The 144,179-nt window shown below is 45.7% G+C and overlaps 1 protein-coding gene and 1 pseudogene across 3 annotated transcripts; both read right to left on the bottom strand.

Annotated features, from left to right (window-relative positions):
* Nucleotides 1–23,241: 23,241 nt before the first annotated feature.
* LOC133759174 (cell division cycle protein 16 homolog) lies at nt 23,242–26,713 on the bottom strand (annotated as a pseudogene).
* Nucleotides 26,714–60,679: 33,966 nt separating this feature from the next.
* CTTNBP2NL (CTTNBP2 N-terminal like) lies at nt 60,680–124,958 on the bottom strand. 3 transcript variants are annotated; one of them, XM_062191968.1, is made up of 6 exons: nt 124,884–124,958; nt 111,023–111,148; nt 106,646–106,753; nt 70,693–70,923; nt 66,090–66,197; nt 60,681–65,033 (listed from the first exon to the last, which is right to left on the bottom strand). In XM_062191968.1, exons 3-6 carry the CDS (start codon nt 106,742–106,744, stop codon nt 63,552–63,554), a joined length of 1,920 nt encoding a protein of 639 aa, XP_062047952.1. In that variant the 5' UTR covers nt 106,745–106,753; nt 111,023–111,148; nt 124,884–124,958; the 3' UTR covers nt 60,681–63,551. The 3 variants fall into 3 exon arrangements, with proteins under 3 accessions (XP_062047953.1, XP_062047952.1, XP_062047951.1); XM_062191967.1 differs by lacking the exon at nt 124,884–124,958 and adding an exon at nt 124,137–124,240; XM_062191969.1 differs by lacking the exon at nt 111,023–111,148 and having other exon boundaries at nt 60,680–65,033; nt 124,884–124,941.
* Between the last annotated feature and the right edge of the window lie 19,221 nt (nt 124,959–144,179).

Below are 144,179 nucleotides of genomic sequence, written 5' to 3'. Positions count from 1 at the left end.
AAATAAATAAAATATTTTAAAAAATCGGAAAAAGAGTGGAAGACAAAAATAGGAACAGAAAACAAGAGCAACAATAGAAAATAATGACAAATAGGGTAGCTATTAATCCAGCCATATCAGTAATCACTTTAAACATCAATGATATGAATATACCAATTAAAGACAGAGGTTTTCAGAGTGAATAAAAGATTTGGGGGTTGACACTGTGGCGTAGCCAGTTAAGCTACCACCTATAGCACTGATGTCAGATTTCTGATCCAGCTCCCTGCTAATGTACCTGGGAAAACAGTGGAGAATGGAGGGTTCTTCAAAAACTGCATGGATCTCAACATTTTTTTTTGCACCCAATTCCCTGCATTCTATTTTCATGAACTTTTGGAATTGCCCTTGTGTTGATCAAAGTAGTTTTAAATTCCTGGTGTGAAAATTCCAACATCGCTGTGATATCTAAGTCTAGTCTGGTGCTTGCTTTCATAGGGATTACTCTATAGACCTACGATTAAGTCCCAGGCTTTTAGTAGCCTGTGTCTCTGAACTGTGAACCTCGTAAGTGCTCTCAGTACTCCCACCCAGCGGTAGGGCAGGGTGATCAGAAGGGGCTGGAGTTGAGTATTTCCTTCTCCAGTGTGGAAGGCTAGCAGAGGCTGCAGCTGGATGTATTCATTCCCCCAGTTTGGTTAGTGTCAAGAGAGGGAGAGGGGAAGGGGGAGGAGGAGGGGGAGGGGGAGGGATCAACATTCGGGTACAACAGGGTAAGCCAGTGCTGGCTTCCCTTATGGGAATTTCAGTTTGAGTCCCGGCTGCTCCATTTCCAATCTAGCTCCCTGCTAATGCACCTGGGAAAGCAGCAGAAGATGGCCCAAGTCCTTGGGCCCTTGCCTCCCATGTGGGAGACTTGTTTGGAGCTCCAGGTTCCTATCTTTGGTCTTGTAAAGCCCTAGCCATAGTGGCCATTTGGGGAGTGAACCAGAGGATTTAAGATCTTTCTGTCTCTCCCTCTCTCTCTATCACTCTGCCTTTCAAATAAATGAATAAATTTAATTTTTTAATTATAAGAAGGAAAGAAAAGCAACTCAGTAGTTTAGGTTCTGATAAATATTTTCTCTTGAAGGCAATTGTTGTTGGGAATAACAGAATGCTGGGGCTGGTGCTGAGGTGCCGTAGGCTAAGTTTTCCCCCACCTACATGATTATGAAACTAATCTCCTAAATTTTTACCATTTTATGCTGTTTTGGTTAAATCTTTAATAATCTTGAATTTATCATTTTATGCTGTTTTGATTAAATCTTTATTTTTTTTTAATCCAGAAAGCTTTTATTTATGGTATACAAATTTCATGCATTTCATATATACAAATTTACGAACATAATGATTCTTCGGACCCTACCCACCCTCCCACCTGCACTCTCACCCTTCTTGCTCCTCCCTGTCCTATTCCCTTTCTTATTTTTACTAAGATCTATTTTCAATTAACTTTATACACAAAAGATCAACCTCATATTAAGTAAAGAGTTCAACAAATAGTATGGAAAAAAAAATGTTCCTCAACAGTCGAGACAAGAGTTGTTCAAAGTCATCGCATCTCAAAGTGTCAATTTCACTGCTATAGATTACTCTTTAGGTGCTCTATTAGTAGTCACAGATCAGGGAGAACGTAAGGTATTTGTCCTACTTGGACTGGCTTATTTCACTAAGTATAATGTTCTCCAGTTGCATCCATTTCATTGCAAAATGACAGGATTTCATTTTTTTGACCGCTGTGTAGTATTCCATGCTGTACATATCCCATAATTTCTTCATATAGTCTTCAGTTGATAGGCATTTGTGTTGATTCCATCTCTTAGCTATTGTGAATTGAGCTGCAATAAACATGGGGGTACAGGTGACTCTTTCATATGCTGATTTCATTTACTTTGCGTAAATTCCCAGGAGTGAGATGGCTGGGTCATATGGTAGGTCTATATTCAGATTTCTGAAGTATCTCCATACTGTCTTCCACAGTGGCTGTACCATTTTACATTCCCACTAACAGTGGATTAGGTTACCTTTTTCCTCCCATGCTCACCAGCATTTGTTGTTTGTTGATTTCTGTATGAAAGCCATTCTAACTGGGGTGAGATGAGAACCTCATTGTGGTTTTGATTTGCATTTCCCTGATGGCTAGTGATTCAGAGCATTTTTTTCATGTGTATGTTGGCCATTTGGATTTCCTCTTTTGAAAAATGACTGTTTAAGTCCTTCGCCCATCTTTTAACTGAGTTTTTTGTTTGTTGTTGTTGAGTCTCTTGTGCTCTTTATATGTTCTGGATCACTTTTAAGTTGCATGTTTGCAAATAATTTCTTCCATTCTCACTTTGCTGAGTGTTTCTTTTGCAGTGCAGAAGCTTCTCAATTTGATGTAATCCCATTTATCAATTTTGGCTATGATTGCCTTTGCCTCTGTGGTCTTTTCCAAGAACACTTTGCCCATGCCAATGTCTTGCAGGATTTCCTCAGTGTTCTCTAATAATTTGATGGTATCAGTCACAGATTTAGGTCTTTGATCCATGTTGATTGGATTTTTGTATAAGGTGAAAGGTAGGCATCTTGCTTCATACTTCTGCATGTGGGAATCCAGTTTTCCCAGCACCATTTGTTGAAGAGACTGTCCTTGCTCCAGGGCTTGATTTTAGCTCCTATGTCAAAGATAAGTTGGTTGTAGATGCATGGGTTGATTTCTGGCATTTCTATTCTGTTCCATTGGTCTATCCATCTGTTTTTGTGCCAGTACCAGGCTGTTTTGATTATAACTTCCCTGTAGTATGTCTTGAAATCTGGTATTGTGATGCTTCCAGCTTTGTTTTTGTTGTATAATATTTCTTTAGCTATTTGGGATCTCTTGTGCTTCCATATGGATTTCAGCATCATTTTTTCTATATCTGAGAAGAATGTCCTTGGGATTTTTATTGGTATCACATTGAATCTATAAATTGCTTTTGGTAGTAGGAATAGTTTGATGATACTGATTCTTCCAATCCATGAATATGGAAAATTTTTCCATTTTTTTGTGTCTTCTTCTATTTCTTTCTTTAATGTTTTCTAATTCTCATTGTAGAGATCTTTGATGTTCTTGGTTAAACTTATCCGAAGGCACTTGATTATTTTTTTGAGCTATTGTGAATGGTACTGATCTTAAAAGTTCTTTCTCAGCCATGGCATTGTCTGTGTGTATGAAGGCTATTGATTTTTTGTGTTGATTTTATACCCTGCCACTTTACTCTTTCATGAGTTCCAATAGGCTCTTAGTGGAGTGCTTTGGATCCCCTATATATAGAATCATATCATCTGCAAATAGGGGTAGTTTGACTTCCTCCTTCCCAATTGTATCCCTTTGATTTCTTTTTCTTGCCCAATAACTCTGGCTAAAACTTCCAGAACTATATTGAATATCAATGGTGAGAGTGGACATCCTTGTCTGGTTCCAGATTTTAGTGGAAATGCTTCCAACTTTTCCTCATTCAGTAGGATGATGGCTGTGAGTTTGTTATAAATTGCCTTGATTGTGTTGAAGAATGTTCTTTCTATAGCCAATTTTCTTAGAGTTTTCATCCTGAAAGGGTGTTGTATTTTATCAAATGCTTTCTCTGCATCTATTGAGATAATCATATTGTTTTTGTTCTTCAATTTGTTAATGTGATGTATCACATTGACTGATTTGTGAACGTTGAACCATCCCTGCATACCAGAATAAATCCCACTTGGTCCGGGTGAAATGTCTTTCTGATGTGTTGTTGCATTTTATTGGCTGGTATTTTGTTGAGGATTTTCAAGTCTATGTTCATCAGGGAAATTGGTCTGTAGTTCTCTTACTCTATTGTATCTTTTTCAGGCTTAGGAATTAAGGTGATGCTGGCCTCATACACGGAGTTTGGAAGGATTCCCTCCCTTTTCATTGTTTTGAATAGTTTAAGAAGAATCTTTAATAATCTTGAGTTTATTTGGGGGATATTGTGTAAAGTAGGGATCTAATGTAATTCCCTTCCTCCAGAGAATCTTCCCTGCTGTTCACTTTGAACTCAGTTTTTCTTAGCCTGAGCTTCTCATCTTGTCTGTCGTTAGCCACGTGCTACACATCTTTCAGGGTTCTGCTTCACCTCATCTTTCCTAACACAAAATGTTTGTGGCCTCTTCTGAAATTCCATCTGGTTTATTATTTGACTGACTAAATTATTCCTTTTAGTTTGTTGTTGTCTGACATTTTCACTATCACACATCTACATTACAAACATTTATCCAATGCCTACTATATGTGAAACACTCTGTCTGCTAGGTACTTTTGTCCTCCACGATCCCTTGGTCTGTTGGAAGGAAGAAACACATGCATGATTTAATACACATAATTAATTCTATGAATATTCAGCAGAAAGAGTAATCATTTCTAGGCATATTTAGAGGAAGGGTGTTTGGGGTCAGGGGAGGTCTCTCTGGAAGAAGCAAGTTTTGACCTTGACCTTGAGAGATAGGTAAGACCTGAAATACAAAGATGGGAGAATGGGCATATGGAATATCAATATTCTTTTCAATAAGAATATATGTTGTTTGAGAAAGAAGGAATTTGTAATTTTTTTACCTCTCTTTTTTAATCCCCTTCCTCACTTGGCAGAACACCTTTGCTACATGTTATGTTGAACATGGAATCTATTAGAAGCCCTTCTCTTTCAGACAAAGGAGTTGATCCCAAGGCTGATCTTCTCTACTGAAATCATGGATTCCCTCTTCTCACAAGTCTTCCAGGACTTCGATCCAACAGTTACCCCTCACTTCAGGGGTTTTCTTTGTCTTTTGAGCTGCGTATGTACAGTGGAGTCAACACCTCTCCCCAGTTCTTACCACATCATTGTCATCAGCCTGTGCCTGTGGCCTCCACTGTTGTTTCATTTCCTTTATTGCATTCCCTACTATTCCTTTCCTCACTCAGTAGCCATTTACTCTAATGTAATGGAGACATACCCTTGGATAGGTATGAATCCTTAGGTGTTGTTTGTATGTGTGTTTCTTATAAATTTTTGAAAAAGTTATTTTGAAACAGAGAGAGAGAGGGAGAGACAGAGAGAGAAATCTTCCATCCACTTGTTCACTCCCCAGATGGCTGCAACAGCCAGAACTGGGCCAGGCTGAAAGCCAAGATCCAGGAGCTTCATCTGGGTCTCCTACATGGGTAGCAGAGGCCCAAGGGCTTGGGCCATCTTCTGCTGCTTTTCCCAGGTCATTAGTAGGGAGCTGGATCAGAAGTTGAGCAGCCAGGACACAAACTGGAGCCCATATTTGGGGAATGAACCTGTAGATGGAAGACCTTTCTGTTGCTCCCTCTCTCTCTCTGTAACTCTAACTCTCAAATAAATAAATAATCTTTTTAAAAAGTTATATATAGATAGGGAGACACACACACACATATACACACACATCTTCTATCTTCTGGTTAACTCTCCAAGTGGCTACAACCACTTCCCAGGCTGCAACGTGGCCAGGAGCCAGTTCTCTCACATGGGAGCCAGGAGCCCAAGCACTCGGACCACCTTCTGCTGCCTTCCCAGGCAAATACAGATGGGACTCAAACCAGCAGTCATATGGGATACTAGTGTCAAGGGTAGGGGTCCAAGCTGCTGCACCACAACACTGGTCCCCTCTTGTTAATTTTTATAAATGGTATCTTCATTTAGACTTTGTGTTAGGCATGTATGTAGCTATAACAAACAGACCTAACATCTCCGTGGCTTATGACAATATTTATTTTTTGCCTGTGTTACATGTTAGTGCTGTGGTTGAAAGCTGAAGTTCTCTTCATTTATCTTCTGATTTAGGGTCTTGGCTGAAAGGTCAGACTTTTGAGGCACATGCTATTCTCTTACAAAAGGAAGCAGCATGAGAGTTGGACAATTTGGGATGTTTCTTCAATCTTGCCATGTGTAACCTTGGCAGTTCTCATAAGTGCTATCTAAGCCTCATGAGTCATTCACTCCTCAGCATCCACAGGGGATTGGTTCCCCCTTGGGTCCCCAAATCCACACATGCTCAAGTCCCTTAGATTAAATGGCACAGAATCCGCATGTAACCTATCACACCTCTGATGTGCTTTAAATTTTCTCTAGATTACTTAAAATACATAATATAGTGTAAATACTACATAAATAATTGTTATTCTGTATTGTTTAGGGGATAATGACAAGAAAAAAGCCTGTAATTGTTCAGTACAGATGCAATTTTTTTCCTGATTATTTTCAAACACAATTGATTGAATATGGACACAGAACCTGTGGGTGTAGGGGGACCAATTATCTTATAGGGAATACTAGTATTGCAAGTTTCGTGGCAGCAAGTGGAGACATATAATTGCACTGCAGGGAAGAGAATGGGTTGCTGAGAACAAGACTACCATGGATCTTTGCCCTCGTGATGTTTTGTTTGTATCCACACCATCATGTTTAAAAAATACCTGTCCTTGTTACTATATAGACATATGTAGTTCATTGCTTCCAAGTGTTGCCTTGTGTTCCCCAGTGGCTATCTACCACATGTTACTTATCTATTCTCATACTGATGAACATCTAGGTATCTTGAACCCAGGCTGTCACAAAGAATGGCTCCCATGACCTTTAGATGTGCAGGTATCTAGGATTGTAGAGTTTTAGAATGCACAGATGCGAAATTTTCATTACAACTTTCATACCCCTGGCAGTGAATGAGATTTCCCTTTTCCCTTTTTTTCAATCAAAACCTGGTTTTATATATTTTGGGTTTTTTCTCTTAATCGGAGCAATTTTTTCTAAAAAGACTTATTTATTTTATTTGAAAGTCAGAGTTACACAGAGAGATGGAGATCTTGCACCTGCTGGTTCACTTCCCAGGTGGCTGCAATGGCCAAGAGCCAGGAATTCCACCCAGTCTCTCGAGAGGCAGGGGTCCAAGTACAGGACCAGGAGCCAGGAGTTTAATCTGGGTCTCCCACGTGGGTGGCAGGATCCCAAACACGTCTTCTGCTGCTTTTCCCAGGCTATTGTCAGGGAGCTGAATTCAAAGTGGAGCAGTCGGGACTCAAACTGGTGCCCATATGGGATGCCAGCACTGAAGGTGGTGCGTTAACCTGCTAAGCCACAGCGCTGGCCCTTTCAGTTTCTTTAATCATTGTTTTGTAATTTTCATTGTAGAGATCATTCAAGATCATTCTTGGTTGAATTTATTCCTAGATATTAATTTGGTAGCTTTTGTGGGTGGGATTTCTTTCTTAATATCTTTCTCACTAAGTTTGTTTTGAGGGTATAAAAATGCTACTGATTTGGGGCTGCACTGTGGCACAGCAAGTTAAGCTGCTGCTTGCAATGTCAACATCTCAAATCTGAGTGGCAATTTGAGTCCTGGCTGCTCTGCTTCTGATCAGCTTCCTGCTAATGTGCCTGAGAAGGCAGCAGAGGATGGCCCAAGTACTTGGACCCCTGCCTCTCGAGAGACTGGATGGAATTCCTGGCTCTTGGCTTCAGCCTGGCCCAAACCTGGCTGGACAGATGGACGACATCTCTCTCTCTGTCACTATGTCTTTCACATAAGTAAATAAATCTAAAAAATAAATTAAAATACTGCTAACTTTTGTTTGTTGATTGTGTATTGAAGAATTTATCAGTTCTAACAGTTTTTTGGTGGAATATTTAGGTTTTTCTACATATACAATCATGTCTTTTTTAATTTGAAAGAGAGAGAGAAAGAGAGAGAGAAAAAAGAAGGGAGGAAGGAAGGAAGGAAAGAAGAAAGGAAGCAAGCAAGGAAGGAAGAAATAGACAGAGAGAAACAGAATTTTCCACCTTCTAGTTCACTTCCCAAATGGCCAGGGTTGGGCTAGGCCAAAGCCAGGGGCCTGGAACTACATCAAGTCTCACACATGGGTGACAAGTGCAAAGCCCTTGAGCCATCATCCTCTTCCTCCCTGGATGCATTAACAGGAAGCTGAATCAGAAGCAGAGGTGCCAGGGCTTGAACCAACACTCTGATTGGGAGGTGGGCATGCCAAGCAGTGGTTTAACCCACCTTGCCACAACACCCACCCCCAAAAGGGGTGCAGTGGGTTAAACCAACATCTACAACACTGGCATCTCTTATGGGGGCCAGTTCAAGTCCTGGTTGGTCCACTTCAGATCCAGCCTCCTGCTAATGTACCTGGGAAAACAGCAGAAGATGGCCTAAATACTTGGGCCTCTGCTATCCACATGGGAGACCTGGATGAAGCTCCTGGCCCAGCCCTCACCATTGCAACTATGTGGGGATTGAACCAGTGAATGGAAGATCTCTCTCTTTCTGTCTCTCCCTTTCTTTCTCTGTAATGCTGACTTTCAAATAGACAAATAAATCTTTAAAAATTTTTGATAATTGTTTTGTGGCCTAACATATATGGTCTATCCTGGAGAATGTTCCATGTGCTGGTGAGAACAATTGTATTCTGCAGCTGTATGTTGAAGTATTTTGTAAACATCTGTGAGGTCTATTTGGTCTATAGGATAGTTTCACTCACGTTTTTTGGTTGATTGTGTGTGTGTGTGTGTGTCTAGAAGATCTGTTATTAATGAAAGGGGGATATTCTGGCGCCGTGGCTTAACAGGCTAATCCTCCGCCTTGCGGCGCCGGCACACCGGGTTCTAGTCCCGGTCAGGGCGCCAGATTCTATCCCGGTTGCCCCTCTTCCAGGCCAGCTCTCTGCTGTGGCCCGGGAGTGCAGTGGAGGATGGCCCAAGTGCTTGGGCCCTGCACCCGCATGGGAGACCAGGAGAAGCACCTGGCTCCTGGCTTCGGATTGGCGTGGTGCGCCGGCCGCAGCAGTCATTGGAGGGTGAACCAACGGCAAAAAGGAAGACCTTTCTCTCTGTCTCTCTCTCTCACTATCCACTCTGCCTGTCAAAAAAAAAAAAAAGGGATATTGAAGTCCTCAACTATTTTGTATTAGAGCCTATCTCTCCATTTAGATCCAAAAATGTCTGCTTTATATAGTTGGGTACTACAGCATTGGATACTGAATATTTACAAGTTATTTCCTCTTGTGGAATTGAACTCTTTATCATTATTCTCTCTCTCTCTCTCTCTCTCTCTCTCTTTCTCTCTCTCTCTCTGATTTATTTATTTGAAAGACAGAATGAGAGAGAGAGAGAGAGAGAAAAGGAGAGACATCCTACATGTGCCAGCATTCTGTCAGGAGCCAGCAGACTCTTCTGGGTCTCCCACAGGGATGGCAGAGGTCCAAGCACGTGGGCCATCCTCTGCTTCTCTCCCAGGTCATCAGCAGGGAGTTGGACTGAAAGTGGAACAGCCAAGACTCAAACTAGTGCCCATATGGGATACCAGTATCGCAGGTGGCAGCTTAACCTGCTATGCCACAATGCCAGCCCTTGTTGTCTCGTCTTAAAATTTTTTAAAAAGATTTATTTATTTATTTGAAAGTCAGAGTTACAGAGAAGGAGAAGGAGAGAGAGAGAGAGAGAGAGAGAGAGAGAGAGATGTCTTCCATCTGCTAGTTCACTCCCAAATGGCTACAACAGCCAGAGCTGGGCCGATCTGAAGCCAGGAGCCAGGAACTTCTTCCAGGTCTCCCACGGAGGTTCAGGGGCCCAAGCACTTGGGTCATCTTCCACTGCTTTCCCAGGAGCAGCAGCATGGAGCTGGATCAGAAGTGGAGCTGCCGGGACTTGAAGTGAGATGCCAGCATCGCAGGTGGCGGCTTTACCCACCACGCCACAGCACCGGCCCCTCTTAAAGTTTTTTACTTAAAGTATATTTTACCTGCTGTAAGTATAGCTGTTCCTGGTCACTTTCGGTTTCTGTTTACATGCTCTTTGAGTCTATGTGTGTCTTTACTGGTGAAGTGTGTTTCTTGTAGGCAGAATATTGTTGGGTCTTTTTTTTTTTAATCCAATAAGCCAGTCTCAATCCTTTAAGTAAGAGTTTAATCTGCTTATGTTCAAGGTTATTATTGATAGGTAAAGACTTACTCTTGCCATTTTGTTAAATTTTTTCTGTCTGTTTTGTATATCCTTTGCTTTTCTTCCTCTTCAGTTCATCTTTGTGGTTTGAAATTTTGTTTTGTTTTTAGTATTGATAAGTTTTAATTATTTTCCCTTTATCTTTTGTGTATCCGCTCTATTAGTGAGTTTTATTCTTTCACATTTTAAAAAAATTTTACTTGAAAGAGTACAGAAAGAGGTAGAGAGAGAGAGAGAGAGAGAGGTCTTATATCTGCTGGTTCACTCTCCAGTTGACCACAATGGCTGGAGGTGATCTGATCTGATCTGGAGCCAGGAACCAGGAGCTTCTTCCAGCTCTCCCCCATAGGTGCAGAAGCCTAATGACTTGGGCCATCCTCCACTGCTTTCCCAGGTGCATTAGCAGGGAGCGGTAATACATCTGGATCAGAAATGGAGTGACTGGAACTCGAACTGGTGCCCATATAGGATGCTGGTGCTGCAGGCTGGGGCTTTAACCTATTGCGCCACAGTGCTGGTCCCTCTTTCACATGTTTTTATGATGGTATTTAGGAATTCAGAATTTCTGTTTCATTTATGAAGAATAGCTCTTTTGGGTATAGTATTCATGGTTGGCAGCCTTTTTCTTTCAGGACTTTTAATGTATCATCACTTTCTCTCCTGATCTAAAAGGTTTCTGCTGAAAAATTTGCTCTTCATCTAATGGAGATTCCTTTCTATGTGGCTTGATTTTATTTTCTCTTGCTGTTTTTTTTATTCTTTTTTTGGTGAGTTGACTATATTATGCCTCCGAGATTCTTGTTGTACCCAATTGGGATTCTTTGAGCTTTCCAGACCTTGATGTCTGCATCTTTCCCCAAATTCGCAGCATTTTTGTTTTATTTCATTAAATAGGGTTTCTCAGCCCCTTGCCTTTGTTTATCTATGTAGAACAATCATAATTCAAATATTTGCTTAATGGTGTGTGGTAGGTTTTCCAGGCTTTCTTCATTCTTTATTCTTTTCTTATTTTTGGTCCTGAATAGGTTATTTCAAAAGACCTAACTTCAAGCTCAGATTCTTTGTGATGATTGATCCAATCTATAATTGAGACTCTCAACTATGTCATTTCCTTTATTGGGTTCTTCAGGTCTAAGATTGCTGTTTGATTCGTCTTTATGATCTCTATCTCTTTGCAAAATTGCTCATTTTGATCATGAATGGTTTTCCTGATTTTCATTGAATTATCTGTTGGTATTCTCTAGTGTCCTGTTGAATTTTTAAAATATTCTTTTGAGAGTAAATATTTAGCCTAGCTGTTAAGATGCTGGCTAGTGCTCCGCGTCAGAGTGCTGGCTTTGGCTCCTGATTCCGTCTTCCTGCTAATTCAGAACTTGGAGGCAGCAGTAATGACTCAAGCAGTTATATTTCTTGTCTTTTTTTTTTTTTTTTTTTTGGACAGGCAGAGTTAGACAGTGAGAGAGAGAGAGACAGAGAGAAAGGTCTTCCTTCCGTTGGTTCACCCCTCAAATGGCCGCTATGGTTGGCACACTGTGCCGATCCGAAGCCAGGAGCCAGGTGCTTCCTCGTGGTCTCCCATGCGGGTGCAGGGCCCAAGCACTTGGGCCATCCTCCACTGCACTCCCGGGCCACAGCAGAGAGCTGGCCTGGAAGAGGGGCAACTGGGACAGAATCCAGCGCCCCGACTGGGACTAGAACCTGGGGTGCCGGTGCCGCAGGCAGAGGATTAGCCTAGTGAGCCACAGCACAGGCTCAACTAGTTATATTTCTGCCACCCATGTTGGCGACCTGCAGGGCTCTGGCCCTCTAGCCATCGTGGCCATTTGGAGAGTGAACCAGTAGATGGGAGTGCTCGCTTGTGTGTGTGCAAACACTCTCTTTCTCCTTTCACTGCCTCTCAGATACATATTTTTAAAAATAAGTATTTTGAATTATTTTCATCTGTTTTCTTTTATTTGATGTCTGCTGTTGTATTCCTTTGGGGGTATCTATACACCTTGGTTTTTCATGCATCTTGTGTCTTTACGTTGATATTTGTGCTTCCGTGGAGTGGGTGGATGGGATACCCATTAACCTCCCACAGCTATAAGAAGGTAGATGGGGCCACCGAACTGCTTTGTGGGACTGTGAGATCTCAAGATGGCACTATGCAGCAGGAGCTTGGGTGCAGGAAGGCACAATATGGGCTGGGATTTTTTTTTGGGGCCAATGCAGTGGTGTGAGTTTCCCAGCAGCTCCAGAAACTAGGGATAGGGACCATGAGGTCTGCAGGCTTCTCCAGCAGCAAGTACTCCAGTTGTCCACAGAAGTAGCGAGGACTGCGGGGACTCCTGTTTACACGTTCCCCACCATGTGAAGCCCCTCTTGGTTCAGGGTTGCTCTCATCTGGGGGAACCAGATGGTAGATGCTGTGTGATTAGTTCTCTTCTTTATAAGGCCTTGCTAGGTGTCTGTGCTCCATGGTGTTTGTGTGCCGTTCCTTCTGCACTCTGGAATTCTCCTTCAAACACTGCAGTAGAGTAGCGATGATTTTTCCTCTGCTTTGATCCTTTTTGGTGGACGGGAGTGAACTGGTCACCTTTAGTCAGCTAATCTTGCTGACATCACTCTCCCATTTGCTCTTATTTTTTATAGCATTTGGTGGTTTTTTTTTTTTTAACTTTTTACTATTGGTTATTCCTTAAAGTTGTATTTCATTTTCATTTTTTTAGAGATAACTTTATTTTTAAATTATTTATTTATTTATTTGGAAAATAGAATGACAGAGAATGATATAGAGAGACCTTCCATCTACTGACTCACTCCCCAAATGCTGGCAACAGTCAGGGCTGGGCAAGCAAAGCCAGGAGCCTGGAACTCCATCCCGTCTTCCATGTGTGGGCAGAGACTGAAACACTCGAACTATCACTTGTTGCCTCCCAGGATGCAGGAAGCTGTATTAGAAGTCGAGGAGCCAGGACTCAAACTACACTCTGATATGGGGACATCCCAAGTGGCGGCTTAATCCACTGTGCCGCAGTGCCCACCATTTGTGGTTTTAATGTGCATTAGTCTGATTTTTTTTTTTTTTAAATTTTTGACAGACAGAGCGGACAGTAGAGGGAGACAGAGAGAAAGGTCTTCCTTTTTGCCGTTGGTTCACCCTCCAATGGCCGCCGCGGTAGGCGCGCTGCTGCCGGCGCACCGTGCTGATCCGATGGCAGGAGCCAGGTGCTTCTCCTGGTCTCCCATGGGGTGCAGGGCCCAAGCACTTGGGCCATCCTCCACTGCACTCCCTGGCCACAGCAGAGAGCTGGCCTGGAAGAGGGGCAACCAGGACAGGATCGGTGCCCCGACCGGGACTAGAACCCGGTGTGCCGGTGCCGCAAGGCGGAGGATTAGCCTAGTGAGCCACGGCGCCGGCCAGTCTGATTTTTTTGTGAGTTTGACTGTATCTATGTAGTTGAGGCTTCTTTTTTATGACTTGCCATTTGTTTATTTTTATATTAGGCTTCCGAGCTTTTGCTTATGGGTTTACAGAAGTTCCTTATATAGTTTAGGGCCTCCATGATAGTTTTAGATGTTCCATTTACCTTCTCTGAGTGTAAATGTTAATTTTATGTATTGTGTTCTTTATTGAATAAAAATTCTTAATGTTATGGTCATCAAGTCCATCAATGTTTACCTTATGGTTTATTCTTTTGGTGTTTTGACAACTCTATCTTTTTCCAAAGATACTCCCCTTGCCTTTCATCAGATGCCTTTATGGTTTTGCATTTTCTTAAAGATTTATTTTATTTATTTGAAAGACAGAGTTATAGAGAAAGATAGAGACAGAGAGAGAGAGAGAGAAAGAGAGAGGTCTTTCATCCGCTGGTTCACTCATCAAATGCCCACAATGGCCGGAGCTGAGCCAATACAAAGCCAGAAGCCAGGAGGTTCTTCTGGGTCTCCCACATGGGTGCAGGGGCCTAGGACCTGGGCCATCCTCTGCTACTTTCCCAGGAGCATTAGCAGGGGGCTGAATCAGAAGTGCAGCAGCCAGGACTTGAACTGGCGCCTATATGGGATGCCGGCACTGCAGGCCAGGGCTTTAACCCATTGTGCCACAGAGTCGGCCTCTAGTTTTACATTTTGCATATCAGTTTTTAAATCCTCGTGGATTGATTTTTGTATAGAGTTCAGGATATGACTTTATTTTTGTATATATAATAAGCCAACCTGTCTCTGAATTTTCAACATTTCTTTGTCCTTTAATCAAGTTTTCCTGGTCTATAAACAAAGTTTAACTTTTTCAAACTTTATCTTAAAGCTATCTTTTAAATCTAGTTGCTCTTGTCCTACTTTTTCTAAACTTCTTGAGAACATTGTTTATATTCTTCATGAAGGAGGACTTCAAATTTTTTATCTTAATTTTTTTTTGACAGGCAGAGTTAGACAGTGAGAGAGAGACAGAGAGAAAGGTCTTTTTTCCATTGGTTCACCCCCCAAATGGCCGCTACAGCCGGCGCGCTGAGCTGATCCGAAGCCAGGAGCCAAGTACTTCCTCCTGGTCTCCCATGAGGGTGCAGGGCCCAAGCACTTGGGCCATCCTCCACTGCCTTCCTGGGCCACAGCAGAGAGCTGGACTGGGAGAGGAGCAACTGGGACAGAAAGGGCGCCCCGACCGGGACTAGAACCCGGGGTGCTGGCACTGCAGGCTGAGGATTAGCTTAGTGAGCCGCAGTGCCGGCCTATCTTAATTTTCTTAACACCTACTTATTTCTTAGTCTGCTGTAGTCTGTTTCAAGTTCCTAAGTGTATATTTACTATTGTTCTCTGAATCATTACACAGTGATTCCTAATTTCCAGATTTTTATGCCTATTTCCTCTTACATACTCTTTGATTAACCTATCTGTAGTTTTAACACTGAGAAAGCTGAGTGCTTCAAAAACTCCTCTTTCTTTGACTCTTAACACTGTTTTCACCTAATTTTTCTTAGGTATTTTTGAGTCTCTCTTACCTGCTCTCCATGTTCCAACAGCTTCTAACTCTTCTTTACGTGTGTAGGTTCCCAAGCGTCCCTTCCTGGACCTGTCTCCTGCAGCACACTCATCCACAGGTGTGGCTTCCGTGACATCCTGGAGTCTAGTGACTTCTGAGGCCGGACATCTTCCTTTCTTTTTTTTTTTTAAAGATTTATTTGCTTATTTTAAAGGTATAATTACAGAGAGTGGGAGAGGCAGAGAGAGGAGGGGGTGTAATCTTCCATCCACTGGTTTACTTCCCAGATGGCCACAATGGCCAGGGTTGGGTCAGGCCAAAGCCAGCAGCCAAAAGCCAGGAGTTTCTTCCGGGTCTCCCACGTGGGTACAGGGGCCCAAGCACTTGGGCCATCTTCTGCCACTTTTCTAGGTGCAATAGCAGGGAGCTGGATTAGAAATAGAGTTAGAAATGTGCCAAGGGATTCCAGTATAATCGCATCAAGATTGATGTACCAATGCCATCTCACTAGTCCAAGTGATCAATTTCAATTCACAAAGAGTCAAAGGGATCACACAAACAAGACTAGTGTCTGTGAATTCTAACTGATAGAATAAAAAAGGGAGAGAACGATCCAACATGGGAAGTGGGATACACAGCAGACTCGTAGAATGGCAGATGTCCTAAACAGCACTCTGGCCTCAGAATCAGCCCTTAAGGCACTCGGATCTGGCTGAAGAGCCCATGAGAGTATTTTAGGCATGGAAAGCCAAGACACTGTGGCAAAAAAAAAAAAACAACAACAAAAAACACCACCTAAATGAAAGGTCTCTGTGAGTGAGATCCCAGTAGAAAGAACAGGCCATCAAAGAAGGAGGTACCTTTCTCTGAAGGGAGGAGAGAACTTCCACTTTGACTATGACCTTGTCTAAATAAGATCGAAGTCAGTGAACTCAAGAGGCTTCCATAGCCTTAGAAACTCATGACTAGAGCCTAGGGAGATTACTGACACCATAAACAAGAGTGTCAAATTGTTAAGTCAACAACAGGAGTCACTGTGTACTTACTCTTTATGTGGGATCTCTGTCCTTAATGTGTTATGCAATGTGAATTAATGCTATAACTAGTACTCAAACAGTATTTTACACTTTATGTTCTGTGTGGGTGCAAACTGATGAAATCTTTACTTAATATATACTAAACTGATCTTCTGTATATAAAGATAATTGAAAATAAATCTTGATGTGAATGGAATGGGAGAGGGAGCGGGAGATGGGAAGGGCGCGGGTGGGAGGGAAGTTATGGGCAGGGGGAAGCCATTGTAATCCATAAACTATACTTTGGAAAATTATATTTACTAAATAAAAGTTTTTTTAAAAAAAGAAATGGTGCATCTGGGGCTTGAACCAGTACCCATGTGGGATACTGGCGTTGTAGGCAGCAGCTTAGCCCACGCTGCCACAGTGCCAGCCCCTGACATCTTTCTAGGGTCCATGTCTGCGTGGTTTCAAGACCCTGTAATAGATTCCCATCTATGGAATTCCTCAAACATTTCAAACTTACCATCTTGAGCCATGTTGTCTCCTCTTCCTGATCTAAATAAATCTAATAATTTTACGAAAAGTGGGTATTTACTTAAGAAATTGTTAAAAAAGTAAATACCACAAGTGATATAAAGTTCATATAAACAATTTTAAAAATAATTAACAAATTGACTTTGGTACTTTAAGTCTGTTAATTAAATTAAAATCGATTTTAGTGCTTTAAAATAGATTTATTGAAGTATAGTTGATATGTGATAAACTGCACATATTTAAAATGTACAGCCTGACACATTTTGACATACACAATGCATCACAGTGATGGCAATAATGAACATGTTCTTTACTTCTCCAAATTTCTGCATATTTTTTAAAGATTTATTTTATCCATTTATTTGAAAGGCAGAGTTACAGAAAGGCAGAGGCAGAGAAAGAGAGAAGGGGGGGGGGTCTTGCATCCACTGATTCACTCTCCAATTGGCCACAACGGCCAGAGCTGCACCGATCTGAAGCCAGGAGCTTCCTCCGGGTCTCTCACGTGAGTGCAGGGACCCAAGGACTTGGGCCATCTTCTACTGCTTTCCCAGGTCATAGCAGAGAGCTGGATTGGAAGTGGAGCAGCTGAGACTCAAACTGGTGCCCATATGGGATGCCGGCACTGCAGGTCACCCGTGGCTTTACCCGCTACGCCACAGCGCCGGCCCATCCTCATAGCTTTTTTTGTTAAAAACATCACTTCTCTAAAGTCAACACTTCTGATTCCAAATTGTGGGCAGAAACTGGTTTTCCTTGTACTTTCACTCACAACACTGACTAGTTCACTTCTGACATCCAGTGTGTGGGTTTGTTTTTTCTAAACATCGGTTCTCTGGTGGACACCAATGGAGTGTCCTCTGGTTCAACTCTGACGCTGTCTACGGGGAGTCAGATTCCACAGGTTAAGAGCTCTGTCCCACAGACTGTCCCTTGCTTCAGATGCCATATCAAGTTCCAGCCTCTGGAAATTTTGACTGATGATAATTGTGAGTTTCTATGACCGATCCCCTCATTGAGTTTGATTTATTTGCTAGAGTAGCTCATAGAACACAGGAAAACAGCTTCTTATGTTTACAAGCTTCTTTTATTATTGGAGGATATGACACAGAATACAGACGAACAGCCAGAGGAAAAGAGGCACAGGGCAAAGGATGTGGGGAGGGCCGTGGAGCTTCCCCAGGTTACCTCCCTCCCTAGCAACCCCCATGTGTTCAGCAACCAGCAGCTCTCCAAACCCTGATGATCTGGGTTTTCATAGAGGCTTAGTAAGTACACATCACTGATTAAAGCATGGTTGTTACCCTTTTGGTGATCAATTCGACCTTCAGCCTCTCTTTTGGGGAGAATGAGGCAGCAAGGGGCCTGGAAGTTCCAACATTCTAATCCCTGGTTGGTTCCTCTGGCCACCAGTCTGTATCCTGAGAAATCCAGTTTCCACAGCTGCCAGTCATTCCATTAGTATAAAAAAGACACAGCTTTAGAGTTCCAGAGGCTTGGGAGCTGTGTGCCAGGAAACAGGGTGGGGATAGCGATGTATTGATATATTTCCTATTGCATCATGCCTTGGTAATTCTGTTTCCACTTTTGTTTACTGCCTATTCCTGGGAAACCACCAGACTGCTTTTGTTCACTGTATATTATCTTGCATTTATAGAATTTTAAGTAAATTGAATCGTGTAGTATGTATTTTTAATGTCTTTTACTAGCCAAATTACTTTGTGATTCATCTATGTTGTTGCGTGTATTGAGAGTTCATTTTCTTTTTAAAAATGTTTATTTGTTTATTTTTATTTGTTTGGAAGACAGAGTGACAGAGAAAGAGAGGAGGAGAGGGAGAAATTATTTTTATTGATGAATAGTGTTCAATTGTTTGGCTCTACCACACTTTATTTATCCATTTACTTTTTGAAAGATTTGGGTAATTTCCAGCTTGGGGTTATTGCACTGAAAACCATGATTAACATTATTCTATAAACTTTGTGCAGACACATACTTTCATTTCTCCTGGGTAAATATCTAGGACTGAGATGCTGAATTATATGGCAGGTATGTGCATGTTTAATTCTGGGAAAAAAAGCCACCAAATTATTTTCCAAAGTTGTGCAGTTTATATTTCCATGAGATGTTCCAATTCTACATCCTTATCAATACAGAATGGAGAGCCATTTTTATTTTAGGTGTTCTAATAGGTATGTAGTGCTATCTCACTGCACTTTTAATTTGCATTTCCCTGATGACTAATGAGCACCTTTTTATTTGCCTATTTGCCTCCTGTACATCTTCTTTTTTGAAGTGTATAGTAAAACATTTCCACATTTGTATTGTTTTTAACTGTAAAGGAATGTTTAAACATTTTTTAAAAATTTGTTATTTATTTTCATTTTATTTGAAAAGCAGAGAGATAGAGAAAGAGAGAGAGAGAGAGGTCTTCCATTCACTGGCTCACTCCCCAAGTGCCTGCAATAGTCAGGTCTGAGCTGGGACAAAGCCAGGTGCCCATGATGTAAGCATAAGCATATTAATTTTCACTCCAGATCTTTGTTTCACACAGAGATAAAGTTTTTAAGTGGAGACATAGAGGCATATGTGGGTAGAAATAGGCTTTATTTATGTGAGAGAGACAACATACATCCATGTGTATCTCTCATGGGTGGGCCAGATGACCACCCAAAGTTGGAGGGAGATAGAGAAGACCTGAGCAGCACCCCAACCCTGGTCCTGGGGGAAGAGGGAGCTCTCCCCCGTTTGCAGTCTCTTTTATGAAGTAGGGGGCGGTGCCTTTACATGTGTGAAGCCATCTGGGAAGTTCACAATACCTCCATATACTTCCTGTGGCACTTAGTTTCCACATATCCTCATGGCTTTTCCCCCTTCTTCGTCCTGGATGAGAAACAGGGGTGTCTTGGGAAGGTGGGTGTATTGATTGACAGGTAAAGAAATAATATCACCTTGTCGGACTTGCAAGGATTCCAACGTACTCGGACCCATCTAGCTGCCTGCCTGTCCACACCACATCTCCCGGACCTCAGTCTGAGTCTCCCACACAGATGGAAAGCACCCAAGTGCTTAAACCAGCAGCTTGGCTTTCAGAGTGCACATTACCAAGAAGCTTGAATTGGAAATAAAGCTAGCACCAGTATGAGATATGGGCATTCCAAGAAGTTTCCTTTTTTAAAAAAAAAAAAAGAAAAGAAAAGTTACTTATTTATTTGAAAGTCAGAGGTATAGAGCAAGAGGGAGACAGAGAAAGAGGTCTTCCATCCTCTGGTTTACTCCCCAGAAGGCAGCAAAGGCCAGGGCTGAGCCAGGCCAAAGCCAGGAGCAAGGACCTTCATCCTGGTCCCCTATGTGGGTGCAAGGGCCCATGAGCAGAGAGCTGGATTGGAAGTGAAGCAGCCAGGACATGAGCCTGTGCCCCTATGGGATGCTGGTGTTGCAGGCAGCAGCCCCACCTATTACACAATGCCTGTCTCTCCACTCCCGCCCCGCCTGCAAGAGGCATATCTTAACTGCTGAACCAAATGTTCACTCTGGTTGTTAATTTTTTTATTAGCTTTTGAAAGCTCTTTATGTATTTTCTGGATGTAAGTCAGTTTTGAAAAAACCGAGTATATGAGAACTGGGCCAAAGGCAGAAGGTATCATGAGATCAAAGACAGAGGGACAAATCCAGGATTCCAGAGTGCAGCTTTGAGAGACTTAAGGACAGAAGCATAATCTTGAGCAGCCACAAGATGACTGGATCCCCATGCTGTGAAGCAGGAGAAGGGTTTTATTTTGTTTTGTTTTATTATTTTTAAAATATTTATTTTATTTATTTGAAAGACAGAGTTACAGAGAGAGGTAGAGCCAGAGAGAGAGAAAGAGAGGTCTTCTACCCGGTGGTTCACTCCCCAAATGACCACAATGGCTGGAACTGCACTGATCTGAAGCCAGGAGCCAGGAGTTTCTTCTGGGTCTCCCACACAGGTGCAGGGGTCCAAGGACTTGGGCCATCTTGTACTGCTTCCCTAGGCTGTAGCAGAGAGCTAGACCAGAAGTAGACTTGAACCAGCACCCACATGGGATGCTGGCACTGCACCACAGCACCGGGCCAAGGAGAAGGGTTTTACAGATAAAGTGGCCTGTGTCTAACTGGTGTGTATCTGGACTTTCTCAAGATATATTATGATTCTAGGTATCAGATAAGTGACATTCCAAGCATCAGAGGCAGTTATCTTTTTTTTTTTTTTTAATTTTTCGAGAGGCAGAATGGATAGTGAGAGAGAGAGAGAGAGAGAGAGAGAGATAGAGACAGAGAGAAAGGTCTTCCTTTTTGCCATTGGTTCACCTTCCAATGGCCGCTGTGGCCGGCGCACCGCGCTGATCCAATGGCAGGAGCCAGGTGCTTCTCCTGGTCTCTCATGCGGGTGCAGGGCCCAAGCACTTGGGCCATCCTCCACTGCCTTCCCGGGCCATAGCAGAGAGCTGGCCTGGAAGAGGGGCCACCAGGACAGAATCTGGCGCCCCAACCGGGACTAGAACCCCGGTGTGCTGGCGCCGCAAGGTGGAGGATTAGCCTGTTAAGCCACAGCGCCGGCTCAGAGGCAGTTATCTTAATGACTTTGTTTCTGGCATAGGATTTGGAATGATTGTCTGGGTCGTCTAAACGACCCAAATATGGTGGATATGACCAAGATGGAAATTGTCATGTCAACCTGGATCCCGATAAGCCCTTCATTAGATACCCGATTTGAAAAAAATTTTCGGCCGGCGCCGTGGCTTAACAGGCTAATCCTCCACCTTGCGGCGCCGGCACACCGGGTTCTAGTCCCGGTTAGGGCACCGGATTCTATCCCGGTTGCCCCTCTTCCAGGCCAGCTCTCTGCTATGGCCCGGGAAGGCAGTGGAGGATGGCCCAAGTCCTTGGGCCCTGCACCTGCATGGGAGACCAGAAGAAGCACCTGGCTCCTGGCTTCAGATCAGCGAGATGTGCCGGCTGCGGCGGCCATTGGAGGGTGAACCAACGGCAAAAAGGAAGACCTTTCTCTCTGTCTCTCTCTCACTATCCACTCTGCCTGTCAAAAAAAAAAAAAAAAAGAAAAAAAAAGAAAAAAATTTTCCTTGTCAATGCCTTGTCTTTTCATATTTATTAGATAGTGTATTTTGAAGAGAAGGTTTGAATATTTTTTTAATATTTATTTATTTGTTTATTTGAAAGACAAAGTGACAGAGAGAGGAAGAGAGACGGAGAGAGAGAGCACACTTCTGTCTGCTGGTTCACTCCCCAAATGGCTGCAACAGCCTGGTCTGGGCCAGGCTGAATCCAGGAGCCGGGAATCCCATCCCCAGTCTCTCATGTGGTTCACAGGGGCCCAATACTTGGAGCATCTTCTGCTGCCTTCCCAGGTGCATTCACAGGAAGCTAGAAGGGAAGCAGGGAAGCCAGGACTCAAACCAGCACTCTGATATGAGACACTGGCATCACAAGCAGTGGCTTAACCACTCCACCACAGCACTGTTTTTAAGTTTTGATACAGACCAATTTATTGATTTGATCTTTATGGAAAGTATTTCTGGTGTCTTAGGCAGCTTTTGCCTAGCACAAAGGTTTTCTTGTGTTTTCTTCTAGAATTTTATTGTTTTAGGTTTTAAGTTTAGGTCTACAGTGGCTCTTCATTTAATTTTTGTAGACAGTGTGAGGTATAGATCAAAGTTTAGCTTTTGCATATGGATATCCAGTTGTTCCAGCACCATTTGTTGAAAAGGCTATGTTTTGCCATTGAATTTCTCTTATACCTTTGTCAAAAATAATCAAGGGACAGCATTGTGGTGCAGGAGGTTAAGCTGATGCTTGCCACGCTGGCATCCCACACTGGAGTGCCAATTTCACTCCTGAATGTTCTACTTCCAGTTTCCTGCTGATGCACCTGGGAAGGCAGCAGATGATGGCTGAAGTACCCGGCTCTTGTCACTCCTGTGGGAGACCCAAATGGTGTGCTGGCTCCTGGCTTCACCCTGGCTCAGTCCTGGCTGTTACAGCCACCTGAGGAGTTGAAACAGTGGATGGAAAAGTTCTGTCTGTCTCTGCCTCTTTGTTGCTCTGCCTGTCAAGTAAATAAATAAATAAATCTTTAAGTGAGAATCACCTATTTGTCAAAAATAAACTGATCAGATAGTTTTTGACTTTCTATTCTATTCCACTGAGCTACTGGTTTATTTTTATGCCAATATCACATAGTCTTGATTATTATAACTATATAAGAAATTTTAAAATCCAGTAACAATATCATTCAATTTTGCTTTTGATATTTAAAGTCATTTTGATTATACTGTGTCCTTTGTATTTCTGTAAGAATTTTAGAATTAGGTTGTAAAATTCTCCAAAACAAAACAAAAAAAAACCTGCTGGACTTTTCACTGGGATTACATTGCATCTATACATCAGTTTTGAGAGAACTGATACCTTTAGCAATAGTATCTTTTTTATTTATCTAGACTTTCTTCCATTTGTCTCAGCAATGTTTTGTAGTTTCAATGTACAAGTCTTACATATCTGTTGTCAGATATTCCTAAATTTCATATTTATGCTATTATAAATATTATTTATTAATTTCTACTTCTGCTAGTATAAGGAAATTAAGCTGACTTTTTGACTGTTTGCCCTCTTTATTCCACTATATATAACTATTTTATAGGCTTAGAGAATCAGAAAACACACATGGATGTGCTATCCAGGGCAAACAGGTTCAGGACTGCTGTCTGCAGTCATGTGCCGTGGTCTGCACAGATGTTGCTAACACCAGGTCACTTTCATTCATTTCTATTGCAAAAGTTTCTTCCAAGGAATGTATGGAATCTGGATTTCTCCTTGAATTTTCCACTTGTGCAAGCCCTGTTTTTTTTTTCTTCAATCTGTTTTTCAGATATCTTGAGCTCTCAGAGATAAAATGTTTTTTTACGTCTTTATTGTGTGTGTATCAAAGTCGTAACATTTTAAGTTGCCTTTAATGTCTACTCTAAACTTCAGAATCCCCAATTTACGTATTGATGCACTCACCAAGCATTGTAATAGAAAATGCACCTCACCTAAAACCAAGAGCCGTGGGGAAATCGTCCCCCGCGTTCAGAGTTTCCCATTGCACTGTGGACGTGTCCCATGGCAGAACAGGTGGATGCATTTTGAGGAATCAGCACGCTTCTGTTGGTGGTGATCTAGCGGCTCAGCATCCGTTTTGGGTTTTCTGCAGACATGCCCCAAGTTGTTGAACAGAAGTTCCCGCTTGCTAACTTACCACATTCCTAGTTGGTTTTACTTTTTTCTGAAGTTGAGAGAAACCATTTTTTTTTCAGCCATTTTCCATTCCCTATTCTGAAATGCAACCACCTCTACCACATGCATAACCCCCCTCAGAAAAAGTGTTCAGAGCTTGGGCAAAGCACTTCTTACTCATTTTTGAGTTATTGGCCAAAGCATATTCTAATCTGATATGACATTCTTTCATCAGCTGTGCTGCTGGGAGGTAAGCAGCCATCGCTTGGTCGTGCTCACTGTCAAGTGCAAGCAGATGTCTGTAAGGTGTCTGCTCAGGCCCTTAGGTCTCCTCAAGGGTCATCGCTTGGCTGAGGTATCTTCTGGCACATCATCTTTATGACCAGCCATGAGATAACATCCCACTGCAGACACAGGATTACTAGGATATAAATCCATCACCTTATGAGAAAGGCAGAAAAGTTAATTTGCTTTACACAGTTCCACCAGTGTCCCCGTGGATCTGCAGGTAAACAGTCCACATGGAAAGGATCTTTTCCTATTGCATGAGCTGTAAGCTTGTAGCACATTTTAAAAATCACGGTTATAATATGTCTCCCAGCTAAAGACACTGTCATATCCAGATTCTCTTGCAAGCCATGTTCAGACTCAAGGATGACAATTTTGCTAGGCTAATTATATATATATATATATATATTTTTTCTTTTGCACCAACACATTTGCATTTATTTTCTTTTTTTAAAGCAAATGACAAAAGACCCATTTACCAGCTTGACATTTTTTTAAAAGATTTATTTGTTTGAAAGGCAGAACTACAGAGACAGAGAGAGGAGAGAGAAATCTTCCATCTTCTGGTTCAATCCCCAATGACCACAGCAGCCAGGGATGGGCCAGGCTAAAGCCAGGAGCTAGGAGTGTCTTCTCAATCCCCCACACAGACGTGGGGGCCGAAGTACTTAGGCCATCTTTCACTGCCTTCCCAAGCATATCATCAGGGAGCTGGATCAGAATTGGAGCAGCCAGGACTTGAACCACAGAGGATGCTGGCGTCGCAGGCAGAGGTTTAACCCACTATCCCACAACATCCGCTCCCAGCTTTACTTTGTTTTTTGTTTGTTTGTTTGTTTTTAATATTTATTTATTTGAAAGGCAGAGTTACAGAGAGGCAGAGGCAGAGAGAGAGAGAGAAAGAGAGAGAGAAAGAGAGGGAGAGAGAAAGAGAGAGAGGAGAGAGGGAGAGAGAGAGAGGTCTTTCATCCACTGGGTCCCTCCCCAGATGGCCGCAATGGCCAGAGCTGCGCTAATCCGAAGCCAGGAGCCAGGAGCTTCTGCCAGGTCTCTCACACAGGTGCAGGGGCCCAAGCACTTGGGCCATCTTCTACTGCTTCCCCAGGCCATAGCAGGGAAAGATCAGAAGTGGAGCACCCGGGACTCGAACCTACGCCCACATGGGATGCCAGCACTGCAGGCGGCGGCTTTACCCGCTACACCACAGCGCCGCCCCCCAGCTTTACTTTTTTTTTTTTTTTTTTTTTTTTTATTTTTTGACAGGCAGAGTGGACAGTGAGAGAGAGACAGAGAGAAAGGTCTTCCTTTTGCCGTTGGTTCACCCTCCAATGGCCGCCGCGGTAGCGCGTTGCGGCCGGCGCACCGCGCTGTTCCGATGGCAGGAGCCAGGTGATTCTCCTGGTCTCCCATGGGGTGCAGGACCCAAGGACTTGGGCCATCCTCCACTGCACTCCCTGGCCACAGCAGAGAGCTGGCCTGGAAGAGGGGCAACCGGGACAGGATCGGTGCCCCAACCGGGACTAGAACCCGGTGTGCCGGCGCCGCAAGGCGGAGGATTAGCCTGTTGAGCCACGGCGCCGGCCCAGCTTTACTTTTTTAAACTTAACCTTAAGATTACATATTTAAACAATTGTCAAAATTTACAAAATCACTAACATTCGTGCACTACTAGAAAACATCTTTTATATTAAATGAGAAATGTATTTAAATGAAATGCGTTAATATCTTTCACTAGTAAATACAGAGAAAATTGCCATTCTTTCTCTGGACGATTCGTCCTGGCAACGTCAGCATCACAGCAGGTGGACACGACTTGACTCACATTTCAAACACTATGGAGAAGCAGATCCGTGTGGGTGTTAGTGTACAGTCTTGTCCTGCCACGGCTTAAGAGTCAGAGCTCACCTTGGTTTATGTTTCATAGAAAAGCAAAGTGCATATGGTGCTTCACAACAGTTTCAAAGACAAAATGTGATCTTATTATGCGGTTTCAAAAAATTCTACAGTCCATGACAAATAAGAGCTCCACTAAACTGTTCATAGATTAGGTACAATTGTACTAAAAGTCCAAGTTCGTTTGAAATCTTCATAAAATATTTCTGTTAATCCTCAAATGATACTTGTTAAAGTTTTTTTTTTTTTTTTTTTTTTTTTTTTTTTTTTTTTTTTTGACAGGCAGAGTGGACAGTGAGAGAGAGACAGAGAGAAAGGTCTTCCTTTTTGCCGTTGGTTCACCCTCCAATGGCTGCTGCGACCAGCGCACCGCGCTGATCCGATGGCAGGAGCCAGGTGCTTCTCCTGGTCTCCCATGCAGGTGCAGGGCCCAAGCACTTGGGCCATCCTCCACTGCCTTCCCGGGCCATAGCAGAGAGCTGGCCTGGAAGAGAGGCAACCGGGATAGAATCCGGTGCCCCAACCGGGACTAGAACCCGGTGTGCCGGCGCCGCAAGGTGGAGGATTAGCCTATTGAGCCGCGGCGCCGGGTGTTGCATTGTTATCCGAGCATAGCAACTCTTCTTACTGTTTGTCACTAAGGACGTCAGCTGGCTGGCTTCCTCAATGTCTACTCTCTCTTGAGTGTTCTCAACAGTTCTCTTTGTAGTGATTTTTCTGCCAATAGCCATTTTAGTAAAAGCTGATATAGATCTCACGTTGCCCATCCCACTACCACCACGTGATGTAGAAGAGAATGAGTAAGGCCTCAGCGATCCTGGGATCCAAATGGAGTAAATCCTGGGTCAAGAGAAGAAATTCACCTGCAGAAGATGGCAATCCTATGAAGACAGAGACAGGAGCCCTGGCTCTATTTGTCGTAGATGCCCCGTTTTGTGGCAGCTGACGACTCTCCGTGTGCCTCAGCTCCTGGTTTAAGTGTCTTTTTTGCTTCTTTCAATTCTCGGGATTTCATCTGGGTGCCTCTTCCGTGCCGGTTTTCCAAATGCCTTTTCAGCATCCTTGGCTGAGGCATGTCTCCACACGAATGAACTTCATGGTAGTCCACCATGTTTTCACAAGTTGTTGGAACAAGTCTGGGGACATGGACAGCCAGTGACAGGAGGGAGCGGGGCACAGGCCGGGGAGGGCTTTCCTTTCTCTTTCGCCAACAACCAATAGGAAGTCTGTCTACTTTTGAAATTTGGTCTCAAATAGAAAACAGCAATTCCTGTCCTTCAGAGGTAGTTTGAGAATTTTTCTTCTTGTGCTGTCAACATTTCTTGTGACTGTTTCATAGAAAATTTATTTGAGAGATAGAGTGTGACAGAGAGAGAGAGCGAGCGAGAGCAAGAGAGCGAGCGAGAGCTCTTATGATGCACTGTTTCCTCCCTAAATGTCTGCAGTGGCTGGGACTGGACAGGAGTGAAGCAAGGAGCTGGGAACTCAGTCTGGGCTCCCACACGAGTGGCATGACGTGAGCTGGGAGATAGCTAGCAAGGAGGAACGGAGGTTGCCAGCACCTCCCTGCAACCTCACCGGCACGGCAGCCCCACCTGCACCATCCAACCCCCACTCCCTTTTAATGCAGTGGAAAACCACAGCTTCCCTGGTTTTTCAGCTTAGAACCAGTGCAGCTAAAAATGTCCACCATGGCTGCTGGCTGCCTCCGTGCCAATACCTTTAGCTCATTTAATTAGCTCATTAATGTCATAGTGGAATTACCATAGCAGACACATCTTGTACCAGATGCCATGATATTTCCAAGATTTCTAGAAAAAGATCAAGAAAATTGTTGGTACTCAGACCCAAACCCCACTTCCTTTGTGTATCCAATTGAGCCCTGTCCCAGACACCAGCCTATGCCCGCAGATCACATAACGGGGTGATCTGGAAACTTGTTGAGTGCTGTCTTCAAAATGCCCACTCCTTCCTGTGCATTTTTATTTTTTATATTTTTAAAGATTTATTTATTTGAAAGGCAGAGTTACAGAGAGAGGAGGGTGGGTAGGGGAAGAGACAGAGAAATCTCCCATCTGCTGGTCCACTCCCCAAATGGCCACAATGGCCAGAGCTTTGCCAGTTTGAAGTTAGGAGCCAGGAGCTTCTTTCAGGTCTCCCACATGGGTGCAGGGGCCCAAGGACTTGAGCCATCTTCCGCTGTTTTCCCAGGCCATAGCAGAGCGCTGGTTGGGAAGTGGAGCAGCCGGGACTCATACTGGCGCCCATATGGGATACCGGCACTGCAGGTGGCGGCTTTACTGGCTATGCCACAGCGCCAGCCCCTAAATTCTTTTCTTGTGTTAGAGACCAGAACCTGAGCCCAGGAACCCAATTGCTTGGGCCATCACCACTGCCTTCCAGGGGCCGCCCTGGCAGGAAGCTGGAGCCTGCAGGCAGCTAAGGAGCCCTGATAGTCAGATGTGTACTCCGCTGATGTGGCTTTGAAAAATCAAATGCTTCAAAACAGTGTATGTCCAACTTTAAGTTTTATTTTTTTAACAGTTAGTAGCTAGGATTCAGCTGTCTAGAGTATCATAGGTTTTCTCTCCTAGAAGACAAATACAACTTTTGTGACATTTCACAGTTGCTGGAGGAATCTTTCAGGTATTTTTCAAATAATCTTTTGTTGATTGGCTCCTCCCCATCAAGAATGCCAGGGGCCTTTTGCAGCACGAGGGCATCTGGCTACAAGGTGAAGACATGCTTCCTACAAGTGGGCTGCTCTGTGACATTAAGCTGTCAGGCAAAGACAGTGAGCCAACCAGTACATGTCCTGAGAGAGGGAGGCCGCTAATCTGCCCTCATTAGAAGTCATTGCTAGTGGCCGGTGCCGCGGCTCAATAGGCTAATCCTCCGCCTGTGGCGCCGGCACACCAGGTTCTAGTCCCGGTCAGGGCGCCAGATTCTGTCCCGGTTGCTCCTCTTCCAGGCCAGCTGTGGCCCGGGAGTGCAATGGAGGATGGCCCAAGTCCTTGGGCCCTGCATCCGCATGGGAGACCAGGAGGAAGCACCTGGCTTCTGACTTTGGATCAGCGTGGTGCGCCGGCCAAAGTGGCCATTGTGGGAATGAACCAACGGTAAAGGAAGACCTTTCTCCCTGTCTCTCTCTCTCACTGTCCACTCTGCCTGTCAAAAATAAATAAATAAATAAAAATAAAGAAGTCAATTGCTACTGTTGCTGGTTGAGGTGCTGCCTGATGTGCTTCTGCCTATGCTCCAGACTCCTGGCCTCACTGCCCCCAGGGACCAGCCAAGGGCCCCACGAGGCTGCACTCAGCCATCGGGTGCACTGCAGGGCTGCCCAGCCTGGAATGCCGTGCTCTTTCTTGGACGTTGGGCACCACCTGGGCCTAAATTTGATTTTAATATATTGATAATGTGTGGTGCAACCTTGTTAAACTCACTTATATTTAGTAGATTTTTAAAAATAAAATCCATGAAAATTTCTACTTAGATAAATATGTTGTCTGCAAGTAAAGGATCTACCTTTGAATACAGATGCCTTTTTCTTTTCTCGAGTTACTGCACTGGCTACCTCCAATATCGTGTTTGAACAAAAGTTGTGTAAGTGGATATTCTCACTTTACTCTCTTTTTTTAAGATTTATTTTATTTTACTTGAAAGTCAGAGTTCCTCAGAGAAAGAAGGAAAGGCAGAGAGAGAGGTCCTCCATCTACTGGCTCACTCCCCAGTTGGCAGCCCGAGCTGCACCAATCTGAAGCCAGGAGCCAGGAGCTTCTTCTGGGTCTCCCATGTGGGTGCAGGGGCCCAATGGCTTGGGCCATCTTCCACTGCTTTCCCAGGCCACAGCAGAGAGTTGGATTGGAAGTGGAGCAGTCAGGACTCGAACCGGCGCCCATATGGGATGCCTGTACCACCGGCAGCAGCCTTACACGCTAAGCCACAGCACCGGTCCCCTCACCATACTCTGAATTATGGGAAAACATTTAGTCTTCATAATTGAATTTGATGTAAGCTGTAGATTTTTCCTTAATTTCCATAAGTTTTTCCATGATGTCCATGATCAGTTTGAGGATATTTCCTTCTATTCTTGGTTTACTGAACTTTTATCTGAAATGAATGTTGGATTTTGTCAAAGGTACTTTCTGAGCCTATTGATGTGATCATATTTGAATTGTTAATATATTGAAATACATTAATAGATTTTCAAATGTGAAAGCAATCACATATTCCTGACATAACCCAGTTGGTCATTTATGAATTAAGTTTTTATGTATCATTTGGTTTGATTTGATAAAATTTTCTTCAAATTTTTTGCATCTTTGTTCCTGAGGGATTTTAGTTTGTAGTTTTCTTGTATCATTGCTTGGCCTTATAGAATGAGTTTGGAAGTATTCCAGCCTCTTCACTGAAACCATCTGGGCTTGGAGTTTTCTTTGTGGGAAAGTTTTAAAGTAAGAACTCAATTTCTTTTATAGGTACAGGGGTACAGGGGTATTCCAATTGCCTATTTCTTTTTGGGTGAGCTTTGGTAGTTTGTATCTTTCAAGGAATTTTAACATGTCATAAAAGTTGTTGAATTTATTGGCACAAAGTTGTTCATAATATTTCCTGATTTTCCTTTTAATATCTGTACAATCTGTAGTGATAACACCTCTCCTTCCTAAAATTGACCATTTTCTCTTATTTCTAATCAGTCTGGGTAGAGGTTTACCAAAAACATATGCTTTTGATTTTATTGATTTTTTTTCTTCTTTTCTTTTTGTTTTCCATTTCATGGTTTTCTGCTCTGATCATCGCTACTTTTTTATTCTTCCTTCATGTTTGATTTCTCTTGTTTTTCTATTTTATACTCCCTTTGCAGCTTTATTGAGGCATATTTAAGGTATACAACTTGATCATACATTCACTGCAAATCAAGCTAACCTGTTTACAACATCTTTTTTCTTCCTTTGCGTGCATGTGGTGAGAGGTTTTAGGATTTTAGAAGAAGGAGAGGAGGCGGCCAGCTGTGAGTAGACAAGAGTATTTTAGGGGGGACTGCGTGAGGGGGTGGAGGTAAAGGGAGAGTGGGATTGGACAGAGAGAAAGGTCTTGGAGCCAGGCTGCATCCATTTGCACCGTCCCTTCTTCTCCCTGCTTGTTGGGGAGGTGCCGAGCGCCACGTGGCCCCGGTAAGGTGTGAGGAGGGTGAGCAGAAAGGCTGTTAGGCTGCACTGTCTTGGCAGTTTGGAAGGTCCCCGGGTGCACGGCTTTCCCGAGCAATAAGCTTTCTACTAGCCTGTCGTTATCTACCTGCGCCCAGTTTCTGCAGGCCTGGGGGTTCAGGCCCAGTGCTCTCACGGTAAGAACACTGAAGATGGCCCCTCCTAGCAACTCTCCAGTATACTGCATTATTAACTGTCGTCACGTTGTTGTACGTTACCTCTCCAGAACTTAGTCCTCTCGCAAAACTGAAACTTCTGCCCCTTGACTGGCATCTCCCCACTCCCCTCTTCTCCTCAGCTCCTGGGAACAGCCATTCCACTCTGTGTGAGTTTGAATATTTTAGATTCAGCAAAGCAGTGAAATCATGCAGTCATTGCCTTTCTGCACTTGCCTTGTTTCTCTTAGCATAACGTCCTCCAGGTTCATCCATGTTGTTGCAAGTGGTGTGATTTCTTCCTTTTCAAAGGGTAAAAAAGATTCTATTGTGTGTGCATATGTGTGTGTATCGTATTTTCTTTATCATTTATCCAATGATGGGTATTCATGTCGTTTCCATATCTTGGTTATTGTGAATGATACTGAAGTGAACATGGAAGAACAAGTATTTCTTCAAGATTTTGATTTTGGGGGGCAACGCTGTGGCATAGTAGGTTAAGTCTCTGTCAGTGGCTCCAGCATCCCATATGGGCACTGGTTCAAGTCCCAGCTACTCCACTTCCAATCCAGCATCCATGCCGATGGCCTGGAAAAGCAGAAGATGGCCCAATTGCTTGGGCCCCTGTACCTACATGGAAAGACCTGGAAGAGGCTCCTGGCTCCTGGCTTTGAATTGGCTCAGCTCCAGCCAATGTGTGGCCATTTTGGTAGTATAACAGCAGATGGGAGACCTCTCTCTCTGTCTCTTCCTCTCTCTGTCTGTAACTCTGCCTCTCAAATAAATAGATCAATCAATCTTAAAAAAATATTGATTTCACTTCCTCTGGATATATAACCAGAAGTGGGAAAGTTGGATTACCACAAATTAGTTCTAATTTTAATTTTTAAAGGAACCTCCAAACTGTTTTCTATAATAGCTGTACCAATTTGCATTCTCACCAACCTAGGACCAGGGCTTCCTTTTCTCTTGCGTCCTTGCCAGCACTTGTTTTTCACCTTTGTGATAACAGTTATCCTCACTGGTGTGAGGAGATACCTCATTGTGGTTTTGATTTGCATTTTTCTGTTGATTAGGGATGTTGAGTACCTTTTCATGTACCTGTTAGCCATTTGTCTGTCTTCGTTTGAGAAATATCTGTTCAAATCTTTTGCCCACTTTTTATTGAGGATTTTTGTGTTTGCTTTGATTTATTTGCTATTGAGTTGTATGAGTTCCTTATATATCTTGGACTTACCCCCTCATCAGACATATTGTTCAAAAATATTTTCTCCCAATCTGTAGGTGGTCTTTTCACCTTGTTGAAAGTGTCTTTGCTGTGTGGAAGCTTTTTAGTTTGAGGCAATCTCATTCTCCAGCCCACCCCCTCTTTCTGATAATAGTTATCTCCTCACTGGTGTGAGGAGATACCTCATTGTGGTATGCTATGCTTTTGATACCTATGCTTTTGGTATCATTCATGGTCCAGATCGATGTGAAGAGGTTTTCTCTAATGTTTTCTTCAGGAAGTTTTACAGTTTGAGGTCTGAGTTGATTTTTGCATGTGGTCTGAGATGCAGGTCTGGTTTCATTTGTCTGCATGTGGATATTCAATTTCCAGCACCATATACTGAAGAGATTACCCTGTCCTTATTGTATGTTCTCAGTGCTCTTGTTGAAGATCAGTTGGCTGTAGATGTACAGATGAATTTCTGGGCTTTCTATTCTGTTCCACTGACCTGACTGTCTGTTTTTATGCTAGTACCATACCATTTTAATAACTGTAGCTGAAATCAGAAAGTGTGATGCTTCCAATTTTGTTCTTGCTCAAGATTCCTTTGGATATTCTGGGTCTTTTCTGTTGTCGTGTAAATTTTAGGATTTGTTTTCCTAGTTTGTAAAGAATGCCATTGGAATTTTAGTAAGGATTGCATTAAATCTGATCTAGATCACCTTGAGTAGTATGGACATTTTAACAGTATTTATTTGGTGGACACAGAATGTCTTCCCGTTTATCTGTATCTTTAATTTCCTTCAATCTGTTATGATTTTCAGGTACAAATCCTTAACCTTGTTATGGTTTGAACAGTATTTGCTCCCCCCAACTTATGCAGATGCCTAAGCCTCACAGTTTTATGTTAATGGTTGGTGGATGAGTCTTGATCTAATTACAGCATCTTGCAGGCGTTGTCCTTAGGCCCCTGCCCTCAGAAGGCGCTTCCTGCCACAGGGTTGGTTGTATGTGCTGAGTCTGCCCTTGTCATTCTGATTGCTGGCTTGCCGTGTGGTTCTCCCTCTGCCAGTCTCCAGCCTCACCAGAAGCCTGCACCGATGCAGCTGTTTGACCTGTGCTGTGAACCTTCACCAAGGCAGCTGTTTGATCTGTACTGTGAACCTCTGAATCTGTAAGCCACAATAAACTTGTTTCCCTCCTAAGTTACTTCTCACAGGTATTTTAGTTAAAGTCATGGAAAGCTGGCTGATAGAAACCTCTAGTAGTTAACCTTATTCCTAGGTATTTTGTTCTTTTTGTTACTTATGTAAGTGGGATTGTTTTCTTATTTCTTAATTTTCTTTCTGTATAGTTGTTGTTCTTGCATAGAAATACGATTGATTTCTATATGTTGATTTTTATATCTGGTAACCTTACTCCTGAGCTTTTTGTTAAGTCTTCGGTGTTTTCTCTAAATGTGATCATATCATCTCCAAACAGAATTTTACTCTGTCCTCTCTGATTTCAATGTCATTTATTTATTTTTCTTGACCTAGTGCTCTGGTTAGGGCTTCCAGTACAGTGTTGGAAAGAATGGTGGGGGCAGTCACCCTCACCTCGCATCAGATCTCAGAAGGAAAGTTTCAGTCTCTTCCCACTGATGAGGATGCTAGTGCGGGCTTTTCACATATATCTTTATTGTGTTGAGGTAAATCCCTTCTATACCGATTTTATTGAGAGGTTTAATCGTGAGTACATGTTGAACTTTGCTGAAGAAGTTTTCTATAGCTATTGAGATGATCATGTGTTTTGTTCCTTTCCTTTTTTGATGTACACTGATTTGCATATGTTGCAATGAAGTTCAGGAATGAATAAATAAAGAATAAAAATAACCCCATTATGTTTGATCCCTTCAGTGTGCTGTCAAATTTGATTTGCTATTGAATTGGTTTTTTTTCATTGTTTTTGTGTTCATGAGGGATATTGAGCTGTAGTTTTCTTGTAGGGTTTCTGTCTGCTTTGGTACCAGGGTGATACTGCCTTCATTGCATGAGTTTGGAAGTATTCCTTCTTCTAATTTTCAGAGGAATTTAAGAAGGATTGGTATTAATTCTTTAAATTTTTTTGTGGAATCTACCCATGAAGCCTGAAACTTTTATTTGCTGGCAGATTTTTTTTATTATTGATTTGATCTCCTCACCTGTTATATCTATTCAGGCTTTCTATTTATTCTTGGTTCAGTTTTGGTAGGTTTGTATATATCTAGGAATTAATCCTTTACTTCTAGGTTTACAACTTGTTGTCACGTAGTTGTTCATAATAATCCCTTATAGGCCTTTTATGAAGCATGTCTTCTTGTGTCTCCTCATTTATTTCTGATTTTATTTATATGAGTCTTCAGTTTTCTCAGTCTTGCTAAGGGTTTGTCAGTTTAGCTTTTAAAAAACAATTTTTAGTTTTGTTGATTTCCTTCTATTTTTTTCAATTCTCTACTTATTTTTACTCTAATCTATATTATTTCCTTCCTTCTGCTAATTTTGGATTTGGTTTCTTCTTCTTTTTCTAGTGTAAACTTAAGTTGTTTATTTGAGATCATTTTTCTTTTTTAATATAGGCATTTATCAATATAAACTTCTCTCTAATTCCTTTTTTTTTTTTTGCCATTTCCCATAGATTTTGGTATTCTGTATTTTCATTTGTCTGAAAGTGCTTTTTTTATTTTTTAAGATTTATTTATGTATTTGAAAGAGTTTTATATATATAGAGAGAGAGACAGAGAGAGAAGCCTTCCATCTGCTGGTTCACTCCTCAAATGGCCGCAATGGGCAGAGCTGAACCAATCCGAAGCCAGGAGCCAGAAGCTTCTTCTGAGTCTCCCAAAGTGGGCCATCCTCTGCTGCTTTCCCAGGTGCATTAGCAGGGAGCTGGAACAGAAGTGGAGTAGCCAGGACTCGAACTGGTGCCTATATGGGATGCTGGAGCTGCAAGCCAGGGCTTTCACCCACTTTGCCACAGTGCTAGCCACTCAAAATGCTTTTTAAATTCTCTTTTCATTTCCTCTTTGACCCATTAGTTGTTCAAGAGTGTGTTGTTGGCCGGTGCCGCAGCTCAATAGGCTAATCCTTCACTTGCGGCGCTGGCACACCAGGTTCTAGTCCCGGTTGGGGCGCCGGATTCTGTCCCGGTTGCTCCTCTTCCAGGCCAGCTCTCTGCTTTGGCACAGGAGTGCAGTGGAGGATGGCCCAAGTGCTTGGGCCCTGCACCCGCATGGGAGACCAGGAGAAGCACCTGGCTCCTGGCTTCGGATCAGTGTGGTGCGCCAGCCGCAGCGCGCCGGCTGCAGCGGCCATTGGAGGGTGAACCAACGGCAAAGGAAGACCTTTCTCTCTGTCTCTCTCTCTCACTGTCCACTCTGCCTGTCAAAAAAAAAAAAAAAAAAAAAAAAGAGTGTGTTGTTAAGTTTCCACATATTTATAAATTTTCCGATTTTCTTTCTGATGATGAATTGCCCCTAAAAAAGAATGCAGGGTCTCTAAAAAGAAACATTTCTGAGTCTTACCTGAAAATGGCCATACAGAGCTATTCACCTTATCTTTCAGGCCAGTTTGACTTGGGTCTGTTTTGTCATAGCAGCATGGAGCAACCTTGTGCAATCTTTTGTTCTTTATCCATACATTTCAGATCCATTCCCAGAAATGCCATCCTTAAAGTTAATCAGTAACCCTCTTTTCAACAACCTCTTTTCAGAAAAAAATATTCTTCCTTTCTCTGAAGATGGTTTAGCCAATCATATTCTAATCTCTAACCATTTAGAAATCCCCCCCCCCCTTACCTAGAGCACACCTTTTTTAAGCCAAAACAATGTATGCTTTCTGTAAAGATACATACATTTTGACTGGAATTCGACCACTTTGGAACTCTTCTCATGACTCATTGGAACTCATTGGCCTTGAGTTTCCTGGACCTAGGTCATCCGTATTCTGCCCTGAATAAACCTATTAACCATTTTTACAGATCCTGTTTATTCCAGTCAGGATTCTTGTTATTGACTTTTAGTTTCATTCCCTTGTGGTTGAAAAAGAAATTTGAGCCAGCGCTGTGGCGCAGTGGGTTAAAGCCCTGGCCTGAAGCGCCAGCATCCCATAAGGGTGCCGGTTCTAGTCAAATAAATAAATCTTAAAAAATTAAAAAAAAAAAGAAAAAGAAAAAGAAATCTGAAATGATATTGATCCTAAATTTGTTAGGACTTGTTTTGTTACCTAACATTTGATTTATCCTAGAGAATGTTCCATGTGCACTTGAAAAGAATGTGTATTTTTCTGCTGTTGGGTAGAAAGTTATATGGAGCTTTTCTATGTCTGTTATATCCTTTTGGCCTGTGGTGTTCAGTTAGCTGTCTCTTCACTGATTTTATGTTCATATGTTCTATTCATTATTGTAAGTGGGCTATTGAAGTTCCATACTATAATTGTATTGCTATCAATTTCTGTCTTCAGATCTGTCAATATTTTATTTGTATACTTAGTGATCTGACATTCAGTGCATATATATTTACAATTATTATGTAAGGGTACTTCAAAAAACTTAAGGAAAAATGAAGTTAAAAGATCTTTATTTTGGGGCTGGCACTGTGGTGCAGTGGGTAAAGCTGCTGCCTGTGGTGCCAGCATCCCATATGGGTGCCAGTTTGAGTCCCGGCTGCTCCACTTCTGATCCAGCTCTCTGCCATGGCCTGGGAAAGCAGTGGAAAATGGCCCAAGTCCTGGGACCCCTGCACCCACGTGGGAAGACCCAGAAGAAGCTCCTGGCTCCGGTGCAGCTCCAGCCATTGCAGCCAATTGGAGAGAGAACCAGTGGATGGAAGTTCTCTCTCTCTACCTCTCCTCCTCTCTCTGTGTAACTCTGACTTTCAAATAAATAAATAAATCTTTTAAAAAGTTGTTTTGCACCAAAATAACTTATGTTTAATTCTATTTTCTACAAACCTTTCGAAGTTTTCTTAGATCATCCTGTTGAATTGACCCTTTTATCATTAAATAATGGCTTTTATTCCTCTAGAGACAGTTTTACACTATTACAGTCTATTATCTGATACAAGTGTAACCACTTTTTCTTCCTTTTAGTCACCATTTACATGAAATATCTCTTTGTGTACCCTCAATTTCAGCTTATAGGTACCTTTTAATCTAAAGTGAGTCAGTTGTGGGAAGCTTTTCATCAAATCTTATGTGTTTAAATCCACTCAGGTAATGTATGTCTCTTGATTAGTGAGTTTAATCTGTTGGGCATTGCCTAAAATCTCCATTACAATATGGCGCCATTACAATATGTCTGCGGAGAACACTGGCAGGGATAGGTCCGCTTTAGTTCAGGACACATGGACAGTGCGTGATCCCTAAACTTTGCTTAAGGTGCCCCTGTGCGTGGTCCACCCATGCCTGCATGACCTTTTCACTGATTGGCTCCCCTACTGCGCATGTCTTTTGTAAGCTTTATAAGCCTTAATACTTCTTCAATAAAGCGGTTCCTGCTTCGACAGAACTCACGGGTGCTTGTGGTGTGTTCATGGCCCGTCAACCTTACCTCTCCTGTTCGCCTTGTTGGGAGTGTCTATACTGGCCCCTGCTGGTCAGGGGCCAGCCTTGGGCTTGAGACTCCAACATTAATCCATTTACATTTAAAGTAATTATTGAAAAGTAAGAACTTACTATTGCCATTTTGTTAATTGTTTTCTACTTTGCAGTTGTTTTGGTCCTCTCTTCTTCTCTTGCTGTTCTTCTTAGTTATTTAATGTTTGTTCATAGTGATTTTCCTTTATTCTTTATCTTTTGTCTATCCATGATAAATCTTTTCCTTGTGGAGAACTTGAGGCTTGCATAAAATACCTTGGGGCTATAGCCTTTTATTTTTAGGTGATAACAGCTTAACTTCAGTTACTATCATATACTTTTACCCTCTTTGTCCATTTTGTCATCTTGTAGGGAGAGTTTGCTTTATTAATATTGTCTATCCATTACCAAGTTTAATCTTTCATATTGGGTTAAAAGTAATTTACATAAAACAGTTACAGTATTAACATTGATCTGTATCTTTCTAGTATATTTACCTTCACCAGGTCAATTTATACTTTCATATTGCTTTTAAGCATGTTTTTGTTTCAATTTGTAGATCTCCCTTAAGCATTTCTTTTTATCAATTTTTTTTTTTATTTGCGAGGAAGGCAGAGAAAGGGAAGGGAGAGAGAGTGCACACTCCCCTATTTGCAGGCCCACTCCCCAAATGCCTGCCTGCAACAGGCTTGGCCTTATAGCTGAGGAATTACTTGTATTTACTGCTCCCAAATTTCTCTCTGTCATTAAATTTTGACAATTCTATTATAATATATCTTGGTGTCATCACCTTTGGGTTGATTATGTTTAGAAACATTTGAGCTTCATGAATCTAGATGTCCTTTTCTCTCTCAAGATTTGCAGTTTTTGTCCATCATTTATTTAAATAATTTCCCCCATCTTCTCTGTCTTCTACTTCTGAGACTCCCTATTCTTTCTTTTTTTCTCCTCTAACTAAATAATTTCAAATGATGTGTGTTTTAACATTCAGATTCTTTTGTTTGGCTGTCTGCCACTGAAGTTCTTTATTGGATTTTCCATTTCGTTCATTGTATTTTCAGTTCTAGAATTTTTGCTTTTTATTTCTGTTTCTTTATTTAAATTGTCATTTTGTTCATGTATTATTTTCCTGGTTTTGTTGAGTTGCCTCTGTTCTCTGGTAGCTTGCTGAGCTTTCTTTTCTTTTCTTTTCTTTTTTTTTTTTTTTTTTGACAGGCAGAGTGGATAGTGAGAGAGAGAGAGACAGAGAGACAGAGAGAAAGGTCTTCCTTTTTGCCATTGGTTCACCCTCCAATGGCCGCTGCGGCCAGTGCATCGTGCTGATCCAAAGCCAGGAGCCAGGTGCTTTTTCCTGGTCTCCCATGCAGGTGCAGGGCCCAAGGACTTGGGCCATCCTCCTCTGCACTCCAGGGCCATAGCAGAGAGCTGGCCTGGAAGAGGGGCAACCGGGATAGAATCCGGTGCCCCAACCGAGACTAGAACCCGGTGTGCCGGCGCCGCAAGGCGGAGGATTAGCCTGTTAAGCCATGGCGCTGGCCGCTGAGCTTTCTTAAAACAGTTATTTTGGATTATTTGTTAGAAAGTTCACAGGTCTCTGCTTCTTTGTGGTTTGTTATTATTGTGTTCCTTTGTTATTATTGTGTTCCTATTCCCTTGACTTTTCATGTTTCCGTAGCCTTGAATTGGTGTATGCTCTGTGCTTCAGAAGGAATGGTCACCTCTTCCATATATTATGGTCTGGCTTCAGGGGGAAAGACTTTCACTTGTGAGGGGTGTGAAGACACCACATGAGTAGGTGTGTTGGGGCTCCAGCCCTGGAAGATTGCAACATTGACTCCAGGCCCACAGTGGGTGTATTGGCATAGCCCATGCAGCTTCATCACTAAGGTCATGTCTGTAGAGGGCCTCAGCTGTCCATGGCAGCAGTGAGGGCTGTTCAGATCGTAGGTGGCATAAGGGAAGGTCATGGTCAAGGGTATCCCTCTTTGTGTTGTATCCAGGGTATCATGCACCCACATTGGCAGTGGTGCGAGTATCTGATGCATGAGTATGCATGAAGTAGCCATGGCTCCAGGACTTGGGGCATGGGCGTGCCTGCTCCAGTGATGGTGCCAATATCTGAGGTGAAGTCACAGATGGAACAGCCCTGGCCACGGGGTCCAGAGTATGTGCCCAGTTGTGGAGAAGGGTTGGTGGTTCTAGACACTGAAGGCATAGCAGCAGCTCCTTCTCTGGGGGAGGAGATCAGCGGTATGAACTCTGGTTAGCTTTGTCAGTTGAGGCAGGTGTTGGTATAGTTGGCAGGGGTCCTTGGGGGTGAAAGCTGTGGGTATTTGCAGTGATGCTGAGGGCTGTTGGGGTCCTCCTGCTCACCTTTTCTCCCACAGGGAGGTCATGTAAAGGGGAATCTCTCTTGGTGCCAAGCTGTCTCCCAGACTGGGGATAATATGAGGCAGACAGGACACTTTCTACACATTTTCATGTGACCATCTTTGGTTTGTGTGCTATGTAGTTGTTTATTTGTTTTTGTCAGCAGAATGAGTATTGGGAGCTATTTAGTCCATCGTCTTTGTAATGTCACTCTGCGTTCTACTTTCTCAATTGATTTTAAACCTTTTTCTTTTCTCATTAATTTGTTTAAGAGGCAGTGTAGGGAACCAGACCGGAGGAACCGTGCCCCTAAGATGGCGCCGACTCCCTGCTTCCGGGTTCTTCCTCATCTCAGGGAGTTCCCGCTCTTGCTCGCTCCTTCCCGCCTTAGATTTCCCGCTCTAGCTCGCTCCTTCCCGCCTTGCCACGAGATTGTCCTATCCCCGCGCTTCTAGCCTATCACCTGATTTGTGACGTGTATTGTGCATATAAACCCTTGCTACGCGGGTGTAAGGGAAGTTCCTGCCCAGAAGAGATCGAAGCTGGATCTCCTGCTTGCCGAGCAATAAAGGAACCCCGTGCAAAGTGTTCGGTCTCTGTCTCTTGCTGGACGAGGACGGCGCCGAGCAGCTGGTGGCCCGTACGGGGAGCTTCCTCTACGTTGCCCGGTAAGTAGAAGGTAAGCGAGGTCAGTCTTACCGTCTGGGCCCCGCGAGTGAGGTATATCTCGTGGTTGGAGGGTGGACGCACCCTAAGATAGCGGACGTGTTTCCCCGCTTTAAACTGAAAGAATAGCAGACTTGTTCCCCCGCTTTAAACTGAAAATAAGATAGCGGACGTGTCTTCCCGCTTTAAACTGAAAATGGGAAATTCATCTAGCCATTCAATGTTGCTTAATCCGTTAAAAGCATTATTGCGTAGCAAAGGGATTAAGGTTTCTAAGACCACACTTGTCAGGTTCCTTGGAAGTGTTGATTTCTTTGCGCCGTGGCTCACCCACGAGGGCCAAATAACTCTTGAGTCTTGGGAGAAATTAGGAAAGGATCTCCGGCGCACAGTTAACGATCCCCAGGAACCCGATATCGACCCCGTTGTTCTCCCCTTATGGGAACTACTGCGGGCGTGCCTCCAAGAGGAGAGGTCGGTGGGAGCGGACCGCCCGACTCTTACGGCGGTTCGCGAGGCTCTCGAGGAAGTTCGTTCTCAGAGCTCGGACGGCGCCCGGGACCTCATACAATTTAAGGACACGGGATGCCAGACTTCCTCACTGGCCTCAGGCTCCGAATGTGGCTCCGCCTCCTCTGAGTCTGAGGGGGAAGGGGACGGCGATCCTAAATCCCCGCCTCCTACGTATGCGCAGCTGCGGCAAAAGTTAAAAGATGCCTGTTTACGCCCTCTAGTGCCTACGGCTCCTCCTATCGATGTCGTGCCCGCCCATCAGATTAAAGACGCAGCGCCTCCTACTGGCGGTCATGTAGGCGTGCCTCAGCCCCATCTAACACCCGTGCCGCCATGGCCATTAAACGTCCCAAATGTGCCACCTTTTTCAGGCAGACAGTTTCATCAACAAGCCTGGAAACAGTTGCGAACTGGCGCTCCCGCTGCCCCCGCTCAGGCTTACCCTGTTTTGGCTTTGGGCACGCGAGAGGCCCGGCACGAACCATTGGACATGACAGTATTAAAACAACTTAAGGCTGCGGTCCATGACTATGGACCCACAGCCCCATTCACATTGTCACTCCTTGAATCAGTCGGCCAGTCCATTTTAACACCTAGCGACTGGACCCAATTGGCTCGGGCCTGTTTAAGTCCAGGCGGCTTTCTTTTGTGGCAATCTATGAATACAGAGTGCTGTCATGACCAGGCAGATGAAAATGCTGAGGACGGCCACCCTACGTGGAATGCTGATATGCTTTTAGGGCGTGGACCTTATCAGGCTGACCAGACCCAATTCCCTAGACAAGTATACAGGCAAATTTCCAACTGTGCCCAACGTGCGTGGAGGCAGGCGTCCAATCCAAGTGACTCAGCTAGCCACCTCACCAAGATCGTTCAGGGCACGGCCGAACCCTTCGCTGATTTTGTCGCTCGCATACTTGAGGCTGCGTCGCGTATTTTCCCTTCCGAGGTTGACGTTCAGCCACTGGTCAAACAAATTATTTTTGAGCAGGCTAATAAAGAGTGCAAAAACATTCTTCGACAATATAGACATAAATCTCTGGACTCCTGGTTAAAATACTGCAGAGATACCGGTGGGCCACTTACTAATGCGGGCCTAGCTGCGATGCTGGCAAAAGTCAAAGAAAACAGTCCAAAATCTAAATCGACCCGACCCCCCATATCTTCAGGACTTTGCTTCCAATGTCATCAACCGGGTCACAGAAAACGCGATTGCCCCAATCTCAGCCATGGGTATTCCACGGCACAGCCTTCAGGCATAGAGCCTTGTCGCCGTTGCCGCAAGGGCCCTCATAGGGCAGAGGTATGCCGTTCTGCTTTCGATATCGATGGCAACCCACTTACAGGTAGCGCCCAGGGGCCAAAAAACGGCCAGAGGGGGCTCCCCAACCCAGCGAGGAGCCCCCAAAATCAAATCTACTCTCAGGTTCCACCTCCCGTGTCTGCGCTACACCCAGTGCACCCTCAGCCCGTGCCACTCACGGGTCCGCAGGCCTGGACCTCCGCGCCACCTCCCCTCTCCTCTTAACTCCGGAGATGGGGGTACAATTAGTGGAGAGCGACTGCTCCGGTCCTCTGCCCCCGGATTCGGTTGGATTAGTGTTGGGTCGGTCCTCCGCCGCCCTCCGAGGGCTAGCTGTGATCCCCGGGGTAGTTGACTCTGATTTCACTGGTAAAGTAAAGATCATGGTTCAGGCCCCTCAGGGACCTTTAGTAATCAATCCTGGAGACCGTATCGCACAAATGTTATTACTGCCCAGTCTTCACTCTTTAATCCCAGCTAAAAACCACGTTCGCGGCGCTGGTAACTTTGGGTCCTCTGGCATTAATTTTACCGGCTTACATATGCTTTTAAATGAACGTCCCACTTTAGTGTTGCAGATTAATGGCAAGGACATTAAGGGACTTTTAGACACAGGAGCCGACAAATCCATTATAGCAACAAAGGACTGGCCTAGTACATGGCCTACAAATGTGGCGGAACAAACCTTGCAAGGACTTGGTTTTGCTCATTTCCCAAAAATCAGTGCAGCCTTGTTGTCATGGCAGGATAGCGAGGGTCATAGAGGACAGTTTTCTCCATTCATTTTACCTCTACCCATTTCCCTTTGGGGGAGAGACGTCCTGGCCGAAATGGATGTTGCTTTGGTCACCACTTCCCCTGCAGTACGATCTATGCTACAAAATATGGGTTACGTCCCAGGCAAGGGACTCGGTGTCCAGCTCCAGGGCCACCCTTCCCCCATTGAACCAAAACAAAGACCAAGTAAAGTTGGCCTGGGTTTTTCCTAGGGGTCACTGTTTCGCCTCCTAAACCAGTGGAGCCTTTACCCATCTCGTGGCTAACGGACGTACCCGTCTGGGTTCCACAGTGGCCCCTATCTCAGGAGAAACTGGAGGCAGTCAACACTCTGGTCTTGGAGCAGGTCAACGCTGGTCATTTGATCCCATCCACCTCTCCATGGAATACGCCTATTTTTGCCATCCGCAAAAAATTAGGTCAATGGAGACTCTTACATGATCTTAGGGCAGTCAACGCACAGATGCAGCCTATGGGCCCTGTGCAACGTGGTCTTCCTCTGCTTTCGGCACTTCCCAACCAATGGCCTGTTATTGTAATAGATCTTAAGGATTGTTTCTTTTCCATTCCATTGGACAAAAAGGATACCCCACATTTTGCTTTTACTGTCCCCACCCAGAACCAGGAACAACCGGACAAGCGTTGGGAGTGGACAGTCTTGCCTCAGGGTATGACTAATAGCCCCACCATGTGTCAAGTCTATGTAGCCCAAGTACTAAAACCTCTTAGAGACCGATATTCCGACTGCAGGTGCCTACATTATATGGACGACCTACTGTGTGCAGCCCCCACAGCAGAGAGGCTCCTGGCCTTATACAGTACACTCCAACAAGTGCTGGAAGGGGCAGGGCTGCATATTGCACCTAATAAGGTGCAATTGTCGTCTGTAGTTTCTTATCTTGGGGCTATAGTCGCCCCTACTCAAATTAGACCTCAAAAAATTCAAATAAAAATCAATGCTATCTCCACTCTAAATGACTTACAAAAACTTTTAGGGGATATCAATTGGATTAGGCCCTACCTTAACATTCCTAATGCTGCATTGCAGCCCCTCTTTAATATACTTAAAGGAGACCCGGATCTTGCTTCCCCCCGAACCTTCACCTCTGAGGCCAAACAAGCACTGTCAATTGTCAACGATGCCCTTAGTAAAGCTGCCCTAAAACGTTGGGACCCTGCGGGAGACCTTACTCTTTGGGTCCTCGACACCCTTAAACAGCCCACCGCGGTCCTATGGCAGGATGGGCCTCTCCTCTGGATCCATCCCTCAATGTCATCTACTAGATCTATTAGTTACTATCCCGTGGCAGTGGCGGAGATAACTCTCCTAGCCATTCAGAGGGCTATCCAACATTTTGGACGCGAACCATCCACCATTGTTGTCCCCTATTCCATGGAACAGGTACGTGTGCTAATCGCTTGTACTGATGCTTGGGCGGTTTTAGTCTGCTCCACTTCCGCAACTATTACAAACAGAACACCCTCTGATCCTTTGCTAACCTTTGTTCAGTCTCACCCAGTTATTTTTCCAAAGTCCACATCCCAAAAGCCCTTACAGGGAGCCCCAGTAGTGTATACCGACGGTTCTAAAACAGGAGTCGGTGCATATGTTGTTTCAGGATCTGTGCCAAAAACATTCCAATTCGCTACTAACTCCCCCCAGGTAACTGAACTTCTTATAGTTAACCAAGTCTTCTCTGATTTCCCCGGACCTGTCAATATTGTGTCTGATTCACGCTATGTGGTTAATTCTGTGTCTATCCTTGAGGCCGCAGGACTAGTCAATTCTTCATCCTCCGTAGCGACAGTTTTCCTCACCCTGCAAAAATCTATTTGGAATCGGTCTGCTCCTTTCTTTATTACTCATATTAGAGCTCATTCTTCCTTACCTGGACCCATGACCACAGGCAATGCTATAGCTGATCAAGCCACACGCCCCATTTGGATACTCCAATTTTCTTCCCCAGAAGAGCAGGCTATCCAGTTTCATTCAGAGTTCCATGTAAACGCAAAAACCCTTGCCGCCAAATTCGGTCTTTCCCGTGCTGCCGCTCGCGATATTGTTCGCCATTGTGCCGCATGCCCTACTTTAACCCCTGTGCCTTCGGTGGGGGTTAATCCCCGAGGATTACTACCAGGACATATCTGGCAGATGGATGTCACCCACATATCCGAGTTTGGGACCTTAAAGTATGTTCATGTGTCAGTTGACACCTGTTCCCAAGTAATTTTTGCTTCTCTGGAGACGGGTGAGCGTACCACCCATGTCATTAATCACTGCCTTGCTGCATGGGCAGCCTGGGGCAAACCAAAAACTTTAAAAACAGATAATGGTCCTGCATACACAAGTAAATCATTCCAAGATTTCTGCACCCGTATGCAGGTACAACATAAAACTGGAATCCCTTATAACCCTCAGGGACAGGCCATAATTGAAAGGGCTCATCGAACCCTCAAGGCTTTTCTCTTAAAACAAAAGGAGGGAATTGCCACGGGCAAAACCCCTCGAATGCGCCTCTCCCTTGCACTGTTTACTATAAACTTTTTGAATTTGACAGATCATTCTATGTCCCCCGCTGAGAGACACATGTTAAAGGAGCCATCTTCACGAGGCTATGTCCGTTGGAAAGATGTCCTCACGGGAAAGTGGTACGGCCCGGATCCGGTATTATGCTGGAACCGAGGCGCGGTCTGTGTCTTCCCACAGGAATCTGGAAGAGAACCTCTCTGGATACCGGAAAGATTGGTCAGAAAAACAGCCCCGCCGCCGCAAGATACACCTCTATCACCTACGGACGACATCTCCCCCGAGATAACCGAGATTACCACGCTCTCACAGGACGACAAATTGCAACAAAACAACGAGACGTGAGATGCACCCCTTCCGCTTCTTCATACTGGCAGCGGCTTTGCTCCCTGGCTCTTATGCGGGCTTTAACTCCAACCCCACTGCTTTACTGCAGAACGTAGGCAACCCTTGCGACTGCAAGGGGGGGACCAGCAACACCGTACTGCAGCGTACTCACATCGCCACAGCTGATTGTGGGGACAAAACTGCATATCTGCCCCTCCAGGGGATCCCCGGCCTACCACGCGGCCACATATGGACAATGCCTCCATCAGGCACACACCTTCCTCGAGTTGTCTTGTTCCCCCTCTCATTCATTGGGCTGTATCACCCATCCCTGACGGGGAGCGAAAACTGGGTATGCGAGACCAAAGGTACTGCAGCAGGAGTCCACCCGGGGGTTCCGGGGGTCCTGGGAGAGCATATGCATATGCATGCAGGTTCAATTCCCAGCCTGCCCCAGCAAAAGGGAATAAAAACTGATCCCTAACGGAGACATCAGGGGTTGTGGCCAGGCCCTTGAAGTTCCGTAACTAACGGATCACAAGCACGCTGGGTATGCACCTCTACTCTCTGCCTAGTAAATATTCTCCCGGCCCTCATGAGCCAGGGCCGTCGGGGATGTGATTTGTGCAAAAACAAAAGGAGGGAGATGTAGGGAACCAGACCGGAGGAACCGTGCCCCTAAGATGGCGCCGACTCCCTGCTTCCGGGTTCTTCCTCATCTCAGGGAGTTCCCGCTCTTGCTCGCTCCTTCCCGCCTTAGATTTCCCGCTCTAGCTCGCTCCTTCCCGCCTTGCCACGAGATTGTCCTATCCCCGCGCTTCTAGCCTATCACCTGATTTGTGACGTGTATTGTGCATATAAACCCTTGCTACGCGGGTGTAAGGGAAGTTCCTGCCCAGAAGAGATCGAAGCTGGATCTCCTGCTTGCCGAGCAATAAAGGAACCCCGTGCAAAGTGTTCGGTCTCTGTCTCTTGCTGGACGAGGACGGCGCCGAGCAAGGCAGAAAGGCAGATCGAGAGAGAGAGAGACAGGAAGCGAAAGCAAGAAAGCAGTGTGCTCTCATCCACTGGTTCACTCCCCCGATGCCTACAATGGCCAATGGCCGGTCTGGAAGCAGAACTCAGTCTGGACCTCCCACTTGGTTGGCAGGGACCCACCTACTGAGCCATCACTTGCTGCTTCCTGGGATCCACATTAGCAAGAAACTGGAACAGGGACTCAAAACCAAGCGTTCAGATATGGGGATGGACATCTTAACTGCTTGGCTAAATGCTTACCTCTCCCTTCTTATTATTTAATGGAGGTATTTAGTATTGTAAGTTTCCCCTCTAGTACTGCTTTCTGTGTGTCCAGGAAATATTGGTATGCCATGTTTTCCTTTTCATTCTGTTAAAATAATTTTTCTAATTATCCTTTGACTTCTTTAATCATTCATTATTTAGAAGTGTATTGTTTTTGAAATTTTTGGTGATCTTCCAGAGATCTTTCGTTATTCATTTCCAATTTAATTCCTTTTAAAGGACATAATTTGGATTATTTAAACCCTTTTGGGGCAGATGTCGTGGTATAGTGGGTTATGCTGCCTCTTGAGACACCAGGGTCCCATAGCGGGTACTGGTTTGTGTCCTGACTACTTTGATCCAGCTTCTTGCACATGTGTCTGGGACTTGAATCTGCCAACCATGTTGGAGACTCAGATGGAGTTCCTGACTCCTGGGGAGGGAATGAGCAGATGGAAGAGATGGAAGCTCTTTCTCTCTGTCTCTTTCTTTGTCACTCTGCCTTTCAAATAAATAAATAAATAAATAAACAAACAAACAAATAAGGGACTGGTATGTGACACAGTGGGTCAAGCTGCCCCTTGCAACAGTGACATCCCATATTGAAGTAACAGTTCAAGTCCAAGTTATTCTGTTTTTGATCCTACTGGCTGCTAATGTGCCTGGAAAATGGCAAATGATGGTCTAAGTACTTGGGTCTCTGCCACTCACCTGGGAGACCTAGATGGGATTCCTGGCTTCTAGCCTCAGCCTAGCCAAGACCTGGCTTTTGGAGACATCTGGGGAGAGAACCACTGGATGGGAGATCTGTGTCAATCTGACTTTTGAATAAATAAACATTTTAAAACAAATTCATAAATTTAAAAAATAAATCCTATTACATTTATCGAGACATTTTATTTTTTAAAGATGCATTTATTTATTTGAAAGGCTGAGTTACAGAGAGGCAGAGACAGAGAGAGGCAGAGAGCTCTTCCATCCACTAGTTCACTCCTCAAATGGCTGCAACAGCTGAAGCTGGGCTGATTCAAGCCAGAAGCCAGGAGCTTCTTCTGGGTCTCCCACACAGGTGCATGGGCCCAAGGACTTGGGCCATCTTCTACTGCTTTCCCAGGCCATAGCAGAGAGCTGGATCAGAAGTGGAACAGCTGGGACTTGAACCGGCATCCATATGGGATGCCAGCACTGCAGGCAGCAGTTTTACCTGCTACACCACAGTGCTGGCCCCTCGAGACATTTTAATGGCCAACAATATTATCTATTGTGGTAAATGTTTTGTGTGCTCTCAAAAATAATATGTGTTTTTTTGAATTTGATTGGAATCAATAACAATTTGCCCTATTTAAGAGGCAGAGAGAGAGAGAGAGACAGAGAGGCAGAGGACAGAGAGAGATCTCCCATTTGCTCACTCATCCCCCAAATGCCTGCAATGGCTGGGCCTTGGCCAGGCTGAAGCTAGGATCTGGGAGCACAGTCGACGTCTCCCATGTGGGTGGCAGGACCCAACTACCTAAGCCATCACCTGCTGCCTTGCAAGGTGTGCATTAGCAGGAAGCTGGAACTGGGAGCAGAGCTGGGACTTGAACCCAGGCACTCTGTTATGGGATGCAGCCTCCAAGCTTAACTACTAGGCCAAACACCCTCCCCAGGTCTTTATATTTTAAAGTGGATTTCTTGTTAACAGCATATAATTTGGTGTTAAACTATAATCTGATGGGGCTGGTGCCGTGGCGCAATAGGTTAATCCTCTGCCCGCAGGGCACCAGGTTCTAGTCCCAGCTGCTCCTCTTCCAGTCCAGCTCTCTGCTATGGCCTGGGATAGCAGTAGAAGATGGCCCAAGTCCTTGGACCCCTGCACCCACATGGGAGACCAGGAAGAAACTCCTGGCTCCTGGCTTCAGATCAGCGTAGCTCCGGCTGTTGCCGCCATTTGGAGAGTGAACCAACGGAAGGAAGACCTTTCTCTCTGTCTCTCTCTGACTGTCTGTAAACTCTACCTGTCATATAAATTAGAAAAAAAACTATAATCTGATAATTTCTGCCTTTAGTTGTTTAGGCTATTTATATTTTAAGTGATTATTAATATGTTTAACTTTAAATAAACAATCTTGCTATTTTTCTATCATCTTTTTTGCTCTCCTTTCCCTCCTTTTATTTGTTTTGAGTTAAGAATGTTTTATGATTTTGTATTATCTCCTTTGTTGGATTATTGACTTCTAGGTTTTTTTTTTTTTTTTTTTTTGCTTTGGGGTTTATAGTGTATATCTTAGACTTATCATGGTCAAATTTTATGCAATATATACTAGTTCACATATAATATAAGAATCTTACAGGGACCTGCGTTGTGGTACAGTGGGTTAAGCCGCTGCCTGTATTGCCAGTGTCCCACATAAGCACTGGTTTGAGTCCCAGCTGCTCTACTTCTGATCCAGCTTCCTGTTAATGTGCCTGGGAAAGCAGTGGAAAATACCCCAAGTGCTTGGGACCCTGCACCCACAAGGGAGACCTGAATGGGTTTCCTGGCTCCCGGCTTTGGCCTGCCCAGCCTCAGCTGTTATAGCCATTTGGGGAATGAAACAGAGGCTAGAAAAGATCTCTTCCCTCTCTGTCTCTCTTTGTAATTCTGTCTTTCAAATAATTAAATCTTTTTTGAAAAAGAATCTTAAAATAGTGTATCTTTTTAAAATATGTACTTATCTTTTTGAAAGTCAGAGTTACACAGAGAAAGGAAAAGACAGATCTTCCATTTGCTGGTTCACTCCTCAGATGGCCACAACAGCTGGGGCTGGGCCAAGCCAAAGCCAGGAGCCAGGAGCTTCTTCCAGATCTCCCACGTGGGCAGCAGGGGCCCAAGCACTGGGGCCATCTTCTGTTGCTTTTCCCAGGCCTTTATCAAGGAGCTGGATGGGAAGTGGTACAGCTGGAACATGAACTTGCGCCCCTACGAATGCCCACATTGCAGGCGGCAGCTTTACCTAATACGCCACAATGCCAGCCCCAGGAGTGTGCTTCTATTTCTCCTCTCTCAGTCTGTGTGCTATTATTGTCATACACTTTTTTCTACATATAAATCCCAGGGTACACTGTGCTGAATTTGAAAAGAGATTTAAGGAAGTAAAACAAAACAAAACAAAACAAAACCCCAATCTTTTGTATCTACCAATGTACGCATCTGGTGTTCTCCATTCCTGGCACTGTTTTCATTCTGCCTGCAGCAATTGCTTTAATGTTCCTTGTATTGCAGATTTACTCTTGACAAATTTATTCTGCTTGTCCATGTTTAAGAAATGTTTTAATTTTGCCTTTTTTAAATTATTCATTTGACAGGTAGAGTTATAGGCAGTGAGAGAGAGAGACAGAGAGAAAGGTTTTCCTGATACTTTACAGATGGTGCTCCATGATCTTCAGGATGCATTGTCACTGATGAGATGTCTGCTGTTCTTCTTATCCTTGTTTACTGTGTATAATTTTCCCTCCTCTGCTTACTTTATTTTTAAAAAATATTTATTTATTTGAAAGGCAGAGTTACAGAGAGGCAGGGGTAGAGGGAGAGAGAGAGAGAGAGAGAGAGAGAGGTCTTCCATCTGCTGGTTCACTCCCCAAATGGCTGCAATGGCCGGAGCTGTGCCGATCCGAAGCCAGGAGCCAGGAGCTTCTTCCAGGTCTCCCATGTGGGTGTAGGGGCCCAAGGACTTGGGCTATCTTCTACTGCTTTCCCAGGCCATAGCAGAGAGCTAGATTAGAGCAACTGGGACTTGAACCAGAGCCTATATGGGATGCTGGCACTGCAGGTGGCAGCTTTACTCACTACACCACGGTGCCAGTCCCTTCTGCTTACTTTAAAGGTGTTCTCTTTCTGATTTGTTTTAAGCAATTTATTATAATATTTTATTATAGTTTCCTTTGTTTCTTATACTTGGATTTGTTGACTTTTTGTATCTGTGGAATTATCATTTTTATCAAATTTGGAAAATCTTCATTATTATTTGCTGAAATGTTTTCTTTTATCTATTTCAATTAAACTTAGAATAGATCACTTGAATTTTCCCCAAAGATTCATGCTCTACTATTCAGTTAAGAAAAGTAATTTTCTGTGTTTCTTTTTTTTAAGAGGTATTTATTTATTTGAAAGGCAGAGGTATAAATAGAAAGGGAGAAACAGAGATCTTTCATCTGCTGGTTTACTCCCCAAATGACCACAACAGCTGGGGATGGGTCAGGCTGAAGCCTGGAGCTTCATCTGGGCCTCCCATGTGGGTTCAGGGGCCCAGGTACTTGAGCCTTCATCCACTGCTTTCCCAGGCACATTAGCAGGGAGTTGGATCAGAAGTGCAGCAGCTGGAACTCAAACTGTCACTCATATGGGATGCTTGCATCGCAAACAGTGGCTTACTCTGCTATGCTACAATACCAGCCCCATTTTCTGTACTTTATTATGGATATTTTTTATTTCTATTCCTTTCAGTTGAACAATCATTTCTTTTACATTGTACAATCTGCTTGTAGTACGATCCAACGTTTTCTTCATCTAAGATACTTCTTTTATTATTATTATTATTTGACAGGTAGAGTCACAGACAGTGAGAGAGAGACAGAGAGAAAGGTCTTCCTTCCATTGGTTCACTCCCCAAATGGCCGCTACAGCTGGCGCTGTGCTGATCCGAAGCCAGGAGCCAGGTGCTTCTTCCTGGTCTCCCATGTGGGTGCATGGCCCAAGCACTTGGTCCATCTTCCACTGCCCTCCTGGGCCACAGCAGAGAGCTGGACTGGAAGAGGAGCAACTGGGACTAGAACCTGGCATCCATATGGGATGCCATTGCTGCAGGCGGAGGATTAACCAAGTGAGCCATGGCGCTGGCCCCCATCTCAGATACTTCCACGTCTTCCATGTTTCCAATTAAAAAAATATAACTTTTCTACTATATCATTAAGCATATGGAAAACAACCATAATAGATGTTTTAACATAATTGTCACTATTTCTATCATCCCATGCTGGGGTGGGGGGTTAATTTCAATTGATTGACTTTAAGTATTTGCTATATTTTTCTGCTTCTTTGCATGTCTGGTAATTTTTTGATTGAATGTCCAACATTGTGAATTTGATCTTTTCAGGTATTAGATGTTTTTGTTTTCCTATACGTTCTTGAGCTTTGCTCTAGGATTGCTTCTTTTGAGTCTTCCACTTAAACTTCCTAAAGATGGAAGCAGAGGAGTCTAGAGTTGGCTGATGGTGGTCCACTACAGAGACAAAACTCTTCTGAATACTCCAGCCGATATGTAGTAAATTCTGAGCTTCTCTTTCTGGCTAGTGAAAACAAACTACCCCCGGTCCCATGAGAGTTCTGAGTACTGTCCCCTCTGTCCTTGTGGGTGGCTCTCCCTGGCTTTCTGACATGTGCAGATCAGAAGTCAGTACTCAGTACAGGGAGCCCCGCAGGTCTCCTGGCCCCTCTCCCTGCAGCTTCCTTGCCTCTGATATCTTCCCTCTCTAGACTCCCAGCCTCGTTTCCTTAACTTCAGGAGATTACCAGGTTACACTCGGATTCCTCCTGCCTACGGGACGTAGTATTCACTTTCCCATCTTTGTTCTTCGTTGCCTAGTGTCTGATGACTTAAGTACAGTTGTTTAAGAGTTTTGTTCTATGTTTAGTTGTGTGCATAAATCTAGTACCCATTATCCTATCTGGGTCAGAAGAAGAACTTTTTAAAGTTAAAATAAAAACTCCATATCTTTGAATTCCATATTCTTTTATTACATCTTCTTATGAATGGTGCCTTTATAATTGTGTATACTGCATTACTATTTTCCTCATGAGAGAAATTTGGTTTTGGCTATGCACTGATAAGAAATTAATTGCCCACTTTAATTCTACACATATGATAACTGGAGGAATATTTGTTGTAGGCTTATTTGTGACAGTCAGCCACTAGTTCTCACCCACACTGAGTGTAGATTTTTGAAAGCGGGTTCACAGGTAGCCAAAGTGTAGAGCTGTTTGTGCCTCTTCATCCAGTCCTTGTTCCTTTGGCCCAGACGGCTGTGTTGAGCCTGGTGTCTGTGTGCACAGCTGGAGTGCCTGTCTCCTTTATGGCAAATTTTCAGTGCCCCAGGGGCACACGTGGTAAAGCCCACTCCGCGGAGGTGCGTGTGAGTGTTGGTGGTACACGCTCAGCTGACCACTTCCTTCCTGGCAGAGCGGTCCTTCTCCTACCCTTCTTCTTGGGAGCTGTCCTGCACGGCCCAAGCCGGAAAGGAAGCTGGAGAATTTTCTATAGACAAGTTCAGGCTTGACACATCTAAAACCTTGTTCTTCTCCACATCCCACTTCCCTTTTGGTGCCAGGTGTGAGAGGACAAATTCACAGAACACGGCAGCTTTCATGTCGTTATGTCAGGTGAGGGAGCACAGTGATGGACAGGAGTATTCCTAGAAACTGCTGCTAGATTGACAAGGCTTGCAAAAACTCGAGTATATTTATTTATTTGAAAGGCAGAGTTAGGGAGTGAGAGGCAGCGAGAGATCTTCCATTTGCTGCTCACTCTGCAGATGGCTGCAACAGCCAGGGCTGGGCCAGCCCGAAGGCAGGAGCCTAGAATTCCATCCAGGAGCGGGAGGCAGGGGCCCGAACACTCAACTCATCTTCCGCTGCCTTCCTAGGTACATTAGCAGGGAGCTGGACCTGAAGTAGGGCAGCCAGGACTCTTACTACTGCCTGAACGGGATGCTGGCAGCGGCATCATAGGTGGCAGCTTAACCTGCTGTGCCAAAATGCCAGCCCTGGGTCTGGAAATGTAAACTCTGGTTGGTGGTAAACGTGCCCCCACTCCTCACACCTCAGCAGCTCAGGCTCCGCTGGCTCAGCCAGCAGAGGCCGCCCTCTTTCCCGGGGTGGCTGGTCCAGTCCCCCTTTACTTCCCCAGACCCACACTCTGCTTCCAGACTCCTGGCCTGAAACCTCAGGGGCTTGTTTGCAGCTTGGTGCACTGTGCCGATGCCTGGAATGCCCTCCCCCCTTTACCTGGGGCACCCACCCTTCCTTTGAGACCAGGGCCAGTGTCCCCTCCTAGGTGAGCCCCTTCCCGTCTCCACGTCACCTTGGCAGCCATGGCTAGTGGCTGTTTAATGACAATCCACATGGTTGTGTCTTCCACCAGCATCTAAAGCCCCATGCTGGCCTCCAGTGCACGGACGGACGTTTGAATGCATGACCTCTCTTTGTTCTCTCCCCACAGTGCTGGCTCTTGCTCACCTACTTGGCTCATTAGGGTTTTGTATTTTACAGCATCAACAGGCTAGGAAAAGCAAGACCCTGTTGAGGCATCGTTAAGTGGGTGAATGAATACGCGAACGTCCATGGAGTCATTCTGGGCAACACTGTTCTAAGAGCTTCCTGAACACTAGTAGCTTTCACTTCCCGAGTGCGTGCTTCCGCTGGGGCAAGTATTGCTCTTTAAAGTTATTTATTTACTTCACTGGAGACGGTGTGTGTGTGTGTGTGTGTGTGTGTGGCGGGGAGGGATAGCCTGTTTGCTGGTTCACTCCTTCAAATGCCAGCAACGGCCTGGGCCAGGAGTAGGGAAATCAGGTCTCCCCATGCGGGCGGCACAGACTCAATACTTGACCCATCCCTGCTGTCTTCCAGGGGCCCATCCACACCGGCCGGAATTGGGAATCAGGAGTGGGGCAGGCACTTGGACGCAGGCCCCCAGCTATGGGACGACGGCTCGGTCAAACGTCTCTCCCCCGGGGACTAGTCCGACGTGTTGCTCTTTTAACGCTCACAAGCATCCCATGAAATGGTTTCTGTTACTCTGACCTCTTTGACGTCGTCTGGGCGGGTTCCCATTTCTTGGAAAGAGGAGGCTGCGGCGCCGCGGGCTTAGGCACCCGGGAGGCGGCGCCGGCCCTCGGACCTTTCCTAGAGGGGTGGGTGCGCCGCCAGCCCCGGGCGCCGGCCTGTATCCGCGTCGGGGACAGCAGGGGGCGCCCGCGAGACGGCTTTCAGCAGCAGGGCGGGGCTGCCGGCGGGAGGAGCCGGCCATCCTGGCACGCCGCACCCGGGCCTCGCCTTCCGAGGCAGATAGACAACACCCACGCGTGTAGCCGCCCTTGCACCCGCAGCGCCTTGCCGCCCAGGGAGCAGCGATTCCCCTGCGGAATTATTCTGTGCCAGGCGCTTGCCAGGGACCCCCAAGGGGGAGGTCCGCTTTGGGGTGCCCAGATGGAGGCCAGCAGAGGTTAACTCGGTTACTCAAGGGCCCGCAGACAATGACAAAGCTCTCACTCCGAACAGCTCGTCTTGGTCCAGCTGTTTGCACATCCCCATATGCTTCACTTCTGCTGGTACAGCTCAAGTCTCTAGACTCGCCTTTCCTGTGTAAATCCCAGCCCTTAGAAAGTCCACGCAGCCAGCCCGGCAGTGTGAGTGTGTGCGTGTGTGTGCGTGTGTGTGCGTGCGCGCCTTGCGGCCTCCGCCTGGCTCAGAGCCTGCACAGAACCTGCAGGCTCCGGGTGAGGCTTTCACAGTGTGCCGTTTCCATTCGGTTTGAATGCAGCTGGGACTGCCAACTCCCCAGAGGGCCAGGAAGAGGAATGTGTGGGTGTCGGGAGGGAGGCGGCACAGGGCAAGGAGCAGCGCTTTCCCATGGTGAGAATAAGGCCCACATAGAGAGCCAGGGAGTGCGCAGAGCCAAGATCTGAGTGAGAGCAGAAGGAAAACGAGCTCTGAATGGGGCCTTGTGTGTGGCCCTGGGGCGCTGACTCACCGAGGCGCAGGACGGGGAAAACACGCAGGCATGAAGAAGGGGCCTGTGTGCTGCGGGCACCCCCACCCCCACCCGGCATCCCGAGAGCGCCCTATCTGCAGGGAGGGCGTTGTGGGCCGGGTGGGCTGGAGGAGGGGGTGGGGCCACACTGCACCTTCTCCTGGGAGAGCCGGCTGTTTGAGCTCAGCTGGGGGAGGAGGAGGAAGATGAGGTGGCCTCTCCTCCAAAGGCAGGTGTGGTCAGTGAGGGAGCAGGGAGGGAGGGGATGGAGGCTCCATGACTTCCTGGTGCGAGCAGGCGTCTCAGCACCGACCCAGCCTGGGAGTGGAAGCTCCACCACCCTCACCCCGGCTGACGGACCAGTTTGGGGACATAAGGGCAGGATTTTTGTGGCAACAAGTATGGCAGGCAGAGGGCAAGGCCTGGGATATGGGGCAGCTGGGTAAGATCAAAGCCAGACACTGTGGAGAAGCCAGGTGACAGGAGGGTACGCCCAGGGGCGCGTCCAGGGCAGAGCAAGGGACTGCTGGACCAGGTGAGCCGAGGGCGCAGCAGTCGGCCGAGGTGGAATGAGGGAGCCAGACTGGCTTTGGCCAGTGGATTCACACTTAGGTGCATGGCTGGCAATAAATGGGCATTTTATTTATTTTTTAAAAAATTTATTTTCATTTTACTCGAAAGGCAGAGAGAGAATCTTCCATGTCTTGGAATGCCCACCAACAGCCAGGGTTGGGCCAGGCCAAAACCAGGAGCCCAGAACTCAGTCCAGGTCTCCTACGTGGGTGGCAGGGACCCAAGTCCTTGGGCCATCTTCCACTGCCTCCCATGGAGCACATGAACAGGGCAGCTGGGACTTGGATCAAGCATCCCAATATGGGATGGTGGGATGCAGCTGCTCTGAGCCAAAGACCCGCCCCAAACTAATATTCTAAATGACTCAAATATATTGTTACTGTTTTGAGGTGACAGTGTGGCCGGTGGGGGGGGAACCCGAGTCTCAGCTGTTACACTCTCGGCCCTGCTCTGCTGCAGGAGCTCAGGTCACGATTGTGTCTGAGCAGGCCTCAGTAACCTCATCTGTTGAGTGGGCTAGAGGTTGAGCTGATTCAATGAAGTCACGTGTGTAAAACCCCTGGCTGAAAGCCAGGCCCCAGGTAACTACTCAGAAAATGTGTCCGCTCTCCTTTGGCGGCCCTGCCCAGGAACGGAGTAGCCACAGGTGGACAGGAGAGTGCAGGAGGCTGGCCTGGCAGCACCGCGGGGCTGGGTAAAAGGTTGCAGCCCACGGGACTGGGGGGTTTTGAAGCTGGATGCACCTTGAGACCTCTCCCGATTTGGGACAAGGGGGCAGGTATAAACTGGGTGGGAGCCGAGCGTGAGATGGGAAGGGGCTGTCACTGGGAGCCCCTCGCTGTCAGCATCCCCAGACCCCTTCATGCCTGAAGGCGAGCTGCTGGCTCATTCCAGCGTCTACTCCATTGTGTCCTGAGCAGGGCTCTTGCCACTTTGAGGAGAGTCCCTGGAGAGGAGAATCTCGCTTTGACATGCTCCCCCAGAATTCCTGGGGGCCGGCCATGTCACAGTGGGGTGCTCCCCCAGTGCAGCAGCGACACACACACAGACGCTGCAGGGAGCAGAGAAGCAGCTTCCCCCCACCTGCAAGGAAGGAGGCATCACCCGCACGTGTGCACGAGGGCCTACGTGCTCCTTTCCTCATCACTCTCATCTGCCTAGAGAATGAGAGGATGTGGCCAAGACAGGGAGGAGAGGACGCGGATGGGGAACGTGGCATTTTGGCAACAGGGTCCTTGCCCAACTCGCCGAGTTCTGCCTCTTGGAGCTCCTGCTTCTACCAGCCCCAGGGCTTGCAGAAACCACACTGTCTGTCCGGTCCCTTCTGGTGCCACTGTCTGACCTCATCCTAGCATCAAGATAAGCCCATGGAAACGGAGCAAAGGCAGAGCCACTGCACGACTCCAGGAAGGCAACACTTAGCAGAGGGCATTTGCTCCTTGTTCCGGCCCACACAGAGCTCTGTTGCCTCGGCACGACCGCAGTGGCCCATCAGGACCCCCTTGAGTAACTCCCCATGGCTTGCTGCACTCGCTCGGCGATCCTCGTAAGCTGTGGTCTGTGTTGCTGTTTTGCTTCCCCACCTGGACTGCGAGGACCCTGCGGGCAGGGAACAGGCCGCCACTTGTGTCTTAATAGCTGCCTGCCTTTCTGACTCACCTTTGGACACTCGGGGAATTCACAACAAAGATGTCTTGGTTTTGTGTGACCCGATCAAGGTTTCCAGGCATTGGTTTTGTCTGATAATCCACTTCCGGCTGCAGGTGGAGCAGGGTGGTGTCCAGCAGGGCTTTTAAAACTTGCTGTATCTGAAGACTCCCCCAGGCACTTATCTAGAGCCCCACCTTGGCCTTCTGAGTCAGACTGGGCAGGGGAGGCGCCTGGGACTCTGCATGTTTAACAAGCGTCCCAGGAGACGTCGCACTGGGGAAATACCCTCTGTTCCATGATATGACGCCATTGCTTTGGATGCGGTTCCTGTAACAGGCCCGCGCAGACCAGGAAATAACCAAGAAAGGTGGCCAAAAAGCTAACTTCATCTGACCTTCGGAGGGATCTGCAGAGAGAGACAGAAAATCAAATTTCCCAACCAGGCCAGCTTGAATGGCATCATACAGTTCCCTCTGCTTTCATTCTCACCAAAATAGTAGCCTGATCCTAACCAGTCAGCCGTTTCTCCATCCTGTCTCCCTGTCCCCACCCGACGAGCAGTCAAACGGAAACAACCAGTCTGTTCTTGGTCGTGCCTGCTTTCTTCAGCCCGAAAACCTGCTACCTGGCTCAGCCCATATGAACACGTACTGTTTTATAGGACGCAGGGCAGCCTGATTCTAGACTTGCAAATAAAGCCAGTTAAGATCTTTATGTTTGTTCTAACCTTGTCCTTGGCAGGTTTAAATCCTGCTGTCACTTACGAAGGGCCCTTGTACAAATCTCTGGTCCCCATCTGCCTCCTCGGTACACTGGCTGCTGAGCCTCCACAGCAGCCTGGGGAGGACGAGGAAGGTCATCCAAACGTGAAACCACCAGTGTGGCACCTGGGTGCCCAAGGAGGCACTCTTGGCTGAGAGTCCCAGACCGTGTGGCAAACCAGTTTTAGGAGCTAAGATTTCCCTTTAGGTCAGAGGCAAATAACAAACTGCTGTGAAAGAACAGATGAGGGCCATGGAGCACCGGTCCTCAAAATGCCTTCAGCCAGCCCCGAGGCCCCAATTCCCACCACTCCAGGCTTCCAAGGTTATACTCAAGCACAATGAACTTTGAGTTCCCCCACTTCCCCCGCCCAATCTCCTTTCTCCTCCTTTTGCTTTTAGTAATGAATTGGCCACTGACATGCAAACAGATGGGTGAACGGGCTCTCAACTTTTCTCAACTAGTATAATAGCAGTTAAATTAAAAACTACTGCTGTGGAAAATGCTCATTACCCACCCCCTCCCCCGACTCATCATTAAGAAAACACATTCTACTATGAAGCCAGCATTTCAAGACAGCTGAAATTCCGTTTCAAGGACTGCAGAACAGAAGCACTCTATGTAAATCACACACACACACACACACACACACACGCCAATCACACATGCGGATAGGCTGTAATGGGAAGATGGATAGAGCCAGAGTTTGTTGAAAAGATCATTCATTGGCTTAAATGTTAGAAATCTAAGATATGTAAACAACCACACTGTTTGAACACCTTTTTACATCAAAGAATTTTTCAAGTGCTTTTGTCTGGCTGCAGCTTGCATTTGCTGACAGCCCAGTAGCGGCAACAGCAGTGGGCTAGGAGACAGCATTAGTCATCGTGCAGCGAGAGGGCGGGACAAGATCAGACATTCCTGAGCTGGGGCACATGAGTCATGGGCAGCTTCAGGGTCTCTGGATCCTGTGAAGCCATCAACCACATTTTGCATATGGTCATATTCATTTCTCTGAGGGCGGATTCTACGATTTTTTAAGATTTTCAAAAGGTCCAGAACCCCCAAATGATTTAAAAATTAGGCTGGAATCCTGAGAAGGCTTTTCCCAGCTCTAACTAAAGTCCATGCCCCAGTTCGTATGGGGGTCTAACCTGGGTGGGTCCATCTGGTTTTTCAAAGCCATGATCAGGTGCTCCCTCTAAGCCACCCATTCCCGCGTCAGGAAAATATGCCCAAATTGTGCAATATTCTTGGCTGTGTACAAACAAGACTCCTTTTCCCCCAGACAGTATGATTTAACTGTTTTAATGTAGTTTGCTATAAAAATGAAGATTTCTGCATGGTACAATTGGCTTTACAAACATTAATGACTAACAGTTACTGCCTGTGTTACATGTTGTACATCATTATCATCTGTTGACCAGTAACATAGCTTTCCCATCATGGGTTAACACCAAAATTGTAAATCATGGAATTTTTACCTAGTGCACACACACGCACACACACACAATCTACAGCAAACTTAAATACTAACCTATAATATCTAACTGGATTATTGGATCCATTGCAGGATTGTGCTTATTTATCTCAAAAGATAGGCAACTAGCAAAAATACACATTTCTCTTGCATATTCCCACCCCCATATTACACTGTAAAAGAAATACATCATTCAGTGCACTTCCTAAGAAATAAACATCCTTATAGTCTCTCTCCCTCTCTCTATATATATCATCTAATCCCAAAACAAAGGAAGAGCACAATGCAACTTGTAAGATTACCATGTAAAGCAAGAGAGGTATTAACTGTGGTATGGAAGCCCCCTCCTGTTTAGAAAAGTGAGCTATTTCATCACCATTGTTCATTTTGGTTGTGCATGGGGATCAAGTTCAATGCATGATTGCTTTGGACAGTTTAATGATGTAGGGAGCTACATCATTTTGGTAGATACCCTGGGGCATTTCAAATATATTTGTCTTAATCAAATCACAGGCTGTGGAGTCAACAGTGCACTACTGGGCTATAATATATTCATCGGTTTCATCAACTGCCTTTCCCCCTGTCCAGTCATATTGGGTTAACATGAAACAGAGTTCAATTTTAGCAGGTCAGGGAGTGCTGGACAGATGTGGGCTAGGAGGATGTCTCCCTGCCTGTGGACACGAAATCACAGAACACCGTGTCTGGGCTGGGTTGTGGACAGTCCTTTTTGGAAGAGGGCGATGATCACTACAATCTACGGACTATGTCTGCTGTGCCAATCCACACACTTCAAAAGTCTTCAGGTTTCTGTCCATGCCAATGTTGATACGATGGAAATGACAGAAATTTCTGGAATGAAGGAGGCTGCAGCTTGGCAGCTTACAGGCTACATCCAGCTGCAGAAGTGTTTATCTAACTAGCAGTGTTTAAAGGTTTTTTGAATCGGTTCTTAATATTTAAAAATGAGAATGTTTCTCATGAAAACTTGGATTTCACAAAACTGTGAAGAGCGGGTAATTCCGGGTCTAGGGGTCGTGCAGCACAGGAAGCAGCTGGAGCTAGAGACTGGGCGGCCTCTGAAAATGGGGCTCGGCCCAGCCGTCTGCTACAGCTCCGGCCACTCAGCTGCTTTCCACTTGAGGGAGTGGCCTGTGGCACTCATTTGTATGACTGGTTTTGTGACACTGGGGTGAGGTTAGCTCTGCCTCTGCATGCAGACTTACCTATCGACACAATTTCCCACCTCCCCGTGTACAAGATTCCGCTTCCTTTGGTTGGGTCCCAGCCACACCTAGTTGCTTTGGTAGGTAATCTTAAATGTGCCATTCTACTTGTCCTTTATGCTATACTGCAAACTCCAAAGATATGACCACACTAACATTAATGTGTTTAAGTGTGTGTGTATGTCCGACATGTGAAGGAAGGGGTATGAGTCTATACAGATACATGTGTATTTCCGTTTAGGCAAAAGTTAATTTGGTTCCACAGATACAGACAAGTGCTGGCAGCTTGGAGAATAAATGTAACAATTTGGTAACACCTGTATAATTCTGATTTATAATATTACAAAGACTGAATCTTAAGTTATTGCTTTTTGATTACAGCATAAAGATTTCATTCTGTTGTAAAACTTTTATACAGAATAAGTAACCATTTCTTGTTCAAGTAACAGCAATCAGAATCAGAAGTTCCTTACACAACAGTAGACGCTTGAAGACATTTTCTGAATGGAGATGTGATTTCATTATATTCAAGAACGTATGAAGGGAACTGGGAGTAACTTAATTTTTCAAAAGTACGAGGAGATCAGCACCCAACGGCTGAGTGCCCGGGAGGATTTCTCGAGGGCTCCGCACAGCTCAGCTCTCTGGTGAGTCTACACCCACCTTCAGAGGGATTCCACAAAGCTTGTATTAAAATCAGGAAAAGAGGATTAAAAGCAGTGTTGGTTTTTAACATTCAGAGTTCACAGGGGCTCTCATTGGCTGCAATGAGATGATCCGTGTTGTGTTTCTGCTGCAGAATCGCATTCCTACGGCAGTCTTGGTTCAGGCACTTTGAAACATGTTCACCTGGAATGGAAATCTGCACAACCACTTCTGCATAACTCCGAGTGAGTGCTGGGAGGTGCTGGGAGGTGCTGGTCCCGAAACCGACGGCGAGGCACCACCTGGTCCTCGGTTCGCTTTCTCCATCACAAGACAGCGGCTGCTGAGCTTGAGAACGTCTCCTAGCTTCAGTACAAAGATGTGGACCCTAAGAATCCAAACTACTCAGTTTCTACTTAAAAAAATACAAAAAGGTAAAACACACTAAATGTATTATACAGATGGTTTCAGCCACTATCAAAATAAATAACACGATTTGACCCAATGGTCTGACTCAGCTCTTGGATGATGTATGACGGAATGTCAAATGTGGAGGCTTCCCCTTTAGGGACTAGCTGCTGGTAGGCAAAAGTATATCAACGTCCTTGCCATTGGCTACCACGGCGTTGGAAGAGCAGCTGCTGGCAAGGTCTTCCGTGGCAGTCACAGAGGATGCCTGGGAATGGGTTTTGGTCAGTGGAGGAGTGGCAGATGTAGTAGGGGTGAGACCAGGTTTTTTGGGCGGGATGGGTGGAGGGTTTCCTCTTTCAGCTCTGGGGATGGTGGGGGACTTGATTCCTGGAGAGAGAGGGCTCAGAGGACTGGACACTTTCCCTGGAGTAGGCGAATGGCTAGTGTCACCTCTTGGGTTGGCAGTGCTGGCCAGATTTCGATAGTCTGTGCCGAAGGGAGAGCTATTGGGAGAGACAGGCTTGATTGGCCCTTGGTGGCCAGTGAATCGGGAGAGCACCTGAGTGACTGTGTTTCGGGCCAGCTGCTTGGCGGCAGAGTTGTCTAGGAGGGTGGGGGACAGATCCCTGGACGGAGGGCTCTGGAGCCCGCTGGCTTGTTGGTCCTGATCTGCCTGGGATTGAAATTTGTGTCGAGCTGCATGGAACCGCTGGTTGATCCCTACTTGGTAGGATGACTGGTAGCCGGGGCTGCTGGCTGATGAGCCCAGCAAGCGTTTACTTAGCACTGGTGAGGAGCAAGGAGAGGGTGTCAGAGAGGAGGAGGCAGTGCTGCTGGGGGACAGTGAGCTCCCACTGGGAGGGAGGTGAGTGGCCACTGGAACTGCGGTCTCAGTCCCCACAGGACACCCGCCGTTCTCCACTGCTTTCTCTGGGGCCAGCGGCGCAGATTTCTCTCGTGGAGGCACTTGGTTTTCTACACTGCTGCCTACAACCAACTCCCTGGTGGTTTGTGTCTCTGGGTCGCAGTGGCCATTGGCTTTTGCATAAGAGTAAGCAGGAGTGGCAGGGCCAGGCAGCCCAGGGCTTGTCACCTTGGCTAAGTTGTTCCCGTGGGTTCTCTCCACCTGAAAACTCTCGGTCTGGCAAAATACAGACACCAGCATGGGGGGCTCAGTTGCGGTGCCTTTGGACGTGGTTACGGGCTTCTTCGGCTGCTCCTCAGGGCTACAGCGCTGGTGGGCGGCCTCGAGGTCCTTCACTATTTTCTTCAGACTCTCCATCTCTTCTTTCAGGGTTCTGGTCCGGTTCTCCTCTCGGTTCAGTTTTGCTCTCAGCTGTTCCCTTTCAATGTCAAACTCGGACAGCTGCTTCTCCACCTGGGCCTCGGTCTGCACGCCCCGCTTCCGCTCGGCGGCCAGCTCCTCCTCCAGCTTACTCACCCGGCTCCTCTCCTCCTCCAGCCTCAGGCTCAGCTCTCCGGCCTTCTGGCCCTCCTCGGCGGCCTTGCTGCTGGCCTTCTTGCACTCGAGCACCAGCATGGACGAGAGCTGCTTGTGGCGCGAGCGCTCCTCTTCCAGCTGGCTCGACAACTTCTTCTGCTCTTTCTCAAACTTTTTCACTTGGGACTTTTCAAATTCCAACTGGAGAGAAATGTGACCATTTTGATTAGAGCAAGGAAACAGATACGGAAAACCTCTGGCGGAGGAGAGTGTGCCAGTTAGCTGTTCTCGGACACAGAGGCCCAGCCCGGTGCCATGGTGCGTGGACCAGGGACTTCTGCGGTATCGGGACGCCTAACAGAAAGTGCACACACTTGGGACGCGCTCTGATGCTGTAGGAGGCACGTCTAGCTCTGGCACTGTCTCAGCGTTATGACTGGGAATCTGACGCATCACTCACTGGGGTTTAGGCTTGTGCGGAGTACACAGCGTTAGAACCAATCAAAACAGGTAACAGAAAGCTGTGATGCATGTGGCGGGAAACAAAATTTTTTAAGTTTCCGCAATAATTTTCTCTGGTTTTAAAAATAAATAACTGCATTGAATCATAATTTCTATACAAATGTAGTCTGTTTCAGTTGTCTTCCCTGTTTAAGGCACAGAGAGGGATGAGAGGGAATGAGAGGGAATGGGTTGAAGGAACCTCTTTAGTCAAAGTATTTCAAACTCTAGGGCTCATTAGCGGATGAAGAAACCAACTTAGCGAGCCCCGGCCAGAAATTAACAAAAAGAACTAGAATAGAAGACGTCAACGTGTACTTTAGGCAGTAAGGGTAAGGTATCATTGCCTGAGACTTCCAATTCTGGCATGTGCATATGTGTGCACGCGCATGTACTGGGTCGTGATATAAAATGTCTTCCTTACTGGGGGTCCTAAGTCAAAACATGTAAGTTGGTGTTCCTTGAAGTGGGTCCCCTGGTGCCACGTGATGATCCCTGTCCAAAAAGATTTTTGGAAGACATGGATTTGCTCTGCACTGAGTAGACTCCATCCTGTTTTTGAAGACTCCCATGTGCCTCTGCACATGAAAGATGCTAACAGATTTAAAGCTAGAGAGCTGCTGACGTTTGTCTAAGCGGCAGCTCTCAGACTCATGTGACCACAGGGCCCTTCTGAGCACCACCAATTTATATCCTGCGGGACTTCTGAGGAAGCTACTCCGGGTGAAAGCCGTTGGATTCCCTCCGCCTGGTTACCTGCTGCGTCAGCCTCTCCCTCTCCTTCTCCAGCATGTAGGTGACGTCGTCTCCTTCCGCCGTGTCCTGTGCGTGCCGCTGCCTCTCCTCCTCGAGGTCGAGGATCACCTTTCAATAATTTTACACATTTATCACCAAATAGCAAGGGGCCACATTTATAGTACAGCCAAAACTAAATGCCTAATTAAGTGCCTAATATAGTTCCAGAGATTAAATAAATAAATGAAACACAGCTAAGGGCCATCAAAGATCCCACGATTTAGCAAACTGCGTGCCAGGAAACACTGACATTTACTTTAATTATGAACACAATCTACCAATTAGCTGTAGGGGCTGAGAGGGTTTCAGAGAATGACTAGAAAGTTCCTGAAACTGTGGGCAGTGTGGTGTGACCAGGGGTCAGGTGTAGGTGACGGAACAAAGCCGGACCACAGAAAGCTGCAGTTCTCTCAATGCTTACATCACTGGAGGCACCAAAGAGGGAGTCTGAAATGAAGCATTTGAAATAGGCGGCATCCTAACTGTGTCTTGCTTCATTAGTAATATGCTTTTTAATCTGTTAGATAAGAGGTGCCATGACTCGACATCGTCCCACACACAGATGGGCTCAGTTACTGGGATCCTAAGTGGAGACTTTTCACAAGGCCTGGACCTTCACCTGTCTCTCCCTATTCCACTTACCTGGTGCCAAAGGACTAAATCCAAGTTTAAAGAGAATATAAATTTAAAGGGCCACTTTCCACATAACCCTACTGACAACTGCACAATAATCTAACCGGCAGTGGATTTTCGGCAGCTTCTGCTCATGCTTTGGGGGCTTGGCGCAGACCTGCAGGGTGGAGCGTTGTCATCCCAGTGGCCATTTTTATCGCTTCTCAAAAACAATTTTTTACAAATAGAACCCTTCTCCCCCTTGAAAAATAATTCAAAACATTTTCGGTGTACGTATTCTGGTTTAAAAAAACTCCCTAACTTCCCAATTTAATAAACTGGCTTCTGGCTGAAGGTGGTAGGCCACTTCCACTCTCCTTTTTCTGGGTATTTTTTTTAAAGATTTAAAAAAAATTTTATTTAATTGAAAGGCAAAGTAACAAAGAGGCAGAGAGAGTTTCCATCCGCTGGTTCACTCCCTAAATGTTCCCAACGGCCAAGGCTGGGCCAGGCCAAAGCTAGGAGCCAGGAACTCCACCTGAGCTCCCACATCGGTGGCAGGGGTCCATGTACTTGAGACATCTGCTACATGCCAGGTGCATTACCAAGAAGCTAGATCAGAAGTGGAGCGGCCTGGACTGGAATCAGGCACTATGCTATGAGATATGGGATGTGGGCATCCCAAGTGGTGCTGAACCTGCCATGCCACAACACTGACTCCTCTTCTCCTTACCGCCACAAAAACAGAATGAAAAAAGACTTCAAACCCACAAAAATAAGATATGCTAGCAAATAAGAAATGTTAATAACACTCTGAAGAAGTAAAGAGGCTGGAGAAATGGTGACCCCTGTAGTCTGAGGGAGGGGACCACTCTGCCCTGCAGAGCCTCAGGGAGATGGAGGCAGCAGCTGCCAGGGAGGAGAGGTGCAATGTGGGAAGGGAAACTGGGGGAGCTGCTCAAGGTCTATTTTCAGAAGCTATCTGTCCCCTGACCATGCTTCCTGCACGCACCTGTTCATGTTAGCAGCCAGGCATCTACTGCCCAGGCATGAGCCAGATGTTCATTCTCTGAAGAAACAGAACTGGACAGAGAATGGAAATGAAAAAGGAAGCTTGGCTTCTCTGGGGAACGTGGTACAGGGTGGGGAAGCAAGGGAGGTGGCGTGTAAGAAAATTAAATCCATATCTATGCTAAAAGTAAGTGACAAACACGTCCAAAATTGATGAAACCAGAGAGAGCAGTGTATTACTTAGAAATATGAAGGTTGGCTACCAAAATAAATGGCTAAAAGATTACGTCATGGCCTCTGCACATTGGGGAGGATGGAGGATGGGGAGAGGTAGCTCAGGGAGCTCTTAGTTGGTCATTACAAGCAGACAGTAACCACGCAGTGTACTGTTCAACCCAGGACACTTCTGGGCAGGCCCTTGGAGCAGTGGTTAAGTCACTGCTTTGATGCCTGTGTCCCGTAACAGACTGCTTCATTTGGGTCTTGTCTCTTCTGCTTCCAATCCAGCTTCCCACTAATGTGTACCCTGGGAAGCATTATGATGGTTTGTGTACTTGGATTCCCACCATCCATGTGGGAAACCCAGACTGACTTCCGGCTCCTGGCTTTGGCCTGGCCCAGCTTTGGCTGTTGTAGGCATATGGGGAGTAAATCAGCCGATGGAAGAGCTCTCTGTCTGTTCTCTATCTTCCTCTCTGAAAAAATGAAAATAATTTTTTTTTAAAACTCAGAACAGTGGCCGGTGCTGTGGTGTAGCGGGTAAAGCTGCTGCCTGCAGTGTTGGCATCCCACATGGGCGCCGGTTTGAGTCCCTGCTGCTCCACTTCTGATCCAGCTCTCTGCTATGGCCTAGGAAAGCAGTAGAAGATGGCCCAAGTCCTTGGGCCCCTGCACCCACGTGAGGGACCTGGAGGAAGCTCTTGGCTCCTGGCTTCGCATTGGTGCAGCTCCAGCCGTTGCGGCCAATTGGAGAGTGAACCAGCAGATGGAAGACCTCTCTCTCTCTGCCTCTCCTCTCTGTGTGTAACTCTGATTTTCAAATAAATAAATACATAAATTTTAAAAGAATTATTTAAAAAAAGTGTTAAAAAAAGAAAAATAAATAAAACAGAACAGTTCTCAGAGTCAAAAAGGTTACTGTTAATACCTGTGTCAAGGTGATAGTCATAAACTGGGACTCTCTTGGGAAAAATGGGACTGTGAACGACCCAATTATTATTCCTATATGTACTCTCTGATTTCTGACAAAGTCAGTAATCTATTTTGGTAAAACACTTAAGAGCAGATAGGCACTTGGTTTCAAAAATTTAACACTCAGGGCCAGTGCTGTGGCGTAGCGGGTAAAGCCACCGCCTGCAGTACCGGCATCCCATATGGGTGCCAGTTTGAGTCCTGGCTGCTCCACTTCCAAACCAGGTCTCTGATATGGCCTGGGAAAGCAGTGGAAGATGGCCCAAGTGCTTGGGCCCTTGCATCCGCGTGGGAGACCTAGAAGAAGCTCCTGACTCCTGGCTTCAGATCAACTCAGCTCTGGCTGTTGCAGCCATTTGGGCAGTGAACCAGTGGATGGAAGACCTTTCTCTCTCTCTCTCTCTGCCTCTGCCTTTCAAATAAAATAAATAAATCTTTTAAAAAACTTAACACTCACTTAAAACATTTTATATTGAAATGTAGTGTTGAGGAACTCTAAATTATTTTTAACTTCCTCTCTCCAACGGCCTAGTGCTATGAATCTTCCCAGTGCTATACCTCCACAGACATGACAGCTAGTTGCCCCTTCAGCCCAATTCCGCTATCCCATATATAAAGTGGAAAGAAGACCTGCCTATCAAACAAGGATACTGTGCAGATTTTCTTAGAGGATTGTGTAAAAGTCCACAAAATTTAGGGAAACAACTCTAGTGCACTGACAGCTTTTAAATTGTGGCATAAACTTTTCTGGGTATTGGGCAAATATGAGGATCTGATTAAAACTATGGAAAAAATGTACTTCCCACAAAAATGCATAAACCTCTGACATTCCATGTAGCTTCTGGGGGACTGCAGAACAACATATGAAGCCCATCCATGGTTAATGGCCTTTCATTTGGACTCTATAGGAAAGGTCATGGACAAGTTCCAGAGCCCAGGCAATCTGATGTGATTTAAGCAGATGGCTCTAATGCAGGTAACCACAAAAGTAAACTATAGTCCACCAGCTGCTAACTCAATTTTTCCAATTAAAATATTTCTTACTAAATGCACTAATAGTGCGCTCATTGGTATTCACTTTAACAGATGGTTTTAAAAAATGCGGATTCTAGCCACACCTCTTTTATAAATCAGTTTTGAGCAATAAATGACAAGTTATAGAATACAATCATAATCAGTAGGATTCCATTAAGATGAGGGAGAGGAAAACACAGGTTTGCCTTCCTAACTTAGGAGCCGTCATACATAGAACCACCCACCCACACACACACACACACACACACACACCATTTCCTAAAAGGATAAACAATCCTAGAGACTGTTTATGGTTTCATGAGCAGTAAAATGCAATGAAATTCCAAATCAGGAATAAGTGAAAATAATCTACTGGGCTTGTGTGTTTACAGCCAGGTAAATTCTCTCTTTCTCTGGGACACAGCATTCCCCAAATACCTGTCCATCTTTCTATTTATCACTTAAGTAAGCAAACAGAGAACACTGTGTTCAGCTACAGGTTTGGCCAAATCCCAGTGTGGATGATCAAGGGCTGGGAAAACACATCAAGTGTGTTGGAGTGACATATCAAGAAGCAGAGTCATCCGAAAGAATGTGTCTGGCACGCTCCCTAAACATAACGCTTAGAGTGACTGTGTTTGCCATTCCTGGCTCCCACGTGAAGCTCAGGGCCTTTCTGACACCCAGCAGGGTGTCGGCCATAACTCAGGGCCTTCCCGCTCCCGGGCGAGCCTACCTTGCGGTGCCTGCTCTCGGCAGCGGCCAGCTGGGACAACATGCGCTCCTGCATGCTCTTGCACTGCTTCATGACCACCTTAAGGACCGACAGCGGGTTTGTGCAGACCGGCTGCTTCTCCCCGTCGTTCTTCTCCTTCAGCGTTTCAAAATCTCTCTGGAGAGCCATTAAAGGGTCACTGATGTTATATTTCCCATAACGTTCCTCAATGAAAGTATCTCTGTGTTGGGCCTGGGAAAGGGGGGGAAAAAAATCAAGTGTTTTGCTGTTTAAAACAATTGAGAAGGGGATTTCTTACCTAGAAATTATACACTCCAGGGGGTGGTGTTAGTGTACATGTAACCTGCTGGCTACAGATCAACTGAGCCATCTAAATAGAGAAGCACCATTAGAAAGGTGGCATGGTGCAGTAATATTAAGAACAAATACTTCTATAGAGTCGTCTATGTCTTAGATACTATTCTAAGAATTTACAGTCATCTGCAGGTGAGAAAACTATTAGAGAGGATAAATGATGTTCCAGGTTACCCATCTAGCAAGCTGCCAGAATTGGGATTTAAACCCAAGCAGCCTGGCTTCAAAGTTTGTGTCCTTAACCACTATGCTCACTGCCTCTGCTTAGGTCTGCTTCTATTACCAGAAGGTATATCTTATCTTTCCTTTCTGTGTTATGACATGTGCATTTCTATTTTATGAGTTCACATATTTAGAGACCTATTAATGTGCCAAAAGACATGTAAACGATGTTTGCATTATAACACAGGACTACTTGTGATTTACACACGGGAACTTCACTCTGTCGTTGGTGGGTCATGAGGGTGGAGGCACTCATATCTGGAGGTATACAGACAAATCCTTCCGTCTCTCGCCAAATTCCACCCTCTCTTCCTGTCTGTGTGCAGTTGCTGCCTCCCATCTCCTTTCTGTCACATCAGGACTTGGAAAGCTTTGGGGATGAGAAGGTGAGACGCAGCTGTAGGCGAGAGTTTGGAGCCGGGTCTAGGGCTCTGGGCCTGCCTGCCAGGTCAGAGGTGCCACGATCAGAATGCGGGTGGGAAGATATTCTTGGATATTTTTAAAACTCTTCTAGGAAGAGCCTGAAGTACAACTTCTTATGAAAATCATATATTACATGCAGATAAGCAGAATGACGCTAATGGTTACTACAGACATAAAAAGCTTTGAAGTATTTTATATTAAAAAATTAAAGTGTTAATATAGGGTTTGGGAAAACTTTTTTTTTAAAAAAATCACAATATTAAGCTTTTTAAAATTTATTTATTTTATTTTTTATTTTTGACAGGCAGAGTAGACAGTGAGAGAGAGAGACAGAGAGAAAGGTCTTCCTTTGCCGTTGGTTCACCCTCCAATGGCCGCTGCGGCCGGCGCATCTCACTGATCCGAAGCCAGGAGCCAGGTGCTTCTCCTGGTCTCCCATGGGGTGCAGGGCCCAAGCACTTGGGCCATCCTCCCCTGCACTCCCTGGCCACAGCAGAGAGCTGGCCTGGAAGAGGGGCAACCTGGACAGGATCGGTGCCCCGACCGGGACTAGAACCCGGTGTGCCGGCGCCGCAAGGCAGAGGATTAGCCTAGTGAGCCTCAGCACCAGCCAATTTTAAGCTTTTAAGTTGAGTCTGTTTATGTAAACTGCTGTTGTTTATCCATTTTTAAAAAGGATTTCATTGGCACTGCCAACCACAAACCAGAGCCCACATAAAAAGAAAAAGGCACAATTCAATGGCTATGCTTAAAAATCCACAAGAAAATAAAGCAAACATGGAGTTTAACACAGAAGAATGTTTCAGTGTTGAAATCTGACACCTTCTTCTTCACTGATTAAGTTATAGGAATCCCTTGCATTTATGTTACCAATGTGTGTTGTTATCAGGTGGCAAATGTTCAAAGCAGAGTTAGAAGCTCTGCCTTTCACTTCTGGCTTAACAACCATCTTCAGCGACTTTAAGAATACTTGGATGATATTTGTATACCGGAAACATGAAGAGACAAACCTTATAACCTTATTACAGGTGCGTGTGACTTTGTGTGTGTGTATGTGTGTGTGTGGCAGGTGGGGGAGGGGAGGAGTTAAAAGAGTCCAAGACAGCAGCTCCAAATTAAAAAGTTCTCACTAAAATGTCAACATAGCCCCCAGTCTGTTTAGGATAGAGAAACAGATCAATTCTTGAACCATTTTGTTTATTATTATTATTATTATTATTATTATTATTATTTGGACAGGCAGAGTGGACAGTGAGAGAGACAGAGAGAAAGGTCTTCCTTTTCCGTTGGTTCACCCCCCAAATGGCTGCTGCGGCTGGCGCGCTACGGCCGGAGCACCACGCTGATCTGAAGCCAGGAGCCAGGAGCTTCCTTCTGGTCTCCCATGCAGGTGCAGGGCCCAAGGACCTGGGCCATCCTCCACTGCACTCCCAGGCCACAGCAGAGAGCCGGACCGGAAGAGGAGCAACCGGGACAGAATCCAGTGCCCCAACCGGGACTAGAACCTGGGGTGCCGGTGCTGTAGGCGGAGGATTAGCCAAGTGAGCCATGGCGCCAGCCTTGATTATTTTAAATCATGGAGAAAGCGAAACGAAAAAGTTAGTTATATTTTTAAAAGCAACAGTATCAAACAACATGGGACTGAGTCATCACCATGTTTTCTTTTCATCAAGAACATCTGTTTGCTTTTTTTTGCTGCCTTTCCCTGGTCATCAGGGGTCCCGTGCATGCTCCCAGGAAGGGCCTGTCCTGCTCAGCTCTGCCCTCCAGCTGCAGCATCCCCCCTGGCTGAAGCAGACATCTGACTTCGTGCAGGAGCAGATTTACAAACTGGCCACAAAGGTCCTGACTCCCTCCCAGATGGGTGTGATCCCGAGGGACGCTCATGGCACTGCAAGTGTATTTTGTGACAGGCAATAAAACCTTGAGAATCCTGGAGTCCAAAGGTCTTGTTCCTAGTCTTCCTGAGGATCTCTATTATTTAAATAAGAAAGCAGCTGCTGTTCCATGAGAACAGTAAGGATAAGGATGCTAAATTTCCTCTGATTCTGATTGGCTGGATATTAGGAGACCAAGCAAGTCTTCCCTTAAGTGGAAATATGAGTGATGCACAGCATGAATCTGTGTACCCAAGCAATAAAGTCACTGTGTATGCAAACATGAGTGATCACATAGGAGTCAGGGAGGATATTTAGCTGTACCTATTCATATTCTAAGACAAATCCACAGGGGCCCAGGCTGTGGTGTAGAGGGTAAAACCACCACCTGCAGTGTTAGCATCCCTGCTGCTCCACTTCCCATCTGGCTCTCTGTTATGGCCTGGGAAGGAAGTGGAGGATGACCCAAGTCCTTGGGCCCCTGCACCTGCATAGAAGACCCAGAAGAAGCTCCTGGATCCTGGCTTCGGATCGGCACAGCTCCAGCCACTGCAGCCATCTGGGGAGTGATCCAGTGGATGGAAGACCTTTCTCTCTCTCTCTCTCTCTGTCTCTCTCTCTGCCTCTCTATAACTCTGTCAAATAAATAAATAAATCTTAAAAAAAAAATAAAAAGACAACCAGGAGGAAGCACCTGGCTCCTAGCTTTGGATCGGCTCAGTGCCGGCCGTAGTGGCCATTTGGGGAGTGAACCAACAGAAGGAAGACCTTTCTCTCTGTCTCTCTCTCTGTCTATAACTCTACCTGTCTAAAAAATAAATAAATAAAAAGACAAATCTATGTTTAGAGAATCACTTAGAAAAAGGAAGAGAAAAAAATCTCATTAAGTGGTCAAAATACCAATTTTCTAACTTTCATTTCTTATTCTTAAAAATCATTTCTGAATGGCTAGTGATAGCAAAGGAATGATTAGTGTTACTGAAATTATTCTAATAAGGCAAAAGAAAATGAAAAACATAAACTCGAATACTTGTATTTCAGAACAGCATGGAGAAAGTGGGATGGGTGGGTAGGAGCTGGGACTAGGCTGTTTCTCAGGTCTGAGTGTATAGTTAACTAATCCTGCAAGCAGGACTTTTAATAACCCATGCTGTGATTATCTTGTACAATTAAGAAGCACCACAGAATTATGAATGATAGACAAGCAGCTTCTTTGGTGCAGTTTCAGCCTAACAGTGTTAGTTGAAGTACTAATTCCACAAGCACTTGCCACAGTAATTATGAGTTAAATGAAATAGACAGCTTTACCTACAAATGAAAAGGATCTATGGAATAATCTAAAAATGCTTGACTTTTTTGGGTCCCATTTTGTGTCATGCTTTTTTCTTGTCGCATAGTCCTTTTCAGTATTGTACATCCTAACATCAGGCCAAATATAGGGAAAGTGAATTCCAAGTCTGTACTTATGCAAACACTGTGGCAAATGGGAGATGGAATACAGGATTTTTCAACCAACTAATGACTCATTCAGGTGAACTGTGTGGATCACAAGTTAAGAGTACAAATAATAATAACCAAAACCAGATGTTAAAACCTGAAGAATGAAAAGAGCCTTAGTGGGAGTGTGCACTGGTTACCTACAGAAGCACTGCAAATCACCCCAAAACCTAGCAGCTTCCGTAATAAGCATTTTTTCTCTTGCAGTTTTGGCAGTCAGAACTCTAGCAGGGGCCTCGCTGGGCGTTTCTGGCTCTGGGTCTGATGGGGCTGTAATGAAACTGCTGGCCAGGGCTACAGTCATGAGAAGCTATGACGGAGACTAGTGGTCCACTTCCAGGCTTTCTCATATAGCTGTTGGCCAAGGCCTTGGTTCCTTGCAAGTACCAGCTACCCACACAGCAAGTAAGGGGGAGTGGAGAAGAGGAGGAGAGGAAGAAAGGCAGGGGATGAGGGTGAGCAGGAGATGGAGAGCGAGAGACCACAACATGGAAGTTCCAGTGTCTTTTTTTTTTTTTTAAAGATTTCTTTATTTATCTGAAAGACAGAGTTACAGAGACAGAGAGCTCTTCCATCCACTGGTTCACTCCCCAGATGGCTGAAATGGCCAGGCCTGTACCAAGCAGAAGCCAGGAATCTGGAGCTTTTTCTGGGTCTCCGATATGGGTGTAAAGGTCCAAACACTTGGGCCATCCTCCTCTGCTTTTCCAGGCCATTAGCAGGGAGCTGTATTGGAAGTGGAGCAGCTGGAATTTGAACTGGTACCCATATGGGATGCTGGCATCACAGGTGGCAGCTTAACCTGCTATGCCACAACACTAGCCCCACAGTGTCTTTTTAAAAATCATTTATTTATTTATTTGTTTGAAAGGCAGAGTGATAGAGAGGGAGAGACAGAGGCAGAGATATCTTTCATCCATTGGTTCACTTCCCAAATACCATCAATAGCCAAGGCTGAGCCAGGCTAAAGCCAGGAGCCGGGAACTCCATCTGGGTCTCCCATGTGGGTGTCAGGGCCCATTTAGTTGGGTCATCATCTGCTGCCTTTCCAGGAGCATCAGCAGTGAGCTGGCCTGGACACAGAACAGCTGGGACTCAAACTGGCACTCTGATATAGGATGGAGACGTCCAAGGCAACAGCTTAACCTGCTACAAAGCAGGCTGCCCTCCCAACCCCCAGTGCCTTTCATAACCTACTCCTGGAATGAACATACTATTGCTTCTGAGATATGCTGTTGGTCACAAAGTCCACTCTTGGTAAATATGAGAGGGAACTACACAATGGCAGAGTATCAGGAGGTAGGGGTCTTTGGGGCCCATCTTGGAGGTTGGTTACCACAGTGTGAGCACTAGATGTGCTACCACTAACATTTATAGCCCTGGTCAAGTTTAAAGACCAAGGATCTGTACTCAAAACTGTCAAGGCTGAGTTTTAATACTTTAATTATATCTAATTAAATTAATTATTTTCTAAGAAAGTTTAACTGATCTTGAGCTTTGAATTTTTGAGGGGAATTCAGTAATGAAGCTAAATTTAATCAGTTTCTTGGAATTTCCTTATTTTCACATCAATGACAATGCACATTTTGAACAGAAACTTCTACATTGTTGGAGAACATGATGATTTGTAATTTCGGGAACAGGAAAAGAACTGACTGGTTAGACAGATTTAATGATGCAAAGTATTATCACAGCAGACAAAACACACTAGTCATCTATTACTCATTTATCTTTACTACTGAAAGCTTAAAATAAAATCGCATAATATCCTTGGAGTTTGCCATACGTGTTCACCAAAAGTTTCAGGTATGTTATTAGTAACTTCAAAAAGAAATATAAAGTATCCACCTCCTACCCCCTTTCTAATAGTTTGTGTGTATATTCTAATCTGAAAGTAGAAAGTCAATCACTCTTTTTTTTTTTAAGATTTATTTATTTATTTGAAAAACAGAGTTACAGAGAGGCAGAGGCAGAAAGAGAAGAGGTCTGCCATCCATTAGTTCACTCCCCAGGTAGCCACAAATCTGAGCTGTGACAATCTGAAGCCAGGAGTCAGGAGCCTCCTCCCTGTCTCCCATGTGGGTGCAGGGACCATCTTCTACTGCTTTCCCAGGCCATAGCAGAGAGCTGGATGGTAGGTGGAGCAGCCAGGACTTGAACCAGTGCCCATATAGGATGCCAGCACTGTACCCACTGTACCCACTGTGCCACAGCACCGGCCCTGCTTTCTTTATTCTTTGAGCAATCATCACTACCATGAAGAGTAATTACAATCTAAAAGTGAATAATCAAAGCCCACTTAATGTGGGGGTTTATTTTCAAGTTTAGGTTTTGTTTTCTTCTTTTTTTTTTGACAGGCAGAGTGGATAGTGAGAGAGAGAGACAGGGAGAAAGGTCTTCCTTCCGTTGGTTCACCCTCCAATGGCCGCCACGGCCGGTGCACCACGCTGATCCGAAGCCAGGAGCCAGGTGCTCCTCCTGTTCTCCCATGCGGGTACAGGACCCAAGCACTTGGGCCATCCTCCACTGCACTCCCAGGCCACAGCAGAGAGCTGGACAGGAAGAGGAGCAACCGGGACAGAATCCGGCACCCTGACCAGGACTAGAACCCGGTGTGCCGGCGCCGCAGGTGGAGGATTAGCCTAGTGAGCTGCAGCGCCAGCAAGGTTTTGTTTTCAAAATTCAGACTGGTACTACACTACAATGCACCTTTGCCATTTATGAGACAATTCTGAAGTGATACTCTAAAAAACAATCAACACTAGTAATGTTGTGAACTTTAAAAAATATCTGAATATCTCTATGCTCTGGACTAGAAAAATAAAGGTATGATTCAAGATGGCATATGTTAACGCTACCAAGAGCACGTCAAAAGAAATCACTTTCACATACAAGCTGAATCTGTTAACTGTCAATTTATGCCCTGGAGTGCTTGTTGATAAGCTATAAATAGCTGCTTCAGCAACTAGAAATAAAGAAACTCTTGTGGAGAAAGATGATAACAAGAGTGTAAGAGTAGCCATGGTTTTGGAAATATCTTTTCAGTCGCTGAAAGACAACTTGATTTTAATGTCTGATGAGAATGACAGAAGAGGATTTAGCCTCACTTGAATCAAACTTTGATTTCTGGAAAATGGTACAAAATTGAACACGAGAGTAAAGAGAGAACATTTTCATGATTTACAAACTATTTTAACTGAACTTTGAAGTAGAATGAGCTTCAAAGATTCCCTCTGGAGTCCATTTGCAACCATACATATTTATAAAAGCAATTATATGCATAAGGACAGATGATCATTTATTACATTCGACTAAGTGCAGTAAATTCTATTCAAGACCAGAATGGTTAAGCTTGGTACAAATAGCTACAAGTGTGGCTCTTCCTGCTATTGGGCTAGCTAGTTTCTTGATAGCATCAGAATATGAATATATAGCATAATTTAGCTACTCTAACGTTCAAACTTCAAAAAGTCCTGTGAAGCGTTCTAATGAAATTCAAGTAAAATGTGATCTTTTTTGGTCTTTTTTTTTTTTTTTCCGTTTTAGTTTTTCAGTCTAGGTACATGGGTTGAAACAAGTTACACATTCTAGATTGGTTTCACATGAATAACTTATTGATATGGGGAAGAAAATATGTATAGGAGTTCAAGTACTGAACAAACTAATGAGCCGATAAATGGAAAAAGTTCTGAACACAAATTCAGGATTTTAAAATATAACTGTTAGAATGCTTTATTTCTTAGTGCAGTTTTAGGTTCACAGCAAAACTGAGAAGGAAACACAGAGATTTCCCACAGCTTCCCCCTCCTCTCCACCAACATTCCCACTAGAGAAGTACATTGTTCCAAGTGAAAAAAGTATAATTTTTAACAATGCATAAGATCCTGATCTCAAGCGTCCATACATCTCTTAAAATATGAGAGCTAATGCCTACCAGATACCATATGAACAAACAGAGATGGGTCACAGACCTAACAAAAAAACTGAAGAGGCCAAAAAGCACATGAAAAAAGTGCTCATCTCATTACTGATCAGGGAGGTATAAATCAAAACAATAAAATGCCACAATACAGCCACTAGAATGGCTAAAACTATACTGACAACATTAAAAGTCAGCAAGGATGCAGAAAAACTAAAACACTTACACTTTGCTAGTAAGAGTGCAAAATGGTCCAACTACCTTGAAAACTGATCTCCAAATTTATTATAAAGTTAGACAAATACCTAGCAGTAATTCCACTGCTAAATATAGAAAGGGAAATGACGCCATGTATCTGCAGAAAGATAATTTACACTATTGTCCATAGCAGCTCTGTTCATAGGAGCTCAAACTGGAAATTTTCAAATTATCAATCAGCAAGAAAACAGAATGTGATGCATTCAAACACTGGAATACTAATCAGCAATAAAAAGGGATGCATTACTCTCTCACACACACACACACACACACAGGCTCTGATAAACCTGAACATCATTATACTCAACAACAAAAAGTCAGACATAAAGGAATATATTCTGTATGACTGTGTTTAGTTGATGTATGGAACAAAAAAAGTAAACTGTGGTGAAAGAAAATCAGAACAGTGGCTGTCTGTGTGGGCAGAGGGACAGCGACTGGGAAGGGGCTCAAGTAACTCTGGAATGATGAGAATGTCTGGTGTCTTAAGAGTGTGCATTTGTCGAATCTCACTGTTGAACACTTAAGATCTGTGCACTTCATTATTCATTTCATTATTATATATAAATTATATCTCCAGTTAAAAAAATGTAAATAAATACAAGGGTCCTTCAAAAAGTTTGTGGAAAATGGAATTGAAAGACAAGTTTGTTTCTGTGCAAAAGATTTTGAAATCCATGCTTAGTTTTTTCATAATATGCATTTTCCTATAGACTTATTGAAGTACTCTTAAATAATGAAAGTTAAATTGAGATATATGTAATATAAGCTTTATATAAGGGTACATCAAAAAGTTCATGGAAAATGAAAAGTTTATTCTGGTACAGAAAAATTTTGAAATCCAGGCATACAAGAATAGAGCACTTCTGAAACATATGGCAAGTTTAAAAGTAACTTTAAGAATGATGACAATGGAAACAACAGAGGTGCTACCACTTGAGTGCCTAGGAGGACCACCTGCAGAGCAGTGTGCTGAGTGTTCTGCTTATCTAAACTAGTCAAACCTTACAACATTCCTCTTGGAGCAGACATCACTATGGTCTCCATTTTACGGAAAAAGAAACTGAGTTCAACATGAGACATTCCCAAGGTCAGAAAGCTAATTATGTAGAAGAGAACAGTAAATGGTTTACAGTAAGTACTAAATAGGTTAGCTGGATGAGTGATACATCAATAGATATTCCCCAGGACTATGTTGGAGCGAACTGCAGTCTAACAGATCTTCATAAGTAGCTTACACATGAAAATGAACACAAGAGAAAACACTGCAGGACACTGAGTATTATAAGGTGAATATTATTTAGAGGAAGTTTTCTTCTAGCGTAAGAAAATAAATGTATGTGTTTGTGTTGTCAAGGGTATGCCCCTTGACCACAATGCAAAGTCTACTTTTCATTATGTGTTAACTATCAACAAAATTTGAAAAACACTAGAATAGAATGAAGAACCCAGGAGCTGACACTGTGGCGTGCTAGGCTAAGCCTTCACCTGCAGTGCTGACATCCTGTATGGGTGCCGGTCCGAGTGCCGGCTGCTCCACTTCCGATCCAGCTCTCTGCTATGGCCTGGGAGAGCAGTGGAAGATGGCTCAAGTCCTTGGGCCTCTGCACTTATGTGGAAGACCTGGAAAAAGCTCCTGGCTCCTGGCTTCAGATCAGCGCAGCTCCGGCCATTATGAGGAGTGAACCATTAGAATGGAAGACCTCTCTGTCTCTCCCTCTCTCTGTCTATAACTCTACCTCTCAAATAAATAAAAAAAATCTTTTAAAAAATGTAGATTAGAAAGAAGAACCCAAGAAGTCTGACTCCTGAGCCTATGATTTTAAACAATTTAAGCTTAATAAATAGGTACATTCTAATAGAAGTACTAAGTAATCAGAATTATTTAAATTATTAGTTTACTTTAAAGTTACAAACATTATAAAAGCAGCAGAGGTTTGGTCTTACATCAGTTACACAACATGTTAAAAAAAAAAAAAAAAAACCACCAACATCCTTGTGTTACCAGCAGATCATGGAAGAAGTCTGTGAACATTTCCTGGCCATCTGGTTGATTTGCAGGTGCACACGCTTTCAGTGCTTTTACTGAATGCGTGATGTTTGGTGGGTACAATGTATGCTGAGTGATATGATGTGTGAATGTAGATTTGACTGTGTAAGACATAGCCACCTGCCTTCAAGGAGCTTAAAATTTGCCAGACAAGATATGCCTAACAGGGGCCAGCGCCGTGGCAAAACAGGTTACACTTCTGCCTGCAGTGCTGGCATCCCATATGGGTGCTGGTTCAAGACCCAGCTGTTCCACTTCCAATCCAGGTCCCTGCTAATGATCCTGGGAAAGCAGCAGAGGATGGCTCATGTGTTTGGGCCCCTGCACCCATGTGGGAAACCTGGATGGAGTTCCTGGCTTTGGCCTGACCTAGTCCTGGCCATTGTGCCCATCTGGGGAGTGAACCAGCAGATGGAAGACCTTTCTCTCTATCTTTCTGTCTTTCTCTCTGTAACTCTGTCTTTCAAATAAATAAAATAAAATAAGTCTATTTTTAAAAACAAAGATATGCCTAATGGCAGCAAAGAACAAGCTGCCTAAACTGTATCATTAATGTTTACAGGAACACCAAGTCTAATTTGTTTGCTCAGAACTTTCTAAGCCTCAGCCTTTAGGCTCATCAGGAACAGGAAGGAAAAGGCCACCCCTGGAAGTGGGTGGGTTCTGGCAGATAAATGGGACTATCAGCAAATTAATGAATCACAGGAAATGTCAGGGAGGGGGCACACCCCCCAAAACTGTCTGTAAGCATTACATAATGCAACCCGGCCCACAGACTTAACTGTGTGTGACAGTTAACCCTACGAACTCAAAAACTTCATCAGGATGTGCTTAGGCTCTTTCATTCATTGGTAGTGCAGAAACTAACTTCAGTGTCAAAACATTAAAAAAGACCTCGTTATAGAAGATGTGAAAGGTAAGGAGGGGGGATGTGAAGCGATGTCATTGTGGGATGGGTCTTAACTCTACAAATTGGTTGAAAGCAAGGTCCTTAAATTACAGACGGACTGATTCTACACAGAAACATGGTAAGGCACAACTGCTTAGACGGACGGTCCTGGGAAGAAATCCTTAAGTCGGCTGAGAAATAGAAAGTGTCCAAATTTACAAGTTTCTCAGGTAACAGGAGTAAGAAATTTGTGAGAATTAAGGGAAGGGAGCCGGCACCGTGGCTTAACAGGCTAATCCTCCGCCTTGCGGCGCCGGCACACCGGGTTCTAGTCCTGGTTGGGGCGCCGGATTCTGTCCCGGTTGCCCCTCTTCCAGGCCAGCTCTCTGCTATGGCCCGGGGAAGGCAGTGGAGGATGGCCCAAGTGCTTGGGCCCTGCACCCACATGGGAGACCAGGAGAAGCACCTGGCTTCTGGCTTCAGATCAGCGCGATGCGCCGGCCGCAGCAGCCATTGGAGGGTGAACCAACGGCAAAAAGGAAGACCTTTCTCTCTTGTCTCTCTCTCTCACTATCCACTCTGTCAAAAAAAAAAAAAAAAAAAAAAAAAAAAAAAGGGGGAAGGAAGAGTGTAGAGACAGGGTAGCATGCAAAAGGGGACTCGTAATGGTTTAAGGCCACACCAGGGTGAGAGCAGGATGTCAGGGCAGGCAGAGAGAAGCAAGGCCGTGTAATCATACGCTTTAATGACAGAAAGCAGAACACAGTACCTATGATGGCACCTTCAGAGAAAGAACAGGCCCCATGTCACTAGTCAGGGGATGGGAAGGTGGCCATTTCTATGTTCACTGCAGCCTTATGTATTCAGTTTTTTTTTTCTTTTTATCTTTTTAAGATTTATTTATTTGAAATACAGTTACAGAGAGATGTGGAGCCAAAGACAGTGAAAGGTCTTCTTCCATCTGCTGGTTCACTCCCCATATGGCTGCAATAGCTGGTGCTGCGCCAATCCAAAGCCAGGAGCCAAGAGCTTCCTCCAGGTCTTCCATGTGGGTGCAGGGGCCCAAGGACTTGGGCCATCTTCTACGGCTTTCCCAGGCCATAGCAGAGAGCAGGATTGGAAGTGGAGCAGCTGGGGCTTGAACTGTTGCCCATATGGGATGCTGGTGCTGCAGGCCAGGGCTTTAACTCGCTGCGCCACAGCTCCAGCCCCTTCAGTTTCAACCAAGTCATACAGTTAGACTAGGACTCAATTAGGGAAAGGCTATTTTTATCTAGAGAACAAAATGGGTAGAGAGTAATAAAGAAGCAAAGACTGCAAAGTAAAAGGTGAGCTCTAAGTGTATTGTGGGGTGTTACCTGCATGTTTTAAATGGGAATTGGCAATGATCACCCCAGCTAGGCACTGAATATACGGTGAAATTGAGCATGCCAAAGTTGACAACTGCTGCTATTAATTCCAAGTAATCTCAACTTAACACTGCATTTTCATAATAGAGCTGTACTAAAGGGGACTGGGTATCCAAAAAGGAGAACTGATCTTTGATAAACACGAGCTCTTCACTGCTGAGGAAGGCACACCAGGATATGCTGGCTATGATCTCGAAGCCTCCCACCCACCAGGCCTACCACAGAGGAGCAGCATACACTGGGGTGGGGGTTGGGGAGGGAAACGGCAGCTTCCTGGCTCTGCCTGTGATGTCCAGAGCTCACAGAGGAATACCAAGGTCTGGTTTGGGTTGGGGGGGGGGGGGCTGTCATTCTGCCCTGCTGTGGGGGTCATTAATAACCCAAAAGGTGTTTTCTGGGGTCCTGAGAGGGGGGCTCAGTAACACTGCTTTGGCCATGAAGTTGCCAGCAATCCCAGAGCTGTTGTAGACTCCAGAATCTTGGGCCTGATGCTGGGTTGGTGGAAATCGGTGGAAATCAAACCCAGCCACTCGGCCTGGAACTCCATAATGGAGTGAGTTACCTTTACGTGGAGCTGATCTGCAGCCAGAGTGGGCACGGGAACCAGAAGCTCAGGGTGGAAGCCACTGGCGTGGGCCTTCTGAACAACAGTTAAATAACCTGCTCTGGAGTGCCTTGTTCAAGTTCCTGCTTCGTTCTCTGCTCCAGCTTCCTGCTGATGCTGCTCCACCCCCACCCCGTTCCCATGCGGGAGCTGATGGCCCCTACCGCCCGCCTGGGAATCCAGACTTTCCCCTCCTCTCCTGGCTTTGGCCTTCTGGCCATTACAGGCCTTTGGGGGCTGTATCAGCTCATGGAAGGGGAGGGGGGGTCTCTCTCAAAATAAAGTTTTAAAAGGAAAATAAAAAAACCCAAACCCATGAGTTCTTAATTATTTATTTATTTTTTTTGACAGGCAGAGTGGACAGTGAGAGAGAGAGACAGAGAGAAAGGTCTTCCTTCCGTTGGTTCACCCCCTAAATGGCTGCTATAGCCAGCGTGCTGCGCTGATCCAAGCCGGGAGCCAGGTGCTTCTCCTGGTCTCCCATGTGGGAGCAGGGCCCAGGCACTTGGGCCATCCTCCACTGCCTTGCCGGGCCATAGCAGAGAGCTGGACTGGAAGAGGGGCAACCGGGACAGAATCTGGCGCCCCAACCAGGACTAGAACCTGGTGTGCCGGCGCCACGGAGGATTAGCCTAGTGAGCCACAGTGCTGGCTTCATGAGTTCTTTTTATTCTGAAGGGTGGCAACACCAATGGAAACTTTAAATTAAGAAATAATTTTTATTTATTTATTTGAAAGGCAGAGAGACAGTGACAGAGAGTTCTTCCATTTGCTGGTTTACTCTCCAAATGCACACAACAGCCTGGGGCTGGGCTAGGCTGAAGCCAGGAGCCCAGAACTCAGTCTGGGCCTCCCGGGCGGGGGTGGGTGGTGGTGGCAGGAACCTGAATACTTGAGCTATCACCTGTTTCCTGCTAAGGTGCATACTAGCAGGAAAGTGGCATGGAAGAGGAGCTGGGACTGCAAGCCAGGCCAACTCTGATGAGGGATGTGGGTGTCCCAAGCAGCTTCTCAATCACTGTGCCAAGTGCCCACCCCCATTAGGAAACTTCAGATGTCACCAGACAAGAATGGGATAACCAAGACCCTCTTCCCATTTCAATTCCAGTTCCTTGACAGAACTGGCTTTCTAGTAGGCATCTCAGGCTTTGTTTCAGCATTTTCCTTCTTTAATGACTTAAATCTGGTAAGAAGACAGTCCTTTGTCCGATGGATAAGAAAGGATGGACCAGAGACTGAAAGAGAGATTTTAAAAGCTGGGGCTAGCGCTGTGGCGCAGCGGGTTAACGCCCTGGCCTGAAGCGCCAGCATCCCATATGGGCACCGGTTCAAGACCCGGCTGCTCCACTTCCTATCCAGCTCTCTGCTGTGGCCTGGGGAAGCAGTAGAAGATGGCCCAAGTCCTTGGGCCCCTACAGCCGCGTGAGAGACCCGAAAGAAGCTCCTGGCTCCTGCCTTCGGATCAGCACAGTTCTGGCCGTTGCGGCCAATTGGGGAGTGAACCAGTGGATGAAAGACCTCTCTCTCTCTCTCTCTCTGCCTCTCCTCTCTGTAACTCTGTCTTTCAAATAAATAAAATACATCTTTTTTTTTTTTTTAAAAAAAAAGCACCCACAGTTATCAGTAGTCTGGAAAACAGAAAGGGGATGATGAAGATTTTATGAAAGCCAAAGCCAAACAAACAAAAAATCCCAAATGAAGACAACCAAATAAAAACCCACTGGTAGAAAGTTAAGTAAACACATTCTGGAAGGGAGAGCACATGTGTGATCAGGAGAGAGGCCCGCAGGGGTCCTGAGCTGCAAAGCCTGGGACGTAGTGGTTTCTGGTTATTACCTAGATAGGTCAGACAAGAGAAGCAGTCATGTACAGTTGAAGAACCACTGCGCTATTTTCTCTGACGCTCCCGAAGCTCCCACTACTAACTATGAGTCAGGAGCCCAACCTGAAAGGAAGATACTACAACAAAACTGTCAGTTGAAAATCAAAACATGATAGGAATGCATTTTTTAAAAGGTTTTTCTTTAGATGAACATAACATATTAAACCCAGATACATATCCAATTACTTGGTATCACTGAAGACAAAAATGGAAACAAACACAAAGCAATGATTTCCTGTCTGAAGAACGCATTGTTCTTAGTGCAGAGTGAGATGTAAATGTCCTGAATGGGAATTAACAACAGCACGTTAGAAAACTATATTCGTATACATTCCCTTCTAAAAATATGAACTAACAAATGACAAGCTATTTTGAAGCCTAAATACATTCAAGTTATACTTAAAGGATATGGACTCATTTCACCCCATGAAAAACACCTGGGAAGCACCTTCCAGGTTCTAGAGATGCAGTGCTGAACAAGATTAGGTACCTCTCCCTCCAGGCTGGCCAGCACCCTGTGAGCACCCAGTGTAAGCCCGGATGCTCCAATTCCCTTCCAGCTCCCTGCTGATGCACCTGGGGAAGCAGATGAAGAAGGCCCAAGTGCTTGCGTCACTGCCACCCACCTGGGAGACCAGATGGAGTTCCAGGCTCCTGGCTTCAGCCTGGCCCAGCCCTGCCTGGCCCTTGCGGCCATTTAGGGAATGACCCAACAGATGGAAGATCTGTCTCTAACTCTGCCTTTTAGATAGATGAATAAACTTTTTTTTTTTTTTAAAGAACCTTCCTCTCATGGAACTTATATTTAGTGAAAAGAAGAAATTTAGACACAAAGAGAATAGGAAAAGCCCTACGAAAATCTGTGATGATTATCAGCACAAGTACATAAATTCTTTTTTTAAAAAAGATCAATTTATATATCCAAAAGGCAGAGTTACAGAGAGAGGGAGAGACAGAGAGAGAGGTCTTCCATTAGATGGTTCCCTTCCCAGATGGCCACAATGGCCAGCGCTGGGCCAGGTCAAATGCAGTCATCTGGGTTTCCCACGTGGTTAGTGGGGGCCTAAAGACTTGGGCCATGGCCGGCGCCGTGGCTCACTAGGCTAATCCTCCGCCTTGCGGCGCCGGCACACCGGGTTCTAGTCCCGGTCGGGACACCGATCCTGTCCCAGTTGCCCCTCTTCCAGGCCAGCTCTCTGCTGTGGCCAGGGAGTGCAGTGGAGGATGGCCCAAGTGCTTGGGCCCTGCAACCCATGGGAGACCAGGAGAAGCACCTGGTTCCTGCCATCGGGTCAGCGTGGTGTGCCGGCCACAGCACACTACCGCGGCGGCCATTGGAGGGTGAACCAACGGCAAAAGGAAGACCTTTCTCTCTGTCTCTCTCTCACTGTCCACTCTGCCTGTCAAAAAAAAAAAAAAAAAAAAAAAAAAAAAAAAAAAAGACTTGGTCCATGCTCCACTGCTTTCCCAGGCCATCAGTAGGGAGCTAGATCGGAAGTGCAGCAGCCGGGACTCAAACGGGAACCCATATGGGCTGTCAGCGTTGGAGGCTTTACCTGCTATGCCACGACACTGCTGTGATAAATTCTTATTATCACTAATCTAGTGAAGACAACAGAAAAGACAATTCACTTAAATATGATTCAATTCTACAAAAATTTACTGGGTACACTTATGTGAGAAGTTCTATGTAGAAAGGGGAAGAAAATAAATGGTACTTAAAACAAAGGGAGAAGTTCAAACTAGACTATGGAAGAATAAAAATACATAATTTGGATTTATAGGTTAGATTACAACTGGCAGACTGGCAGGAAATATGACTATTGTTCAAGCCAATCTTTAAATATCCTAAATATAATGCCTTTAAAGATATTTAAATTTAGCTGGTACTGTGGCGCAGTAAGTTAAAGCCATGGCTTGCAGTGCCAGCATCCCATATGTGCACTGGTTCGAGTCCCGGCTGCTCTACTTCCGATCCAGTTCCTTGCTAATGTGCCTGGGGAAGCAGCGGAGGATTGCACCCACATGGAAGACCCAGCAGAAGCTCCTGGCTCCTGCCTTTGGCCTGGCCCAGCCCTGGTCATTGCAGCCATTTGGGAAGTGAACAAGTAGAAGACCTCTGTCTCTCCTTCTCTCTCTCTGTAACACTGTCTTTCAAATAAGTAAATAAATCTCTTTTAAAAAATGCTGGTGGCCGGCGCCGTGGCTTAACAGGCTAATCCTCTGCCTTGCGGCGCCAGCACACCGGGTTCTAGTCCCGATCGGGGCGCCAGATTCTATCCCGGTTGCCCCTCTTCCAGGCCAGCTCTCTGCTATGGCCCGGGAAGGCAGTGGAGGATGGCCCAAGTGCTTGGGCCCTGCACCCGCATGGGGGACCAGGAGAAGCGCCTGGCTCCTGGCTTTGGATCAGCATGATGCGCCGGCCACAGCGGCCATTGGAGGGTGAACCAACAGCAAAAGGAAGACCTTTCGCTCTGTCTCTCTCTCACTATCCACTCTGCCTGTCAAAAAAAAAAAAAAAAAAAAAAAAAAGAATCTCTAAGTATTAATCTCCTTTAAAAAAAAATGCTGGTACTTTGATATTACCTTAAAAAATATTTAAATTTAAACTTATTTTTGTAGACATCAGGGAGCCACAGTAAGTTTTTAAAAAGTGATAAGTATCAAATTCATACTAATATTAATGATAGAGACACTACAAATCTAGTGGATGAGACAAGAAACAGAGTATCAGAAGTATCTGATCCACAGACCAGAGAAGGAACCATAGGATCTAAAGTCAAAATATAGAAGGGGACAGGGGACCATATTCAAAAAAGTATTTTGGAGGTAGAGCCAACAGGTTTTTTTTTTTTTTTAAATTTTATTTATTTATTTATTTGATAGGTAGAGTTACAGACAGTGAGAGAGAGAGACAAAGGTCTTCCTTCCGTTGGTTCAATCCCCAAATGGCCGCCATGGCCAGCATTGAGCTGATGTGAAGCCAGAAGCCAGGTGCTTCCTCCTGGTCTCCAATGCGGGTACAGGGCCCAAGCACTTGGGCTATCCTCCACTGCCCTCCTGGGCCACAGCAGAGAGCTGGACTGGAAGAAGAGCAACCGGGACTAGAACCCAGCAACCATATGGGATGCCGGCGTCGCAGGCAGAGGATTAACCAAGTGAGCTACAAGCGCCAGCTTGAGCCAACAGGTTTTGAATAGATGTGGAGTAAAGAAAAAAGAAGACAAAGATACTTTGAAGTATTTAGCTTGGGTGAGTGGGTGGTTGGTGATGCTATCAATTAAAACAGAGAACACAGGACAAACAGGCTTTTAGGGATGGAGATTGTGATATGTGGCATTTAGGTAACTATGTCAAGAAGACACTTGGATATGTGGGTCTTGCGACAGAAAGAGAATCAGATTTAGGAGTTAATTATCTGTTGAAACCAATGGAACTGATGAGATCACACAGACAGAAAGAATGACTAGGTTAAGATGAGACTGGGCTGACAACACATTCTTGGGGGAGTGCCTGTTTTATACATTACTCATTTTGCTGCCACATTCGGTATGTACTATGTTATGCTATGTATAGATACCGAACTGCCTATGAGATGTATTAGGATAGTTGCTTATGAAGATCAAGAGGTGAACACTGGAGACTGAAGATAGAGGGGACCAAGACAAGGCTATCACAGGAACCAAGGAAAAAGAAGTTTCAAAAGTAGGATGGTCAACACTGCTACATGCCAAGAAGTTAGGTAATCTAATGAAAAGAAGTCCTACCAGGTTACCTGTTATGTCACACAGTGACATTTCAGTAGAGAAGCAGAACCAAAAGCAAATGAGTGATGAGAAACTCAAGGCTGGAGTACAAATATCATTTTTTAAAAATAGATTTATTTATTTGAGTGGCAGAGTTACAGAGGGAGAGAAAGAGGTCTTTTATCTGTTGGTTCACTCCCCAAATGGCCCCAATGGCTGGAGTTGGGCCGATCTGAAGCCAGGCACCGGGAGCTTCTACCAGGTCTCCCACATGGGTGCAGGAGCCCAAGCACTTGGGCCATCTTCCACTGCTTTCCCAGGCAATTAGCAGGGAGCTAGATCAGAAGTGGGGTAGCCTGGGGCCGGCGCCGTGGCTCACTTGGCTAATCCTCTGCCTGCGGCGCCAGCATCCCATATGGGCGCTGGATTCTAGTCCCGGTTGCTCCTCTTCCAGTCCAGCTCTCTGCTGTGGCCTGGGAGTGCAGTGGAGGATGGCCCAAGTGCTTGGGCCCTGCACCCGCATGGGAAACCGAGAAGAAGCACCCAGCTCCTGGCTTCAGGCCAGCACAATGCTGCCTGTAGTGGCCATTTGGGGAGTGAACCAATGGAAGGAAGACCTTTCTCTCTGTCTCTCTCACTGTCTATAACTCTACCTGTCAAAATTTAAAAAAAAAATTAAAAAAATAAAAAAGAAGTGGGGTAGCCAGGACTCAAACTAGCACCCAAATGGGATGCCAGGGCCACAGGTGGAGGCTTAACCTACTACGCCACAGCACTGGCCCCACAAATGATATTCATACAGTTGAGTATCAAGAGTGGGAGCAGGATAGGGTGGCAGTTCAGAAGGAAAGCAAGACAGGCAGATTTTTTGAATACAGTATAGAGACAAGTCCAAAGTAGGCTTTAGGCTGGGGATGAGTGGAATAAAGGCAATAACTGGGGTAGCAGAAGGTAGAGTCATGAAGAAATAGGGCAGGCACAGCATCAGGAGCACAGGGAGAAGTGCTAACCTTGGAACAGGGTATCCAGGAATAGAAAGTCTTGTTAAGTGGAAGAAAAATCTACAGAAGTTTCCAATCAGTAAAACAGACTTGTAAATTTAATAATAGGGGCCGGCGCTGTGGCACAGTGGGTTAAAGCCCTGGCCTAAAGCATCGGCATCCCATATAGGCGCCAGTTCTAGTCCGGGCTGCTCCACTTCCAATCCAGTCATCTTCCACTGCTTTCCCAGGCCATAGTAGAGAGCTGGATTGGAAGTGGAGCAGCCGGGTTTCGAACCGGTACCCATATGGGATGCTGGCACTTCAGGCCAGGGAATTAACCCACTGCGCCACAGCATAGGCCCCAGAAAAGTATAAACTTTTTATAAAGTAAAAATTTTCCCCATTTCCTTGCCATCTCACTGCTCAAATACTATATATCTCTTGCAATAAACATTCACTTTAATTTCATCATTAGTAAGTGAATATTTTCTCATTAAAATTTTAACTATGAATAAAGCTGAAGTTCTTTCCGACCACAAACCAATCTTTCCTCTCCGAAAGGCCTTAGCGAGTTGGGTATGCTCCCAGCCCATTTCCAAGCATGCATATGTGTGTGACTATGTATGATTATCCTGTAAAACCATTCTGCTTTCACTTACAGTCTTAGAGTGCTTCCCGAGTCAGTACATAGCTTTTCTCCTCATTTAAAAAATACACAATGTTTATGCAGCCAAACTTACTGATGGATATTTAGATTATTTGCAATTTTCCAACACTGTGTTAAACAATGCTGCAAAGAAGCATCCTTGTGCATAAGTGAGAGAACAGTTTTGTAGACTGGAATACCACTACAATATGGTTTCGGAAGAAATAATTTCTCATGTAATAAAATTCCCAATTCATTCTAAAAATGCTTCCTTCCCATAAAGATTTTCAGCACACAATACAAGATGCCTTCCTCCTTCCTTCCAAACCATTCCTGTAACTGCCTAAACTGAAACACTAAATGATGGATCATGGGTTTTAGTTTTAAAAGCAATGTCTTCGTCCTCTTTTGCTTCTCTTTTTCAGAGGAAAAACATCTAGAAATATCCCCTGATTAATTCCAAATCACAAGGCCAGCATATGCAGGGAAGACACAATAAGAGGAAGTCAAAGTAACAGGAATAAGCTGTTTCCCTTTTTTATTTGTTTTAGTTTCAGGCTGAATAGAGGCAATGAAATACCTCACTGCTGTAATGTTTTCTGAAGTCTCCAACTGCTGGAGCACTGCATGTTCTCATGTTGGAAGCTGAACTGCCCCTTTGTTCCTCAAAGACACACGCCCCTCCAACCAACTGCCCCCAGGAAGACGGCAGTGAAACAAGAAATGGGCGTACTCATCTGGCACCTTCCCTCTTGAACCCCTAAAAGCTACCTTTGAAAATGTGCATGACGGATGACAGGTGACAAGAAGTTGGACATCAGATAGCTGATACCACACAACCATTTTTAAGAGTTAGCTGTTACACATGGGGTTCAGTGTAAAGATGCTTAATCATTTACGAATGCAGTCTTTCTTTCGTAAATACCCAGTATAGGAACCACCCGTATGCACGTACTGCCACACCTGCTTCTTTCGGCTCCTCTCTGCTAGTGTACCCCACATGTGAACCTGCTACTTTCCTGTCACTAATCTCACGCTCTTCCCAGGGCAGACCATTCTCAAGGGCACCAAGCCAAGGGGAAGGAAGCAAGAGGCTTTGTGAGATGTATTTCTGGCTGCATCAGTGCAACTTCAGACAGTTTTTTTTCCCTATGCAAACTGTTTTGTAACTTATTTTTTCATTTACATCTGGGAGAATATTCTGTATTATACATAAAGATTTATTCTCATTCTCTTTAACATTCTACTGCACAATCATTCCATAATTTACTTGACCAGATCCACACCAAAAGATACTAAGGTTGCTCCCAGCATTGTATTTCTATGAATAATGTGCAACAAATAGCCTTACACATAAACTTTACTGCACAGGCCTAGGAACACAGGGAGCATACATTTCTAGAAGTAAGATTACTTCTAAATATACCCATTTTTTAAATTTAATAGTGCCAGAGGTCAATGTTGTGGCACAGTGGGTTATGCCACTGCCTATGATGCCCCCATCCCATGAGTGCTGCTTTGAGTCCCAGCTGCTCCACATCTTACCCAGCTCCCTGCTTATGTACCTGGGAAAGCAGTGCGAGATGGCCCAAGTGCTTGGGCCCCTGCTATGCTTATGGGAGACGGGGATGTGGTTCCTGGCTCTCAGCTTCACTGGCCCAGGCCCTAGCGGCTGTGGCCATTTGGGGAGTGAAATAGTGGATGGAAGACCGATCTCTCTTTCTCTAGCTCTGCCTTTCAAATAAATAAGTAGATCTTAAAAATTTTTTTTTCTTGGGCCGGCGCCGTGGCTCAACAGGCTAATCCTCCGCCTAGCGGCGCCAGCACCCCGGGTTCTAGTCCCGGTCGGGGCGCCGGATTCTGTCCCGGTTGCCCCTCTTCCAGGCCAGCTCTCTGCTATGGCCCAGGAGTGCAGTGGAGGATGGCCCAAGTGCTTGGGCCCTGCACCCCATAGGAGAGCAGGAGAAGCACCTGGCTCCTGCCTTCAGATCAGCGCGGTGCGCTGGCCGCAGCGGCCATTGGAGGGTGAACCAACGGCAAAGGAAGACCTTTCCCTCTGTCTCTCTCTCTCTCTCACTGTCCACTCTGCCTGTCAAAAAAAAAAAATTTTTTTTTTCTTATAGTACTAAAGCCTTCTTAATGAGTTAAAGACAACAACGTATGAAAATGCCAGTTTCTCTTCACCTTTATGATATAATTCTATAAAGAAATATGTATTTTATGGTCAGATCCTACAGTTCATTTAATTGAACACAGTTTATCTGAAAAACACTAGTATTTGGAATTACAAAAAAAGCTCTAGTATCACATACTAGAATGCATGAGTGTTTTTTGTTTTGTTTTAATTCAAGGATTTCCTCTCTTTAAAAGAAAAGACTTACTAGAGACAGAGAGACCTCCCATCTGGCTGCACAAGCCAGGGCTGAGCCTGGGGTCGAGCCTGCGGCCACAGCCGGGAGCAGAGGACTCAATTCAGGTTTCCCTGTTGCTTGAGTCATCATCGCCGCCTTCCCAGGGTGAGCATTAGCAGGAAGCTGGAATCAGGAACTGCAGCCAGAACTCACACCCAGGCACTCTGATGTGGGATACGTGCATCTTAACTGCTAGCCTAAACGCCTGCCCTTGAAGTGAGTGTTACTAGATCTGCTTCAGCAGAGTGTAGAGACAATTCAGCGAGAAGATATCACATGTGGGAACATGCTGAATACTGCAAAAAGCTATATACACAAGGCTAGCTCTTTAGGAATAAACTCTGGGAAGAGCCTATGACTCTTATAGTTTAGCAAAATTCTTTTTTTCAGGAACAGTGTTATGGTGCAGCAGGTTAAGCTGCCCCCTTGCACAGCTGCCATCCCATGTGGGCATGCATTCGAGTCCCGGCTGCTTCACTTCTGATCCAGCTCCTTGCTAATGCGCCTAGGAAAGCAGTGGAAAACAGCCCAAGTCCTTGGGCCCCTGTCACCCACATGGGAGGCCCAGAATTCAGGCTTTGGATCGGCTTAGCTCTGGCCATTGTGACCTTTTGGGCAGTGAACCAGCAGATGGAAGACCTGTCTCTCTCTCTCTCTCTCTCTCTCTCTCTCTCTAGTTCATTCTTTCTTTCATTTCAAAGATTTGTTCATTTATTTGAAAGACAGAGTTACAGAGAGAGAGACAGACAGAGAGACGAGAGAGAGAGAAAAAAAAGAGAGAGAGAGAGAGAGAGAGAGAGAGAGATCAATCGATCTTCCATCTGCTGGTTCATTCCCTAAATGGCCACAATGACCAGAGCTGGGCTGATCTGAAGCCAGGAGCCAGGAGCTTCCTCCGGGTCTCCCACGTGGGTGCAGGGGCCCAAGGACTTGGGCCATCTTTTACTGCTTTCCCAGGCCATAGCAGAGAGCTGGATCAGAAGAGGAGCAGCTGGGACTAGAACCGGCGCCCATATGGGATGCCAGCACTTCAGGCCAGGGCGTTAACCTGTTGAGCCACAGCACCAGCCCCTATGCATCATATTTTTAAAATAGCTACACAATATTCTACCGTGCAGTCATTAAGTAAGGGCTGTCTGGGGGTAATCAGAAGTGACTTAAAAGATTTTTGGGATGATTTCTACATAAACTCTTGTCATCTACATCAACTCTCCTAAACATGTGTGCTCCGAGATTAGTAAATTCAATTAAACAAATCAACACTGCACTTTCTTCCCAAGAGCACAACAGAGAAACAACTCCGTGTCTACCTATTCTGTAACAAGTGACTCTGGACAGCACCTGGATAAAGGGGACGTCACCCAGATACACGATCCCTTAAGATCAATTTTCTGGTGCTGTGATTGACGCTGAGAAAAATGATGCGTTCTGGGAAATAATACAGGAAGTAATACAGGAATAGTACATTTTGATGTCTGTTTCCTGACTGAGTGACATGATATACTAAAAATCAATTTTAAATGGCTTAACATGAAAATTAATGTTTAAGTTTGTTTCAAATAGATCACTTCTATTACTCTTAAGAAAGAGGTAATAAAAATTCTACCAGAAGGTGAAAAAATTTACATACTCTTTGCATTTATTTTTTTGGAAAACTTATCAAAATAAGCCAATAAATTATTAATAAAAAACAAAAGATAAAGTTGTTTTAAAGGAGAGTAGTTCCCAAAAGTAGCAGAAGTTTTTTTTTTTTTAAATGTTCACAATTTGTATTTATTGAAAGGGAGAGAGAGGTAAGGGGGGAAAGGGGAGGAGAGAGGAGAGGAGGGGAGGGGAGGGGAGGGGAGGGGAGGGGAGGGGAAAGGAGAGGAGGGGAGGGGAAGGGAGGGGAGGAGAGGGGAGGAAAGGGGAGGAGAGGGGAGGGGAAGGGGAGAGTGGAGGGGAAGGGGAGGAGGGGAGAGGAGAGGAGGGGAAGGAGGGAAGGGGAAGGAGAGGAGGGAAGGGGAGGGGAGGGGAGGGGAAAGATCTTCCATCCACTGGGTCACTCCCTAGATGCCTGCAACAGCTAGGACTGGGCCAGGCCAAAGCTGAACTTCACTGGGTTTCCCGTGTGGTTTCTAAAGCATTTGAGCCAACATCTGCTGTTTCCCGTCTTGCACACTAGCAGGAAGCCAGTCAGAAAGGAGAGGGACTCACTGCAGCCCCTACACCGTGAAGGGGAGTTTTCCAGGTGGGAACTAATCTGTTGGACCACACGCCTGCCCTGACATCTCTACAGTTGCCAAATTACTAGTGAGTTTTATCACTGAGAAAATGAGTACTAAACTCAGCAAAACTTAAAAATTGAATGTTAGAATTTTAGTTCCCATGAACAAAGCTGTACTCTGCTGCACGTCACTCTACTTGACCTCAGAAGTCGGGGGGGGGGGGCTCTCTTTCGGACGGTATCCCAGACATACAGCAAAGATATAAAAATCCTTTATGTTCTCAATGGATACAAAAAAAACCATATGGAAAAATCCAACCTCCATTCTTGATCATTCTTAGCAACCTAGGAGCAGAAGGAAACTTCCCCTCAACCTGATAAAGAGCATTTCATAAAACCTACAGCTAACGTCATACTTAATGACGAAAAACTGAATGTTTTCCCCTTAAGGTCAGGAATAAGGCAAAGACATCCTCATCACCTCTACCGGACATTGTCCTGGAGGTTCTAGTCAATGTACTAAGACAGGAAAAAAAAAAAAAAAAAAAAAAAGGTATCTGGATTAGAAAGCAAAATGGTACTTATTTGCAGACATGACTGTAGAAAATCCAAGAGAATTGGCCGGCGCCGCAGCTCACTAGGCTAATCCTCCGCCTTGTGGCGCCGGCACACTGGGTTCTAGTCCCGGTCGGGGCACCAATCCTGTCCCGGTTGCCCCTCTTCCAGGCCAGCTCTCTGCTGTGGCCAGGGAGTGCAGTGGAGGATGGCCCAAGTGCTTGGGCCCTGCACCCCATGGGAGACCAGGAGAAGCACCTGGCTCCTGCCATCGGATCAGCGCGGTGCGCCGGCCACAGCGCGCTACCGCGGCGGCCATTAGAGGGTGAACCAACGGCAAAAAGGAAGACCTTTCTCTCTGTCTCTCTCTCACTGTCCACTCTGCCTGTCAAAAAAAAAAAAAAAAAAAAGAAAATCCAAGAGAATTTATTAAAAAGCTATTAGGATAAGTGATTTTTAACAAGGTTACAGGGTACAAGATCAATACACAAAAATTACTTAAGGGGTTAGTGGTTAGACTAGCAGTTAAGATACCCACATCCTACAACACAGTGCTTGGGGTTCAGTTCCTAGTGCTGGCTCCTGACTACACCTTCTTGGCAATGCAAATGTGAAAGACAGTTATGATGGCTCCAATAATAGGGTTCCTGCCGCCAATATGTTCCTGGGTTGTGTTCCTCGCCCCTGGCTTCAGCTCTGGTCTAGCCCTGGCCACTGTGGGCATTTGGGGAGTTAAAGAGTAGATGGGAGTTCTCTTTGCCTCTTAAAAAATTTTTTTTAAATAAATTAAAATTTAAAAAAAAAAAACAGTATCATGTGTAGTATTAAAAAAGTATCACTTGGGGCTGGCACCGAGGCTCACTTGGCTAATCTTCCGCCTGTGGTGCCAGCATCCCATGTGGGCGCTGGGTTCTAGTCCCTGTTGCCCCTCTTCCAGTCCAGCTCTCTGCTGTGGCCCGGGAAGGCAGTGGAGGATGGCCCAAGTGCTTGGGCCCTGCACCCACATTGGAGACCAAGAGGAGGCACCTGGCTCCTGGCTTCAGATTGGCATAGCTCCTGCTGTAGCGGCCATTTGAGGGGTGAACCAAAGAAAGGAAGACCTTTCTGTCTGTCTCTCTCTCTCTCACTGTCTAACTCTATCTGTCAAATAAAAAAAAAAATTAAAAAAAAAAAAAGTATCACTTAGGGACAATTCTGACAGATGTGCAAGACTTATGCACTGAAAACTACAATGTACTGCCGACAGAAATTGAAGACATAAATGCTGAGTCACACTGCGTTCATGGAAAAGAAACACCGACGTCATCCTCCTCAAATTGATCTATCTATATATTCAATGCCATTCCAACCAAAATCCAAACAGGATTTTTGGAGAAATTGACAATCTGATTCTAAAATTCATGGGCAGCGTGAGGGATCATGAATAAACAAAATGACTTTCAAAAAGAAGGAAAGTTGGAGGACTAACACTACCTAATTCTAAGATTTACAAGGGGCTGACGTGGCATAGTGGGTAAGGTAGTCGCCTGCAAAAGCCGGCATCCCATGTGGATGCTGGTACGACTCCTGGCTGCTCCACTTTTGATCCAGCTCCCTGCTAATGGTCTGGGAAAAGCAGAGGAAGATGGCCCAAGTGTTTGGGCCCATGCCACCCAAATGGGAGACCAGGATGAAGCTCTTGGCTCCTGGCATTGGCCTGGCCCAGCTACCCACATGGGAGACCTGGAAGAAGCTCCTGGCTCCTGGCTTTGACCTGGCCCAGCTCCAGCTGTTGTGTCTATCTGGGGAGATGGAAGATCTCTCTCTCTCTGTGTCTCTCCTTCTGTCCTTGTACCTGACCTTCAAATAAATAAATAAATCGTTAGAGTTACTTCAGGTCACAAGAATCAAGGTGGACAAAGAGATCAACAGGAGAGAGTTCAGAAATATAGGAGTTAATGACTATGACAAGGCACAAGGACATGCGACTTTTCAACACAATAAAACCATTAGATATGCACATATGCACACACATACATACACACACATAAAAAATTCTGATCCTTATGTTATACCATAGTCCTAAGTATAAAACTGTTAGAAAAAACAAACAGATAAAAAACAGGAGAAAGCTTAATCCATAAAAAAAAATTGATACACTGGACTTCATTAAGATGAACAACTTTTGCTTTTCCAAAGATATAATCATGAGAATGAAGACACAGAATCTTTTTTTCCTTAAAAGTAAAAAAAAAAAAATTATTTATTTGAAAGGCAGAGAGAGACAGAAACAGACAGCCAGGTCTCCCATTACTGGTTCACTCCTCAATTGCTTTCAAGGACCGGGGAGGGAGCTGGACAAAGCCAGGAGCCAAGGACTCAAGCTGAGTCTTCCACATGGTTGGCAAGGACTCAGGTTCCTAAGCCATCACCTGCTGCCTCCAAAGTGCACAGCAGCAGGAAGCTGTCATCAGGAACAGAGCCAAGACTGCGACCCAGCACTCTGATACCGGATGTGGGCATCCTAGGGAGTGTCTTAACCACTACCCCAACTGCCTGCACAGCACCCCCCACCTCCTTTATAAAAGATGCATTTTCTTTTTTCCTGATCTAAATTATGGCTAGATTTTTATTTGTTTAAAATTTATTTATTTTTTAGGCTGACAAACATTTTATATATTTATAGTATACAACAAATGATGTCTTAAAATATGTATATGTCATGGAATGGCCAAATCTAATTAATATATGCATTATTTCACATACTAGTTTTTTTTGGTAGAAATACTTAACGTCTACTCTGAATTATTTTCAAGTATACAATACATTGACTGGATGGTTAATATAACAGTTAAGTATCTTAACTGTAAAAAAGATAGTTGATAGAATGAAATAAGACACATCAAGTTGGTAGAAAATATTTGTCAGGCATTTATCTGACAAATTTGCATCCAGATATATAAGGAACTTTTAGAACTCAATAATGAGAAAACAAAGAATTCAGTTAAAAAAAAAAACTAGCAAAAGACTCCAACAGATATGTCACCAAAGAAAAAATACAGATGGCAAATACATGAAACACTACTCAACAAAATTAGTCAATGTGGGAATGCAATGAGAACAATGAAACATTGCACAACTATTAGAATGACAAAAATGAAAAAGACTGGCCATACCAAGTGTTGGTGAGGATGTGGAGTAACTGGAATGCTTATACATGTTGTGGAGTGTTAAATGGTACAAGCACTTTGGCAAACACTTGGGTAGTTTCTTAAAAAATTTCTTAAAAGCATACCTAGCATAGTACTTCCATTCCCAGGTATTTATCCCAAAGTAATAAAAGCCTATGTCTATACAAAACTTAATTTATGAATGCTCATGGCAGCTTTATTGGTAATATACCAAAACTAGAACAAATGCAAATATTTATCAACAGATGAGCTATTCAATAATAAAAAGAAATGAACTATCAACGCACACAACAAGCATGAATTCCAATTATGCCAGATGAAAGAAACCAGGCAAAAATAAATTAATTAAATAAAAAGAATATATTCTGTATAATTTTCCCTTACACAAAATTTGATAAGATGTAAGTCAGTCTCCAGTGACACAGAATAGGCCAGTGGTCTGGAGGCAAGTGCACAGGAGTGCAAAAGGCAGAAGTGGCTACAAAGGTGCACAAGGAAAATTCTGGAAGCAATGGCTGTTTGCCATTTTAGCTGTGGTAATGGTTTCATGGAGGAATATATGTATCAAAACTTACCAATTTGTATAAATCAAATATATGTAGTTTACTGTATGTCAGTCATACTTCATAAAGCTGCTTTTAAAAATCAAAAATTTAACAATACGCCAAACCAAACAATAGAGGGATAAACAATGAAATCAACAGAAAAAAACGGTTTATACCTGTATTGCCTATTTTCATTGCAAAGAGAGGAGACTATAATGTAAGGTCTGTTCCTCCACATCCCAGAGTACATACTTAACCCCTGCCAGATGTCTCAAAATACATGCGTTTGGTTGTGGGGGTGGGGCTATATCAATTCAAAACCATCATTCCCTGAAGAAAAACAAGCTAAAGCATGAGCATCATTAACAATGACATATTTTACTAAAAAGTAAGAACCCTCACTTCTTATGAAAGACAGTATGCTTGTTTTATTAGTAGTTCTTGCTTTATGAATAAGTATACCTTGGTTCCTAAAAGAATGGACTTTGAAACTTACATTATAATAATAATAGCTAACAGTAAGTGAGCAGTGCATGCCTCTATTAGATTTGCTATCTCATTTAGCTCTAAAAATAACCATACCATTTTATAGATAAAGCTTATGTGGTAAAATAATTTGTCTAAAATCACACAACAATTAAGTGGCAGAGCTCACAATCTTATAATTGAATGTTCTTGTAGATAGTTTTGTAGAATACCTAGCAATTATCTTTATGGCTCTTTCCTGAACACCTAGCATTGCATATCTGGACTTTAAAGAGCAGGAATAAAAAATATCAACCACTTCATCTATAAAAAACACATTCGGGGTTAGCATTGTGGCGTAGTAGGTTAAGCAATTCCTGATTGCTTAAAAAACTCACAACAGTTAAACCTATGGTGCGACATATTACATTGTCTCATACTCCAAATATATTTCTTTTTTTTTTAAGATGTATTTTATTTATTTGAAAGAGAGTTACAGTGAGAGGTAGAGACAGAGAGAGTGGTCTTCCATCCGCTGGTTCACTCCCCAGATGGCCGCAACTGTGGGAGCTGCGCCGATCCAAAGCCAGGAGCTTCCGCCGGGTCTCCCATGCGGGTGCAGGGGCCCATGGACTTGGGCCATCTTCTACTGCTATCCCAGGCCATAGCAGAGAGCTGGATAGGAAGAGGAGAAGCAGGGGCTAGAACCGGTGCCCATATGGGATGCCAGTGCTTCAGGCCAGGGCATTAACCTACTGCGCCACAGCGCCGGGCCCCCAAATATATTTCTAACTTTATCATGTCTATAACATTTTTGCCTGTAAATTTTCTTGCTTGGGGAATTTTGCAGTGGCCTTTGGCCAAAAACAAAAGAGTTCTATCCTAGGCTTTAAAAGTTTTACCTGTTCTTTTAATTGAGGCATCAGTGGAAAGGATTTCAAGACTTCTTCAGCTAATTTTATATGAAAGTTGTGATTCTTTATCATTTATCACTGTATTAGCAATTTAAGAATGCTTTAAAATAAAATGATTACACCAGTGCCCGCACTGTGGTGCAACAGGGTTAAGCCGCTACTTCCAATGCTATCATCCGGCATCCTGTATCAGAGCACCAGTTTGAGTCCCAGCTGTTCTACTTCTGATCCAGCTCCCTGCTAAGGTGCCTGGAAAAGCAGTGGGTGGCCCAAGTGCTTGGGGTCCCTGCACTCATGTGGGAGACCCAGAAGAAGCTCCTGGCTCTGGCCTGACTCACTCCAGCCATTGTGGCCATTTGGGGAGTGAACCAGTAGATGGACAATCTCTTTCTGTCTCTCCCTCTGTCATTCTGCCTTCCAAATAAATAAAATAAATCTTAAAAAAAATATATATATTAATGAATGTATGGTAGCTTCTACTTTGTCATAGCTTAGTGCTGTTCTGCATTAGATTTAAGACGTGCAGCTGTAATGTACCTAGTATGAAAGATTCAAAAGAAGACTCTTTCATCTCAATTTCATTAGCAGGCAAATATATTTTCCAGAATTTATAAATGGCTGTTGATTAAGGTTCCTGCACTCTCCTCTGGGCAGACACAGATCGTGCTACGAAGCCATTCCCCAGACTTTTCTTGGCTTGCTTGCCGAACTGTGTGGTTCTACCCCTTACCTTTGGCTTCCCCCACATTGTTCATGAACAATGTCATTTGCTTTTAGTGCAGAGGGGACTCCTATCATGTCCTCATTCATAAAGTGCTCCAAGGGGAAGACTTGCACAAAGACTGCTTTTCTCTGACATGATACCTTCTAAAACAGAAAATTATGTCATGTAAAATTTCACAGCGACCAAAGACAATATAAATGGCCTCTGTAACAAGTAGACTTCAAATACAAGACATGCTGAATATTGCATTGTTTTCTATTGCCTTCCCTGGGTCTCTGCCAAATGTCTTGGCTGCAATGGAGGCAGCTTTGGGGTAGAAAGAGACTCTACAAGGGTACAGCCACAACCTGCTACTTTGCAGAAATTTTGGAAAATGAATCAAACTCTTTTACAATCCTAACTTAATAGGTAGGATCCACTTACAAACCATGAGGACTTTACAGTACATCACTAAAGAACGCTAACCTTCCTTGCCTGACCTGTTATTGTTCAATGAAAAGAGGTAATGAGCCACATGGTTTTGCTCAGATACAAATTGAAGAATAGATTTTATGTCTAGAAAAAAAATCTATTGTGACAGTGAGGAGGAAAAAAGATACCCTTTTAGAAGTGAAAGCAAGAGAGAAAGGAAAAACCAGTTACAGATATTTAGAACAAAGACCAAAACCTTCTCTATCCACTAAGCATGAATTCAAAACTAATACTAAAAAAAAAAAAAAAAAAAAAAAAAGAGTAAGCTGCCATATTAGTGTAAGAAGTTCAACAGGTGTTTGTTGTTAAGCAAAAACTATATAACGCAGTAACACCTTGATATATTACAGAACCAACCAACCAACCAAGCTTAAAGAATCTGATATGGCAGTTTCTTTTCTCAAAGGCATCAAAAAACTTTAACTCCAGCTGCCACCAGTTCCATCTGACAACAGATTATTTAAAGGTGTGTCACTTTTGGTGCCACTATCACTTCACCTAAACTGCACAGAGTTTTAGCCTCAGAACAACTTTATCACCCACAGACTGTACACAGACTAAATATAACATTGGTGCCAGATTCTGAATGGGATCTTATATCAAAATGCTCCCTTAATTATAGCTCTTTATTTCTCAAGCTGCTCCTTGAACTTGTCAGAAGCTGACTGTAGTAACTAAAATTGGACTCATGCAGAAAAAAAAAATGCATCTCAGGAAAGCCTGTGCAATAGCACTTCTGCCTCTGCCAACGTGCAAACCAGCAGGCAGCACGTCACAGAGCACGTGAGAACAGGCTCCACAACAGCCACTCTGAAAGTCAGTCTCCTAAAGCAGCCTGCTACAAGGGCATAATCATTTCATTTGTTCCACAAACATTTACTGAGTAACAGTACAGCAGGGCCTATGCTAAGTGCTGAGGGTAGGATGATTAGGTGTTCTAGGTCTGTACAATTCCTAAGGCTGAAAAGCAGAGGTCATATTAGTAAAACTATAAAAGAGAAAATAAGGTCATCCTCTTATTTTTCTATCAGAGGCAGCCATTTCGGCCAGCGCTGTGGCTCACTTGGCTAATCCTCCGCCTGCAGCGCCGGCACCCCTGGTTCTAGTCCCGGTTGGGGCGCCAGGCACTAGTTCTGGTTGCTCCTCTTCCAGTCCAGCTCTCTGCTGTGGCCCGGGAAGGCAGTGGAGGATGGCCCAAGTGCTTGGGTTCCTGCACCTGCATGGGAGACCAGGAGAAGCACCTGGCTCCTGGCTTCAGATAGCGCAGCACCAGCCATAGCACCATTAGGGGAGTGAACCAACGGAAGAAAGACCTTTCTCTCTGTCTCTCTCTCACTGTCTATAACTCTCTCTCTCTCTCACTAACTCTGCCTGTCAAAAAAAAAAAAAAAAAAAGAGGCAGCCATTTCCACACCCACTCCAATTATGAGGGGACTGTGGCAGTTGCAAAGTAGGAGAAAGAAGTGAGAATAACAAAAGGCACTAAGGGGTGAGGATTAGGAACAGCTCAATCTATACTGAATTGTTTTTTTTTCTTCATTGATCAGATAAAGATGGACTAAGAAAAGGGAGGTGTCCTGGGTTAAGGCTAAGACTACTGGTAATACTAGTGGAATGGGGTTATGGGAAATTGAATAGAGTTTCATGAACTCACAGGGAAGCGGAAAGTGACAAAAGCAAAGGCTATGAAAGTGGAAGAAATGAGTCACCAACTGGTGTTTACATTTATACACGTTGGCAGGAGAGTCATTAAAAAATCAGGCACTGCTGAGGACACAGTAGAGACTTCCATTCAAATAACTGGCAGCCACTGACTGCTCGCTGGATATGGGGTATGTGACATGTGCTGGCAGGAAATAAATAAAAGGATAAGAAGAAATGAATCCTACACTACTGTAGTATTTGCAACGTCACGCAAATTATAAAGTGTTACATATGTTATTAATAATATATTATTATTATAGACAAAGAAGTTATGTTCTAGACAGACTGAGTAACCTGACGAACGCCACACAGCTATGCAGGATGGTATGATCGGCAAAGACTGAGCAGAGAACTTGAATATACATGACTAAGCATGTGTCAAGGCCATACACATGTGATCCCCAAGGAAGCCATGAGACAGACTCTATGCCCCCATGTCAGAAGAGAACTGCCTCAGGTACTTTGGAGAATTAACATCACTGGGGAGTACTTAGTACACATCATATTGCTACAAGGAAAAAGAAAAAAAGCAGTAGTTACCTCAAGACATATCTAATTAGATTAAAATGTCAGCCTTTTTCAGCTGGCTTTAAAAGACTTAATATGGGGGCCAGCGCTTTGGCACTGTGGCACAGCGGGTTAAAGCCCTGGCTTGCAGTGCTGGTATCCCATAGGGGCATTGGTTTGAGTCCCGGCTGCTCCACTTCTCATCCAGCTCTCTGCTATGGCCTGGGAAAGCAGTGGAAGATGGCCCAAGTGTTTGGGCCCCTACACCTGCATGGGAGACCAGGAAGAATCTCCTGGCTCCGGGCTTCAGATAGGCTCAGCTCCAGCTGTTGTGGCCATTTGGGGAGTGAACCAGCAGATGAAAGACCTCTCTCTCTCTCTCTTTCAAATAAATAAAAATCTTAAAAAAAAAAAGACATAATACGTTACTCCAAACAATTCTGATAAATTTAATTTTGATCACAATTATCATCTCAGGGTAATCCAAGAAAAGACCACCCAAATATGAATAAATGAACAGACATAATCCAAATCAGTGTGAAAAGGGAAAAAAGAAGAAAAACTGAAGATACAGCTTCCTCATGAACTCAATTGTTGGCGACTTGGGAAATCATTGATTCTTTAAGTCCCCAAGATTGGCAGGGAGCAAACGCTCTTTGTTGCTGTAAAGCAATCTTCTACCAAGCATCTTCCTATGAACACATATGTCCCTTTATTCAGTGAGGAGCCAGGATAACTTTGAAAAGTGTCGTAAAGCACTTCATAAACCTTCCATTGAATGGACTTTAAGATGTACATCAGTAAGTTCTCTTCTATTAACACTGATCTCTGTGGTTGCACTTTGCAGGGGCTACTCCTCTCCAGCATGCTCAAGTCGCACCTTGTGTGGTCAGCTCCCCACCCTTTGGGGAATACCATCTTCCTACTCTCACACGGCTACACTTAAGGCCTGTTCTTTCCCTGTCCAAATCTGCTCTCAGGACAGACTGGGAATACTGGTCAAGGTGTAAAGGACTCAGGACATTTGAAAAGATTTATGCCCCCTTGTAGTTTTTCTACAGAGACTTCACAGTTCCCACATACCTTCCCCTTTCTCCTCCACACACACACACAACCTCCCCACCCTGGCATTCTAACAGACACCAAATACTTCAACAAAAGGAAGCATTCTTGATCTGGGGTCTGGGGAATCCAGGGATGTTTTCTTGGGGTTCTTCATCGCTCAGACATTATACCCTGCATGTTGGCATGTCAGTGCATATACCTTACAATTTTCAGGAAGTCCTCCAAAAGGCCAGCACTCAGAAACTGTTCAGGTGACATTAAACTAAAAGAATGAAGTTTCAGGTCTAGACACCAGCTAAAGAGACTAGGGAAAGGCTCCCCCAGGGTCCCTACGTTACGTCGCATGGTGGGGCTCAACAGCAAGCATCACTGTATCTCCCCATCAGTTTCAGGGGGGCTACAGCAGTACCATAAATAACTTACAGCCAGTATGACCTCTTTTTTTCTTTTAACATACCTTTAAAGCTTCTATAACAAGGTCCCTTGCTTCAAGCTCTCCTTCAAGAATACTGAACAGTGTCAGGAGTTCAGGCTTGCTGAGTTTTTCCAGATTCATTCTGAAAACCTAAAACAAAGACAATGATCAGACAATCTGCAGAAGACAGAGTTAATCTGATTAAAGGAAGAAAGGAGACAGATAAGAAAACAGGCACGATTACAGTATGAAGTGCTTAAGAAAGGAAACAGTTACAACTACATAAATGCAAACACCTTCCAAAGTTAATCACAAGCTGAGCAGAAAGGGAAAATCAGATTCACTTTCGTTATTGATTTCCTCGCCATTCACAAAGCTCAAATTTTCATCATCTTTCCTCTGGGCACATTTACAAATGAGCATCCAAGGTCTAAGAAAGAATTAGTCACTAATTTGGTTCATGTAAAATTGTGTTACAGCTCATACTACTTAACAGAAAAATTGTTATATTATGAGAAGATCTCCCAACTTTAGATAAGAAAATTACAAAACAGCATATAAAACACTCTAACATCCCTCTTTAATTAGTTGAAATGAAATAGAAATGATGTTTGAGATAATAGTTAGGGAGTATAGGAAAATTTTCTTTTCAACTGTCTACTTTCACAGTACCTGTCACAATATTTGTATTCTGTATAGTAAAACAGGCTTGAATACAATAACACACAAGATTGATTTATTTGAAAGGCACAGTTACAGAGAGAGAGGGAGAGACAGAGATCTTCCATCCCGCTGGTTCACCACCCAAATGGCCACCAATGGCTGGAGCTAGGCCAGTCCAAAGCCAGGAGCCAGGAACTTCTTCAGGATTTCCTATACAGGTGCAGGGGCCCAAGCACTTGGACCATCTCCAGCTGCTTTCCCAGGCACATTTGCAGGGAGCTGGATAGGAAGCAGAGTAGCCAGGACCTGAACAGGCGGCCATATGGGTTGCCAGTGTTGCAGCTTTATCCACTACGCCACAGTGCTGGCCTGACAAGTATATTCTTAAATCACGCCTTTAAATATTTTGTTTCAAAATATTGGCCAGGCAATTACAAACTGAATTCCACTTAGTAAGTTCACAGTTCTACCAAGGTTTACATCTTTTGAAATAACTGTTAGCTGGCAAATTGTGTGGCACAAACCTGTCCCTTCTCACAGGCCACGCACAGACCAAATGTGGACCGCTCAGCCATCTCTGAAGGGTCTTCTGACCGGGCTGTGGGGTACACTACATTTCGGAATTCGCACAGTACAGCCACTGCTGTTTTCCCTCCCCCACTTTTTACCTCCAAACTGCCACCCTCATAGAGCTTTCTTTGAAGTGAGAAGCAACAGGAGCAGCTCACACACCCTCCAGAACTCCTCACTCTTACTGCGTCCTGGAGGCGGGCGCCCCGAGCCTGACTGACTCCTTCCAGAGCTGCTGCCCTGACGGGAAGAACACGGACAGAACGCATTCCCCACTGTGGTGTTGGACTGTGTCGGGCATGATGGACAGATCTCTTACCCTATGGTGAAGCAGCCTGAGTGTGGCCTCAGTTCTAACGCTAACTTTCTAACGAGTGAATTTTAGCAACTAGTACACGATTCTTCCTTTGGTATCAGAGCTATGTCTCCTAACAGTTATTTTGCAAAGGAAAGCAAACAAAAGAAAAATTCAACAAGCCTAACCACATGATACATGATGTAGGCTGGGATGCTGGGAGTGCACAGGGCTTTGCAGTCAGACGCCTCAGCAGCGTTTTCCTAGTCGTGTGACTGGGCGAGCTTTCTGGTTCTCAGTTTTCTGAGCTGAGAAGGGAGGATGACGGCGTCGAAGTCACAGGTTACTCAGAAGACTGTTGGTAAATGCAGGCCGTCTTATCCAGTTCAGGAAACCAGCCAAATAATGGTGTAACTTTTTTAAAATTAATTTTTACTTATGTATTTGAAAGGGAGAGAGTGATGAGTGAGTGAGAGAGAGAGAGAGGTAGAGGAGAAAGAGAAAATCCATCTTCCATCCTAAACATCCAGGGCTGGGCGAGGCCGAAGCCGGGAGTCAGGAACTCAATCCAGACCTCTCATGTGGGAGGCAGGGACCCAAGGACGGGTCCTGCTGTCCCCCAGGATGTGTACTAACAGGAAGCTGGAACCAGGACAGGAGCCAGGGCTTCAACCCAGCCACTTGAATGTGATGTGGGCATCCCACGGGGTGTCTTAGCTACTACAGCCAACACTCACCCCTGGTTTAATCATTAATAGCTACTATCTTCTTTCACTTTTCAGAAGAATTTTAAGAAGGATATTACCAAAATTTAGGGCAGCCAATATCAGTAACGTCAGAAATAACTTCCACTGCCCTTTTGTAGCTGGGAACCACAAGTGGACAACTGTGACGCGTCCCAGAGTGAATCCACTGTGAATCACACTGGTCTCTGAGATAAGCACCCCCATTCCTGATGGTTTCATGTTCTTATTTCCCTCCAAGAGATTATAAGGTGGAGGAAATATCCTATCATTTAATGCTCTCCCCTCCCATTATGCTGAGCAGATAATAAGCACGTGGTAAAGGTACTCCATAAATAACACTGGCACACAGTACATCAGCTGAGCTTATGAGCATGAAGGCAAGAAGGGAGGAACGGAGGTAAAAATGATGGTGCTCACACATGACTCTCTTCAGTATTCACAGTCCTTAAATATTCTTTATTCATAGAGACCCCAAACTGTCACTTAAATCCAAGCATAGTATGAGCAACACACAATGGACTGAGAGTATTTTAGCCTCAGCTCTGCCACTGAACACAGCAGAGGAAACTACCCGGGTGCTCTGGCTCTGAGGTTCTTTTGTTTGTTTTTGTTTTTTAATTTTTAAAGATTTATTTATGCATTTGACAGGCAGAGTTACAGAGAGGCAGAGGCAGAGAGAAAGGTGTTCCATCCGCTGGTTCACTCCCCAAATAGCCGCAATGGCCAGGAGCCAGGAGTTTCTTCCGGTCTCCCACCGTGGGTGCAGGGGCCCAAGGACTTGAGCCATTTTCTACTGCTTTCCCAGGCCACAGCACAGAGTAGGATTGGAAGTGAAGCAGCCGGGACTCAAACCAGCGCCCGTACGGGATGCCAGCACTGCAGGCAGCGGCTTTACCTGCTGCGCCACAGCACTGCCCCCTGAGTTTTTGAATAGGTAAAATGAAGCCTGGTTAGTCGTAAATCTTTCTTAGTTCCATTCTAACATTCCAGGTAAAAATCCAGTACTACTTGTTAGAGAGTAAAATTAAGTAAGAGGTAAAAAATATACAGAACTAAATCAAACTGTACCTAAGTATGTGAAGTACTATGACAAACATACAGCCTTATAAAAGATTAAAATCTTCAGTCACTTTATTTATGAAGCAGTCCCGCCTAGGCAAGAAGTCTGTCAGTGGCACAGAGCAATTTCTTGTAATCTCTGTAAATCACTTCTGCATACAAATTTTATGATCTGGAACATTTTATCAATATGTACCAACTCATTTAGCATACCGCCTACATGAAGTGAATACCACACAAACATTACAAAGGCGGGGTAGGCATTACGGTGCTTCGGGTTAAGCTGCCACTTGCAATGCCTGCATCCCATATTCGAGCGCCAGTTGGAGTCCTGGCTACTCTGCTTCTGATCCAGCTTCCTGCTGATGCATCCTGGGAGGACACAGATGATGATCCAATTGCCTGGACTCCTGCCTCCCACATGAAAGACTAGTTGGGAGTGCCAGGCTCCTGACTTTGGCCTGACTAGCCCTGGTTGTTATCAGCAATAGGAGACTGAACCAGTGGATGGAAGATATTTTGGTACTCTGCCTTTTTTTTCTTTTTGGAAATTTATTTATTTATTTGAAAGGCAGAGTTATGGAGAGAGAGACAGATGGTTCACTCCCTAAATGGCTGCAATGGCCAGAGCCAGGTAGGTCTGAAGCCAGGAGCCAGGAACTTCTTCTGGGTCTGCCATGTACGTGCAGGGGCCCACTGAGGCCATCCTCTGCTGCTTTTCCAGGTACATTAGCAGAGAGATGGGTTGGAAGTGGAGCAGCCAGGACTTGAACCAGTGCCCATATGGGATGCCAGCATCAAAGGCAGTTTCGGCCCCCACTATGCCTTTCAAGTCAATGAAAATAAATTAAAAAAATAAGAATTTAAAAAATATAATACAAAGCAGGAAAAAGAAGGGCCACAGCTGTGCAACTCAATAATCTGTTTTTGCATATTCTAATAACCTTTCTTTATAAGTATTAAAATTTAGCAATTCCTTGCTATTTGAACCTAATGTCAATATCTGGAATAATGAATTTTTGTCTGAAATATAAACGAAGGATAATAAAACTGTTTTAGGATGGTGGGGGTGGAGGTGATACTGACCTGTAAATTGGCAGAATTACACTTTTGTCCTCAAGTATAAATTCTTAGGGCTTTCTTCAGTTAAAATTTGGGAAAATCAACAACTATATTTAAAATGCCATCAGCGTGGTGGAAAAGTGTCCAGTGCTGCAAAATAAGAAATGCATTGATAAATTTGGTCAATCCCATGAATTTCAGCTGTCATTATTGCAGATGAGGCCTGACAGCTGTAGGCTGACACTGATAAGAAGGAAGGAAAGAGCCAGTTCTTCCAGTTGAAGCTGGATAATGTAGGAAACATACCAGGGATCGGACTTACCTTCACAACCACAAATAAGAAAGGGGGTGCTTTCAAATTTTTTTAACTTTAAAATGTCTACTGTCATTTCAAGGACTAACTTCTCAATGTCACTAGAAGAAACTGATTTTTCTCTCTCTTTGAATTAATAAAAGCCTATTTGCTTGGATCACAATGACTTTGGAATAACTAACTCAGAAAAATATCATAATCACATCTGAAATTTTTAAACTGCCAGATTCACATAGGAAAATTTTCATCTCTTCACTTCCTTTAAACAAACAAATCAACCAATCACTACCTCAACTGTCTATACGACTGGTTACACAGGTTCAGCTTCTATTTTTTCCTATAGCTTTCAAATATTAAACGCTGAATTGTACGCAATTTTTGTTTATATGTTCCTAACACTGTATGAAGTCCAGGATTTAAAAAAAAAAAACATGATAGGCTTTGCATTTATTTTGATAAAATGTAATTTTTGTCTGGAACTTCAAGGCACCAAGTCTAAAAACCTAACTTAATTTGTTGAAACCTAACAAGTCAAATAAGGACAGTGTCAAAGGAAGAAATAATGCAGCAATAAATTCTTGATTGTTTCATTCAAGTCTTTAATTAATTATGAATCTCTCAATTTAGAAGTGTGGGTTTTTTTATGCTGTCAACAGTATAGAATTAACAACATGGAAGCAAACCACTGAGTAAGTTATCCCAGCAATTTCTGCTCAATAATGGGGAAAATTATGTGGCTCAGGGTTTTCAGAAAAAGGCAGTTTTAATCCCATATTTATTATCAGAAATATGATTGCCAGATTTTTGGCATGCCACATTGGTCTACAGACTCATTCCCTCATTTTCTAAATGAGCTGTTACTTGTGTTGTCAACAACCATTAAGTGACTTTGAAAGACAAGATCATTTCAACCAGATGCTGAGCTCATGTCTTCCATTAGAGTTTCTCCAAGACCCAACTCTCCTTAGGGCTTAGACACAGATATTTCTGCCCAAGGAATGCCACAGTCTATATATTTGAAATAAAAACCACCTGTGGACAAGTTGTCTGGCTACATTATCATACCCATGGTATAGCCAGCTGTAGCTATATTATGCTTTATAGATTTCTCAATTAAATATATATATACAATATATAAATATATATATATATACAAAAAGAGCTAAAGCCATACATATTTCCACACCCAGAAGAAATAAGCCCATTTAAAGGTTTAAGTATGAAGCTTATTTTTATGTTTCCAACTGATTTCAACTGAGCTTGCCCAGATACCATTTAGTCTATTCACAGGCTGTTTCCCACCAAGCCAGCGTCACCGTGTCTCTTCTACATGAACTTTGATGTGCCACAGTCAAAAGAATTATGGGTGTCAAAAAGGGCATCATCCCCGCCCCACCCCTTAACTGCCGGTGCTGCATGGGTGGTGGTGTGGCTCAGCCCTGCTAACTTTATTCTAACCTCTGCCCCTCTCGAGATAATCCCCAAGCTTACGAGCTTCTGCTTGTGGTTGTCCCAGCTTCTGCTCCACAACTCTGAATGGCTTCTACAGGATAGCACTACTCATTGTTGCCCTTTCACCACACAGAGATTGGCACAGAAAAAGAAATACCACAAACAGCCTCTCCAGCTATGCAAGCAGTCGGGCAGGGCAGGGTAGGACAGGGCGGACGAGATATTTGCGTCTAGTATCTGGGTGTGAGTGTATGTTTATGTGGGACTGAAGGCTCTTTTTTTCCCCAAGTGATATGGGGCCAAGAGGGAAAACAGTATTTTTAGATGAGCCTTAGATAGTTCTTGACATAGAAATACTTTTTAAAAAATACACATATAAAAAAATCAACTCAGCTAATATATTTCTTAAAAGTCAGTTATTTTATCTAGGAGAGGTTATGGCTGCAAAGCTGGATAAAAATTATTTCTTTTTATTTATTTATTTGAAAGGCAGAGTTACAGAGAAGCAGAAGTAGACACAGAGGCAGAGAGAGAAGACTTCCCTCCACTGGTTCACTCCTCAAATAGCCCCATTAGCCAGAGCCGTGCCAGGCCGAAGCCAGGAGCTTCTTCGGGATCTCCCATGTGGGTGCAGGGGCCCAGGCACTTGGGCCGTCTTCTGCTGCTTTTCCCAGGCCATTACCAGGGAGCTGGATCAGAAGCACAGCAGAAGTGGAACGGCGGCTTTGCCCGCTACCTCACAGCACTGGCTCCAAATTACTTATCATATATTCAGATACCAAATTTAAGTAATTTATACTCCGACTACAACTGACTCAGATTTCAGGCGAGTTAGTAAATCTTTATTAATGACCAAATATGAGCAAAGATGTAAATCACACTGTTCCAATTATATACTCTTTTCATGAAAATATAAGGAAAGCAAACTATGGAAGGTTAGTTAATTCTTAAAACTCAAAGAGCTGGGGTGGGTGTTTGGCCTGCGGTTAAGACACCCTATTCCTTATCAGACTCCACGGGTTTGACGCCTGCTTCCAGCTCCTGACTCTAGCTGCCTGCCAACATGAGTCCTGGAAGCAGTGTTGATGGCTCAAGTAATTGGGTTTCTGATACCCTGTGGGAGACTTGGATTGGACTGAGTTGTGGTCCCCAGTTTTATGCTGACCCTTCTATGGCCATTGCTGGCAGTCAGGAGTGACCTAGTGGCTGACAGCTCTCTCTCTCTCTCTTTAGCTCCAGTTCTCGCTCACTCTCTGCCTGCTTCTCAAATAAAATGAAAACAAATAATTTTTTTAAAGTTTTTAAGGGCTGGCACTGTGGAATAGCAGGTAAAGCTGCCGCCTACAGTGCCGGCATCCCAAATGGGTGCCAGTTCGAGTCCTGGCTGCTCCACTTTCAATCCAGCTCTCTGCTATGGCCTGGGAAAGCAGTGGAAGATGGCTGAAGTCCTTGGGCCCCTGCACCCATGTGGGAGACCCAGAAGAAGCTCCTGGCTCCTGGCTATGGATTGGCCCAGCTCTGGCCATTGCAGCCATTTGGGGAATGAACCAGCTGATGGAAGACTTCTCGCCCTCTCTCCCTCTGCCTCTGTAAATCTGCCTTTCAAATAAATAAATAGATCTTAAAAAGTTTTTATAAAAATGGTGTTTTTCACAGCTTTCCACTGGATAACATACTTTTTTTGAAACTCAGTATATATGAAATAATAATAAAAGAAACTTGTCACATTTATAAATATTAAATCTAAATATGGACAAAAATGCACTGCTATTTTTAAAAATGTATCCAAAGCAACCTCTTATCTGTGGGGTGGAGGGGGGAGTGTTGACACATTATCTTGACTATCTCAAAAGATGTAAGGTTCCCCACCACCTGGCATATCTGGTTTTCAGAGGGTTATTTAGGCATTTGGGTAAGAGAGTGACAACATTCCAAATGAACACTCTCATTTCTCTCTTGGCATTTTAAGGTTGGACTAGGGAAGGAAAACATGTCTACATGCTCTCAGAAAATAATTTCCTAATCAAGAAAGCAGATCTTTTGTGCATTTGTTAAAGAAGGCTGTTTTTGCTATTATTATTTACAAAAGTATTTAAAATCAAGGTTAAAAAATTATATTTCATTCAATTTGCTTTTTATATTAGGCAGTGTCAGTTTTATCGCCAATACCTCAACTCAAGCTACTCTCAGTTAAATGTAAAAGACACTGCTGAACTATCTGGATCCCCATAACGTGCTAACAGGCTGTCCTGTGCCTCTCCCCCACCAAAATCCATGTGTTGAAGTCCTAACCCATACCACTTCAGAATGTGACTGTATGTGGAGACCTTGTCTTTAAAAGGGTAATTAAGTTAAATGAGGTCTTTAGAGTGGGCCTCAATCCAGTGTGACCAGTATCTCCATAAGAAGGGGAGAATGTGGATGTGGACAGATGGGAGAGAAGACAGCCTGTCCAAGCCAAGGTGAGAGGCCTCAGAAGAAACCAACCATGCCGATGCAGGAGTCTTGGACTTCCAGCGTCAGATTGTAAAAAATGTTTCTGTGATTTCAGCCACCTGGTCCGTGGTCCTCTGTTGTGGCACCCCAGCAAGCTACCACAACATGCTAATCACTTTCTACTTTTAAAGCCCATTATACCAAGTAGGCTTTCTAAACTCTCCATCAGAGCACCACGATATGAGGGGTCTGGAAAAATGTCCTAGAAAATTGGTATTATGGGGGCTGACACTGTGGCACAGCGGGTTAACGCCCTGGCCTGAAGCACCGGCATCCCATATGGGTGCAGGTTCTAGTCCCGGCTGCTCCACTTCCGACCCAGCACTCTGCTATGGCCTGGGAAAGCAGTAGAAGATGGCCCGAGTCCTTGGGCCCCTGCACTCGTGTGGGAGACCCGGAGGAGGCTCCTGGCTCCTGGCTTCCAATCAGCACAGCTCCGGCTGTTGCGGCCAACTGGGGAGTGAACCATCGTATGGAAGACCTCTTTCTCTCTGCCTCTCCTCTCTCTAACTCTGACTTTCAAGTAAAATAAATAAATCTTAAAAAAAAAAAAAAAAAGAAAATAGGTATTATGACTATGCATGGGTTTCAAAAAATGTTTTGCATCCAAATAAACATCTTTTAGTGTTGATGAATGCCCTTACATACTACTTCTCAGAATATCTGGTTTTATCAGTGGCTTCTTTTCTAGCCACACTATACAGACTATAGACAGCATCAGATAAAACAGCATGGTTTTGGAACACTTTTAGAGACCGTAAATTTCAAGACCCTTTGAAGGAGGGTGCTGTGAGTTATCCTGAAATATCACATGAGGACTGCACTTGCAAATAAGTGACCATGGTGCTATGGGACCAAGCTGTGTGCTTACCCAACACCGTCAATACAAGACTTTGAGGATCAGCACTGTGCCGTCCTATATGGGCGCTGGTTTGAGCCTGGGCTGCTCCTCTTCCGATCCAGCTCTCTGCTATGGCCTGGGAAAGCAGTAGAAGATGGCCCAAGTCCTTGGGCCCCTGCACCTGCGTGGGAGACCCAGAAGAAGCTCCTGGCTTCAGATCAGCCAGCTCTGGCCAATGCAGACATTTGGGGAGTGAACCAGCGGTCTGAAGACTTCTGTCTGTCTGTCTCTCTCTGCCTCTGTAACTCTGCCTTTCCAATAAATAAATACATCTTTAAAACCAAAATACAGACTTTAAAGCAGATCTCAAGAGACCAGCTCTGTAACAAAGCTAATACTTAGGTCAACACTTCCAATACTCCATTCAAAGCAGATTCTAGGATATCAGGTTTTCTGGATTTATGCTGACTACAGAAGTTAGTAACTTCAATTGTACAAAGTTAATTACCATTACCTCAGAGTTCTATAGTATAGTTTTTAAAGAATTTAAGCAATAATAGCAATAATGAGAAAAGAAAAACATTGCGCTAAATGTTGATAATATGTGCTAGACAGTGCTCTGTCATTGACGTGTATTAACTTAAATCAAGTCGCATAACACCTTCAGGTGGCAGGTAGCCTAACCATCACCCAGAAATTCATCAGCACCTCATTACAGACGGCAAAGCTGAGGCAGAGGCTAAATAACGGCTCAAAGTTTCATATAGCTAGTGGATAGCAGACATGAGATTTGAACACAGGTAATCTGAGTCCAGACGCTCTCTTGGCAACCACTGCTCCTAGGTAACTACCGTTCACATCTGATCTTTTATTCAGGGGGTGGAGAGATCCCTGCTAAAATATGATTCACACGCGAGGAAGGGACCTCAGAAATAATCTAATCCAGCCCTCTCCTTTCACAGACGAGTACTGAGGCCAGAGTTGTTGCATGAATACTCACGGCTTTTTAAGACCTAGTGTACTCCACTTCCTGGGATACCGTGACAGAGATCAGATGTTTGTTTTGTTTTCATGCATCTCTGGTGTACGTATCTCTTTCTTTCTCTGTCTCTCTATGTGTGCTCTTACATAATGCCGCCAAAATTTACACATTTATTGAAGAACAGGAGGAAGTAGTCTGATGATCATAAACAAATATTTACACATCTCTTCCCCCCAAATGAGGACATTAGCACAAGACTATTAAAAACAGGTCTGTCTACCTGGATATCTGCTCACACCCTTTCAAGTATTCTGTGAGGCAAGACCAAACCAGAAGAACTACATTAGCTGAACTACTGCAACGGGTATTACTGAATAATGAAAACGAATAGTTTTATATTAATACAAACATTTTACTTAAAAAGATAAATCTTTTAACATCAGACTATTAGCAGAAGTTTGAACCATTTCAATGACATTTGTTAGTTGGCTTTACCTGGTTTAAATGAAATGATAATTTCAATGATTATTTCAATCAAATAAGTTTCAGTCTATAGCATCTGTCTATCAGTCCCTTCAATTTCTGCTCTTTTAAAATCAAGTTACCACAGAAGGGAACAGTAACAGGTAGACTGATTTTATTTACAGTAAGTGATCCATGGGCCACAATACTAGGGCAGCCTAGAATGCAAAACCCCTTCAAATGCTAATACAGGCTGAAGTCACTGACTCCACTAGGATTCCAAACTGGGAGAAACTCCACACAGAGTATGGTATGGAGGATTAATCGTGAAGCAGTTAAGGTTCCTGTATCTGAGCTATGCCTATAACCCGACTCTGCCAAGAACTGCAAAGAACTTCACCCAAACCTCTGACAAAAATATAACCTAGTGATGGTGTTTTGCAGATCACAGATTTTTTTTTTTTTAAAGTTTAACATCTGGTAGCAACTGATTATCACAACAAACCTAGCAACTGTTTGCGCTCCCACTTTCTTCAGGGGTAATAATTCTCCTGGGGAGGTGGGGGGGTTGAGAGTTATAGTGGGAAGTGCAGGGATTCTAGAATATTGTGGCACTGTCATTTCATAATTCCTTGACTCACTTAATCTCTGAGCTTCAGCTCTTTATCTATAAAATCAGGATAATAACATGTACTCTTAGCAGGTGGCTTCATGGTTTAAATAAGTGACTGGTCAGGTCTCTCACTTCTCAGAACACTCATTTGGTTTCATCTGCCAGGACAACGAAGTTTGGCTTTACCAATGGGTCATCACTGTCTATTGGTCAAGTGTCTAATTTACAGATCAAAGGCAAGTTTAGTCCTTCTGAGTTGGAGGTTCCTGGGAAAGTCAGCTTAGGGACGCACACATTCAACCCATTTCCAGGCCAATGGCGTCTGCACACCACTTGGGAAAAGAGAAGGACATTCTTCTGCCCAGCCCAGCTTTTTGTGCCCTCCGCTCACAGGTGGCAAGAAGCATGCCTCTGCTTCACTGAATTTTTACAGCTTTTAATAAAGTCACAGTTTAACTTGTAATGACTGTGAAATGGATTTGCTAAAAGTATCACAGCTGTGTTTTACATTAAATTAAATGCACGATGGATAAGTATCTACATTTATAACTCAGAAGCAGGTACTTTAGTGTATCAACTCAACTGTTTACATGTCTCACAAGGATCTGAACTCTGATGGACAACCCCTCGTTCTATAAAACTTGATGAAATGTAGCACTTAGGAATCTCTTGTTCAAAGGGCCACTATAAAGAAATGTCTAATACCTTGAAATCTCATCAACAAAATTTGACTTTATCTCTTAGGACATGAGAAGCCATCTTTAACCAGGTGAATGAGGAAAGCATAGTTTTAGCAAGGCTAAGCCTTAAGGTACAGAGTGGACTTGACAAAAGAGAATTTCGAAGCAGACAGAACTGCTGGGAGAAGAAGTTAACAGTAGGGCTATGAGACAAAAATGTATGAGCTAGGATGATGGCATCGAGGATGGAACAGACTGACACAATGGATGTTACAGAGAACTTACAGTAAGTTGGTGATTGATTCCATTTAGGGAGGCAAAGAGAGGAAATAATCCCAGATTAGCTGAGGTTTTGAGGCTGGGCGACAAGAATGATGATGCCACTAACAGAAACAGGGATGTCAGAAAAGGAACTGGCGTTACGGGGAGATGATGACTAAGATGGGAGACACGCTGAATGAGAACTAGTTGGACCCCAACAGGGCCCACGTGAGGAGTCAGCTGGTGTGGTGAGTGCCAAGGCTTCCGAGGGGAGAAGCCTCTGGGGAAGGCCCTTTCTTGGTCCTCAGTTCAAGGACAGGAGGCATCAAGAAGAGGCTGCTGTGCAAGACCATGCCAGATCAGTTTTGTACTCTCAAATACTAAACCAGTTAAAACTAGATTGGTTCTATTACTCCTCTTGCACCTACTGTAACAGAAAGAACCAGCCAGCAGAAGCCAAGTCATCTTCCCACCCACCCAAACGCCACAGTTTCCTCTCTTTTTCCAACAACTAATCTCTCAGGTGCCCTTCACCCTTCTCTCCATCATAACCTAGAATTCTTCTCCCTTTTGAAATCATTCATCCTGGTTTCTCCCTTCTGTCTTCCTTCCCTGGCTCTCACCCTTCTTTTATTTATTTATTTATCTATTTATTTATTTAAGATTTTGTTTGTTTCTTTGTTTGAAAGGCAGAGTTACACAGAGAGGCAGGGCAATACAGAAAAGGATATCTTGGCCGGCGCCGCGGCTCAATAGGCTAATCCTCCACCTTGCGGCGCCGGCACACTGAGTTCTAGTCCCGGTCGGGGCACTGGATTCTGTCCCAGTTGCCCCTCTTCCAGGCCAGCTCTCTGCTGTGGCCCAGCAGTGCAGTGGAGGATGGCCCAAGTGCTTGGGCCCTGCACCCCGTGGGAGACCAGGATAAGCACCTGGCTCCTGCCTTCAGATCAGTGGCCATTGGAGGGTGAACCAACAGCAAAGGAAGACCTTTCTCTCTCTCTCTCTCTCTCACTGTCCACTCTGCCTGTAAAAAAAATATATATATATATATATATATATATCTTCCATTTGCTGGTTCACTCCCCAAATGGCTGCAATAGCCGGGGCTGGGCCAGGCCAAAGCCAGGAGCTTTAGCCAGGTTTCCCACATGGGGGCAGGGGCCCAAGGACTTGAGTCATCTTCTGTAGCTTCCCTCGGGCACATTAGCAGGGAGTTGGGTTAGAAGTGGAGCTGCTGGGATGCAAACCGGCATCCATACATGATGCCAGCCCTGCAGGCAGCAGCTTAATCCGCCAGCCCCAGCTCTCACCGTTCTATTAGGACAGAGCCAGAGCACACCTTAGCCCAGCCTTTCCCAGCACCCCACATAAAGGTGTATGCAGGTGCCCCTAAAGCACTCAAGTCAGGAATTTTTTTTTTTTTGTCTGCAAACCCACCATCCTCTTCTCTCCTACTTTCTTTTTCTTTTTAGAAGATATATTTATTTGAAAGGCAGAGTGACAGAAAGAGAAAAAGAGAGAGGGAGCTTGTCCATCAACCGGTTCACTCCCCAAATGGCCACAACAGCCAGGTCTTGGTTGGGAGGGAGCCAGGAGCCAGGAACTCCATCTGGGTTTCCCAAATGCATGGCAAGCACTTGGGCCATCTTTCACTCAAGGTGCATTGTCAGGAGGCTGCACTGGAAGCAGAATGGCTGGGACTGGAACGGAAACTCCAATAAGGGATGGCAGAGACACAGCAGTGCCTTAACCAGCTGTGCAGCGCCGGCCCTTCGTTCCTATTATGCTAACAACTAGGGTTATATTCTTTAAACTCAATATCAATTAAGGATTATAGAAGCCAGAAAGGATTCAAGAGTAAAGGACACATTTGGATTGAAAGCTTTGGCTTTGTCCATGAAATATAGTTTGGAGACACTTGGCAAGGAGGACCATAGTATTGCAATCTGAGTTCAGTACCTGCTTGTGGCCCTGTTCTCTTCAATGCACAAACCTTCACTCTCCCCTTCCTCCACTTTCACTCTTACGGCCCCTAACCCATGTGTTCTTCTCACCTTCGTTTCTGTTGTTCCTATAATGACTTCTAAATTGTGGGGCATGGGGGAGGGTAGTCTTCAAAAGCAAGGCACAAGTCGCTTTTAATCAAAATTGCTATTGAAAATTCCTGAAGCCTCAGGGAAGATGCAACCCTGCACAGTAACTGTAGCACCCACAAAGCTATTTGCCAGCTAGGATGGCGGTACTCAAGAGAGCGCAGCTCTGAGCAACTGGTAATTCAGAACAAATCCACCAGCTGACTGAATCCCTTGCCTTTCTTTGTTCCAGGCTAAAACGTTCAAGAAAGAGAATTTGCGTGAGAAAATTATTAAACACACACACACACACACACTCCCAGACAGACACACACTCTCCTGAAAGTCCTTAGCTCAGACTTTTGAGATCATAATATGCAAACTCTGCTTCCCTCTTCTTAGGAACCTAAGCTATATACCGAAAAATTTTCGACAAAACCAACCAATAAGTAAAATCACGCTAATTCTTCACCTTTGCAAAAAATGCTAAATGAAGTAGAAAATATTTCATATTAAATGTTTTAATTCACATGCCACATGCTAATAATAATAACGGTAATAATACCTATCAATTATTAAGTGCTTCTCATATGCAGGCCCCAGTTCTTTCTATCCCACAGCTGAGGAAACTGAAGAATGGCAGAGATGGAAAACTCTGCCCTTACCCTGGGCCCCACTACACAGTGGTAGAGCTGGGATTTGAACCCAGGTTTGCCTTTGAAGTCTGTAGTGCCAACAGCCGCCCTCTACAGCCTCGCCATAAACAAGCCATTTTCTCGCTTGAAATACATAAACTAAAACTTGGAAGACTCGATTTTCCTTATTAGCAGCAAACACTCAGGGTATTTAGAAACAGGCTGACAAGCCAAGAGATGGGTCAATCAGCTGACTAGACAAAGTGCCCCTGGAGATGAGTCTCTGCTTCTCACCTGGCACATCTCAACTCCAGCTCAATGACAACACCTGAGAAACGCACCAGTCTGCTCCACTCAGAAAAGCCAGCACTCAAAGTCAAGGTCTGCGATTTAACGGGCAACACGGCAAACACAAGTCCATTGCCGACTGTGTATTACGTCCACCATAATCAGTCCATGTGATTACACTGGGGGGGGGGGGGGCGATCTGTTTATATAGTTAGTGCCAGCTTAAAAGCAAAAAATCAATGAAAAATCCATTTTGAAAAATTCCGAAATAAATCAGTAACTTATCAAAACCAAACACTCAGAGAAACTATCCTTCAATGGAAATCAGCAATCAGTTAGTACGCTCTCCTCAACTTACTTCATCCCCATTAGGTCAGTCTTAGAAAATGCACAGGTTTCACTTGGGTTACTAAGTCTGGTTCATATTTCATGATGGCAAAATTATATTACCTGGCCAGCAGATGTTTTCTTATGATACTGGAGTTTTAGAAGACCCCAGATAAGGAAAATCAAGTCAGATCAAGACCAAAAACATATGTTTATACTAATAAGGCATGCCATATTTTATCAGCACACTATCTTTCCAGTTTAAGACAACAGCTTCAAACTAAGTTCCTTAAACACTCATTAAGTCGCAGTATATATACCACACACTGTAAAGGATAAAAAGATAAAAAGAAAGCTCTATCTGCCCTCACAGAATCTGTAATTTAATAAGATGCACATACAAATTTTCTGCTTCCGAAATGTTTTCTTCATTTAACACACCAGACGGACGCTGAAAAAGTTAGAGGAGCTTTCCAAGACGCAAAGCTGTATCAAACAGGTCCCGCTTAGTGTACCGAATCATCCAAGGATGTTATTTGCCTTTTCCTCTCATTTATTAAGGCCCTGGCAGTTGCCACCAACTGGTGTCCTCAGCCTCTTAGCTTATTTTCTGTCCTCTGCCCATGTAATAAGATACACCTTCTTGGGATTTCCTGTTCTCTGCTTTTTTCTGAGGCCCATGTCTTTCCCTCCTAGGGCAGCAGAGCACTCTGTGCTGCTGGGGAGACCCTGCACACACAGTCTTCTTGGTGCTTTCCTCCTGCAGGTCTGGAACAACCACTGAGCAGCTCCGCCAGCACTGAGAACCGCTCTGCAGACTCGGAACGCAACCATGCAACACCCATTACCTCCAGGAAGTCATCCCAGGATGGCTACGCAGGGGAGTGAGAGACAACAGCCCTCAGTCACCCTCTGTGATTCCAACTCCTTGCATCTCATTGCTTTGGCTAAATATAACAGCAGTGAGATGGACTTGAGATGGAAAGCAAAGCAGAGGAAAAAAAAAAAGGCTAAAAATACAGCAGGTTTTAATATATAGAAGTGCTAAGCACAGACGGTTACTGAGGGCTCCAGGCCATGAACATTAGGCAAAAGGCATCACTGTTGCATCTGCTACAAACCCTTTCCAAGCACGCCACAGACACATGTGTTGGTATTTACACATGTTAATAGCTAACGTCCACCTTGCCTTTATTTACCCTTATCTCTGAGATACACAATTTATTGCTGATATTCTAAATTTTGGTAGATGATAATGGAATTATAAAACCAATCAATAACATCCTATAGGTTTTTGTGTCCCACTAGGGGAAAAGCCACTCTAAAAGAGGGGCTGGGGAGTAATCAAAGGCCGAGGGCCCAGATTAATCATAAACCTAGACGACTGAACCTGAATTTTCTCCCCACACTTCCTGCCTTTTGTCTCAACCTGCAGTACGGCTTCAAGGTTAACTGGCTTCTCCCTGAGCAACGGGCTCAGCCCCCCCAGGCCGGCGAGACCCTCGTTCCTCATTTATTTATCTACCCCGTTTCATTTGAAAACACGCTCTTGTTCATTGATTGTCAAACAATACGCCCTGTATTCCTACCCACGCGAAGCCAACTCTGCAGATAGCCCACACGCCCACCTCGCCGTGAAACACAAGGGGGATGGCTTCCCATCAAGCTCTCGGGGAGAAAGCAGGGTGGAAAGCAAAAAGAAAACGCAGCTCAAACCTGAAACGACCCTCAGAAGCTGGGCTGTCCCGAAGCAACAGAGGGGAGGTACAAAGCGTGGTGGGCTGGGGGTGCCATTTCTCCTTCTTCCAGAGTCTACAAGAGTCCCGAGGCCAGGGAGCTCTGGACTCCCCCGCGGAGAGCAGAGGGTCCCCGGGGCTGCCGGGGGGCTGCAGAGGGGCTGCAGAGGATGGGGTATGGGCAGAACCAAGCGGGGAAGGCCGCTTCGCCCGTGCAGCTCGCCGTCTACTACGCGTCTTGGCTTCTCCCGCCCCCCTTCGCCTCATCCTTCCTTTTGGAAAGCTGATTTGCTGTTACGGAGGAAACCGGCCCCGGCGCCACCCCGGCGAGCAGGGACAGGTGGAGGGAAAGCGGGCTGGCCCCCGGAGGGAGCACGGCGAGGGTGGGGGCGGCAGCCTACAGACCGGGAACCTGCGATTCCCGCGCCAAGGCTGGGGCGCGGGGCGGGAGGGGCTTCTAGGTGAGCGGCGCGTCCCGGGGGAAGCCGCTGCCCGAGGGGCCGGGGGCTGAGGGGGTGCAGCAGCAGCAGCGGCGCGGACCCTCGGAGGATGCGGAGACGCCTCCTCGGGGGAATACCGGGAGCAGGAGGCGGCGGCCCCGCCCCCTCGGGGGTGGCCGCGGCGACGAGAGCGGCCGGCGGCAGCGGCTGCCCGCGCTCCTGCGCCGGCTTTTCTCCGAGAACCCGGCCTCCCGCCGCCGCCGAGCCCAGGCACCCGCGGCCCCTACCTTCCCGCGGCGCTCCGGGATCCGCTCCCCGCCGCCTCCGCCGCCGCCACCCGTTCCCCATCCACAGCCCCCGAGGTCCCGCCTCCCCGGCCGCCGGCGGGGCCACTGGCATTCGCCCGGGCCAGTCGCCGCCGCGTCTCTCCAGCGCCGGCACCAATCCACGCCGGCTGGAGGAGGAGCTTCTCCAGTGTCAGGCAGGCTCCTCCCAGGGCCCCAGGATCCCTTTTGTTTGGAGAGAGCCAGGCTGGGATGGAGGTGGCGTCACTTCCGGAAGGAAGCGCCCTCCTCCAGCCGGGGCTCCAGGGTGGGCTCGTGCTGCCCCGCGCCCGGGTTCTGCAACTTTCTTACCTTTTGTGCAGTTCCTGGGCAGGGCCCGGGCCCGAGCGCTAGGTTCTTGACCCTGACTGTAACGGGAGGTTTGGGATTGGCGGGCGTCTGATGGCCCGATTGATGGGAATCCTATGTAAAATGCTAATAAATACAGTGAGCTTTGTTGTCTGCTTTAAAATTAGCTGTTGAAAACTTGGTAACGTGGCTTCCTGCTCTCCCTCCCTCCCTCCCTTTTTCCTGGACGCGCCTGGGTGCTGGAAGCAAGGGCGCCTACAGGAAAGACCCGTGACCGACCACTCCTCTGTTTCAGAGACGTGCAGGAGAGGATACTAGGTCTGGAGCCCCCGGGGCAGAGACACGGGATAGCACCCAGGAGGGCATAGACGGAGCCTGACTGCCTTCGGGCCAGGAATGGAGCAATTCCAAGTTTGTGTGGCAAGTCTCTTGCCAGGTGAGGAGACTTCTTCGTGTTCCTGGTCCCTGTACCGCAGGGTAAAGGCTGAAACAAAGGACAGTGTGGAGGAAGCAAGGAATGCAGATGTTGGTGGCAGCACGCTAAGCAGGACTCAGAACCTGCAGACAGGGAACGTGCACCACTCTCTGAGGTCGAAGTTTCCTTTTTCCTAGGCGCACAGGTGGAAATTGATCGGAACCACACTATTTTTAGCACAGTAAAAGTACTTATAAGACAAATGTTTCTAATGTGTAATGTATTACCTTTAATTCAGTATTGCTTGTTTGAATTATTCTTTGCAACACAGTCGTGGGGACGCACCCACCATCCTGCAGGCAGGGCGCAGTTTACAGCTTGGGGGGGGGGGTAGTCAGTCAGTCTGTAACCACCTGCCCAGGTGGGAGTTTTTATCAGGACATCACTGTGCAGGGGCTTTCATATCATGACATTTAATCTTCAGTGCTGTATGAGAACTCGGTCCCTATCCTGTAAGATAGGCAACATCCGGCCGATGCTGTGGTGCAGTGGGTTAAGCTGTGGCCTGCAGCGCTGGCATCAGTATGGGCTCTGGTTCAAGTCAGTCCCAGCTGCTCCACTCCCAATCCAGCTCTCTGCTATGGCCTGGGAAAGCAGCAGCAGATGACCCAAGTACTTGGGCTCCTGCACCCACGTGGGAGACCTAAAGGAAGCTCCTGGCTCCTGGCTATGGCCTGGCCCAGCCCTGGTCGTTGTGGCCATCTGGGCAGTGAGCCAGCAAGGGTCCAATGCAGTCACGACACGGTCACTGTTTCTCGGTTCTCAAGGAACTTTACTCTTGGAGACAGAAGGAAAGGGCAAGGGGAGAGGAGAAAAGAGGAGGGGCCGCGGCGGCGGGCAGCGGCGGGCGGCGGCCCACCCAGATCCCAATGTCCCTTTATATCCCAAGTCCTGTGGAGCATGTGCTCCACAGCTAATAGCGGTTCTCTTCACGTGCAGTTTATGCTGATATCGTCCAATCAGATGAAAGGACGCGTATAGTCTCAGGTTGAAAGTTCATCTGTTTCACCTGGTTCTTCCTAGTTGTTTATGCAGAGTCCATCCTGCCTCAACTTCATCTGTTTCACCTGGTTGTTTTCGTAGGCCTTGTGGTTGACCCATTGCTGCAAGCTATGTAGATACAAAAATGAGGAGGTTCCCACAGGTGGGCAGCCTGCAGTTCCCCACAGTCCTCTCTCTCTCTAACTCTGCCTTTCAAATAAATAAATCTTAAAAAAAAAAAAAAAAAGACCACATTGTGTCCAATTTACAGAGGAGAAGACAGAGACAAGAGGGGTTAAGTAAGGTTATAGAGCTAGTAAATGGTAAAGAAAGCACCTGCAGGGCTGACACTGTGGCACAGTGGCTTAAGCCACTGCCTGTGCTGCCAGTATCCCACAGGAGCACCAGTTTGAGTCAAGGCTGCTCCACTTCCAGTCCAGCTCCTTGCTAATGAAAGCAGCGGAAGATGGCCCAGGTGCTTGGGCTCCTGCCACCCACATGGGAGATCCAGATGGAGTTCCTGGCTCCTGGCTTCACCCCCTGGCCCAGCCCTGCCTGTTTCTACCATTTGGGGAATGAGCCAGCAGAGGGAAGATCTCTTTGTCTGTCTCCGTAACTCTTTCAAACAAAATAAATAAAAAATGTTTAAAAAGAGCTTCCCGTAAGGATGGATAACCTCACACCTATGCCATGTTCGGTGTTCCGCCCACCAGATCTCACAAGGAGGATCTCACAGTGCAAATGACGGGCATGGGTCATTGCAAAGCCAATACGAGAGCCAGGAAGACAGCTCCATGCCTCCCTGTGTTGATCGAGGGTCAGCGCTGTCTTGCACCCAAAGTATGCTGTGTGAGGTGCAGCAGCCCGAGTGCTTTTGGGTTGTGTCCTAGGAAACACAGAACTTCACAAAGGCGGCATGGATTGTGTGCAGAATACTGCCATCTGAGAGGTAATGGGAAAAACTGGGAGACACTTTGGCTAAGAGCACTTAGTAAGTGCTCACTAAATACTGACTGGACATACAAGGTCTGAGAGGGTAAAAAAACACATCATGAGTTGCATTTCCTCCTCCTCCACTTCGCTCTGGCCATGGGTGTGCAATGAGGAAGTGCCTCATCGCTGGACAGTGAGGCAGACACGGGAGAACAGGCTATTTTATGCTGGCTTCTGAGTCACTGTTAGCTGTGAATCAGTGAGTCAGCCCCCCCCCCCCCTTTGTAAGCTATTAACCTCCCACACCCATTCTAAGCAGGTGCTTCACAGACCATGTGGGCAATGGAACTCAGAGAGAGGTTTATTTTTGGTGCAAAAAGTTTTTGAAACCCATGCAAGTTTGTTTTTTTTTTTTTTATAATATGCACTTTCCATGCATTTTTTGAAGGCCCCTTATCCTTCAAGCCTGACCAGGCGGAAGCAGTGCCCTGTGACCTACTTCCTTTATAGCAGGTGACCGTTCCCCTGCCTCCCTGGCTTCCCTCCTGCCCATTCCTGAGCACACACTGAAGCTCTCCGCAGGCAAGTGGTCACCCAGCCTTGTACGTTGCACAGTCCTGAGGGTGTCCTGATAGCTCTCCTGTCCACTTGTCCAAGCCTGGAGCTAGGAAGCAGGCAGGGCTTGGGAGCCTCACGCAGGCTACAGCAGTGAGAGAGTGTCTTGGAGTTGTTTGGTGATTTTTTTTTTTCAATATATAAAATTTGAAGGTAAAATTTAGAGCCTGGTGCGCAGCTGGGTACACAGAGGTGGGGAATGAGCTCGTAGTAATATCTTGAGTGTGATAACAGCATCACACTTTATGTCTGTCATTTTATCAGCTTGTCGGTAAACATGAAGTGCCTACTGTGTGTCAGGCAACAACTGGAAGATGACAGATTGTGTCAGTGGGTGGGGAGGCGATGGTGGAGGGAACGAGGGCTGCACTGGGAGTGCAGACCACAGAGTCTGCCTCTTGCTCCGCCCTTCGCTGTGCTGCTTTCCTAGGGCTGCCCTAGCAAATGACCACCAGCTGAGCAGCTCCAGGCAATGGACATGTGTCTTGCTCACTCTGGAGGCCAGAGGCCCAGGGTCACGGTGGGTATTTTTTTTGTTTGTTTGTTTCTTTTTAAAAATGATTTATTTGAAAGGTGGACTTACAGAGTGAGATAGCGGGAGAGCGAGAAAGCAAGAGAGAGCTTCCATCTGCTGGTTCACTCCCCAAATGGCCATGTAGGCTAGGGCTTGACCAGGCTGAAGCCAGGAGCCTGGAACTCCTTCTGGGTCTCCCATGTGTGTGGCAGGAGCCCAAGCTCTGGGGTCATCTTCTACCTCCTTCCCAGGTGCATTAGCAGGGAGCTGGATCGGAAGTGCAGCATTGGGGATTCAAATTGGCGCTCATCTGGGATGCCGGCATCCCGGATGGAGGGGGGGCAGCTTAACGCGCTACACCACATAGCTGGTCCTCTAAGGTCAAAGTGTTGACAGGCTGACTTCTGAGGGCTCCACTCCACGCCTCTCCCCAGCTTCTGGCAGTTCCTGGCACCCCTTGGCTGTAAGTGCATCACCCCAATCTCAGCCTCTGTGTCCACATGGCCTCCCTCCCTCCGTGTCCCAGTGTTTCCCTAGGTCGTCTCTTCTTCCTAGGAGGACACCTGTCTTATTGGATTTAGAGCCCACACTAACCTATTTTCTCATCTAAACTCATCACATTTCCAAATAAGTTCACATTCTGAGACTCCAGGTGGATAGGAATTTTGAGGTGCATTCAACCCAGTACACAAACCTCCTTGGCAAAGGGATCTCCCCAATTAACTCTATTTAACTTTATTGGTAAATGACACGAAAATCATGGATTGCTTCCGAAAGATCAAGTCCCTTGATGATTGCAGTGTAATTATATAAGCTGGGCACCTTCCTCAAGATGTTAAACTATGTGCCAGGCACTGTGTAACTACTTTATACAGTACATCTCTTTATTCTTTCAAGTTCCATTCTTAGAAGGATCCCAGGAGATGCTAATATACCCATTTTACAGATTAGGAAGTTGAGGCACAGAGCAATCGAGGCCATGGAATCCTTAGGTGATGAACACAGAATACCTCCTTAGATCTGATTCCAAATGCCACCCTTATAATTGATGGTGCTGTCATTGCTCCATCATGGAAGCCGGGTGAGGAAAATGGGCCATGTAACAAGCACATGACACTTTGATTTGTGGAGCTGAGTAGCAACGTTCCTGGAGTCACGTGTGTATGAAGTCCCAACTGATGTTAAAACAAGGGCAAACAAGGGAGGAGGAAGTGGTGGGTGGCAGTGAAGGCCTGGGGGTAGAGGAGAGCTTCGGGTGGTTACGGACCTGTCTCCAGCGAACAATAGGTAAATGCGGTCGCTGCCTAGAACAGCAGGTACAGGAAAGTATTTGGAAGGCTCTAAGAGGGATTATCATAAAGGCGCTCGCAGCGCCTACGCCCCAGCCCTCCAAGGAAGCGAATGGGGCTCTGTGAGGCTCCACTGGGGCTCACGAAGGCGCTGGGTGGGCCACATGTATAAACTGGGACTGAGAACAGCGGGATGGTAGAAAGCGACAGTGACCAGCCCTGGCTCCCCTACCTCCCCTCCCCCGCCCGTGGATCGGAGACCTCAGTCCAGAGGTCTAGGACCTGGCTGAAGCCGAGGAGAAGGTAGATTGTCCAGCTGTTCTTCCAGCCGTGACCCTCCTGATTAGTCCTGGACGGTTCTCTTCCTCTCGGTTCTGCCCAGTCTGGGCGGCTGGGGCCCCGGGAGCCCGCAGAGATTTTGGGTGTGGCCCCGAGTGCGTTCCCGAGCTCGATGCTCCCTCTAGTGTTGAGTGCTGGGTCCTGCAGCTGTCCGCCTCCCTCTCGGCCGTCCCCTGGGAGACCTCCCGCCTGGTGCGGTTTTTCCTTTTATGGGTGTGTGGGCTCCCAGCACAGCAGGTAGGAACTTCCAGGGACCCGCAGGGACACACTCTTAGTTTTCGCCTACATGTCCAGCCTAGTTTGGCCATGATGAAGCCTATTTGATCCTTGCAACCATCCTGAGAGGTAATTATTATTACTTCTAGGTTTCCTATTAATTAATTATTTATTATTACTTCTAGGTTTCCGGGAGAGACAGCAAGTTCAGAGAGGTCAAGCGGCTTGCCCAAGGTCACACCGCAACAGAGGCAGCGACAACAGCAGCCGATTGTTTAGTGCCTACTTGGCACCAGGCATAATGTGGCTTTTCCTCCCCACAGCGGCAGGTTAAAGAAGGTATTATCATCTTCCCTGTCCCTGATGAGGCCATGGAAGCGCAGACGAGAGTCGCTGAGAAGCCCTCCGGAGGTGGCACAGCCGCGCCCTCCGGACTGCACGCCCACGCGGTGTCGGCGCGGCCCCATGGAGCGGGTGGGCGGTAAGGGTGGCACGGAGCCCGTGTGATTCAGTGTTGTTCCCCCCCCCCCCCCCCCCCCCCCGGCAGCCCTTCCTGAGGGCCAGGAGGCTGGGGTCATGTGGTCCTTTGGGTCCCTCCAACCCCCCAAGAAAGGGCAGCAAAGCTCTATGTAAGTCCGCAGGCTCCCGGGCGCCTTGTGCTTGGGCAGCGCGTGGGGTGGGCACCCCAGCCTTGAATCACTCCAGGGTGGAAATCACAGGTCCCCGGGGAAGCTGGTGGGCGGGGGCGGGGCATGCAGAACTCTAAAGGAGATGGAAAATCCCTAGAAGTAGACGAGACAGAAAATTCCTTGAAAGGGACCCAGTGATAGCAGCCTCCTGCCAGGTGCGAGGGCCCTGTGAGTCCGGGCTGCTCCCTGCTAATGCACCTGCGAAAAGCATCGCTCAAGTGCTTGGGCCCGGTTACGCACAAGGGAGACCCGGCGAGCATTCCCGGCTCCTGGCTTGCGGTGGGCTGCTGGGGCCTTTTAAGGGGTGAACCAGAGATCTCTCATTCTCTCTCTGTAACTCTGCCTTTCAAATAAATAAATAAACAAATAAAAGATTCCTGGAAGTTGATGTGCTCAACTACGGAATTCCCAAATCACCCAGCAAAATTCCCGAGGATTTGAATCATTATAAACTCCTCCCCTGAGCCCCCAAATACAGCTCAGTCATTGTCCTGGGAAGGATGCTTCATATCCCTTTGGCTGAGTCACAAGGATTTCTCTTCCCTGTAATCTTTCACTCTAATCTGAAATTATTAAAGAAGTATGCCAAATAAGGCATGGATACACTGATATTACATCTGCTGCTTCTAAATGTAGCCTTCATACAGGCAGTCAGGTAGAGCAAGTTAGGCTTTCTTGTAACTCATTTGTAAGTTAACCCAGTTCACCGAAGATGAGCTCCCCCTCCTTCCAGCCCCGCCCCCACCGCTAGGTTTTTTTCTCTCTCTCTCTTCCTGTACCCCGGGTGCCTTCTTCTCACCTGGAGCCTGGATCCTCTCTGCTGGGGTCAGCTCATCAGGCAAAGCTCTGGGCTGAGCAGAAGGGCTGAAGCTCACTCCAAGGCTGGTCCCCTTTCTCTGTCCCGGCTTCCCCACGCACGGCCTGACAGTAAACAGGGCATGATTTCCGTGCTAGGGCCAGAGACAGGAGCGTGGCCCGGCCAGGCTGCCCCAGAGTCTCGGTTTGGTGAGAGCAGTTCGGTGTTTCCTCAGCTCTGTATTTCAGCGGAGGCATGGCACAGCTGGCTGAGTGGGCCCTTGTTGCTTACAAAGGGGAGAAGTGTTTGTAGGGCGAGTACTGACCCGTTATGGCTGCACCAATGTCCTGGGAGGGTTGTGTGGAGCAGGCTGCTGCTGGAAGCCTCTCTGCCCGCATTTCCTGCCGCAGGGCTCCTGCTGGGCCCCTGCGGGCCCAAGTGTGTCCTGAACAAGACAGGCGACCTAGCATCTCAGCCTCCTGGGGAGGGGTCTGAACATTGCCCATCCCCTTCTCTTTCTGCCACCGTGCGGTTCCTAAAATAGTGACCGAATGCCTGTTGCTACTCCGGGGGTGAGGAGCACACAGGTCTGCACCTGGGGCCATCACAGCCCTGGTGGGAGGCAGACTTGGGTACCTTGCTGACCCCAGGGCCCCTGCTTTCTGTAGCCACATAGCAAAATAACTCAGACCACTACCTACATCGCAAGTGTTACCGCTCACCGAGGGGAGGGCGGTTGCCGGAGCGGCTCTTGTGGGTTCTTTTCCTTAGCTTTGTATAGAAATCAAAAGCCAGAAAACTACTTGTAAGGAGGCAGAAACTTTTATTTGTTTGGCAAGTGACAGAGAATACATCTAGTCGGAGAGGAGAGCAGGTGGAGTGCCCAAGTGGGATACTGGCGTTGAGGGAGTGTCTGGGTTTTTAAGGCATTGCTGTCTGTTCATTGTGTCATCCTATTGTGGATGCCAATTGGATGGGATTTCACATATGTATGTTGATTGGCTTGGGGCTCCAGGAGATAGCGGGGTCTCCTGGAGACTGTCCGTCTCCTAAGGGGCTCGGCCCCCTCCTCTGCTAGCTCTGGGTGGAAGATTGCAACTAACTTGAAGGCATGATTTAAAACCGCCAGGTCACACAGGATAGCCAGGGTCTCCTGGAGGCGGTCTGACTCTCCCCAGGTGCTCAGCCCCTCCCCTGCCAGCTCTGAGTGAAAGCTTGCCCCCACCCGAAGGTGTGATTTAAAGCTGCAAGGTCACCCGTGCAGCACAAGAAGCTGTTAGTGGGGGAGATGCTGGTTGGCCTGGAGACACGCTTTCCAGCCACAGCTCGTGACGGAAGTTCTGCCTGTGTCTGAGGGGCCCGCAGACCCCCAGCCCCATTGGCCAGTCTCAACAAGCAGCACTCCTCCAGGTGGGGGCGTGGAACTTCCAGAGCAGCCCGAAGCCAAAAGGGCATGTGTTGGCTCATGCAGCCGCAAAGTTCCAGGTTGTCTCATTTCAGATACAGCTTCTCAAAGGCGTTCCTGTCTCAACACTGCCCTCTGTGTGGGTTCTGTGTTCTGAGAGCTTTCTTCCTCAACCAGCCGTAAGCACACGGGCTTCGTAACCTGCCACGTTCGATAGGAAAGTGCACTTGCGCTTCTGCAGAATTCGGAGACAACTCCCGTGGGGTCTCCCTGGCTCTGCTTGGACCACGCGCTCATTCCTGAGCCCTGGAGCCGGGGGAAGTGTTGCTCTGATTGGCTAGCTCTAGGGCATATGTTCTACCTGGAGACATGGATGAGCAGTGGGGGAAGACCTATCACCTTAACTGGAACTCTCTCTTCTGCTTATTTCTTTACGAGATGTGGGGATGGGGGTCTGGGAGGCATACAGGAAGTATCTTACGTATTTGAGGATTTGTCATGCGCTGCTCGTGCACTCGGCCTCCCTTTGGTCGCCTGGCCTCTGCCTTGCCCTCCCTCTGCTGTGACCTGGCCACCCCTTCTGGTTGATCATTGTCAGAAACTCTAGGATGCCTGATCCTTGTCATTCCTTATCCAGAGCAGCACTATCGGAAATCTGTGGTGCATAGCAGTTTTGCCGTGAGGATCTGGGGACCTGGGTATGGTATGGGCAGTGTTAAAGAGATTTTTAAAGGCCAGAGGTGCTCATATTTGAGAGTGTGTCAGAATCACCTGAGGTCTTCTTTATTTTCATTTACTCGGAAGGCAGAGAGATGGAGACAGACGGAAAATTTCCACCTGCCCAAATGCCTACAACGGGCAAAGCCAAGGACCCAAAACTCAGTCCAAGTCTCCTATGTGGGTGGCAGGACTCAAGTACACGAGGCACCACTTGCTGCCTCCTGGGGTGCACACGAGCAGGAACCTGGCTAGGAGGCAGAGGCAGGACTCGAACCAGGCACTCTGATATGGGATGCGAGTGTCCTAAGTGGAATCTTAACTGATGAGCCAAATGCCCATCCCCCTGAAGATCTTACTAACTTGCCAGTGGCTGCATCCTGCTCCAGAATTTTCCTTTCAGATTCTTTCTCTCTTTCTTTCTTTTTAAGATTTATTTATTTATTTGAGAGGCAGAGTTACAGAGAGAGAGAGAGAGGGACTGAGACAGAGAGAGAGGTCTTCCATCTGCTGGTTCACTCTGTAGAGCAATGCTGATCTGAAACCAGGAGCCAGGAGCTTCTTCCAGGTCTCCCATGCGAGTGCAGGGGCCCAAGCACTTGGGCTATCTTCCACTGCTTTCCCAGACCACAGCAGAGAGCTGGATCGGAAGTGGAGCAGCTGGGACTCGAATTGGTGCCCATATGGAATGGCAGTGCTGCAGGTGGAGACTTAGCCTACTACACCACAGTGCTGGCCCCTCCAGGGTTTCTGACTCAGTCTGGAGTGAGCCCAAGAATTTTTATTTCTACTGAGGCCCTGTGCTTTAAGAATCACTGTTTTAGACAATTATTATACACACATGTCAAGGTTTATCTCCAACTTGTCCAGAGGAAAGAGACCTATGTTATAGTTATTAAAAATTATCTCTTGGTAAGAATATTTCATAAGAAATGAAAATAGATGATTGTTGTTAAATTAAATACAAGGGAAAAAAATCCCACAATTTCTGCCTAAAAATTCAGACATGCTGGACAGTCAGCTGATAGCTAGCTGGGACTAGTTTCCCACAAGAAGACGTGGCCTTTAATTAATGTTTATCAGACAGTTGCTTAAACATTTGGTCAGGGTTTCCATAACTTACATCATGCATTGGCATTCTCTTGCAGTCTGATTTTGTAACAGTTTTTTTTAAAAGATTTATTTATTTATTTGAAAGGCAGAGTTACAGAGAGGCAGAGGCAGAGAGAGAGAGAGAGAGAGAGAGAGGTCTTTCATCTGCTGGTTCACTCCCCAATGGCTGCAACGGCAGGAGCTGGGCCGATCCAAAGCCGGGAGCCAGGAGCTTCTTTTGGGTCTCCCATGCAGGTGCAGGGGCTCAAGCACTTGGGCCATCTTCTACTGCTTTCCCAAGCCATAGCAGAGAGCTGGTTTGGAAGTGGAGCAGCCAGGGCTTGAACCAGCACCATATAGGATGCCAGCTCTGTAGGCGGCGGCTTTACTTACTACACTGCAGCTCTGGCCCCAATGATTTTCTTTTCTTTTTTTTCTTTTCTTTAAGATTTATTTGAAAAGGGAGAGAGATAGAGAGAGAGAGAGAGAGGGAGGGAGGGAGGGAGAGAGAGAGAGAGAGACAAGTGGAGTGCTTCCATTCCACTGGTTCACTTGCCAAATGACTACAACAACCAGGACTGGACCATGCTGAAGCCAGGAGCCTGGAACTCCATTGGGATCTCATAGGTCAGTGGCAGGGGCCCAAGTCTTGATTCGTTATCCACTGCTTTCCCAGGAGCATTAGCAGGGGGTTGGATTTGAAGCAGAGCAGCTGGGACTCTAGGATGCGAGTCTCCCAAGCAGTGGCTTAACTAGCTGTACCACGATGCCCACCCCACAATTTCTCTTTTAAGAGTAGAACGTCATGGGCCATTCCCTCCTCGAAGAATTCCATCTTGACTTCAGCAGTCTGCTTCTGCTGGGTCACTTCCCAGATGCTCGCAATGGCTGGGCTGGGCTGGAACCTAAGCCAGCGTCTGTGATGTCATTTTTGTTTATTTTCCTGTTGCCTAGGCAAACAGATAACAGGTGCACCGTGAGAGGTATTGACGAGGCCCAGTACTCACTGGCACAACAGAGCAGGGAGACGCCCCAAGGATGAGCTGCCTGGCACCTGTGCAACATCATGGAGAGAGAGAAACTGGAGAGCCAGGCCTGCTGGCTGGGTGGCCTGGACAAGACACAGGAGCCCTCTGAGCTTTAAGCCGTTTATCCATACGATGGAGAAAACAACATGCTTCGCAGAATTGTAGCAAAGACAAAATGAAGTGAAGGGAGATTTATGGATGTCTTTTCCTCCCCACCATGGACGCATTACCAGCTCCATCAATTCTACCTCCTAAATATCTCAAATGCCTCCGTGTCTCTTTCTACACCATCATTGCCTCCGTCTTTCTCCGTGACAAAAGCATGCACCTTCCAGCTGGTTGGGTTTTGCTTCTAGTTCCTTCCACACAGCGGTCTCACAGGTCCAATGGTGCCCACCCTTACTTACATCTTTGGGTTTGGATAACCCGACGTGCCAGCCTTTGTTCTCTGGCCCCAGTCACTCCAGAATCACCCGTGCCATTCTGCACTTGCTCTCTCTGCCCCAGCCAAGCGGTGACTCCTCTTGAGCAAGCTACAGCCATGCTGCTAAGTGCCCGAAATCGCCACATTTGTAAACTCAGAGAGCAGATGCTGGGCTTCAGGCCAGGGGGATGGGAGGCATTGTGGGTGCAAAGGTTCAGTCAAGCAAGAGATCCGCTGGGCCAAAATGAGCCCAGAGTCGCCAGGGCACAGCTTAGGCCGATGCGCCTCTTATGTTAAATGCTCTTAGCACAATTACAAAGACAAGGGACTGGCATCCTGGTGCAGCAGGTTAAGCCGCTGCTTGGGATGCCGGCATCCCATGGCGGAGCGTTGGTTGGAGTCCTGGCTCCTCAGCTTCCCATCCAGCTCCCTGCTGATGTGCTTGGGAAGGCAGTAGAAGATGGCCCACGGACTCGGGCCCCTGCCACCAGTGTGGGAGACCTGGCTGGAGTTCCTGCCTGGTCCAGCCCTGGTTTTTACAGCTGTTTGGGGGAGTGAACCAACAGATGGAAGATTCTCTCTCTCCCTCTCTCCCTCTCTCTCTCTGACTTTGCCTTTCAAATAAATAATTTTTTTTTTTGACAGGCAGAGTGGACAGTGAGAGAGAGAGAGAGACAGAGAGAAAGGTCTTCCTTTTGCCATTGGTTCACCCTCCAATGGCCGCCGCGGTAGGCGCGCTGCGGCCAGCGCACCGCGCTGATCCGATGGCAGGAGCCAGGTGCTTATCCTGGTCTCCCATGGGGTGCAGGGCCTAAGAACTTGGGCCATCCTCCACTGCACTCCCTGGCCACAGCAGAGAGCTGGCCTGGAAGAGGGACAACCGGGACAGAATCCGGTGCCCCGACCGGGACTAGAACCCGGTGTGCCAGCACCGCAAGGCAGAGGATTAGCCTGTTGAGCCGCGGCGCCGGCCTCAAATAAATAAATTTTAAAAATAAAACAGGGAGGAGCTGGCACTGTGGCTAGTAGGTTAAGCTTCTGCCTGTGGCACCAGCCTCCCATTTGGGCGCCAGTTCATGTCCCAGTTGCTCCACTTCTGATCCAGCTCCCTCCTAATGCGCCTGGGAAAGCAGTGGAAGATAGGCCAAGTGCTTGGGCCCCTGCACCTGCATGGGAGACCCATAGAAGCTCCTGGCTCCTGGCTTCAGATTGGCCCAGCTCCGGCCATTGCGACATTTGGGGAGTGAACCAGTGGATGGAAGATCTTCCTGTCTCTCTCTGTCTCTCCATCTCTCTGTAACTCTGACTTTCAAGTAGTAAATAAATAATTCTTTAAAAAATAAAACAAAACAGGGAGCTGGGTGTTGGTATTCCAGGATCTAACCACCGCTTCCACCAACCCTGCTCCATCTGTCTTCCTCGCTTAATTCCGAGCTCCCCTAGCTGGCCCTCCACACCCGGGCCCGCTCGCAGCCTCTCCTCATCCGTCTGCAGTCTCTGTTGTGCCTGCTCCGTGAAGCTGCTCCCCTAAGGTTGCCAAAGGCCATCCTGTTGATGACCCACATGGCTGTGTCTCGCCCCAGGTTGTCCTCCCTGCACGGCAGGACACTTTCCTTTTGCTGCTCCTCGTGGTGGCCACGATGACACCCAGCTGTCTGGCTGATCTGCCTCTCCGAGTGCCCCTGCCCAGCCTTCTTTGTGGCCGGCTCTTTTTCCTCCCCCTCTACCCCAGTGGACACACGCCCCTGCGTGAGTCACCTGATCCGATGCTGAGTGACCGTCTCTGCTCGGCTGCTTCCCCTGCCCGAGTCTATCGCCCAGGCCGAGATCCTGGGTCCCTGGTGTCCTTGGCCCTCCTGTCCTCACTGAGCACATCAGCTGATCCCCAGCTCCCGCGGGGTCTACCTCCAGCCCCACACGGTCTCTCCACATCTGTTACTACCTTAGTTCAAGTCAACTTCCTTCCTTCCTCCTGGGGGTCCTGGCAACACCCTTTCCTGTGAATTTCTGCTTCAGTGGAAATGAGATCAGCTCATTCCTCCCGTAACTGCATAGAACGCTGTAGGCATGGGAAGCGAGCATGCTGGCCTCATTCCTCCTCGGGTCTCTGCCTATGTTTTCAGCTCCAGCTTCTGCTATCTCCCCTGCCCCAGTCAATACTAAGCTCCCCTGACCTACTTGGATTCTCTTATTTCATTATGATCTTTGGCCTCAAGATCTTCCCTTTAAAAGCTATGTTTTATTTATATTTATTTGAATGGCAGAGAGACAGAGACAGAAAGAGAAGTCTTTCATCCGCTGGTTCATTCCCTAAGTGCCCATAACAGCTGGGGCTGGGCCAGGCCAAGGTGAGAAGACAGGAACTCCATCCAGGGCTTTGCGGTTGGCAGGAACCGCTGCTTGAACCACCATCTGCTGCCTCGCAGGGTGTGCATTAGAAAGAAGCTGGGACCAGCAGTGGAGCTGGGACTTGAACTTGGGCACTGTGGTATGGGATGTGGTGTCCTAAGATGTTCAGATTAAACTGTGTTTTCTGGGTTCTTTCAGTCCATTTAACTACTCTTTCTTCAGGACTTTCCTTGAGGGTCACTTCCTCGAGGAAGTTCGCTGTGATTGCGTAAGGCCTGATTAGGTGCCACCCCCACCCCGATCCCGCTCGTTCCCAGCACACCCTGCACTCTCTGTCCTTTTACTTGCATCTCTTCCTGCCCTGGGTTCTCCTCCTGGTTTACGATGTGGTGCCTGGCACAGATTAGGCATGAATAACACACCATTTTTCTTTTTCCATTTTGGAATAATATTTATTAAATGAAAAACCACATGGTTTCCTAAAGCTTTGTCCCAGTCAGGCCTAGTGATTAATGACAATGAAGCCAGACTGCCTCAGTTCAAGTCCTGTCTGTGTAACCTCGGGAAAGTTACTTAGCTTCTTCCTGGTTCACTTTTGTAACTTTTAAAATGGTTTTTACATCGTGGGATTGCTTTGAGGATTACTTTGGTTAATGGCTATGTGCCTGGCATCAGTAAGTGCCAAACAAATAGGCTGACTTACTTGGCTGTATGACCAAACATGGGTGCTTTTGAGAGTTAGAGGGATGCTCTTAGTAATGATACCAGGATGGCAGGTGTAACACAGGACTGTCCTGAGCAAAGAGGGACAATGTCACCCTGTGTACAAGGGCCCATTGGGTAAAGACATGTCTTCCTCTTTGCTGGTTTGGTTATTCCCTGTCCGCCTTCTTCTGATGATTGGCAGTCAGCTCTTCCAACCAGAAAAGCTGGTGTTTGTTATAAAGGAAGAACCGGGGAGACAGTGTCCCAGGGCTCAGAGTTGGGAGAGCAGCAGCATTAGAGACAGCAATGAAGCTGAATTCTTGGGCTGTGGCCACAGGGGAAAGGGAGCCTCTCTGCACCCCACCGAAGCTGAGTATCCTGTAGGCTCCACCATGGAAGACTGTGTGGCTTCCTGACGGGTGGTCTGATTTCAAGAGCCTTTCTCGGAGCCCCTGCCGGAAGGCCTTGTGTGCGAGCCTGGCTGTGCGGAGCCTACTTGACATGCACTTGCTGTCTGCTCACCGTGTCTGCTGCTTCCCCTCAAACCGTTCTGGAAACATGTGGTTCCATTTGCTTCCCCAACAGGGAGTGTTTTTTCATTACCTTAAAACAGTTGTCTTTGTGGGCCGGGAGGACACCTGGCGGGCAGCAGGTCCACGGCGTGGTCATTTCCCTTTGAATTCCATTATTTCTCCTGCTTACCTGGGGAGGGGAAAATATACTTTCTAAAACACAGCGTTCCTTTTTTTCTGGTTTCCCAGACAGAGGCACGGTCAGATAACAGCACCTCAGCAGCGCGCCACATGTGCCCAGAATACCAATCGCAGGCCGTCTGGTGGTCACCCTGATGTAGGAGGCGAGGGCGTGGGGACAGCCATGTTCCTTTTCTTGAAATACCGAAGCCTGTCAACCTGAGAAGGTGCCATCAGAGGTGTGAAGCAGTCCCATTCTCTACCCCCCTCCCTCGGGTGAGAGCAGAGGTGGCGGTGGGGTGGGGGAGCCCCAGAACCCTGAACTCACATCTGGTGACACTTCCTGTGCCAGGCAGTGGCCTCACCTGGTGACAATGTACGACAACCTTAGAATACAAGTGTCTGTGTCTGCTTCGGAGATAAGGCAGAGTTCCAAGACTAAGGAATCTCCTAAAGTTGTATCAATGGTAGCCAAGAATTTGAGTCCACTTCTGTCATCTGATCTCTGTGCCTTTCGTGTGAGTGTCTGGGGTGAGAATCTGCTGAGTGTTACATGGCCAACCTACAGGGAGATGGGATCTCTCTGGGCTCCCTAAGGGAGGGAGAGGCTGCTCTACGCGATTTCCACAACGCAGGCTGACCACATGCTTCAACTACTGGAGGATGGGGAGGGCATTTGGCTTAGTGGTGGAGCCGCTGGTGGAGTGCCTGGGCTCAGGCTCTGGCTCCACTCCCAGTTCCTGCCTCCTGCTGAAGAACACCCTGGAAGGCAGTGGCTGATGGCTCAGGTGCTTGGGCTCCTGCCACCCAGGTGGGTTCTTGGCTTCTGGCTTCTGGCTGGCTCAGCCCTGGCTGCTCTGGGCATTTGGGGTATGAACACTGGGGAAGGCTGTTAATAATGCCATATTGGATTCATTCAACAGTTAGTATCTAAAGTGCTGACTATGTGCCAGGCATAGTGTGTCAAGTATAGGAGGAATACAGTAGAAGAGGCAGGCTTGTGGTTATGGGAGGTAGCTGGTCTCAGTTGTGAGCGTGTTGAGCTTGAGGTATAGATTTTCCATTAGGATTTGGTACAGCTGTGTGGAGCTCTGGGGAGGAGGCTAAGCGAGTCCTAGGGATTTGGGAATGACCCTCAAACAGGTGGCAGCCATGCCATTGGCCGGAAGTAATTAGGTTATACGGCAGAGAAGAGCATTGGGGATAGGAGATCCGGTGACCCCTGGGGTTTGAAAGGAGGACGTGAAGGGCTCACAGAGAAGACAAAGCATGGTCCAGAGATGAAGAAAAATCGGGAGAGAGGGAAGAATTTAGGGCGATCTTTTTTTCTGCTTCCTTTTTAAAACTTTTAAAATTGTAATTAGTTTTTAGCCGTTTCAATGTGACTTGTAGATAGAATTCTCGGAACATAGTGATATTTCCTTTCCCCCTCTCCCTCCCGTCCTCTGTCCTTCTCCCTTTCTTTCCTACTTCCTTTTTTTATTTTTTTAAAATTTATTTATTTATTTGAAATAATTCCACACAGAGAGAAGGAGAGGAGTGCGGTGGGGTGGGGTGGAGTGTATGTCTTCCATCTGCCGGTTCACTCCCCAGTTGGCCGCAACAGCTGGAGCTGTGCCGATCTGAAGCCAGGAGCCAGGAGCTTCTTCAGGGTCACCTACGTGGGTGCAGGGGCCCAAGGACTTGGGCCATCTTCTACTGCTTTCCCAGGCCATAGCAGAGAGCTGGATTGGAAGTGGAGCAGCTGGGTCTTGAACCAGTGCCCATAGGGAATGCCGGCACTGCAGGTGGTGGCTTTACCCACTACACCACAGCGCTGACCCCTCCTGCTTCCTTTTTTTTAAAATTTATTTTTTAGACAGGCAGAGTGGACAGTGAGAGAAGAGAGAGAGAGAGAGAGAGACAGAGAGAAAGGTCTTCCTTTGCCGTTGGTTCACCCTCCAATGGCCGCAGCGGCTGGTGCTTCTCCTGGTCTCCCATGGGGTGCAGGGCCCAAGCACTTGGGCCATCCTCCACTGCACTCCTGGGCCACAGCAGAGAGCTGGCCTGGAAGAGGGACAACCGGGACAGAATCCGATGCCCCGACCGGGACTAGAATCTGGTGTGCCGACGCCGCAAGGCGGAGAATTAGCCTGTTGAGCTGCGGCGCCGGCCTCCTGCTTCCTTTTAAAAACTCAGTCTTACTGCAGTGTAATTTACATGCAACACGTACAATGTGTGCGCCCATTCTGAGCACACAGCTCGCAGCTAGAAGGCAGCTCCTGTGCAGTTTTGACAAAGGTCTACACCTTGTAGTCTTCACTGCAGCCACTGCCATCCCAGCAAGAGTCCCTCTGTGCCCTCCCTGCTCTTTCCCCAACACTACACTCTGGGCAACCACCCATCTGCTTTCTGTCGCCTTAGATTCATTTTGCCTGTCCCGGCATTTCTTACCAAAGGAATCACTCGAGGTTTACTCCGATGCCCTATCACGCAGGGCAGTCACTTGTTTCTTTTCCTTACGAGTGTTTACCAATTAAGAGTTACTTATTTGGAACGCAGGCATCCCGGGTAGTGTCAACTGCTGCACCAAACAACCACTCCTGCTGTTTATTTCTGTGTAGAATTTCACTATCTGGATATACCACAATCTGCTCATCTACTGGTGAGCATTTTGGTTATTTCTTTTTTAAAAAAGATTTATTTTTTTTGAGAGAGTAAGACAGGAAGAGAGAGAAAGTAGGGAAGAATCTTCCATCCACTGGTTCACTCCCTAAAAGGCCAGGGCTGGGCCAGGCCGAAACCAGGAGCCTGGAACTCCGCCCAGATCTCCCACATGGGTGCAATGGCCCAAGTACTGATTTCTCAGGCTCATTGGCAGAGAATAAGGTTGGAAGTGGAGCAGCAGGGACTAGAACTGGCACTTATATGGAATGCTGGCACTGCAGGCTGTGGCTTTACCCACTAAGCCACAGTGCTGGCCCCAGGTTGTTTCTTCTTTAGGGCCATTATGAATGAAGCTGTCATGAACATTTGTGCACAATTCTTTTTATGTGTATTTTTCATATACAGGTGTGTCTTTCCTATTCATGGAATACCTAGGAGTGACATTGCTTATATATTGAAATGTATATTTCACTTTACAAGAAATTGCCAGTTTTCTAATGTGTTTGTTTTGTTTTACACTCTTATCAGTAATATGTGAGATTCCGGATGTTCTATTTCTCACTGAACTTCCGTTATCATTATTTGAAATGTAAAACCATTCTAGTAGGTGTGTAGTGGGACCTTACTGTGGTTGTAATTTGCATTCGCCTGATGACTAATGATGAGCGCCTGTCACATGCCTATTGGTTGTTCCTTGGATCCATTTCCGATCCATTTTGTTCTTTACATTTGACTATTCTTGCGCTGATATCATATTGCAGTGATTGTTCTACTCTTAATAAGCCTTGAAGTCAAGTTATAGAAAGCCGCCAACTGTGTCACTCTGTTTTAAAAAGTGTTTCATCTATTTTAGGTTCTTTGAACTTCGATATAAATTTTAAAAATGAAGCAAAGCTTGCTGGTTTTTTCTTTTTTCTTTTTGGAATTATGTTGAATCTATCAGTCATTTTGGGAAGTGTTGACACTTTAGAAGTATTGTGTATTCCAAGTTAGAAACAGAATTATCTCTAAATTTAATTATTCTTTTATTTTTAAACTCGTGTTAT

Source organism: Lepus europaeus, chromosome 5 (genome assembly GCF_033115175.1).
Source record: "Lepus europaeus isolate LE1 chromosome 5, mLepTim1.pri, whole genome shotgun sequence".
Classification (NCBI taxonomy): domain Eukaryota; kingdom Metazoa; phylum Chordata; class Mammalia; order Lagomorpha; family Leporidae; genus Lepus; species Lepus europaeus.
The sequence above is the reverse complement of the archived record's forward strand: the minus strand, read 5'-3'. Positions and strand labels throughout refer to the sequence as shown.

Bases quoted from the DNA above. Each gene is read 5' to 3' on its own strand.
- CTTNBP2NL (XM_062191968.1), bottom strand. From the start codon at position 106,744: ATGAATCTGGAAAAACTCAGCAAGCCTGAACTCCTGACACTGTTCAGT. The intron at 70,924-106,645 runs GTATGTTAAAAG...CCCCTTTCCCAG, and splicing joins TTGTTATAGAAGCTTTAAAG to GCCCAACACAGAGATACTTT. The intron at 65,034-66,089 runs GTAACCAGGCGG...ATTTCTCTCCAG, and splicing joins GGGAGAGGCTGACGCAGCAG to TTGGAATTTGAAAAGTCCCA.